The 121,896-nt window shown below is 37.0% G+C and overlaps 1 protein-coding gene across 4 annotated transcripts; it reads right to left on the bottom strand.

Moving 5' to 3' along the window:
- Positions 1–26,177: 26,177 nt before the first annotated feature.
- HACE1 (HECT domain and ankyrin repeat containing E3 ubiquitin protein ligase 1) lies at positions 26,178–113,568 on the bottom strand. Of its 4 annotated transcripts, none has more exons than XM_081140247.1 (24): positions 113,401–113,567; positions 106,442–106,496; positions 105,543–105,632; positions 104,786–104,890; positions 99,283–99,358; positions 93,596–93,727; positions 82,197–82,279; positions 77,524–77,620; positions 76,583–76,684; positions 75,768–75,874; positions 69,920–70,166; positions 63,391–63,725; positions 62,217–62,285; positions 61,892–61,979; positions 56,636–56,747; positions 56,444–56,541; positions 56,175–56,262; positions 52,245–52,394; positions 51,534–51,730; positions 42,583–42,714; positions 36,013–36,111; positions 35,672–35,742; positions 28,714–28,827; positions 26,178–28,171 (listed from the first exon to the last, which is right to left on the bottom strand). In XM_081140247.1, exons 1-24 carry the CDS (start codon positions 113,474–113,476, stop codon positions 28,069–28,071), a joined length of 2,826 nt encoding a protein of 941 aa, XP_080996373.1. In that variant the 5' UTR covers positions 113,477–113,567; the 3' UTR covers positions 26,178–28,068. The 4 variants fall into 4 exon arrangements, with proteins under 4 accessions (XP_080996373.1, XP_080996375.1, XP_080996372.1 ...); XM_081140249.1 differs by having other exon boundaries at positions 70,016–70,166; positions 113,401–113,566; XM_081140246.1 differs by having other exon boundaries at positions 27,445–28,171; positions 28,714–28,841; positions 113,401–113,568.
- Positions 113,569–121,896: the final 8,328 nt, after the last annotated feature.

Consider the following 121,896-nt stretch of genomic DNA (forward strand, 5'->3'; position numbering starts at 1 on the left):
TGGTTCACCAGTAGCACATGGTGAGAGCGACACTATGTGACTTTCACAGTTGAGGGACCTCTGAAGTCATAGAGGGCACCATGCTCAGAAAGATTCCATGCTCTTGTTTCAATTCTGAAATTCTTAATAATTTTTTAACAAGGGACCCCGGTTTTCATTTCACACTGCGCCCCCACATGTTATGTACCTAGTCCTGCTTCTGAGCCTGGGTCCTACGAGGACCCAGGGGACAGCTTCTGCTTGGTTCTCTGGAACACTCGTGTGAGAGCCCTGAGCCACAGGCGCACTCTGAGTTCCCCTGATGCCACCACGCTGTGAGGAAACCAACCACCCCACCCAAGGAGACCACGGGTGCTGAGGCTACATGAGAGAGAGGCATCCAGCCAGCCCCCAACTGCTCTAGGCTGATGTTCCAGTTCTATCCAGTCTGCATGCACATGAGAGACAGGGGCCAGAACTGCCCAGCTGAGCCCTTCCCAAATTCCTGATCAGAAACTGTGAAAGATAATAAAATGGTTGGTGATGTGCTAAGTCTTTACATTTTAGGCTGACTTTTAAAAAAACAACAACAGTTAACTGGAACACTGGATTATGCCAAAAATTCTTAACCTTTGGGAGGCAATAAAGAAGAAAGATGAGGGTAAGAAAGAGGAGAGATACTTTCTTTTGACCTTTTTCTCTAGCTATTAACCATTAAACAGGAAAGGGAGATACTTCAGGGGAGCAAATGGGCCTGGAACCCAGGAAACAAGGCAACAGCCTGACAAGCCACTGCCTGGGGTGGAGCCTCTACCTGGGGCCTGGAGAGCCAGGGGTGCCTCAACTCCAAAAGCCTAAATGAATGAGGCAAAGAGAGTAAAAAGAGACCATATTTTATTAGCCTAACTAATCTCCATTCAGTTTGCGCGTCTCCTGGGTTCGGCCCTCACACTGTGGAACCCTCTGCAACTCCGCCCTCTGATGGGGTGAGCAGGGCGAAGGGAAAGAGGCCACTGTTCACCAAGGACTCCTCCTGAGCCAGACTCTCAGCCTACATTAGTTCTGATTCCAGAGACAACTCCATGGGGAGGTTTAATTGTCCCCATTCTAGGACTTAGGAAAGGAAGCTCAGAGTAATGAAGCGACTTTATAAAGCTGATGTCTACTGAGCGCTGCTCCATGTGCATTATCCCGCTAAACGCTCGTGGCTGCGCTCTAAAGTAGGGAGCAATGTGAACCGTTTTACAACAGATGTACCTAGTTTCAGCGAGGTTTGATAACTTGCCAAGAGTCACAGAGTGGCCTTGAGAGAGCAGAGGGGCTGGGTCATCACCTGGCTCAGAGCCTCTCCACTATGGCAACTCCAAAGGCCAGGCTCGGCCCACAGAACACCTTGCTGCCTCTTTGCCAAGCTCCCTCTTCAGGAGAGGGAAGCAGTGCCCTCCACACCAACAGTATGGTCTTTGGAGGGCAAAGGGCGATATAACTCCCTCAAATCCCTTGGTTCTGAGATTATTGAAATGTGTGGACATTACAGGTTGGGAGATGCATGAAGCCTAATTGATAACAGATATTATAAGACCTCAGTGAGTTCATTTTGTGTCCCACAAGGGCTCCCATCAATGGAGTTTGCCATTCAGACTAACTGAGCAAACAGTGTAAGACTTGGCAGTGGCCTGGGAAAGCTCTCTGGAAACACAGGCCCGTCTTGCCTCTACCTCCTGCAGTGCCTTTGTTTATCTGTAGACCTGACCATTGTTTGGTTGCACTTCTCTCAGATGAGCCAGGCAGCACCTCTTAAAGCAAATGCAGTCAGCTGTACTATCCAGGCTGTGTCCTATCACCATTCCAAGGGTAACGTGGCTCAAACACAGAACCTACACCTTTCCTGTCTCTCTGGCTTACAGTCAAGAGTTTTTTATAACTTTCAGAGCTGATTATGCTGTCAGTTCCTGAGGTTAGCAACATCACCCCACCAGACACCTCTCCTCCGTGTCCTAGATGGGATCTTACACCATCTATTCCCAATCATGGCTTCTTGCTTATTGTGTAAATTGCATTCATCACTCTAAAAGGACCTGAAACATCTTGACTATTTTCTCTTATGTGGAACTTGAAATACATCGATTTCTGTTGCTACAGCCCTAGCTATTGTTTATTATCTGTCAGTTCTGGTTTACTTAGAAGTTGCCTCTACAGAACCCAGCAGTCTAAAACCAGCTCACAAAAAAGACAGAATCAAAGCTATATTTCATCCACATGTTGACAAATGCCATCTACCTTTCCGACTCCACTCAGCATGTTTCTAGTGGAAAGGCCCCTGGAATTCGAGGGCTCTCCCTCCTTCAGTGGCAGCAGACAAGCCCTCTAAATGCCTCCGGTTGCTGGAAGAGCACAAAGCGGTCATTCCTGTGATCAAATTCAGAACTTCCTGTTATTGCTGCCACCGTCAGGAATATGTGGTGAAGCAAAGCCTTGTGAGCTTCAGTTCCCAGGACTCCCATAAAGTCAGGAATACGCTATCCCCAGACAGGTCCTGGGGAACTGACCACCTCAGGGAAGTAAAGGCAGGTCTAGAGCACAGAGGGTGGACTTTGGAGACAGGGATGCGGTATTGGCAAAGTCATTTAATTTCTCTTGAAGAGTAGTTTTCTTCTCTGTAAATGGTGGTGATAGCTCACTGGCAAGGTTCATGTTAAAATTAGAAATAATGTCAGAAAATACTTATTTTTATGCTGAACAAATAGAAGGTCCTCAGTAAACAGTTGCTGTTATTGTTATGAAAAGAAACTGGTATAACACTTTTCTTTAAAATGTTAGTTTTATTTTTAACAAAGTTACACATGCACATTTTTTAATGGTCAGATGGGGCTATCAGTCTTGTTATAAAAACACTACCCCTTATATATGCCTTTCTCTTTATTACGAAATGTATATTTTTAATTTTTCAATTACAGTTTACTTTTATTTTGTGTTGGCTTCAAGTGTACAATTTAGTGATTAAAATATCATATACTTGGTGAAGTGTTTCCCCTCCCCCATAATATTTCAAGTACCCATCTGCTACCATACATAGTTATTACATGCTTGACTCTATTCCCTATGCTGTACTTTACATCTCCATGAATATTTTGCAACTACCAATCTGTACTTGTTAATCCCTTCACCACTTTCCCCCAAACCCCGTACCCTGGCCCCTCTGGCAACAACCAGTCTGCTCTCTGTGTCTATCAGTCTGTTTCAATTTTATTTCTACTCAACAGGCAATACCAAACTGTTTCCCAAATAGGTTGGATCTGTTTACACTCCCACAAGTTCATGGTCTCTTTGATTCTGGAAACTCTTGTCCTTCAATACTGGAAAATTTTTAAATTATATTTTGGCCTACACGCTGGCTGATTTCTTCAACTTTATATTCCCGACCTTCCACTGAATTTTTATGTCTTCTCTCAGTGTTTTATTTTTCTAGATCTCTTAGTGTTTTCTGAATGTTACTTTTTTACAGCCACTATTTTTTGCCTATGGCTGCAATATCTTCTTTCATCCCTCTCACTATATTAATGACTTTCTTTGGTCATATTTTCTTCTTCCTAGTGCCTTCCCAGTGCTTATTCCCTCCAACGTGCTTTTTCAGGTTGCTGTTGTCTCTGTCTACCTTATCAGATGCTTTCCTAAAATGTCTGAAGATCCCTGGTTATCGGCATCTATTTAAAAGTGTTATGCTAACAAGTTTATTAGAAGCTCTGTGTGCATGGGTAAGGCTTAGCAACTTGGTTCTTTTGTGTAGTCATCAGTCTAGGCTGTTTCACTGGCAAACACTCAATGTCAGAAGCTAAAGATCTTTTCTCCTGGGCTGGTCAAATTTTTCAGACCTCTTTCAGTCTCCTGCATATAGGTGCAGCCTGGCTCTACCTTCTGGGACCAGGGGGGAAGAAGTGGAGAGAGAATGGAGTCACAACTGTCAGTACGTAAGCATTCACTTTTCTCTCTGTTTTTAGTTATAAATAAACCTGCATAAATAAACCTCCAGTCTCCTGCAAAGGTTGTGCAGAGTGGGAAAGAAGTTCTTAAGATTTTTCTATGTTAAGAAAATAGTTTATTTCTCTCTCTCAAAAACAAAAAAGAGTTCAGAAGTAGGCAGATGGTCCTGGATGTGTACACTTTGCTCGATGAGATAATCCAAAGATCTGAGTGTATTCACTTGTTGCCCCCCTCCCCTTCTCCCAAGAGGTCCTCTTCATCTACATGGTCAAAGCTAACTCATCACATGGTATCTACATTCCAGCCCACAGGGAGAGAGGAGAGAGAAATTGAAGGGCAATTAGCTTATTTCCTAAGGATCCAACCTATCACATCCCATTAGCTAGAATTTATTCATGTAGCCATATCTCCCTGCAGGGAAGACTGAGAGATGTAACTGCCAGCTGGGCAGCACGTGCTCAGCTAACACTCGGTGATGAGGGGGTTCTATGGCAAAAGGAAGAGAGGTTGGACTTGGAGAGAGCTACTCTCTGCCATGGCTTCTCAAATAGATCTTCATGCAGTCCTCCTGTGCTTGGCCCCACCACCACTTCCCCTTCTAGGAGAACCTATGGCACCAATTATGTGGCTTTCTTGGGGTTTTGCAGTGCTAATCAAATTGTTTTCTTAACTTTCCCAACTCAGGGGCAGAGTTCAGGTTTCTTGAATCTGCTTTGCCATTTGCAACTAATGCACTTGCTCTCCAGCTTCCAGAGTTTCAAGGCTCATGTGTTCTCCTTATCTCCATTTCCTTGAAGATTTATTCCTTGTTAAAGAAACCTTTCATTCTTATTTTAATGAGGAAGGATATGAGGAGGGAGTGGTGGTTAGATAAGTGTGCTGGGCCAATTTTTAAAAATTCCCATTTCACCAATTCTGACGTTTAATCGGGATTAAAAGTGATAAGCATCTGGCTTTGGTTATTCATTGGTCATCTTTCATTTACTCATTTCTTCATTCTCTAAGCATCTACTAAGTGTTTGTTATATGGTGATCATTGTGATAGACTCTGGAGAGACAATGGTTTTATCAGCCTCACAGCCCAAAAGCAGAAATAGGTAATAAAGACTAAGGGGAAAACATGAAATAAAAGTTAAGAAACAGGAAACAAAACAAAAACAAACAAACATTACACTGGAATAGAAAATAAAGAGGTAAATGCAAGGCACATATTCTAAACTCGCTTTGGTTGAGGATCTGAAAAGACATTACTGTGACTTTATGGCTTATCTTTGTATCTTCTTGCCTTCTGATTTCTAAATAGTTCCATACAATTTTTCTTGTTTTTCCTTCCCAACTTATAGTTGGTAGTGTTGTAATGAACAGAACATTATGCTTTGACTCAGAAGATGAGGGTTCAAGTTTTGACTCTGCCATTTTCCAGCTATGTGACTCAGCCAAGTTATCAACCTCTCAGAGCTTAATTTTCTCTGTTGAAAAGTGAAAAATTATAAAAAAGCTTATAGTGAGAATCAAATTAGATCATCTATGTGGAAGTGCCTGGCATATAGTAGGTACACAGAAATTTTTTGTTGAAAGTAAATCTAAATTTTGAATACAGCCTCAGTTAACATTCAACTTGAATTCTCCCCCAAATAGGCAAAAGACTCATTAATTAGTTTTCTACTTCAGATAATGAGGGGAAAAAAAAGTATGTAAATGTTACAAATATCTTAGGTGAAATCAGAATGACTGGGTCAGACCCATGGCTTCCCCTGCCATCCAATGGTGGAAGTCATGCCCCTTGTCATCTGTTTCAAGGGCAGGAATGTAACACACTTCAACACACTACCTTCTCATAGACTATTACAGAACTACAGTCAATGGAGTATCTAATGTGTTTTGAGTAATTCTGTCTCTCTTTCTCTCTCTTTTTAGCATTCTGAAAGGCATAAGCTCCAAAAGTTTGGATTTGAAGTACTCTTGTTTATATTTCTGTTACTTCATGTATTGAATATTGTGAAATGCCCCTAGAGGTGTTATTTAAACTTAATTCAACAAACCTTTATCATTTACTTCAAAGACATACAATACTCTGTTAATGTGCTGGGGGAAATACTAATATTTGTGGTCTAGCATATAATAAAATATAGATTACTCCAAAGTCTTTTTTCAGTGATTCAGAGGGCACTTTATGATCTTACAGCATCTTAGAGTAATCATTATGAACATCAGTTATAATTTGACATGGACCTGCTTATAAAGAAAGACTGCACAATACTTTGTCTCTATAAGACATAAAATATTGGCAAAAGTGACTTGCTCTCTTCTCTGTGCACCCATAGTACTCTGTTCTGTATGGAACTTGGAGATTTGTGTTGTAGTACCCCAAATGCAGACTTCCCCCACCCCAGACTCAAGTGCTCAGTGGCCAGATCTGTGTCCTGTCCATTTTTGCACCCTCAGTACCTAAAATCAGGTGAGGTATGCAGTATACACTCACGAATGTGGACATGGATGGATGGACGGATGGACGGATGGATGTATAAAGGCTTTCTCTTTGTAATTATTGCCCTAGAAAATACACAGAGATAAATGTTGAAATTAAAGACACTCTAGTAGCATAATGAAGCTTAGCATTTGTGTTGCACATAGTGATGCTACCATTTCTACAGCAGCACGTGTGAGTGCAAATAAAGGGTTAATATCAGGCCTGGCTGAGAATGACCTCAGCTTCCATTGCCCTGTTTCCTTGGAAACAGTAGAGTTAAGATAAATGGGGAACAGTTGTCTCTCCTTCTGTATTGTGTGAAACAAAAACCTGCTTTGGGAATCTGTGAGCTGGTATGCAGACTTCAGGCTTGATGAAAACCATATACGAGATTGGTGGGGACAGGGGCCTACGGCCTCTCTGTGATAGGTGACCCCACACACCTTGGCTCTCACACCTTGACCATGCGTGCGTGAGGGGGCAAAAAAATGCTGTACTAGGGTAGCTGCTGGGCCTCCTCATGAGATGATGATACTGTATCTCCTTACTGTCTCCTGTTGTGTTTGCCTCCAGAAAGCAGAGTAAGGGTAATATTAGATTAAGGCCTGACTGTGTCTCCCGAGTCTGATTTGCCAACTCAGACTCAGAACAGCAGCTAAACTGTCTCAGTCAGTAATCTTCATACCTGGCTTTCCTGCTCCTAAATGTCACTCTCAGCACAGAGAAGAGGAAGTTGGGGGAGGGAGGGAGAAATATATCCAATACTTTGTTCCCCAGGATGGAAAATAAATTGTTTGTAAATCTGGGGATGTCATGAACCCCAAGCAAAACCCAAACTGCCTCCCAAGAGGTCAGCACTCTTGTCCCATCAAAATCAGAATGGAAGGGATTAAAATTAATCCAAGTGACAATGTCTGAAGCAGGCACTGCACAATTTAAACCGCAACCAAAGAAAGGCCATCTGGGACAGGAAGTGCAAAAGAGAAAAAGCAGAGTGAGTGTAATTTGATGACTAGGGGAAGGTCAAAGAGGCATAGTCACCGAAGGTCCCACTAGATCGGTGCAACAAGAGGGAATAAAAGCTTATACATGTTCATTGAAATGAAAAACTCTTTTGGGTTGTCCACTCTGCTAAATTCTTATGGCTTGAAAACCATTTTAAATTCCTGAAAGCAACTCTTTCCTCTCTGAGTGAATGCTTAGCCACTTAAAGATGCTTTACCTGGGAATTTACGTGCTTGCAGCCAGGAAAAGTTTTAACAGAGTCTAATATCCCTTCCAGGCATATGTAATTTCTTCAAGCACCAAACAAAGAGAATCCACAAGCTAAGGAAATCAAAAAGACCATATAGTTGATCAAAAGCCACACAAAGACCTGGCTCAGAGCCTTTGGAACTCACAGCCACTAGGCTGACCGCTTTCACTATCATTCATTATCATTTTTTGTAACGTACTGAGGGTTCACCATGAGCAAATAAAATTGGCCCTAAATTTCTTTTACTTCCTTTATTTCATGTGTTTAGTTCCAAAGAGAAGTGCACTATAGGTAATTACTCTCCATATATTTAAAAACAGTTAAACAACCTTTAGTGGGTCAATCTAGAAAAAGTGATAGTTTCAGTTATATCAACATAAAATAAAGGTAGATGTGAAATGATACATCTTCCTCCAATAAAATCATAAGTGCAACATAATGAGTAGTCTATACGAGTAGTCTATACATACTGATATAAGTATATAAGTAGTCTATACATACTAATATTGTTTTAAGTAAAATTGCTTATGCTCCTGTAGCCATTTATATGCCCAAGCATTTTGCATAAATTGTTTCATTTGATATTCTCAATAACCCTGTGAGGTAGTAAGGCAGATATTATTATTACTATTCAGATCTCTATGGAAACAGAAAGTGGTTTAAAAATGTCCACAGGAACACAGAAAGTTGTTAAATAACCTTAAACTACAACCCAGATATTCTGACTTCCAGCAAAATACTCTTTCTCTTATAGAACTTAATAAAATACATGCAAATTTTTTCAATTCACTTCTACAAGCCTTCAAAGTTAGTAAAAACAAATAAACATTGTTAAACATCTCTCTCAGTAATAAGGTAAATAAGTAATTCATCTGTAAGCTATTAATTTAAAAATTCAAGCTTTTATAAAACATGTAGCCATTTTTGTGAAGCTACTGGGTAAGCTTATCTTATTTCTTTTTTATTTCCCAGGAGGGATTTATTAGACAAATACAAGTTTGCAAATTCATATAGCTCAAGCACTAGTTCAAAAAATTTAATTCCAGCAATTCGAATACTTGAATTTAGAAAAAAAATTTTTTAATCAAAATTAGAACCCACTCCTTTGGTACTTATTCTAACAGTTCACCAAGCCCCATATTTTGTTTCAAAACAGATCTAGCGGGCATTTCAACCTACTGAGGTAATCTTCAGATTTGTTTTAAATTCTTCTGGAAGATTCATACTTTCATAGGTGGGAAAGGAAATTAATAACCTCTATAAAGGATAGAAAAAAGTATTTATAATAGGATTTAGGGGCAGGAGTCTTGCAATTAAAAATACCATTTAAACATTCTACTTAAATCCAACCAAACTGGAGTGTCAGCGCAATTCTATTCGTTAATTTTGACATGATTTACGGAGTGTAATCCCCTTAAGTCAGAAGCTGACCTCAACAGCATTCAAGCTTCCTGTGGGATCAAAAGGAATAATAAGAAACATGTTACTACTGTAAAATAAGCAAGTCTGGTGTTGTGTGCACGTTTGTTCCTATGTTGTCAAGCAGACAAGCATGCAGCAAATACTCAGCAATAACAAAATAAATGTCCAGAGACCTTTTTCCAACCAACAAGCCGACAACTCAGCAACTTCAAACAGATTTTTTTTCTTTCAGAGCCAATTCACTTGCAGTGTAGGCTGATAAAGCAGTATTAATCTCCTGCTTTAAATCAAGTTTCTGTCACTGGGCTCCATTAATCTCCCCCCTGTTATCAAGTGTCTCCATGGCAGGAAATTATATTTCTAAATTGAATTTTGTTCTGTTTCGATGTAGTAAGAAATATTTTCCAGACTACTAATAGGATGCATAAAGATTGTGACTCTGACAATACTGTTAGATAAATAAAAGCTATAAATTAAAACCACCTTCATTCTCCAGCCAGCATAATAGCAAAATAGAAAGCATTGATTACCTGAAAAGAGTAATCAAATAAAAGATTTTAAATGAAAAGTAAGGTAGCAGATGGTTAACTTTTTAATTTACCTTTTTATAGCAAGTGCCCATAAAAGTAAAAAGAAAAAAAAATCAATCCAACGAGTCTCTTTGTGCTAATAAAACACATATTGATTCTTAGTGCATATGCTTACTCTACAAGATGCTTGAACTTGGTCTACCACTGGTAATGGAAGCAGATACTGTTTATGAGCACTTCAGTGGAGACAAATTTACAGGAAAGAAATGTCTTTAGGCTAGATTTATTATGAAAGAACAAAAACTTATAACTATAAGCAACAAAGAGATTTCATTTTATAGGCAGAGATGCACTCACAGTCAACCAGGACAATTCAGCCAAATGGCAGTTCAGTAACTGGGGAGGCCTTCAAAATTATAGTTTCCTTTTTGGTCAGTGAACAATACAGTGATTTCAATAAAGTTTAAAATTTTTTTCCATTGACATATATTGCTTTATACTGCCTCCTTTAATGCAGGTCTAGGTTCTCTGACAGTAGCAATTTGGGGAAAATCTCTTCAACATGTTATTGAAAGCAGGGTCCCAAGGTGGTCCATTTGGAACGTCCCATATTTAAAGAAACATTGCATGAAAGAAGCTTTTCATTCTGCATCAATGTAAGGAGTTCGTAGGACACATAATTAATTCTACCTGTACCAAAACGCTTGAAGGATAAGCAGGATCTGACAAATGCACAAAGGAATGGGTGGGGGCGGGGGGAGTTTTCCAGATAGCAAGGAGATGAACGGAGGCCAGCACCTCTTTCCCACTCTAGCCTATAGATCTTGGCGTGAACAGATAAGCTGTGTGGGTCAAACCACTATTTGCTCTTCAACTTCACATTCAGAACACTGCTAACACAATAATCACAGCAGACTTAAAGTGCTGTTGTAGATACCATTTTCATCAACTTAGGTACTTTGGAGCTCCAATACAGATACGTAAAATATATTTATAATGGGTAAAGAAATGATAATAATTTGAAGTCACAGACCTTAAAGTTTACAAAAGTAAAATTAAGAACATGACGATAGTAATGAAGACTACCTTCAAAATAATACCTAAACATTAGTCAAAACTAGAAAGCAAGCTGAAATTGAATAAATTACTTTCAGAAGAGAAAGAAATACAACATGCTCTTGATTTTATAAATAAAAGCAAATGGTAAACGGGAAGTCGGCCTTTGGAAAACATACAACCTCCTCCTTTTCCTTTGAACAGACCTTACCTACAAGTGTGAGAAACAAACTGCAGCATCCCAAAGTAGGGGTCATAAGTCACATTCTTTAAGAGCAACCAACTGGGAATGGGACATTTGGAAAACTATGAAATGAAGCTTATTTTTCTAATTATTATCATTATTTTACATAATTTTGACAGGAAAGCAGATGATAATATGCTCCTGGGAGGAATGGCAGCAGAGGGAAGGACGGTCATTATTTTTCTATATGCTGCAATTTGACACTGAATTTTGCATAAACCGCCACCACATGTGTAGCCTCTAGACTCACCTTTTATCAGAAAGGCCAGCCACCTCAGCAAGTGTGATGTACATTTTAAGCATTTACACCATGCTCCATTTAGTGCCATTTGGTGGGGCTCTCCATGGAATTAATTTGTGATCTTGAAAGCCAGTTCAGGGCAGTCTCAATTTTAAGCTAAGTCCATCTGCCACTGGTATATAAAAACTATACTTCAATTGCTATTCATGAAAGGGGAAAAAATCTATCTTATCTAAACGGAGTAAGAAAAAGAAGTCACAAAAAGGGCACAAAAGCACTTCCATCTTTCAGAAGAAAGATTCTTATACTGCATTTATTAGAGTTCTCTAGCATCAGGCATTCTCGTGGGCTGAGTGTTCAAGATTTTCATTTTTACCATTAAATGGTCCCATTTTAAAAGGATAGCCTCACATCCAGTTGTGTTGGTTCAAAGGCTTCTAATTCTAAATATTTATAGGCAGAAAAGAGAAGTGTTAGGAGCCTACCTCACCTTGACTTTTCCTGAGATCTGAAAAGATTGATCAACCACACACCAGAAAATCAGGATTAACCAGAGGCTTCATTCTTCCTCCATGAGACAGTTTCTCAGGAAGGAAATCTTAAGAAAGGTATCAGGAAACCTAAAGACTGTGGCAGTCACCTGGAAAGAGCTCAAAGTATTTCAGGGAGCAGAATGTTTAATTAGCTCTTTTTTGGAATGGAGAAATAAAATCCCCAAGTCAACCAACGAGAAAAGATCACAAGAAATATTCTATTTCTATCTCCCCCTGAATGGCACCCATTCTCAATTTTAAAAACGTATCTTTAGTCCCTCCCAAGTACAGCTTTAGTTATATTGAGAGCTTTGCTTTGAGTGACGGCGCTGTATTTTCCACGGGCAACTTTCCCAGGCCATTCTCCTTGACTTTCAAATTGCCCAAGATGCTTCTTTATGAGAGCCTCACTTCCAAAAGATACCAATCCTTAGAACTTGAGCCGAATAGGAGAGTAGATGCTTGATTTTAAAGCATTTTATTAAGTTCTAGCTGAGCAGAAAGGACAACTCCCAGAGCTAACATAAAGTGTCTTTGAAGATCCAACTTTATAAATGACTAGTTAATTAGGTGTGAAAGCTTAAGGAGGGAAGAAAGTTCACTGACATGACTTCTTAATGCCCATCTGCTTCCAAACAGTCAATATTTATATTAAAAGGCTGAAGCTAATAACATTTTTCTCATCTGTGTCAGTCTTAAGATCTAGCAAGATCTACAGTCTCCTAGAATTCCTTTAACTAAACTCTTCAACAACATCACCAATCCACAGCATGCTGTGGACAAAGCAGGATGCAAATAAACTAAAAGAGCAGGGACATGACCTTAAAAGAGTTTTAAAAGTTTTGAATTCATTGCTACCTTTTAAATTTTTGAAGATTTTCCATAACTATCCAAATTTCTTTTTGTTGTTGTTTTTAAGTCGGAAGATCCAGCATCACTGAGCCCTCCTTCCAATCTGGCAATAATCAATTGGCACTGAGTAGCTGCTGCTTAATCCCTGGGCCAGATAACCTCCAAACTCCTTCTAGGAACAAAATTCTGAGTATCTAAACATGACTGTAGTGTGTTGTTAAACTTTTCATTTTGATAGCATTAACAAAATAGAATTCATAAGTGTGAAGTTCAGAACACTTCTCTGAACTTAAAGTGAATTCCAGAGTTGTGATTATTTAAAATGACAGGGTGTTTCCTCTTGTACTGAGCAGGGTTACCAGAGCACCAACACATCATCAGTAGGGTAAAACTAACCTGTCTCTCACCACGATCTAATCCCAACTCACATTCCCTATTAGTGGGTGAACAATCCAATGCTTGGTGAATTCTGCTTCACAGTGATAGTAAGAATGACATGGAAGAGTCATGAAGCAACCTCACTATGAACACGTGACTGCTTATCCCTGAACAAGACACTTATCCCTGTGGTAACATTTCTGACACCTCCTGCTTCAAATCCAAAAGGTAACAAGGACCTGAGGCCCTGCTTTCACTGTCTGTATTCATATGCAGAGAATGAAGATCAAGGGAGCCCTTCTGCTTCATGAGAGGTTTCTGTCCTTTCGGAGCTCACTTTCCGACACCTACATTAGCATTTGACAGGTGTACCTACCCCAGTCCTGGGCAGCTGGCCTGCGGTGCCAAAGTGCTTGCTGAGGGAGATGTGGGGGAAAGGGGAGGTGACTCATAGTCTGCTTCTTCCAGGTTCATCTCCTCCAGATACGTGACTTTGAATTGCAGACTCTGGAAGACCTCTTCCAAGACCTCACAGGTCTTACAGTTGAGCTTCTGAATCTCACTCCTCAGAACATAGGAAAGAGGTGGCTAGGAGGAGTGGGAGGTGATGCTGACCAAGGTGGACCAGTGGCCCCAGGGCCAGCCACGTCTGCTGCTCCAAGGAGGAAAGGGCCGCCCAGCACATGACACCTACACCCACAGTGCCTGATCCAGAGACCAGTAAGTACACAACCTGATTGGCCAAAGTCCTGTCCAACAGTGGCGCCTGCGCCTCAGGCTGGCTAAACCAAAACAGACGTCACACCAGGGCCTGGGCCAAGTCCTCAGGGACTAGAGCTATGCATGTGCCCTGACCGCCATGACAGCGTGCAGCATCACCTACCACAGCTGGCTGGCTGCTGTTCTGCTGTTCCATCTTCCCTCTGTGCAACTGCCACCAGTTGGCCATGCCCTGCTCACGCTTCGTCCTGCTCTACAGGCTGGTGTTACATGGCCTGTGCTACAAGTGGGCCATGGACCTGCATCCCCAGCTGCCCACCTCCCTGGGCTCCATCAGTCTGCACCACCTGGAGCTGGAGCACACCCACTACCCCTGCCTAGACCTCAGTGCCATGTTTCTGTACATTTTGACCTTCTGGCTCCTGTTACACCAGTTAGTCAAGGAGAAGCTGCTGAAGAAGGCAAAGGCCCCTGCTGCACTGATGGAGGTGACGGTGGCAGACACTGATGCAGCTGCTGCTCTGGAGCCTAGGGGAGCCAGTTATAGGTGTCCAGGCCAAGTACTCAATCTACATGTGTGCTGGAATGTTCTTGGAAGTCAACTTCACTGCAGCCTCTTCGTCTGCAAGATTGTCGACATGTTCCTCTTCCTGCTCTGCCTCACCCTCTTCCTACAGCCTGTGGGGGAAGCTGCTCAAGGTGTTCCGTTCTGGTGGCTGGTGATGGCCTACACTAGGATGGTGCTCACTGCCAGCTATACCTTCCAGTTCTAGGACTTCCCCATGTACTGATATAATCTGATGCACTTCACTGATGGGCAGCTGGGGGACCTGGGCCTACAGCAGTTCAGCGTGTCTGAGCTCTTCTCCAGCATCTTCATCCCTGGCTCCTTCCTGCTAGCTTGCATCCTATAGCTGTGCTATTTCCACCAGCTCTTCATGCCTCTCCTCTTCTAAAAAGTGGCATGGTGGTATTTGTCAGAACTCCACACTCATCAAGTGGTTGTATCTACCTTACTTTTCAGGGCCTCCAACACCACCAACCTCATCAGTAACTTCCTCTGCCGCTCTGAGCCTTTCAGCAGTGGCAGGTGCTCTCCGCCAAGGGTACTAAAGAGTGACACTGTGTGACAAGCATCAACACTGACTACCTGGAGCCTGGGGCACAGGGGAGCCCAACTGCACTCACAGAGGGTCCTACCTTGACATGCTGAAGGTGGACACCATTTGAGACGTCTTCTAAAAAGTGGCGGTATCCTTCAAGGGAGCCATCCACATCAGCATCTTCAGGCTGGGATACCTGCTGGCCTGCATCTACCTGCTGCTTTTTGGCACGACCCTGCTGCAGACGGACACGGGTACCCACCTCATGCTGTGGGACTGCAGCGTTCTCTACAACGTCACCGTCGTCATCTCTAACAACATGCTCTTGCTCCTGTCCTACATCTTCATGGAGCAAATGCAGAGCAACTTCTGATGACTCATCCAGCTTTTCAGCCTCCTGCGCTTAGTGAAAAGGCTACTATGACCTCAAGGAGACGCTGCACAGGGACCAGGACTGCCCGCTGCGGGTGAGGAGGCCGCGTGCTCCCGGGCGGCGGCTGCTGCTGCTGCTGCTGCTCCTCCCGCAGGCGAGTCCTCCCGGCCACGGCTTCCTGACCTTCAGGGCCGAACCCCAGGCCTCTGCCCTGTGGGCCTCCGGGGCTTCACCCTGTACAACGCTGTCAACCTCAAAAGCTTCTACCACCCAGCCCCGCAAAAGCGGGGCAGTCCCCGGCCCAGCTGCAAAGACAGATGGAGCTCACCCGCGCCCAGCAGGAGAAGCGGGCGCCGCGAGCGCCTCCGAGACCCCCAGGCCCCAGCCCGGAGCCAGGGCCCGCGCAGTCCAGGGGCTCCTCCCGCCACGGCGGCCGTGCGGGGCTCTGGCTGGACCACAGCACAGTCGCGCACCGGGGACACTTCCTGTTCAAGCCCCGCAGTGAGGGGGGCGGACGGCCGGCCCGAGGGCCTCAGGACGGCCACGCGGGAGCCTCGCAGCGGGCGCGACACACCAGAGGCGCGGGTGAGCCACGTCCGGGCGGTGCTGAGGCCGCGGCGGGGGCAGGAGCTGGCGAGGCGGCTGCCCCCGGCCAGGCCTGAACCGGGAGGCGGACGCGGAGGGCAGCGGCGGCGAGACGGAGCCCACAGCCCCGCGGCGCAACCACGCTGCGAGCGCCGAGCGCCTCCAACTCCCGTCGGCGCCACGCGCTCCCGCGAGATCTCCTGGGGGCGGGACCCCCGGCACAGCGGGCGGTGCTGCCCGGCCCGCCGAGGCCCCGAGGCCCGCGAGCGCCCGGCGGGCTGGGACCTAGGAGCCGCTGAGCAGCCCGCCGCCGACGACACCGACGACGACACCAGCGGGACACCGGCAGCCCCTGAGCCCCCGCTTACAGCCCCCGCAGCGGCGGCAGCCGGAGAAAGAGGCCAAGTCACCCGCAGGAAAGAGTGTGGATGGTCGGCCTCCAGCTGCACAGCCTCTGCCGTCCCTACCCCAGGGGTGCGTCTGCCACGACATCCTGCACACCGAGCACAGCGCCCCCACTCGGAGGCGCCTGTTCCTAGAGGACGCCCGCGGCTCTTCCGGGCCTTCGGGAAGCGCTGAGCGGCCGCAGACGTGCCGCCCTCCCCGTGGGGTGGCCAGGTGCCGAGGTCTTCCTGCCGGTCCAGTTAGGTACCAAGGTCGTCGACCCAGTGCTGTGCCCGCAGGCTTGTCCCGGTGCCGGCCATCCGCCCCAGAATATCTCCATCCTACCCACGCCACCAGCACCGGGAGGGCGGCCAAGCCAGAACTGGGGCCCAGCTGCGTTCTTGGCCGCAGGTCTCTGCTGCGCCCACCAGATCCACTGGGGCTACCCCACCGAACCCTTAGCAATTTCCTCACCAAGAAGGGAAGCCCCACCCTCGCTTTCCCATGCGTACTGCAGTTTTCCAATTTAAAACGTTTTTATTTATACAGACAAAAAAGTTAGTTTGGAGACGGCTCTCATGTGCAGTTTCTCAACCCCCTGGGACCCTCACTTCCTTACGGAGAGGTGAAGAGCCCACACAGCCTGTGCCGGTGTATCACCTCGTGTGAAGTCTCTTTTCCTGTTTCAGACTTAATGAGTGCTCCTTTGTGCTGCTTAAGTGCATGTCAGTGGCCTTCTGCTACACCCCCAGCTGTTAGCATTTCAGACTCCACAGAGGAGGGGTTGAGGTCCTTCTGCTCTGGCACCAGAGGGATGCGTGTAGGCCAATTGCCCTGTCAGCTGCCTGGGGCACCCACCAGCCATGATTGACTGATGCTAGTATTAGAGCTGAGCTTGCTCTGTCTCTTCTCTATGTGAGTAGAAGCATTGCTCCATCCGGTGCTTGATGGTTGTGTTTTCCTTGGTGACTCTGATGTGAAGGAACAGTGGGCAGAAGTATGTGGACTTCTATTCCTGATGGCTGGCAGTGCCATGGTATTTGCTATATGCTCCATGTATTTGGAGTCTTCCCCTGGCATTGATTACTGGTACTCAGTGTTCTGCTGGACAGACTACTAATAAGTACCTGGGTTTCTTTTGGATGATGAAAATGGTCTAAACTTAGATCATCAGGAGGGTTGCACAATATAATACACTAATAGATGAGCATAGTAAAAATGCTTTTTTTAAAAATATGTTTCTATTGATTTCAGAGAGAGGAAGGGAGAGGAAGAGAGAGAGAGATAGAAACATCAATGATGAGAGTCATTGATGGGTTGCCTCCTGCAGGCCCCCAGCTGGGGATGGAGCCCGCAACTGAGGCATATGCCCTGACAGGGAATCGAACCGCCATCTCCTGGCTCATTCAGTGCTCAACTGCTGAGCCACCCCAGCCAGGTGGTAAAAATGCTTTTTGATTAAAAAAAAACATTCGCTACAAATTCACTAGAACTGTATAGCCCTAGCTGGTATGCTCAGTGGTTAGAGCTTCAGCCTGTGGACTGAAGAGTCTCAGGTTCAGTTCCAGTCAAGGGCACATACCTCAGTTGCAGGCTTGATCCGTGGCCCTGGTAGGTGTGCAGGAGGCAACCAATCGATGTGTCATGTCCATGTAAGGATTATACTTTCAGAGGGCTTCTACTCCCAAGAAAGAAGGGAGGAGCTCATTAAGCCAGGCTTCTCATCTCCTCTACTTTAAACATCCGAGTCAACCTCCCAGTTCAAAGAGACCTAGGAGCCTAAATATAAAAGGAAGCTGTGATGAAAGGGAGGGTATGTATGAGACCTTCCCTGACTCATACTAGTTTCAATACTCTGTGTGCTGACCCACCAGAGATAAGTTGAATGTCAGCTTAATGTCACCTCACCTCCATTTTATCTATAGCTCATGCAGGCTGGGAATGTAATTTCAGGCATTAGGGTTAAATTTCACTTAAATCAGATATTTCATTCTTTTTTTTTTTTTTTTAAGATGATTTAAACTTTAGCATACCTCTATTTCAGTCCCCTTGATACTATTGTTTCTTCTATTAAATTCCTAGGCCCATTGTGAAAGGGGGAAGGAGATACCGACATTCCAAAACACTTCCCATTGTTCAGCTCAGAAGACAGATCCTTTCTACTCCAGTTCCAGTGGTGGTCAGTGTTGTATGACTGTGGAGCCCACTGGGACTTCAAACATTGTTACTGACTTAGCAGTACACTGGGCACAGATAAAGTTGCTATTAAAAGCAATATACTCTCCCCTCCCTCACATATGCCTGGGGTCACTTTTGTTTGGCATTTACGCTCCTTCATGTTATTACAAAACCATAGCCCGGAGTATTGCTAACTCAGTTTTCCCCTCACTACATTCGATGTAATTTTCACATCAAGGTGTTTCTATAGACTGGACAGAGTTAGAGTTCAGCTTCTTCTAGCCAAAGTGTTTAAATTTGACTAGACAGCAGCAATTGCTTTTTAATCTAAGCAAACTGATCTGTCAAAGGCAATCAACTCAGGGAAGTCACTCCAGGAGGATCCTAATAATCCCGATGAATCACACTGCCCTGTATGAAATTCAGCCACTGAACTCTCGACACAGTGTGTCACAAGTACTTAGAGAAATAAGTACATACAGCTGAACTCCGTGTTGACCCACAAACTCTGGCCTCTCGTGCATAAGTTGATGATCACTGCATTTAGTCTGGTGGAGAAAGCACACTGTTGTGTGTGGTGATGTCAATTCATGTCTAATGATGTTACATCAACTAGGCTTCATGTCACATAACCCACTGTCCTCACAAGCATTTATCAACAGTGTGCTTGATTCCTTCAAATGTAAATGTTTTTTTGTTTTTTTAATCACCACCTAGCTGTTAAACTCTTAATAATGCCCATACCAATGTGGGGCTTTATAGTTAGCAAGATCTTTAAGTACATTATCTTAGTTTAATTATTGCAACACAAAGGTCAGTAGAGATGGAAGAAGCATCATTCACATCATTAGTCACAGAACTGAGACTCAAACCTAGATTTGATGGTTTCATATTCTGAGGCCTTCCCAATGCTGTAAATCCTGTTACTGAAGCTTGTTATTGCCCTAGTGTTAGGATTACAAGGGTCGGTGGAGTAGGGTGGGATAGCAGCGTTGCGAGTCCTGCCCCCGAAGTGAACCCTACCACACTTCGGATAAAGAAACAGCAGATAAGGGAGGCGGCAACAGTGTGCGGGGATGGTGGATGGTGGGGCCGAGAATTCTCCCTAAGAGATGAACAAGTAATCTTGGAGAAAGACTTCCTCTTATTAACAGTTGGAGGAGAGCTTTAAGAGAAATAATAACACACTCAACTCAATCAAAGGGCAATTGGGAAAGCATAAATTGGCTAGAAGGTTAAGTTTGAAATAACAGTAATAATAATAGCTAATACATATTAAGCACTTAATATTTTTCACCATTCTAAGTGCTTTACGTATATTAATTTATTAAATTGTCATGACAACCCTATGAAACAGGTACTGTTGTTCTGATGAGAGAACTGAGGCAACAGGAGGTTGATAAACTTACCTGTGACCACAGAGCTAGTAAATGCTAGAACTAGATTCCAACCTAGGCAAACATTCTCCAACATGCGCTGATTATTGTTTGGCAGTAATGATGAATTTGGAAGCTCCCTGAATTATTAGAAATTGTATTACTACTTCTGACTTAAAAGCAATAATGAATATTTCCCTTTCAGGCAATATTGCAGCCTAGATAGTCTGACTGGCTCTCCCATTGAAATCACCCCAAATTGATGCATAAAATTAAAAGGAAAAAAAAACTTTTCTAAACATGCTAATAAGTAGGGAAGGAAAACTGATGTACCTAAAATTACATAAACATTACCCAGAGAGCCCTTGGCTGGTGTTGATCAGTTGGTTGGAGCATAGTCCCATACACCGAAAGGTGGCGGGTTTGATTCCCAGTTAAGGCACATACCAGGTTGAGGATTCGATCCCCCATGTGGGAGGCAACTGATCGAAATTTCTTTCTCACATCAATCTTTCTCTCTTCCTTTCTCTGAAATCAATAAGAAAAAAAATTTTTTTAATTACCCAGAGAGGTGAGCTGAACCATGAAGTCAGTTTGTACTGATAGTCACTGATCCTGGTGACCCTGATCTTTGATTTTCATAGGGTCACTGCACATGGAGAACAAGTCAAAGTCCAGGGCTTGGCCGGGGTGAAAGTCTAATTGGAGACCTCATGACCCACAGATCCACTTTGTACATTAGGAATAATTAGAAAAACTAGTATCTTAATCCCTCGTGCTAGTAGAGGAGGGGAAAAAAACTCTCCTAAGAATTCAAAACCACAAAACAGACCTTCACATGGGTTTCTAGTATAAATTCCCACTACTAGAGTGGTACCAGAGAAACTTTAGGTTAAGAATACGGTGAATGATTCTGGGTTGGTAGTACACTTAGATGCCTGGCAGACTCAGAAGGAACCCTACCCTAACGGGGCGAAAACCTTAACATCAATTATCAAAGAATCCCCACAGATAAACTACCAAAGAATAAAAGCTCAGCATAAAATATCAAAAAAGCAAATTACCACTGTGCTTGAGTGTAGAGCGTAGAGCCAGCAGAAATTATAGGCATGAGAATCACACTCCGAATGACACTGAATAGTGCAATTATGCAACAGAGAGTGACGGGTGTAACGTAGTGTTTCCTTCAACTGTACCACTTATTTCTTGCGTTCTGGATCTGCGCTTCTCTGATATCAGGATGTATTCAGAAACCAGGCAGACACTCAGGCACGCATACCTGGAAGTAGAGGGAAGGTGCCCTCCCTGGGGCAACCTTTGACTGACGGTGTAACATAAACGCTCTCATATTTCACCCTTTTGGTGGACAATTCTGAGATGCCAGCTCCTCTAAAGTTCCTAATGCAATTGAGTGAGAGGGAGAGAGAGAAACATCAACAATGAGAGAGTCATTGATCGGCTGCCTCCTGCACGCCCCTACTAGGGATCCAGCCCGCAACCCGGGCATGTGCCCTGACTGGGAGTTGAACCCTGACCTCTTGGTTCATGGGTCGACAGACACCACTTTAAGCACTCCTACCCACTCCTACAATAAGCTGTTCAAAAAGAATGAGATATTGCCACTCTTTGGAGAAAAATGGAGAGCCTCCCTCAGATACGGTTGGTATGTGAACAGTCTCCAAACAGAAACTACCAGATCAGAATTCTTGAGGAATGACCAGAACCCAGCACTAAGCAAGCTAATAATTCACTCATTAAAAATTTGAGAACTCAATGACTGCCACACATTAGCCTTATTTTACTGTAAGCTTATCATTTTTAACCTTTTCAGTTATTTGTTCAGTCAACAGGTTGATCAGTCTATTAGTCTTGAAATATAGAAGGCAATTTAATGATTCAATTAGGTCAAATATTGGAAGCTGCCTTGGGCATTCGGTTTCTATTAAAACCTTCTTTCCCATACACTAATACACTTTTGCAGCTGGTTTTTATACTTAATCATATGCTATACTGCAAAATTTTAAAACCTGTTTCAAATATGTCTTCCATCTGCCCAAATGAATTTCATTTCCTTTGAGGGTAGGGACTCAGCCACAGTCCCTAAACCAGTGTTGAATATATAGAAGGCATTTAAGGGAATTTGTTGAATTGATTTGAAGTTCTCTCCACTAACTGGATACCCAGCACCACATAAGACTACTTCCCCTCCACTGCACTGAGACTCCATTCACTCACACAAGCATAGTTAATAGTCACGACATTGTTTATGGTTTTAATGGTTTTGCAACATTAGATGCACAACATATTTCCAAGCAAGCACCAAGTATGCTTAAAATTGAACATTTTTATAAAGATAATAAAAGTTAATGACTACCCATGATCTATGATCTGACAATACATCTGTTCTTTTTCATTTTGAGATGGTAAAATGCCCACCCTAGCTTATTGTTGCACAGTGGGAAAGAAGAAATATAGTCCTATTAATCACTCTTAACTATCAGCTTATTAAGTTATAGTTTCCCAAAAGGCTTATCGTACATGACTGTTAATAGGCTGCAGGTGTTTTTCTACAAGAGTCTTTTTTATAATGCAGTTATGTCATAAAGAGACAGCGTGGAGTAAAAGAAACCCTCATGGACTAAGAATCAGAAAATCAAGGTTCTAAATTCTAGTTTGGTTAAGGAGCCCTGAAACCTTAAGCAAGATATCACCTAAGTGGTCTCCAGTTTTCTGATCTGTAAAATTAAAGGGCTAATTATAAATTAATTTGTGCGAAATTGCACCAAACGGATAGGCAAGTGACCGTAACTTAGGACCTATGAATTTCAAAAAGGACATTTAACAAAAATCTGTCCACGTTAAAATAGCTTAAACCAAACTGTACAATTGGGACTTCTATTAGCATTGTTAACCTTAAAAGTAAATTTTGTTGACTAACAATTGTGGAAGTGCAAAAGAACAGAGAAGCATGTTTCACATGAGAAAAAAAAAATCATGACTACTGATTTACACTGATACACCAAAATTATGGTGAAAATAACCAAAATTTTAATATTAGCTAAATACCTACTCATTCAAAGACAGCTGTTATATTGTCCAATTGACAAAAAAGGTTACATTCCAAAAGCTTATAAATCCATTTTTGGGAAACTATAAATGGAGGCTAGGGGTTCCTCGTTTAACCCAGAAGAGCATAAGCGACCCTGATGTAGCTAAACTATGAACATAGTAACAAATGCTTGAGCTCTGGGTTCTGAGAATGGGGCTGTGACATGTAAAAGGTGAGTTTTCTCCCCTGTTCTTTGGGGGAAAGACTGAAAGTAATTATCAAAACTAATTTACCCTTGTGACACCTTCTCCCTCACTTTCTAACCCTTTTACACTCTGACAAGGCTGCTGGAACAAGCCTACCTGGTCCGACCTACCAAAAAGGACTCTGTATTCCAACAGCCCTTCCTTGAGCATTCTTCCAATAGTAATTCCACAACCACGAAGCAACTGATGCACATTTCGACAAACAATCCAGAAAATGTTACCACTCCTAGACTATAGCTAGTGTTAAAAAAGACTGCCTGTTATTTATAAAAGCAAAAATATTAAAAATCTAAGTGTTAAAAATTTTAGACATGGTCAAGTAAGTTATGATGCATACATAGAATAGACTATGCCACTGCTAAAAAAATATTTACAAATAAGCTGTAATGACATGGGAAATGTTTAAAAGACAATGCTGAATAAGTAAGGAAGATACTAAATGCCGTGTTCTTTATGAACTCAACTATGAAAAAAATGCATTGAGAAAGACTAGAAGGAAAGACCATGATTGGGGAGAATTCTAACATTGCTTTTTTCTAGTTAGTACACAAATCCATGCTTACCAGATTTTCCCATATTAAATAAGTACTTTTGTTATTTAGGGGGAAAAAAAAAAAAGGAAAATTGGGGGGAAAGTGCAAATTCAAATAGATCTCTAATTAGTAGAATTGTAGGAGCCATAAACAGTGCTAATTATCAGGCAATGTAGAAATAGAGCTTCGTGGGCAAGAAAGCATTCCTTTTTTCACTTTGTTTGCAATAGAGTTTAACTAGACAACTGATTTTAAATTAACCATATTATAAAATAAGTTCTGTGATTATGAAAATATTGCTATTACCACTCTACTGCATTTTATAAAGTCAATACCTATTACTGATACTAATACCTATACTTGTTTCCCTTGATTAAAGATACTGGCCATTTCTGTATTATTTATATATGTCATATACCAAATAACACAGGCTTGTGATTTAGACAAATGGGAAAAAAGGTTATACAGTGAGGAAAAAAATCTTTATCTCATTTTATAATGCTTTCCTAGACATAGATAGCAATAGTCTCTGGCCCCAAACTTCTTCTTGAATATAACCCTGTGTATTTCGTATTCACACACTAATCGCTCTTCTATACACCTTATTTCACCTAACACACCTTAGAAACATTTACACATCAGTATGTATAGATCTATGTATTCTTTATAAATACTAATTAATATTCTATTGCATTGTAACACAATTTATTGGCAACCTCTTCCTGATAGACATTTAAATTATTTCCAGTTTTTCTCCATGACAAACAAGCCTTCAGTGACATTCTTCTTGTACAAATATCTTTATGTATGTGAACAAGTATGTTGTAAAATAAATTCTCAGACGTCTAATTGTTGAGTCAAAGAGTGTGTGTCCATTTTTAAAATATGATATTGTCAAACTGCCTTCCTAAGTATATGTACCAATTAACACTCCAGGGGAACATTTCTGATCAACATAGATTTTTAAAAGCAAACTCCGATACCGTCAATGGCCAGAAAGGTAAAACAAATTAGTGAAGCAGTTAGGGTAAGAAAATGACAAACTGGAGAGCATATTCAGTCACTGAAAGCAGCAGCTTCTACTCAAGCCCAGCGCATTAATAATGCCTTCTAGGAGTCTATGCTCAATGTTGTTGGATTGTCTGATTTCTAAAAAGCCAAAAGTCTGGACTTCTGCATGAAATCTCCAGATTTTTTGAAGTGTTGACAACTCATTAAAATTTTAGAACTGGCATGACTAACAAAACACATGTGTGAGTGGGAACGCTGGTACACAACCTTGGAAGCTTCCCCGGTAAAATCTGCAACTAGCTCACGTACACAAAGGGCAAGAAGAGACAGAAGAGCAGACCACTCCAGATTGGCAGGTGGCAGTTTTGAGACTTGTCTTGGGCAGCTGCAAGACGAGTAGATCTTTTTTTTTTAATTTTATGTAATGATTTTGAGAGAGAGAGAAACATCATTTCGTTCCACTTATGCATCATTGGTTCCTTCTTGTATGTGCCCTGACCAGAGATCAAACCCACAACCCTGGCATATCGGGCCAATGCTCAAACCAACTGAGCTACCTGCCCAGGGCAAGACAAGTAGACGTTTGCACTCACCTGCCAAATTCTAAAAGTTTATACAGATGCCTTAACTGCGCCCAGGCACACATACCTTACAGATGGCCTGAACACGCTGCTGTCTCAAGGCTGTGTCCAAGAAAAGGGTTCCCACTGTGCGAACGGTGGGTAGAACATGCATTCCAAGGATGGGGGGGTGAGGAGCCTCTGATTGCCCAGGTTCAATTCTAAGGTCAACTGGCAGTTGAGACCTCTCGATTACCTCCTCCAGCCGGGAATCATCTGCTGGACCTCCAACTTGTGACCCACGCTTTAAAACTTTCATCACCCCCTTCCCCGCCACATGGCAATAGGCTGTATTCGACACACTGTTTTAAAGCTGGGAGTTCCTTAGATTACATTTTGTTGTTTGATGAACTAGAAGATGGATTTTATTAAGTGTGTGGTCACTATCCACTCAATCTGTTTGAATGACTTAATCAACTCTCGCCCAGAGGTTTTCATTAATCAGCTTCCTACAATACGCTCCCTTGACTTATATTTTTATTGCTTTAGAATGCTGTGTTTCTGTTTTCCTCCTTATATGGAATTACCATGTTTTAATACTTAAGTCATTTTCCTATTAGTGTAATCTTCTGTTACCCGAAGGGAAAGAAAATCTCTCATTGTTCTATGCTATCTTCCATTCAACATATCCATCTACTTGCAGAAGAAATTGTGGAATAAATTAAAAAGACTTGCTGCCTCTAGTTTAAAGAGTACTTTTGCCCGGCTGGGCGTGGCTCAGCGCTTGAGCATCAGCCTAGGATCCAGGCAATCGCAGTTCGATTCCAGGTCAGGGCACATGCCCGGGTTGCGGGCTCAATCCCCAGTTGGGGGCGTGCAGGACGCAGCTGATCAATGACTCTCTCATCATTGATGCTTCTGTCTCTCTCTCCCCTTCTCCTTTCCTCTCTCTGAAATCTATATATTTTTTAAAAAGTATTTTTAATCCACGTAAAACCTTTTCATATTAACTACATTCTCATAGTTTAAAAAATAAAGACAACGTAAAAGAATAAACCCTGAATTGCCAGATTTATATATAAAAGTCATATTCATGGATAAAATATCATGAGATTTTTAATGTTTTATTATCTCTTGTACATAAATACTTGCAAAATGACCAATCCGACAAAACCAATGGATTGCATAATTATAAACAGAAATTTGGAGACAGACTCATGGATAGAGAGCAGGCTGACAGCTGTCAGGAGGGGTGTGGCTGAGTGGAGGAAAGTGGAGGGATTGAGAAAAAAGAAAAAAACACATGGACAAGGATGACAGTGTGGTGACAGCTGGGGGGGGTGGAGGCAGCTATGGAGGGTAAAGGGACTTGACGGGGTGGTGAACACACATACAGTATACAATGAATTATGCACATGAAACTTGTATAATTTTGGTTAACCAGTGTCACCCCAATAAATTGAATAAAAAAGAAAAAGTTTGTAGCATAAAACAAAAAAATAGAAATTGTTTGTAAACATGAAAATTATAAGCAGTGTAATATTAAAGTCAGTTACTTATTTGAAAAGACAGAAGTCAATGACCAAAACCAAAATTTAAAAATTATCAGCTTCATTTATTATAAATAAAGCATATGACTCTTAATTTTAGAGCTAATGGTAATTTTTAAAGAATTCCTAGTTTTTAATGTCATCTGTTGAGATGTTTTAGTATTAAAAAAAACAACACACAATAACAAAAGAGGCCCAAAAAACACGTCAGAGAAGCTTTATACTTAGCAAAGCTTTCAATGTATATGTCTATGTACATATACACACAATATATATTTGTCTGTATTGACACATATATTGTCTATATTTGTCAGTGGCAAATATACCAGCTGCTCATAGGAGAAAACATGCACAGATATGCATACCCATGGATATGCCTTTGGATAGTCTACTTTTAGTTTCCAGATGCAAGGTCCTAAACATTACAAACTCCTCCATTAGCATTTCTAAATATGTTCATGTTCCTACTTCCCTGGAAAACATATGCTGTGTCTCAAGTGTGTCTTTTCAAACTAAAAACTGATTAGATCACTCTAAAATTTAAAAACTAACGCTCTGTATTAGGCATATTTTACTAGAACTCAACATTTTAATCATAAAAAGCAAATTTAAGAAAAAATTACCTATTTAATTATAATCTGCCACATCCAATTACTTCTTTAAATGTATCATCAGAACTCACTGATAAAATAAAAAATATGATAAAATATTTTATTTTAGTTTTACCTAAGATATAAAGTAAGGCATGAGAAAAACTTTGAGACCACAATAGATATGGAAAACTGACCATTGAAAAATGCAAATAAGTCATACAATATAGTGTGAGCTTTAATATATAAATTAGATACCATTTCATCAGCTGTTTGTTAGTCACATCAGTTGGAACTTTACATATATAGTAAAATATTAAAAAGCTAAAAAACATCATTGCAATATAGATTCAATATGGGAAAATACATATTTGTGGCTTTATACACAATCTCAATCCATTCTATACAATAGTTTTCCAAAATATAAATGGCACCTTACATGCAATAGAACATACCAGGTTGGATGTCCTAATATATTTTAATATACAAAAAAGTAAAGAGAACACATCCTCCGACAAGACAGTTACAGAGCAGAGATGGAATGTAGAACAAGATTTTGCCTTAACACAATCTTGGATAAGACTAAAGAAATATCAATAAGGACAGTTTCTACTACTTTCAATTAGCATTCTATAAAATGAAGATTACTGTGATTTTATATTTTCTAAGTGTATCACAAACGGAAAAAACATAAAAGGGAAAAGAGGGCGGGGGAGAAAACCTGATCCTTGATGAAATTTAAACATAGGCCCTGCCTATGGGCTGTGTTTAGGCTGCTTTTCTGTTGACAGTTTCCTAAATTACTGCTGCCACTCTGAACTGTGCATCAGATGAGCTTCCCAGACTTCACTAGGCCATAGTGTAACCATAGCTGCCGCAATGTAGCGCCACAAGAAGTCTGTCCTTGAGTATTTCTTTACTTGGGTATTCAGGTAACTTGAGCATGTTGATGCTTTAAAAGAAAAATATACCACCATTAAGGAAATCGATGAAATTTCTGACTGTTTTGTCTAGCAGTGAAAACTACGAAAATTAACATAAAACCACCCTCTCAAATTTGCATTCAAATTGGAAAACCCTGAAGTAGTATTTAAAAAGTAAAAACAGAAGAAACAACAACAAAAAACCCTGCTGCATTGCAGTTTTCTTTAGCCTGCAAATGTAGAAGAAAGTAATTTCCTTTCAGCCAAAAATAAATAAGCAAGAGCAATTTAGTTTGAAATGACGGTGTAACTTAGTGATACTATGACAATTTAACTTTAGTGACAGTTGAACTATATTCAATTAAATTATAGGTAGTTTCCTCAAACATATTCCTTACCAAAAAAATGGGAAGCAAGGAACTATGTAGCTATTTATTTATCAACGATTCCAAAATGCTGACCGAGATCACTGTTGAGGTTTTCCTCTCCTTGTAGCAATAGTTAGCAACTTTTGATCATTCAAAATTAATCAAAAATTCAAAATGCATTTAAATTTAAAAAATTAACATACCATGTGCTTGAAGTCGGCAAAAGATTGGGAGTATATGGCACAGCAGCGATTGTAAAGTTTTGCAATCCACTTCCACCCATGATATTAGCAAATCCACCATGTGGGACCCTGGAACTAACAGTTCATATCTTAATAAATTGTAATCATGAAAGAAAAATCTTTGTTATAGATATATTTCAAATTCTAAGTTAGGGTAAGAATATAGTCAACTCTAGGTCACTCACAAAATAACACTTTTGAATATGCAACACTCCAACTTATTACTAAAAGTCACCCTGTGGCCATTAGCCAGCTTCCATGGAGACTCCCCTCCACATTTCTAAGTTATACTCTGCTTTCAATTGGCACATAGCTCTACTATTGCATTTAGCATGCTGCATGTACAATTATTTTCTTTCATGTGTATCCCTACTAAACTGGGACTGATTTGAGGGCCCAAGTATGTTATTTGTATTTATTTGTATCCCTAGGGTTTAGCAAAATGACTGGCATCTAATAGACATTCATTAAATATCTGCTGAATAAATAAATATTTGCTTGACTAATTAAAGCAACAGAGGCTCTTACATGTAATCCAAATAATTTCCCTGTTTGAAAAGTATCTAGGGTCGAGAGGATTTTTTGTCTTTCACAGTGGAAAAATTAGAAAATTCTTTACATTTCTTTTTCCAGGGATCACAATATCAGATTTTTTTTTAATGTCACCTAACATAATAAAACCACAGGAAAGCTAACACAATACATAAACACCACCAGAAAATAATCTTGGGTAAATAGCTTTAGAGGATGTGATTACAACTTCTGAAATTCTACTGTTTACATTTGAAAGAAAATTAGTATTTCAAATTAGCCTTTGTATATCATGATTAAACAAACTGATCCTGGAATAAATTTTGTTGTCATTAAAATGAGATGCTGTAGTCCTTTTTGGATAAATTAGAATGATGATTTAACGAACAGGTACCAATGCATACTCAAAGGCAGTAGACTGTCTAATATTAAAAGTATTTTCTAACATAATTCATAGTATAAAGCATAATTCAGTTCATTTAAAAAAAGCTGTTAAAACCTGAATAACCAAAACCACCTTGAGAAAGAACAGGTCAGAGGGCTCACAGTTCCTGATTTCAAAACTTAAACTACAAAGCTACAATAATCAAAACAGTATGGCACTGGCATAAAGACAGACAATATAAAGCAATGGAATACAACAGGGAACCCTAAAATAAACCCTCACATATACGGCCAAATGATTTTCAGTGAGTGTGCTAAGAACATTCAATGGGGAAAGGTCAGACTTTTCAACAAACTGTACTGGGAAAACTGGATATCCTCCACAGAAAAAATGAAGTTGGGCCCTTACAAAAATTTATAAAAATTAACTCGAAATGAATCCAAGACCTAAACTTCAAAGATAAAATTACAGAATTCTTATAAGAAAATATAAAAGGAAAGCTTCATGACACTGGATTTAGTAATAATTTCTTGGATATGACAACAGAAAGCATAGGCAACAAGAGACAAACAGATAAGTTGGACTTCATCAAAAGTAAAATCTTATACGCCAAATGATACCAGGAACAGAGTGAAACAGTAACACAAAATGGGTGAAAATATTTTCAAATCATAAGTCATAAGGAATTGGTATCCAAAAAATATACAGAACTCCAACTCAACAGCAACGAAAAACAAAATAGGGAAAGGACTTGAATAGACATTTCTCCAAAGAAGATGCACAAATGGCCTATAAGCAGATGAAAAGATGCTCAATCAATCACTTGTCATTAGGCAAATGCAAATCGAAACCACAATGAGATAACCACGTCATATACATTAGGATGACTATTAATAAAGCATAAAACAAAAAACACCAACCCCCACCAAAAAAATAATAATAAAGAATAGAACAAGTACTGGAAAGGACATGCAGAAATTGGAACCTTATGCATTGTTAGAGGGAATGTAAAACGGTACAGCTACTGTGGAAGAGAGTCTGGCAGTTTCTCAAAAAAATGAAACAGAATTACAGTATATATCCAAAAGAACTGAAAGCAGAGAATCAAAGAGATATTTGAACATCCATGTTCACAGCAGCATCACTCACGAGAGCCAAAAAGGTGGAAGCAACCCAAGTGACCATCCATGGGTGAAAAGATAAGCAAAATGTGGAATATATACACAATGAAATATTATTTAGCCTTCTGATATTTGCTACGATACAGATGTACCTTGAGGACATTATGGTAAGTGAAATAAACCAATAGCAAAAAGACAAACAATGTATGGTTCCAATGTATGGTTACATGAGGTACCTCTAGAAGAGCCAAATTCACAGAGATAGACAGGAGAATGGTGGTTGTCAGAGGCTGGGGGAGTGGGAATGGACAGTTAGTGTTTAATGGGTAGAGTTTCAACTGAGAAACAAATGTTTGGGAGATGGATGGTGGTGATGGTTGCACAATGTAAATGTACTTAATGTCACAGAACTGTACACTTAAAAATGGTAATATGTATTTTTTAGCACACACTATCAAAGCTGTTGAAAGTGTTACCAAATTTTCTATCTGAAATCATGGATATGTATATATTCACAGGGGGGAAAATTAGCAATCCACTCCATGTGAATCTCTAAAAACAGCAGTTTTCTTTCCCTAGCTGGGAAGCAGTTTGATTGCTATTAAATATTTTCTTGATGAAATGCCTGAGCTTACCTTAGAGGTCTAAGTGAATATTAAAAGTATGCCTGAATGTTACTAATAAAATGGGAATACATGAGCAATTCCTACTTAGGGCAAAAGAATATCTAAAGAAGACCTGAATATGTCTGTCAATGGAAATAAAATCCAACATTAGTTAATCTATGCATATTAAACTTTGCCTAAAAAATTAACAAATGCAACCAAAAATAAAAAGGGATAAAAAACCAAGCTGTTCTCAATTTCCTACAGAGGCAGAATTTATTATTTTTTTAATCCTCACTCGAGGATATTTTCTCCCTTGCTTCTCAGAGAGAGTGGAGGGCAGGAGGGCACGAGGGAAGGAGAGAGACAGAGACAGAGAGGGAAACATCAACATGAGAGAGACATGCTGACTGGCTGCCCTTGGCTGGGATCAAACCTGGGACCCTTCAGTCCTCAGGCCAAGGCTCTAACCACTGAGCCAAGTGAGCCAGGGCTAGAGGCAAAATGTACAAACAAGTATACCACCACTTTACCAGGGCAAGATGAGAAAATGAGCCTTGTTACACTAATGCTTTTTTTTTTTTAATATGTTTTTATTAATTTGAGAGAAAGGGAAAGGGAAAGAGAGAGATAGAAACATTGGTGTACAAGGAACACTGATCTCGGCTGCTTCCTGTAGGCCTCCTACTGGGGATCGAGCCCTCAACCCAAGCATGTGCCCTAATCCGAAATCAAACCGGTGACCTCTTGGTGCATGGTTGACAACCTACTGAGCCACACCAGCAGAGCTCGACACTGATTCTTACACAAATTATAACTCAGTATTTCAGTATCAGCATCATCAGTCTAATGTCTTCATATAACTAAATTTTGAAAAGTTAGCTTTAAAAAGACCAAAGAATTCCCAACTTTAGTATCTGAATTGAAATTATTCTGTAAACTGATATTCACAAACAAACTATGAAAACTTACTCCTCTTCTAAACTACAAACAAATATGACTGGGCTCCACACCTGAATAACAGTGACCTTATGCTAAGATCATGGCTCATCACACTTTAAGCATGCATGAGAAAACTACATAGTCTAGGTGAATATTATGAAACCTGGGTTATACAAAGTAAAATTACAGTTAATAAAAATGATACAATTGCCCCTTGTTATCCATAGGGAATTGGTTACAGAAGCCCCTGGATGATACCAAAATCCATTAATGCTAAAGTCCCTTATTTAAATTGATGCAGTATTTGCTGTAATCTACAGGTATCCTCCCACATACCTAACCCAATGTAAATGTTATATAAATAGTTGTTATACTGTATTGTTTAGGGAATAATGCCAAGAAAACAAGTCTGTACATCTTCAGTACAGACACAGCCAGTATCCATACAAGGCCTCATTACTGAGTACACATCAGCAACAACATAACTTTCCTCCAAGAATTTTCAATCTGAGGTGGTTGAAAGTTGACTGTACTCCTATTTCATACACAGAGAAATCAAGGCTGACTTTCATTACTATTAAGGGACAATAAAACAAAAGAGTAAGACATTTAAAGACAGTCTTACAGACCAAGAAAATACTATTACCACCATAAAAATACTTAAAAAATACTCTTTATACTGAAATTGTAATTGAACGCATTTAACTTTTTCAGTTAGATCGCACTAAATTATACTAGGGACATGGAGAAAGACATTTCGGTATCTAAATATAAACCAATGCATAACCAGAATTTTGAAAAAAGTACTAAAGAAAAAAATGCATACTTTAGGTTTAGAATGGCAAATACTATACCTATACTAACAACTGGGGGTCTAATGTAAAAGGAAAGTTAAAATTTAAAAGAACTTAAGACTTACTGTTTGAATTCAAAACAAGGACTCTATCTAGATTAAGTGCTGAAAGATGGATCTTCAACATGAAGGTAAAGCTTAGTTCTGTGCTGCTTCCCTTCAGATTCCTTAGCTCCTACTCTTTACCCACATCCTTTGCCTCAGTTTAAAGGATTCACATGCCCAGTTCAATAATAAGCCGTGCAGCTCTTTTCAGCATTGCTAACAATGACTACACTATTGATGCAAGAGGGGAACCGTGTATTACTAATCCAAGTGATTTTTAATTCTATCAGAGCAGCAATTTTAAGGACATTTTTAGTATCAAAGAACTTGAGTAATTTTTTTCTGCGTTTTAATTTAAAGACACACTGACCAAATCACAGGGTGAGGGAGGGGGGAATATAATAATGCATCAAATGGTGTTTGGATATAAACCATTTAGAAAAATAATAAAAGAGCACTACCTCACACAATAAACCAAAGTAAGTTCAGTCTGTTTAAAATTGGAATGTAAAAACAGACCCTGTAAAAAGTTACAGAAAAAAATGTAGATAAACATATATAAAATTTTGAACACAGGAAAGGATCTATAAAAACCATAAAGTACTGATAATCAACTTGCAACATAATTTAAAACTTCTATTTTATAAATTTTATAAATTAAATCTGTAATTTAAATTACATGAAAATCTCTATTTAACTTAATAAAGTTAAAAGGCAAGTGATAAACTAGAAAAAGTTCTTTATATATGTCCCTAATATATAAAGAACATTTTAAACTGAATTTCTGAAAATGCCAGAATAATGCACAGAAAATAAATACAGGCAATTCACACCATCCAAAAATATTACATAAATAAGAACTTACATGAAAATAAAAATGATTACATCTTGTATTGATAGAATAAAAGGAATAGGCCCTCTCGTTCCCTGCTGATGTGAAAACTGATATTGTTCTGAAGGATCAATGAGCAATTATGTCCAAAGGCTGTAAAAATGCATATACTTTTCTATTCAAAAAATTCTCGTGTAAGAATTTATCCTATATAAATAATCTAGGATATTGGCCCACCAAGTATGTAGCACAAAAATTCCTTATTTCTTCAGCGTTATTCATAAATGGGAAAATTTAGCAATAAAGGATAGTATGGATTAAAGGAGGTCCATAAATTATAGAGCAGGCAGCCATTTAAAAAATTAAACCCATAAATGGAATAATTTTTAATGATATATTGCAAAATTCAAGTGTTATAAAACAGGGACAATGTTTTTAAAAAGCAAAAATTTATATATGCAAGAAACAATCTGGAAGAATAACCACAATGCTTAGTGATTATCTTCAGTGACTGAGATTAAGAGATGGGTTTTTGTTAATCTTCACCGAAAGGTATTTCTTCCATTGCTTCTCAGAGAGAGTGGAAGGTGTGGGGAGAGGGAGAGAGAGAGAGAGAAAAACATTGATGTGAGAGAGACATATCAATTAGCTGCCTCCTGCACACATCCCAACCAGGCTGGGGATCAAGCCTGCACTTTAATTTAAAAATTCTGGCCCGGCCGGGCGTGGCTCAGCGGTTGAGCATCAACCTAGGATCCAGGCGATCAGGGTTCAATTCCCGGTCGGGGTTGTGGGCTCGATCAATGACTCTCTCATCATTGATGTTTCTATCTCTTTTTCTCCCTCTCCTTTCCTCTCTCTGAAATCAATAAAGATATATTAAAAATAATAATAATAAATAAAAATAAAAATTCCATTGCTTGGGTACTGAAATGAGATGTGTGGCTTCATAAGATCTGTGGCTGTCTCTTGTGGCTCAGCCCCAAGTTCTTTACACTAGCTCCTGTGTTCCCTGCCTTCCTTGAACCGAAACCTGCTTTGTTTTTCTTTGATAGCTGCTTCTGTCCATTCCATTCCTTTCAGAAATATAACTTAAAAGACATTTTCTAATCTCTGATATTTCATTGGTTGCAAAAGCAGACTTTTCAAAGAAGTGTGGTTTCACAAATTATTTTTTAGGACAGGAATTCTGAGAATTTCAAGTCTGATAAGAACTGCAGAAAAATTGCTGTGTATGGGTATTATATGTGGGGGGTGTGTGTGTGTGTGTGTGGTCCAGCAACACCCAAATATTAAAAATCTGGCTACTACCACTGACCAATCGGCAGAAAAATTACCAAATTATAAAATACCCATACACACTGATAGTCCTGGCTGGAACACAGTTTAATTTTTTATACATTAAATAAACATTTATTGAACACTACTATATATGTTTCATTTTAAATGCCTAAATAAATGTTTGTTTAATATTAAAAAAAAAAGTGGAAAGGGAGATAAGATACTGACAATTGAGAGTAATAATTCACTTTGGTTGTTTATCTCTAAGCCATTAGAAATGGAATACATTAAATTATTTCCACATTATCATAAAACACTTCTTACCTGCCAGTAACAAACTGCAGCAGAAGAACTCTCTCCTCTGGAGTAATATCTTCCACAACTTCCCAGAACCACTAACAACAACAAAACAAATTCAGTTGATGTTTCAGAGCAATCACAGACTTAATACCAAAAAAAGGGGCAGCATTCATAAGGCATATTTTAAGAAACTCATTTATCAAAAATGATTTCATACAAAGCTTTCATATGCGATTCCCATGAGAAGAATTTAGGGGAAAACTTGACTTCATTAATTAATGTAGGTTTTCATCCAGTAGTGCTGAAAAGCTTACAAAATTAAATGGCAAAACGTAACTTCATTCTAAGCTCCAGAGAAATTTTACCTGAATAACTGGATCTTGTCTTTCATAGCCACTTGTGTATTCTGTATTTTTTATCCAATCACTCACATCAATTTCTGGCATGCCAGAAAGCAGTAGTTCCTTTGGGGAAGAAGAAAAATACTTCATTATTCTTCTTTGGAGGAAAAAACCAAACCTATTACATTTAAAGAGTAAATTTACCTTAATTAGAAACTGATTCCATGTAAAACTGATTTTTTTTCTGACAGTGTCTGCGTGTCATCAATAAAACAAGTACTACATGGGAGAGACCCTTGATACTGATAATCTCAAACACTGTGAGATGTGCAGATGTCTCTACATTGATACGATTTAATTAAAACATACGAAGAGACAATACTTTATGTTTATTTTTATTTTATGAACTCGTTAAATTCTGTAAAGAGACCATGCTCTCAATATGAAAATAACAAACACCTGAATAAATCCTGGGTTAAGCAAAGAAAAAAAATCATCAAGAAACCCTAATCATTAGGAAAAAGAAGGTAATAAAAAAAATAGTTATATTAAAAAAACACACAGATTCAAGCCTTTGAAGAACTATTCTAGAATAATTCAGATCTTAAATATCAACTTTCCCCAAGGTGAGGGAAAAAAATGTAATTTCCCTAATGACTTTTGGTAGTCTCCTTTTTCCCAGGAAGATCATCAAATAAACAAAATGGCAATCAAGTGCTTGCTTCTGCAGCACATATACTAAAATTGGAACGATACAGAGAAGATTAGCATGGCCTCTGCGCAAGGAGGGCACAAAAACTCATGAAGCATTCCATATTTTTCTACATCAAACTAAAAAGCTTCTGCACAGCAAAAGAAATCAGCCTCAAAATACAAAGGAACCCCACAGTAACGGAAAACATATTTGCTAAGGATACATGCGATAAGGGGCTAATTTCCAAAGTGTACAAAGAACTCATACAACTCAACAAGAGGAAGACAAACAACCCAATTAAGAAATGGGCAAAGGACCTCAATAGACACTTTTCCAAAGAGGACATACAGATGGCCAAGAGACATGAAAAATGTTCAACATTGCTAATCATCAACCACAATTAGGTATCACTTCACACCTGTCAGAATCAACAAATCAACAAATGGCACATGCTAGCGAGGGTGTGGAGAAAGGGGAACCCTGCTACACTGCTGGTGGGGATGCAGACTGGTGCAGCCACTATGGAAAACAGTACGGAGGTTCCTCAAAAAATTAAAAATGGAGCTGCCTTTTGACCCAGTGATTCCACGTCTACGAATATATCCTAAGAATCCTGAAACACCAATTGCAAAGAACTTATGCTCCCTATGTTCACAGCAGCACAATTTACAATAGCTAAGATCTGGAAACAGCCCAAGTGCCCATCAGTAGATGAGTGGATAAAAAAGCTATGACACCAAGGAATACTATGCAGCTTAAAGAAGAAGGATCTCGTACCCTTTGGGACAGTATGGATGGACCTGAAGAATATTATGCTAAGCGAAATAAGCCAGGCAGAGAAAGACAAACATCACATGATCTTACTTATATGTGGAATCGAAAGAACATAATAAACTGATGAACAAAATAGATGGAGTGACACAGAAGCATGGAACAGACTGTCGAATCTCAGAGGCAAGGTGGGGATGGGTGGAGAGAGATTAACCAAAGAATTTATATGCATATATGCATAACCCATGGACACAGACAACAGTGTGGGGAAGGCCTGGGGCAGGGGATGGGTGCAGGGTAGAAGGGGTCAATGGGGCAAAAAGGGGGACATCTGTAATACTTTCAACAGTAAAGATAAATTTTAAAAAACAGCAATCAAATAACTAAAAAATGAAATTAAGAATGGCAAATATTTACCATTATATTTTCCAAGAGAAAATAAAACATGAAAAAGAGCTTGTTCGCACCTCTGAATCAGTCCATTTCTCACAGTTGGGCCTGTTTACACAGTCAGATGAGGCAGTAACTAGCCTATACTTAACTAAAACACTGACAAGCCAGAATAGCAGGACTGGTTACTACAGAGCCATCAATTTAATGTGGTTCAAAACCACATTTCCTACAGCAACTACTGGTAATATATAGCAGAACAGTACAGAGTGTACTTTGAAGGTTGATGAAGGTTAATATAAGGTGATATCTGAGAACACTTAGGTGCTTCTGAGATCTAGTCAAGGAGGCTGCAAGATTCTCTCCTTTCCAACTTATCTTAGGCTGGATTTTCTTCATATTTTTTCAACCAAACAACATATCACAAGAGATAATGTGCAGAAGCAGATATGAATGCCCAGATATTAAGCCAGATATTAAAGAAACTTGCAAAAATGTGAAATGATACCAGTCTTCCCATTATTTTTGTTTCATTCTGGAAAATGCAGTTTTCATACTTAAAATGTTATTTATATTAATAGGTAATGAATTATCTTTATATGAATTAATAAAATATTTTACACTTGTTTTAATTTCAAATAAAATAAACATAAATTAATATAACTCACATTAAACAAAAAGGCTTTTGTTGTAAGGGGGTCCTAAGACCAAAAAGTTTGAGAACTGCTAGGGTTTCTGTTCTCCTTGCAATGGTACTATAAAATACTTTTACTAGATAAAGGCATTCTGGTTAGCGTCCATTCACCGCCCACAAATGCATTCTCCATCCTAGGAGGCTGAGCCTGGCAAACTAGCTCTCTTGTCTGTCAGCTTCAGGTTGGGTTCCGTCACTGAGAACAAGTCTGGAGGTGAGAGTCTTTTCCGCTCCCTCCCTGCTTATAGCACATCTTTCCAATAACCACGTCTCCTCATCACAGGGCCCCTTACAGTAATTCCTCCACCTGTCTCTTCAATTCCAGAGGTGATAAAGACTTTCCACTGTTGCTAGTCTCTGGATGTCTCACCAAATCTTGTTTATTCTTAACACTGCCTGCACCTCTGTAATAGTCCCTTTGTTAAAGTCCCTTTATTTGAACCACCTGGGGAAATTCTGTTTTGTGGCAGGACCCTGATACAGACCTGTCAAAAGGGGGTGAGAATGAATTTCACACGTTTCTTACAATCTGAGTGTAACTGTCTTCCCTTCTAAGCTGAAGTAAGCTTTTAATAATATCAAGCATGCGCTCACTGTTAATAATTATGAGTAAAAATGACAGGCTTTATTCTCTTAGGATGTGGGACACTTCCTGAATATCGCATGCTGTGGCTCTTTATGAAGAGGATTGGAGATCTTTATTACCCTATTTGACACTGCTCTTCCTAAACAATCTCATCATCTGATCAGCTCAACTTAGTTTTTTTGGGTTTTTTTAAAATATATCTTTATTGATTTCAGAGAGAGGAAAGGAGAGGGAGAGAGAGATAGAAACATCAATGATTAGAGTCATCGATCGACTGCAGCCCGCAACCCGGGCATGTGCCCTGATCGGGAATCGAACCCCAATCGCCTGGGTCCTACGTTGATGCTCAACCGCTGAGCCACGCCCGGCTGGGCTCAACTTCGTTTTAAAGCCGGAGTCTAAGGCACCAGGAATCCTGACCTAATTTCTAATATAAGAGCCACAATGAAAAGCTTACCACTAGCAGCCCCAGAGAGTTTTGCTCAATGGTTAGAGCATGGGCCTGAAGACTGAGGGGTTTCGGGTTCGATTCCGGCCAAGGGCATGTAGCCGGGTTGCAGGTTCTATGCCCAGCCCCGGTCGGGGCGTGTACGGGAGGCCAACAGTCGATGTGTCTCTCTCACATCGATGTTTCTCTCTCTCCCTTTCACTCTCTCTGAAAGGCAATGGAAAAAATATCTGCAGGTGAGGATTAAAAAAATAAAAAATAAAAGTAAAAGAAAGGTAAAATTGTTTAAAAAAAAAACAAACAACAAAAAAACTTATCAGTAGCAGACCTAAACATGAAAGATAAAGGAATAAAGTTTTTAGACGAAAACAGGAAAATACCTTCATGACCTTGGAATAAGAAACAGTCTCTTAAACAGGACACCAAAAGCTCCATGCTTTAAAAAAAAAAGGTTAAACTGAACTGTATCAAAACTAAAAACTTTTATTCACTTAGACACCAGAGTAGAATATGTATAACTAACAAAGACTCCTATAAAGAATATATAAAGATGCCCGGCTGGGCGTGGCTCAGCGGTTGAGCATCGACCTAGGATCCAGGCGATCGGGGTTCGATTCCCAGTCAAGATACATGCCCGGGTTGCAAGCTAGGCAGCTGATCAATGACTCTCTTATCATTGATGTTTCTCTCTCTCTCTCCTTTCCTCTCTCTGAAATCAATAAAGACATATTTTTTTAAAAAAAAAAGAATATATAAAGAATCCAACAAATCAGTAAACACAATAGAAAAATGGACAAATTACTTGAACAAATACTTAAAAGCCCGAGTACACAAACGGCTAATAAACATATCAAACACACTCAACTTCACTAAGTATTAGGGAAATGCAAATTAAAATGACAATGAAATACCACTACTGATCCACCAAAATGGTAAAAATGAAAAAGGAGATTATCAAATGCTGTGAGGAATGGGAACACTCAGAACTCGCATACCTGGTGGGGAGAGTGTAACTTGACATAGCACTTTGGAAAACTATTTGCTAGTATCTACTCTAATGGAATAGATGCTAGTATCTACTCTAATGGAATAATAGCCTATATGCCAGCAATTCCACTCCAAGGTATAGAACACACAGAACGCATGCATATTTCTCCTAAAGACATGCACTAGAATATTTGTAGCAGCACTATTTCAAATAGCCCGAAACTAAAAAGTATCCATCAAATGTTCATCAAGAGTAGAAAAGACAAGAAAGTATACTGACACAATGAACTACCATACAGCAATGAAAATGAACAAATTACACTGCATGCAACAACAGGTATAATTCTCACAAACAAAAAGCTGAGCTAAAGGAGTCAGATATATTCTAGGTGATGGTTTCATTTACATTAAATTCAAAACCAGGCAACCTAATCTATAAGTTAGAAGAGTGGTTACCCATGACTGGGGAGAGTGAAAGGCGACATGAGAGGGACATTTGGGGTGCTAGATGTTAATTTCTTGATCTGGGTGCTGTATTCATGGGTGCAGTCTGCTTGTGAAAATTCATCAAGCTATACATTTATGATGCATGCACTTTATGTATATGGTAATCCAATAAATTTCATAGAACTTATCAGTATCAGTAAATTACAAGGTAAAGTTTTTGCTAATTATTTATGTTGTTACTATTGGTTTTTTACACCACAGGTCCAAGAAATAATGTAATTCTCTGTTTAAGAGTTCATAAGTACTCCTCTATTTTTAAATGCTAAAAATAACTTTTATGGTTATGCAGAAACTAGACAAGTCTATGCTAAACAAAACCATTAATCCTAAACCTAAAAACAGAACCAAAAAAACGATTTTTTTAATCAATTTTAGAGAGGAAGAGGAGGGAGGGAGAAGAGATAGAGATAGAGACAGAGGGACAGAGAGAGAGAGAGAGAGAGATCAATTTGTTGTCCCACTTATTTATTCATTCACTGGTTCCTTCCTGTATATGCCCTGACCCAAGGGACAGAGCCCACAAACTTGGAGTTATCAGGGACAATGGTCTAACCAACTAGATACCCGGGCCTGATAGTTAATGAAACTAAGTCACAAAGTACTTCAAAATTGTCAAATTCTGTACTGTACACTATGAGTGAAAAAATGAAAATACTGGTATATATGTAAAATTAAAGGTATACACCACTGTACTTATTCAGATATTAAAATGAAAGGCATAGGGTAAAACTAATTTTATGAAAAAGAATAAAAACCTAAGGATACTTTACATTTATCTAAAATTTATTTTTCCAAATTATACTTTTTAAAAGCTATACTCCATTTAAAATACTGTGTTTTATTAAGAAGTTAGAAACTCAAGAGAGTTTGAAAATGGCATTACCAAAAATAAAAGAGAAAAAGGAAATAAGGAAAAAATGCAGACATAAATCATATAAAATTAGAAATCCCATTAGATCACAGTAAAAGGCAGGCAAATTAACAAAGTATAACAAAACATTCATTAGAGACTGGGGGCAAGCAAAGAGTGGACTCCACAGAGGTTCAAAATGGAAAATTATAAAATTATATATATGATGAAATAAGAAGCTGAAAAAGAAAACACAAAACAACAAGAAAAACGTTCTTAACCATTTTTTCTTTTTTGAAGTACAAGAAGTTTGTATCAGTTTCCTCTTTACCACAGATGGCCAAATAAAAAATTCAGAAATAATGGGAATTTTGCTTTGGGGAAGACTGGCCGTTAGCATCTCCCATGCACAGTACTTTGGCACTAACACTCCACTCCTGTTTATCACCATGCACTCCATTTCCCATTAAGGAAATGCTAATCTGGTTATTAAGCTTAAGAGAAGCACAATCACAAATGTAAGTTTTGAAATCTCTAACGGTGAACATTAAACCATGTGTCTTATACATCATTCCACGCATCACAGCACTCCAATATTACTCCTGAATTACAACCACTGGAGTTTTATACTGCTGTGTAACAACAAGGGAGCTGATGTCCTTCTTACCAACTCAAACTCATCAAACAGCTGTATGAGGGAAGGTGGGATGAACATATGAAAGCCCTGTAGAAAAGCATTGATCTGAGGCTGAATGGCTCTTGTCATTCGAAGTTCAGTAACAAGCTGGACATACTCCTCCTGTTAAAAAAAAAAAGTTTTTGTGAAGACTTTTTTTTAATTCCACATACTCAATGTTGATCTAATCACTTCTCATTTAAGAGGTAAAGGTTTAGAATTAATTTGGCACCAATGTTCATACAACTCAGCAAACCAGCACTCTACCATTCACTCAACTGTTCTCTCACACCCTGTAACAGCAAGTGCTATCAAGATCTACTTCCAAAAAATATTCTCTATCTGCCCTCTCACCACCTCCACTTTTAGCACCCTGGTCCAAGTCATCATCTCTCACCTGAATCACTGCAGTGCTGGTGTCCCTGTTTCCATTTTGCCTCTACTGCTTCTCCGCACCACAGAGTGATTTTTTAAAATATATATAATTCAGATTACATACCTTTCTTGCTCAAAACCCTACACTGACTTCCCATGACACTAAGAATAAAATCCGAATTCCTTTTCTAGCCTCTCTGCCTTGCTTTCTCATCTCATTTCCTTCCATTCCCCCCTTGCTTACTCACAATGTTCCCCAAGCACAAGCTTGTTCAGGCCTCAGTGTCTCTACTTCTTGGTGTCACTGACTGAAATGTTTCAATAGGATGTAATCTCTCTGCAAGCAGGGGTTCTGTCTGGTTTACCAGTATATATCCTCAGCTCCTAAGAACAGCGACGGCCACTTTGTAGGTGTTCAAAAATTATGTGGCAAATGCATAATTCAACAAATTCATTTAATATATACTTAGAACTTCATAAAATGGCTCAATTAAGTGTAGCTGATTTGATTCTGAATTAAGGTAAGCTATTTCACACATTTTATTTTAAAATACATCATCGTCATCATAGAAAATAGTGTCACTTAAAATTTCATTGGTAACAAAATGCATTTCAGCTCAGACCAGAATGAATTCTCAGATATATGCATATCTATCTATAGATATATAGAAATATCATTATCATTTATATATTTTAAATTACGTCTAGTGAAACTTCGTGAGTTAAACGCAGTATGTTGTATACAATTCTCACCTCCCAGAAATGAATGCTCTAAACACAAAGGGGAGAAAGCCTGTTTTAGGACTCTCCCTTCATTTTTATTTATTTGGCACTAATCTGGATGCCCAGCCCCCACCACCACCACCACCACCAAAACCACTGGCACTGAGCCAGCAAGCTACATATGACTACTGGCTATGAATTCTCCGTATATCTCAGAGCTACAGAAGTGTCACAGTGAATTCCTCACAGCTCTCCCCAAACCCCACATGGCTCCTTATACAATCTGGCACAGGGAAAGCTGCCATCCCTGTCATTTAATCTATTCTACCCCTAAACCCCACTCCCTACCCACCCAAAGGCTTTTCTCCACTATATAGAAATTAATCAGTTACTACAAGTTACATACAGATGGTTACTACAGGGAGACAGAAATGTATGGCAATCAATCAAACAGAAACATAAAACTAAATTTCAGGGTCCAATCAAGAAATAATATATGATAACACACTTCTAAGTGATAACCAGCAGTGATTTCAGCATCAGCAACATGATCATCTCGATATTTATGAATGCTCTCACTAAAACTGCTTACTGAACACTACAATTTTTCTGATCCATTCTTTCATTAATTCTATGTTTAAGGTGCTATATGAGACGCTGTCTTCCCTTAACAAGAATAGCTTTTGTCCAAGAGGTTTTACTTTTACAATATTAAGGTACTATTCAATAGTCATTGCTCAAGACCTTACTAAATTATGAAGCATGTAAGTAAAAGATTTGTGAATTGCTCAAGTACATACACTTAACCTATTTAATTTGCCATTGTGGTCCATATTTATCAGAATAGTACACATTCTCTTTTTTATCAATTAATCCCTATTATTTCCTCATACATTTGATTTTTAAAAATTAGCTTTCACAAGTATACTAATCTTTGCTCATATGTTCCCCTCTACTCCATCTAATATTGTTTTCCACATTTATTTCTGTAACTCTGGTTCATAGTTTCTAAATATCAATTTGTGAAAATCAGCTCCCTCAGATACCAGTCTCCATATTAAGTTAATTTAAATGTGAACAACAACAAAAAAGCCCTGGCTGGCTGGCTCAGTTGGTTGGAGCCTCATCCTGTACACCAAAAGATTGCAGGTTCAATCCCCAGTCAGATGCATACAGCAGGCAACCAATCAATGCTTCTCTCTCACATCTATGTTTTTCTCTCTCTAAAAAGAAACATTAATAAAAACATGCTCTCGCATGATTATTAAAATAATAATAAAATGTGAATAGATCTTGGTCTTAATTATTTCTCAGTAAAATAATAAAATTCTAGCCATCACAAATTCTCCTAAGTGTAGTAAAATAAGAGCTTTCCAGGTAGTTGAAAGATAATTGTTTAACAGTTAAAATCTACAGAAAACAGAAAAAAAATCTAAATCCCACTGCTTCTAAAATACGTTGCTCTGCCTCCTAAAACAGCACATCCTCAAACAGAGTAACACATATTAACGTTTTCTTGATGATACAATTATTACTATGAACATCCACTATCATTAAGCACTAACATTTTGACTGTTCATACTGTGCTATAGAAACACACTGGCTGCATTCCCACTACCTATGAAGGCAGCCAAGAGACGCACCTCCACACTTTATGCCCTGCATAACTACATCAAGTATCTCATATGCCTTAAGGAAACAGTGAATGCATAGATGATAATCAGTCCACAAAACACTGGCACAGAGTTGCATGATCAGGCATTAAATATATACCAAACCTAAAATGCCACTTTCTTCTAAGGTATTAGAAGAGATGATATAATTTGGGGGGGGGGGGGGAATCTTTTATCCCCAACAAATGGCATATTTACTCCCACCTGAGTTCTGCTGTTAATTCTTTGAGGGCATAAAATAATACCAGATGCCATAGATATAACTCGAAGGATTAACTATATACAAGAACCTGAGTTGGTACTTGTACTGAAATAGTTACATTAACACATAGGAAGTTTTCAACTTAGAAAGCTTCAGCATGGAGATAAGATCAACAACAAAAAGCCCTAGCAACTTTTTTCTAGCTCAACCTCTGAGCCTGATAACTGATACAACATGGGTAATAAAAAAATAACTGCAAAAGGAAAAATAACACTAAGATTAAGGATACACAACTTCCGACGCTATGTTCCAGCGAGATTACAGGACTAGTTACAGAAACATTTTGTTTTAATAACCTCCTAGTCTTCTGCATGTGTGGAACAAATAACATCGCCCCTCAGAAATGTGCCTGAACATTCCAACTTCCTTTCAGGCTTTGGACCTAAATTATGTCTCTTATGAGGGGGGGTGGTGATGTTAAAACTTGAAACATTTTTTAAGCTATTTTCTTCTTGAAAATATTTTTCATTATTTCTAGAAAAATATCTAAATAAACCATATTTATATAAATAATAATCAACTTTTAATAGTGAAAACAAAATGTTCCTTTTCCCTCCTCTAAGTAGACTGATAAACTTGGTCATATTTGTAAAACTGTCTAAAATAGTAATTTTTTTTTAGTAATTACCAGTTTCAGTGGCATTATTATTGGCATAATTCAATTAACTGTTTGAATATCAATCCCTTGGTAATAAAGCTTCCTTCCTGGGTTGATCACTTGATTACTATTGCTCTGGAATGTAAGAGTTCTCACTGAAAATTTCTCCACCTAGAACTCAAAAGAATACCAGGTTTCTTTTGTAGGAATAAGCAGATACAAGAAAAAGGAGAGGCGTGTTCTTTCAATGTAATATTTTTCAATAATTTTTTTCTTTACAGGTATATTCTATTTTTAAGGTCCTACATTAGTTACAAAGATTGATAGTCTAGTAAAAGTCCTATTACTTCAGTTTCCTTGAAAAAAAATTTAGTCCTTGAAAATTGTGATTCTTTAGGTTACCATTTCAACGAGTTGGTGAAATTTTAGAATATACTTACTAAAATGCAAGGGAAAGTATGTTCTCCTTGTACACAGGAAGATATTAAAGATAATTTTAAATCCAATCTAATAATACACACAAACACTCAATATGAAGAACCTCAAACCTGAAGTGTTTTAAAAGTTTTGAGTAATAAAATGATTTCTCATAGTATACCTTTCTAAAGATAAAAATGAATCCACTTTAAGTCAATAATCAATATACACAAACCTGTTTTTGTGCTTATATGTGTATTAAATGTGTGTGTGTGTGAAATACATCAAGTGAAACTAGCAATAAAATACAAGGAATTAACCATATAAAAATAAAGTGGAGGAAAACATGCTAAATTTGTATTTGCAACTTTGTTCATATTCGCTGACTTAGTAAAGAGAAGCCTAGCAGTTACACAATCACAGAGACCTTGATTTAAACTGAGGGTTTACCACTTACTAATTTTGGGCCCTCAGACAGTTTAAACTTCTAAAGAAATATATACTGTCATAGTTACAAGCTCAGGCTTGATGGGTTCAAATCCTCGCTCTAACACTCACTAACCATGTGATCTGGAGGAAAGCTACTCAAGCCCTTTATCCTTGTTTCCTGACCTGTAGAAAGGATGTCTACACTTCACAGGACTGTTTACGTTAATACACGTAAAGTACTTTGAACACTGCCGAACACATTATAAGCACCCAATAAATGTCAGGTTCTTTTAATATTAAAGTTGTTTCCACGTTCAACGAATAGAAGGAACTATCTCAAAAGGCTGTTGTAGTAAATGAGAAATGCACAAAGAACGTATCTCAAATACATGAAATACTACAAAGTACTCGACAGGCAGTAGCTATCATCATCACCAGAAAACAGACCTGATGGTAATGAGCGTGACGAAGAGAAGGACTCTGGGGTCCAGTCCACACCACACGGCAATCATCTCTGAATGGCTGTTTCCACCTTCTCAAACAGTCACCTAGCTCTGTAAATTCTACATCCTTGAAGCTATCTCATTTTCTCCATCCTCACAATCCTCGAGGCATGCATGCTCCACAGAACAATGCCCCAACAACTATCAGCTGACCTGACTCCAGTATTGCCCCATTTCAATCCATTCCTCACACTCCAAGCTGAGTTTATACTTTCCTTAAAAAACAAATTCGATCATGTCACTCCACTCTATAGCATCTTCAATCATCTCCACAGTTCAGAATAATTTCCAAATTTCTAATTGTGAGTTAAAGTCTTTCAGAATTTGGCCCCTTTCTACCTCCCTCAACTCATCTTTTTCCACTCAATTACTTTGCAATCTAAGCTAAGATCTACAACTCTCATCTATCTGTAGTTCCCCAAACACATGCTCAGTCAACTCTGTGCCTTCTTATAAGCCCAGAACACTTCCTTCTCCCCTTCCTTACTTCTATCTGACCACTTAATGCTTCTCCTCTATAATTCAACTTCATGCCTCCTCCATTCCCTGATATCCTGTCCCATCCCACACCAGTGTTTTCCCCTCCCAGCCAGAATGAACTTGAGGATTAGTATTGTAAAAGTGTTCTTAACATTTAACACCCAAGTAGCTTACTTTCAGTTCTAACAGCTAGGTCAATTTAAGCTAAACCAATGTTTCTAAAGATTTTTAACATTTAAAAATTAATCAGGTTGTTTACTGAATAAGCATTAAGTGTTTAAGCACTGACAATTAGATATAAAATTATCCTTGACTCTTCCTCGTAATATTCAGTTCTAATAGCTAGAACTGAAGATTTAGGCCAAAAATGTCCTTTTAACTCCAGATTTGATGGTTCTACAATTTCAGCTTTTCATCAAGAATTTAAAAGTAAAAGCAAAACTAAAATGAAAATATTATTTTAATGTAAATATTCAGCTCCTGGTAATTCAGCCATTTTCAAAAATGAAACCAAGGTTGCTTGTTTTTCTCTCTAGATTTTAAAACAAATCACTGACAGATACAAAATTAAATTTAAAAGAGCATTATAGTGCAAATGTGGAATGGATATATATTTTTCTGCCATACATTTGTTGTATTTTTTAATTTACTGCATTTTAAACAAAGGTATTTTCATCTATTTGGTTTCACTCAATAATTACCAAAGGCTTTCAGTAAAACTTAGGAATAAATGACTCCCCCATGTGGAGATCAGCTTACACAGATTTTCTCTTACTAACAAGATTGGCAAGTCATTTAAGTTTCAATATGCTTATAAATTTTGAAGTTGAACTCCAAAAGTGACAATTACAACTTATACCTATAAAGGTAAGGAAATAAAAGGCTGATCCTGAAATAACAAAAAAGTTCATGACAGAAATGTATGTTGAAGAATAATACCTCTAAAGAACATGGTTTGAAAATTTTTGTAAATTGAATACTTTAATAATTTTAAAGTAAGTGATCAATTTAAGCTATAGGTACATTTCTAAATATTTATAATATTTAAAAATTAATCAGGTTTACTGAATAAGCATTAAATGTTTAAGCATTAACAATTAGATATAAAATTACACTTGACTTTTACTGGTAATATTAGAAAATGAAGAGGCTCAATTTATTGTGAGAAATGTTTATAACTAAAAAATGAAAGCTGAGAATTTTCATATTAATGATTGAGGTACTGCTTTTACATTACCAAAACTAATTATTGAAAAAGGTTAGCCTGACCACCAACAAATCAACAAACTACAAGTGCTGGCGAGGGTGTGGAGAAAAGGGCACCCTAGTACACTGCTGGTGGGAATGCAGACTGGTGCAGCCACTGTGGAAAGCAATATGGAGTTTCCTCAAAAGATTAAAAATTGACCTGCCATTTGACCCAGTGATCCCACTTCTAGGAATATATCCTAAGGAACCCAAAACATCAATCACAAAGAACTTATGCCCCTCTGTGTTCATAGCAGTGCAATTTACAATAGCTAAGATGTGGAAACAGCCCAAGTGCCCATCAGTAGATGAGTGGATAAAAAAGCTGTGGGACATTTACACCATGAAATACTATGCAGATGTAAACAGGAAGGACCTTTATCCTTTGGCACAGCATGGAGAGAACTAGAAAGTATTATGCTAAGTGAAATAAGCCAGTCAGAGAAAGAAAAGTACCACATGATCTCACTTATATGTGGAATATAATAAAATAAACTGATGAACAAAGTGTATCCAGAGACACAGAAGCATGGAACAGACTGAGGGATCTCAGAAGAAAGGCAGGGAGGGGGGTGTGGGTGGGGAAAGATTAATCATAGAACTTATATGTTTATAAGCATAACCCATGGACACAGGCATTGGTATGGGGAAGCCTGGGGGGTGGGATGGATGTGGGGTGGAGGGGATCAGTGGGGATAAAAAAGGGACATCTGTAATATTCTCAACAAAAAAGATAAAGAAATTAAAAAAAAAAGGTTAGCCTGTAATCAACCAATTAGTTAATATGGTTAAATAAAAATGTATTAAACTTAGAAACAAAAGTTTCAAGCTCTTTAGTATTAGAATAGTATTCTAGCCTCTGACTAGAATCAAGATGAAGGGTATACCCTCAATGAAAGTATATTTTCACTTGTTATTTTTTTGATATCTTCCTTCTTTCTAATTTCCATAAAAGACACAAATGTAAAAGAATAAAATATGAATCTAAAAATATCTAAATAAAAATCACGTCATAGTGAGAGGGAAGCTGTTAGGAGAAAAAAGTACAAATACAGCTATCTATCATGCAATTGCTAATGGGTCTTTTCACTTTGTCATATAAAATATATCTGAGAGGAGTGACAAATCCACTCATTAGATACGGTATTCACAGATAAGAATCATGTTTGAGGTTCTCTCATGAAAAGCAATCACTTGATTATAATGAAGATTCTATGACTTCATCACCCTTGAGAGTACATCTCCAGTGTAAAATAAAGTAACAAATGCATTGCAAGGTGGACAATCTAATAATTACAGGAATTTAAAAATTTTTTAAATAGTCACTAAATATTTAAATATTTTAAGTTCACTAGCAAGCTCATATAGATTTTAAAAACTAATTTAAACACTTTACCATTTTAATTTTCTAGAGCTTCATATGACTCAATATATTAAAAGTCAAGTAAACTCTTCCAGAACATGATTAATTTTGCGAACAGTATGAAGAACATTAGACTTGAAACTAGGAGACAGGAGACCTGGGTTTTGGCTCCAGCTTTAGGCTTCAGTATCCTCATGGGTAAAATGAGAGGGTAGACAAAAAAAATTTAAGTATAAATGTGGAAAAACTCAGCTCCTGATTTTATTTTCCAAAATTAAACTTCATGCTTTTTTATATGTACAGTATCTGAGTTTCAAAAAGTAAAATTATGTAGCTTAATATAGGTCTCCAATTTCCTGTATACACCTGAAACTTTTAAGCCTATTTTTATAGAAAACTATCCAATAACAACTAACTTTTGTAATGTGCTTTTAGGTTTACAAAATGTTAGTAACAATTCTCTATGGGATGTATGATCCCAATTTTACAGAATAGAAAACTGAGGCTCAAAGAGTTTAGTTAAAACATGCCCATGTCTTTGGCTTAAAAAAAAAAAATCGTTATTTTACAAAATTGCTAGTCTACAAAATGGTTCAATAAACATTCTTTTTTATAAGTAGGTGATTCTGAAGCTATCTTGGAATTACAATACAACTAAAGGAAAGGAAAAAGGTTTTAGTTTTACTTAACTGTAAGTTTGATATTTGATGGTTTAGTTAACTTATTTTATCTTTTATAAAATGTTATTAAACTCTAACAGCAAAAGTTATTTTGGCTAGTACCAAGAGACTTTACAATAATTAGCCAAAAGACTTTAGAATATCAGGACCAAGTTACAAACATTGGCTAAGGTAAAAATTCAAATACTTACTTTGTTATTTTGTGTCACCAGAATACTTCCACCCCCAGGTTTCAAAGGCACTTCTTCCATGGCTCCAAATACATCAGTCTCAACAGAAAAAGTTAGTTCTAGACCCAGATCACTAATATCATTATCTAAAATCCACTGCAAATTTTTGGCATATTCTGGGTCAATAGATGCAACATCTTGGTAATTTACAGGAATACCTAAAAATATAAACATACAGCAATTATATTCTACATGTTTCTGCCTTTCCTTATCTGTTTAATGGTAAAATACTGCCCTCTACAGATACTATTTAGAACTGCAAAATATAATCAAATTCACAGCATGATTTAAATGGATAATTCCTGAATTTGAAGCTTGATTTAAGCTTATGTTTCTTCCACATTTTTACAATGTAATCTTTCTTTGAAATAGCTACCCAGGAAATTATTATAAACTTCAAAAAGTGCCAATTCTCTTTAATATATTCATATCAAAATGCATTCTTAGCATAAATATACACACACTAAAATGAAAAAAACCTTTTTGTAGCAAAAAAGGAGTTGTTGTTTTTTTCTTTCCTTCAGGCTCTCATTCAAATGTCTTACATACAGATAGTCTCTAATCAAAATAAAAATGATCTCATCCAAAATGCCATTACATCAAATTAGATTTCCCTAAAGACTAGAAGAAAAACACTTTAAACAAGTGTCTACGGAAAAACAATAGTCATACCAAGAATGTGCTTGTAGAATGATCTTGTGAAGTAAATGTTGACCAGCTGCCTATGGTTCAAAGCTAATCCCAAAATCTGTCCAGCAAACCGGAAATAGTTCAGGTGATCAGGATTTACATAGGAGTTGCTGTTAGGCTGAAAAGTTGTTCCTATTAAAATAAATACAAAATAATTTATTTTAAAGAATCTACATGCAGAATTGAGATCATTTTTTTTTAAATATATATTTATTGATTAGAGAGAGAGGAAAGGAGGAGAGAAAGAGAGAGAAACATCAATGATGAGAGAGTCACTGATCGGCTGCCTCCTACATGCCCCCAATGGAATTGAGCCCGCAACCAGGGCATGTGCCCTGACTGGGAATCAAACCCCGATCGCCTGGATCCTAGGTCAATGCTCAAGTGCTGAGCCACACCCGACCAGGCAGAAGTGAGATCATTTTAATGCAGATAAATTAGCTCATATAAAACTTCAGCAAAGCTAAAGTTAGGTGTCAACTTTCACAGGAATTTTATATAATAGGCAGTGGAACTAGAAGTACAAAAGATATTAACTCACACATACATATCACAGTAAGTCTGTACAGAGAAAAAATTTTAGAATACTTTTTACTGCACTTTTAAGTATTTGAGTTGGAAGATGTGTCACACACACACACACACACACACGTGTTTTGCTTTCCTAGGCAGTGTGGGGAAATAACTACTAGGCTGTGAATTAGGGCAGACATTGTCTCATTCAGGCCCAGTGCAGTAGATATTTACTACTTTTTACTCCTTAAGAAATGGGGCACTATAAGACAATAACTAAAAATTTTAAATGTATAACTGTTCTTAAGTGATAGAACTAATCCATGAACTTGATGCCTTTTAACAATTATCATAAAATCATCAAAAGTGCACAAGTCAACCAATTTGTTCTCATGGCAAATAATCAAGGTTAATAAGTACCACTGAAGTATAAAAGTAAAAATGGTAAGGGCAATCATTACTGATTATTGTCAAAATCTACAGCAATGGAGTATATGGCTCCACTTACATGAAAAAGGTCTGGAAATATAGTGTGATGGTTATACAACATTGTGAATGTACAAAGTGCCACTGAATTATAACACTTCAAAATCGTTAAAATGGTAAATTTTATTTTACCACAATAAAAAAAAAAATCTCAAAAAATTAAATCTAGTGCAATGAAAAACCAAGATTTCAACTTTAAATAACCCTCCTTCCTTGTTTTGTTGTGATAACTCTAACTTGGGTTACAAATTCTCTCATCATTCAACAAGTATTTATTGGGCTCATGCTACTTAAAAGAAAGAATAACTGATAAATCTAATGAAACCACATCAAAGAAAAATAAAGGAAAAATGAAAAAGTACTGGAGGGCAAAATGTTTGGTCATTTAATATAGGTACTTTGACAATAATTCCCTTTGTGCTTCGTTGGTCTTTGATTTATCAGGGTTGGCACTGGACTAAATTGCCGTGACCAATTTACTGAGATATAAGGTATAAATTTGGAAGCTTATGGCTGAATGATTTAAAAGAGCCACATGAAGCTAGTCATTCACTGTTAAGTATCTTTAGAGAATCATTCCCAGTCATAATGTAAGACTGGGTATTAAAAGTCAAAGCAAAGTTCTGTGAGATGAAGAAAGACTTCAAAGATAAACATAGCCATAATTTCAAAAAATATAATATTCTGAGAATAATCACAAATATTTTTTACCTATTAAAATAGTGAATGCTTAGGGTTATTGCTGAACCAGCAAAGATTTCTGATGACTCAACTTTCCTCCCCTAGGTCTATATAATTCCTAAGTACTTTCTGGGAAGTCTGGGTTATTAAAAAGAATAGATAAGAAGAAATCAAAAGAAAATAAAAGAAATGGGGAAAAAATATTCAGGAAACAATAGTTTTTAACTTGAAAATTAGTTAAAACAGAATATAAATTCTATGCTATGTTTTAAGTTCAAAATAAAAGTAACTGTGACACTCCCAGCTATTTTCATTGCTTCAGAAAAATTGTATTACACAAGAAAATAGCATTTTCACAGAAAAATAATAATAGCATCTAACAGTTATTTCTGCTTTCTATGTGCCAGGGACTGGGTCAAGTGTTTTTACACAACAGCTAATTGATTTCTCACTACAGTACAAAACATAGGTTTATCACCATGTCAGATCAGCAAACTGAGGTTCAGAAAGGTTACATTACTGGCCCAAGATCACAGCATAAAAAGGGGCAGAGCCAGGATTCACATCCAGTGTAACACCAAAGGCCCAACTCTTAGCCACTATATTACTTCTCCAATGTAAGTATCTTAATTTAATCAGAAAGCAAGTTTTAAAGAAATTATTATAGATATTAGGTCTATTCAAACAATTCCCACATTTAGGAATTTTTAATTCTTAAATGTAATTATCTTCTTGTCAACTATACATAAGAAAAATTTCATCTAGATTTTCATCTGTTAATACTATGACCCCAAAGAGAACACTCAGATGGCTTACAAAAAGGACAAATCACAATCTTTATAATCCATGTGCTTTAATATTTGCTCTGCTATAAATCTGTAGTATGAGGAAGTAGCTCTACTAATGATTCCACACCAAATCTGTTTTTCAGATATGAAACTAGACAGACTCAGAATAAGAGGTTATAAAGAAAAGAAATACATCTAAAATGCAACATTTTAATGCTAAATCTTACATCAAAGATTAGGCCTAAATAATGAAACTTAGTGCCACATCAATCTTGTCAAATTCAACAAATTTAACTCGTAACAAACAATCAAAGGTAAGAGTTAAGGGAGGCAGTCCCATATTCCTAAAAATTCAAATATACCAGGTGTATCTGAGGAGCCCATCACAAAGGTGAATAACTACAGCTGCCTAGCATCACTGCAGCCCATCTCTACATGCCTCTCTTAGAGTCGTCCTTCCTGTTCCAAGGAGACTTGATGCTCATTTGGTTGGATGCAATCAGGAACTACAATTAATGAAGCATTCTATCCTTATAAAAAAGAATTTAAATACTGGGAAAGAAAAGATTTTCGGGGGGGGAAGTAACTATACACAGCATTTAGAAATTGAAATCCTACCTTCGCTTGGATATGTCTCTATTAACACACTGTATGCAGGAAACATATTTATACGTTTTACGTTGACTGGTAGTAGAGCACGCGATAAAAACTACCTGCAAACAATGTGTTAAGTCACAAAACTCTCAATTATATCTCACAAAACTAAGGTAGTATTAGCCATTTCCATTTAGCCTACAATATCAAATTATAATTCTGTAGGCCACGAGTACCATTTCAACAAATAGAGTTTTTTATCTGTGTTACATGGTTAAATAGGAGCTTTTTAGTTGTCAGGTCTTGATATTTTAAAAAGACTGAAAACTAAGTTACTATATATAAATAGATTATAAGTTAAGATTTGACACCATGATTTCTAGACTTTGTTATGACCAATACATTTTGAGACTTGGAAACTCAATTAAGGTTAGCAAATTTTAATTTTTCCAAATAAGGAGTGGTATTATTTTCAAATACAGCTACTATCACTATTTCACTAAAAGAAATTTTAACTCAAGAAAAGTGGACTAAAGGGCAATCCTTAAAGTGAATCCATTTAGCTTTAGTTTACAAAGAACTAATGAAAAGTTTCTTGGGGCCAGCACTAGTACTTGAGACAAGTATTTGAGAATCAAGTTTTCAGAGGAAAGACTGCTACAGAGTCAGTTTCCACTCATTAACTGTGTTAACATAGACAAAAACTCTGAATTTCTGTTTTCTCTTCTATGAAATGGGAATACCCCACTTATCTTATAGAGCTACTACGGGAATCAAAGAATAAAACACACTGAAGTAGTTTGAAAATGTAATTAGTCACAGAAAAAGTCATCAGTAGTGTACAACTTACCATCAGCTGACTGGGTAAACAATGCATAATCAGGATTGACTATCTCATTAGACAGAATATCAAACCACTCACGCACAACACCTTGACCCTGAGTTCAAGAAAATAAAATTAAGTATCAACAGAAATATATAAGATAGGGAAATTTTTTGTAAATAATAAAATTAAAACCATATTAAATTTCTTCCATTATCAATTAAATATCAAATTTCATTCAAGTGCATTTCAATCTTTTATATACAGCGATCTTCACAGCACTTATTCATACCCACCATGCCTTCTTCTCCATGGAATCGTACAGCAATTCCTTGCTTTAGCTTTGCACAATTTGCTTTTGAGACAACTTCACAGCTACTCCTAAAAATAGAATCTAAATATGCAGCACTGGTTAGTTTTGCATATTAAAATTTACAATAAGTAGTGTCTGGGGCCTCCCATCCACAGCATTTCTTTGTTAAGCATACCTCTGTGAACCAGCAGGATGTCATTCTCATTCACTGGCCTGTGCACCATGTCTGAATCGGTTTGTCCTGAATGCAAATGTTCATAGAACCATTCACAGCGATCTTTAAATGGCTACCCCAACAAAAAACATTAAAGTATGTTAGTGTTTCAGTCACCTATTAAATTTACTTAAGTTAGCATGCTAGATGCCCTTTCTACAAATAATCATCCTTAGACTTTTATATATAATAAATAGTTCTAGATAATGTCCTGACATTTCAACAACTATTCACAAACAGGCAGAGCTTAGCTGAAATACTCTGACTATCTAGAGAGTGTATTTATTAAAATTCCCTACATTTACAACAGAAAAGACCTGATAAATTAGAAGGTTATATCTAAGAACTAAATGTGTTATATGTAATTGAATCCATTTACTCTCAATTTCTCTTAAACCCAACAAGGCTTATAAAAATGAATTTTCACATCCAGAAAAAATGATGTCACATGTTCCATTTAATTTTTCATTAAAATAATCTTTTACAGCTAACTTTATTCTTATTTCTACCCTTTGAATATATACAGCAACTAAAACAGAATCTGTGACCCCCTTCTTTCCTTCTTCCTTCCCTTCCTCCACCCTAAAAATTAAAAATGATCTCTTAAACAGTAAAGAAAGTCTCTACCTTTTGTTCATTTGCCAGATATGCAACTGCATGTAATTTGCAATTTTTTATGATTATTCAGAAAGTATTGCTGAGTACCCAGCATGTGCCAACACTGGAGGTAACATAAGAGCTGTAAAAATCTCAATTTCTTTGCTAAAAATTGTTTAATACAGTTAAAGAGATGAGGCTAGCATTAGAACAACACAATACTCATATAATATTAAGTTCTAAACAATGAAGTACAACAAACTAGAGTGCATTAAGAATTTAGAGGAATTAAGAATCTTCCCAGAACTTCAGTTTTCCCACCTATAAAATAGGGAAAATAATACTCTAAGTGCTAATTGTGAGAATTAAGTGAAATAATGCAAACATAGAACATAATAAAAATTATAATAATAAATTAGCTAACATTTATTAAAGCACCTTTAAGCCAGGTATGGTTTTAAGCACTTTAGATGCATTTTGACATGGAATCCTCACAACACTATGAGGAAAAGGGAATCTTATTACCCCCATTTCACAGAAGAAAAAAATACAGCACTAAGAGGTTAGCTTGTATAAATACTCAACACCTAGAATGCTCAATGAAGAGGTTTTGTTCTTATTATCACTCATAACAATGTTAAAATTACCACGATTAAGTACTGAAAATGACAGTAAAAGTCCTTGCCATTGTATTAAACCATATTCTTTACTCATAAAATGTGAACCAAAAAATAAAAGCAAATGGCAATTTTTTAAGTAATTCAAATGGAACATTAAAAGGTACAAAATGCTACCCTCAAAAGCTAATAAAGTTATCTTTAAGATCAAAACATCCACACACATATACACACACCTACAAAGCCTAAGGGCAGATTTTTGTATGTAAACTTTCTGAGTACCTGCATTTCCATAAAATAATTCACAAAACAGGACTGATTACAGAGGTTCCTCTTAATAGCATTTGTACAGCAATACAAAATGTTTCTCCCTTTAACTACAGGCCACTTGAAAACCACCAACAGAACAGTAAGTAAATCCCTTAGGAGAGAGAGTTTTTGTTAACTTTTCTGTTTTTTTTGGAACAGCCTCCAAGTTATAGAAAGTTTCTAAGTGTAATAGAATACAAACTATTTCTTTTTCCTGATGTGAGAGTAAGATGCCAACATGATGGCCAGTCACCTCTAAAGCTTCAGTGTGTATTTCCTACAAAGAGAATTATTCTACATAACCGGAAAACAACTGTCAAAACCAAGAAAATTAACACTGACACATTACTACAGTATATCTAATCCTTAGACCCAACTCAAGTTTTGCCAGTTTCTGAATTATGTCCTTTATAGCATGATGACTCATGAACTGTATTTAGATGTCCTGTCTCATTCTGGTCGAGTTCTTCAGTGTTTTCTTAATTTTCATGACCACGATACTTTTAAAGATTGCAGGTCAGTTATTTTTTTAGTATGTCCCAACTGGAATTAGTCTGACGTTTTCTCATGATTAAATTCAGGGTGTGCATCTTTGGAAGGAATAGTAAAGAAGTGATGCCATGTTATTCTCTGAGCATCTATCTTATCAGTGGGCACACTGATACGTCTGCTTAGGTCACTGTCAAATGTGTACATTGTAAAGTTTTTTTTGTTTTTATTTTATTTTAATCCTCACCTGAAGATATGTTTATTGATTTTAGGGAGACAGAGACAGAGATAGAGAGATAGAAAGAAGCATCGATTGGTTGCCTCCTGTACGTACCTGGACCCAGGATTGACCCTGAAACCTAAGCATATGCCCTGACTGGGAATCAAACCCACAACCTTTTGGTGTACAGGACAACACTCCAAGCAACCTAGCCACCCGGCCAGGGCTATAAAGGTCTTTTTTAAATCTTTGTAATTAATAAATACTCCATGGGAGATATACTTTAAGACAGTAAAAATAACCCTCACATCTTCAAACTTTCCATTTATTCATTAATTTTTTCAATATAGACTCATAATTAATTGTATTTATAATATTTTGCCACCATTATTTATTTTGATGATCAAATTGTTCCAGATTTGGCAGGTGGAGTCCATTCAAACTGGTTCTGAGTCATTTTTAATATGACATAATTATTTGAACTTTCTTGCACATTAAAATGTTCCACACTCATCTCTTTCCCTTTCCCTTACCTGGAATTAACCATTTCTCCAAGGAGTTCTGATTCATTGAGAATGGTATTTAGAGACCAAGAACTGGGTGCCAGGTTTGCTATATCTATCTACATTAAAAAATCTAAGTTCCCACTGCCATCTCCAATTCCAATCCAAGGGCTCATGGTTCTATTTTCCTACGTTTTCTAACTGCTTTCTCCAACAATGAGAAACTAAGCTCCCAATATCTTTATATACTTATTTGATCAACCTGTATATAACCAACATCCTATTACTAACATGAACCCTTCACTAAATGCATGCCCTCCACCCCACTTAGGCTTTGTCAAACTACTCTGAATAACTGTCACGGCCCTCCACACTGGACATCCTCCATATGCCACTCCAACTCACATACTCCATGCTGAGCCCCTCTTCTACACAGACACCCTCCTTACCAGGCCCAAGCTCCAAAAATGGGAACACCACCATGCTTGTGGACATCTTCCTCACCCTAGTCAGGCAACAAAATCCCCTCTGTGGGTCAAAGCGGTAAGGTGGGTAGCTGACGCAATGCTTTTTGACTGAATTGTTCAGGAAGGGAAGGGGTAAAGGAAATGAAAAGCAAAGACAGTATTAAAAAGTAGCAAACTACCTTTCAAAAACTAAGTTTCTTTCACCTATAATCTCATTTGCCCTAGTATGGAGTCACATAATGTAGGTTAAAAAAATGAAATTAATGCCCGGCCAGGCGTGGATCAACGGTTGAGCGTCGACCTAGGATCCAGGCGATTGGGGTTCGATTCCCGGTCAGGGAGCATGCCTGGGTTGCGGGCTACAGCTGATCAATGACTCATCATTGATGTTTCTATCTCTCTCTCTCTCCCTCTCCTTTCCTCTGTCTGAAATCAATAAGGATATATTAAAAAAAAAAAACAAAAAACTGAACTTAAGAACCAGAAAGACTTTTAATTCTGGTTCTCCCACTTAATAGACAAATGACTTAACTTACTTAACTTCCTCAGCTTCAGTGAGAGTACCTATCTCACCTGACTGTTATAAAAATAAAATGATCCACATTAAAAAAAAAAAGTATGGTACCTGACATGAAGTTAGCATTCAATAAATATAAGTTATTATCACTACCTTCTCTTTTACATTATCATTATTAAACAGATGTCAAAGGATACCTATAGACATGGGTATAATCTTATAAGAAGTATTTGTTAGCTTTAACTTCTGAAAGAATCTGTGTCCCTGAAGACATTTAAAAACACCTATAGTATTTATCCTATGACTACTTGCCAAACCAGAGCCTGTAGTCTATCCTACATTTCTTACAAATTGTTTCCTATAATTCTGCCAGGATCATGTCATTCTCCTGAGGCCAAGTTATCAGTGGCTCCTGCCACACAGCAGACAAAGGTTCTTTAATCTGGCAGTCAAGGCTTAACATACAAAGACCCACATCAGCCTTTCCAGAACTTATCTCATTCCTCACCTACACAAAATTTCTGCTTCGAGCACCGCAGTTATATGCACTTTTCCACCTGCATGTCCATACCGTGGCTAGAATGCTCATCTTCCCCACCTTATTCTCTTCAAATTTTGCATGTTTTTCAAGGTCCAGTTTAAAATCCCTCTCCTCTTTGAAATTTCCCTTGTTTATAGCAGCCAGAAGCAAATGCTTCCTCCCCTGAACTCATAAAGAACCAGGTAATACTGTAATTACTCTCTTACAATTACATTTATCATCTCCCCTGCTAGGCTGAATTAAGATACTCTTGGAGAAAGGATGTATGTCTTCTACCTCCAAAACGACCATTAATTGTACATATGTGCCAGTTACTATTTAAAACCTACTCTTCACAACAGCTCCATGAGGTTTATCTCTATTTTACAGATGAAGAAACCAAGGCTCAGGGAAGCTGGAACTGTGCCCGAAGTCACATAGTTGTTAAGTAGTAAAAAAAGCTTTTCCTAACATATTACACAAAACATGAGACATGTGGAATGAACCCTGGCAGGGGAAAGGTTCTCAGGTCAAATAAGTTTGGAGGATTAACAAAGTTAAATCACTATTTTTAGCAAAGGGCTTCTCAAAGCCTTTAACGAGATATTGATAAACTTGATATCTCTCCAACAGGGCATATTTCCCTAATATATTTGGGGATAAAATCCTTTTCACAAGGACGATAAGCCTTATAGGACTAGTGTTCCATGAAACTCATTTCAGGAAATGTGGCGTGTTCTATTGTCTTTGAACAGTCTTTGCACAGAGTAGGACCTCAATACACATTTCTTGAAGAAGAAAAATTACTCCTCATACTAGACAAACATACTAATGTAACTCCATATACTAAACAATAAGGTAATTTCACTCCTTTATATAGCAAGTGGTGTCACAGTAATAATTACTTAACTAAACAGTACTCAAATTTAGAAACGTTTCATTAGACAGACTAAAAACAAGATTAAGAGAAATGTCTACCTGTGCTTTAATGATATGCATAAATCTTGACATCAATTCAGGGCATTCGAGGAGGAAGTGAAAGTGGTCAAATATAATTTTGGGATTCCTAAAGGAAAAAAAACACATTTTGTTTAAATGGACAGAAAGGATGACCAGCATTAAGTGAAATGCAGATTCAGATATAGAGATACTGACACAGAAGAATAACACACCTACTATACATCTACTTGTCACCAAATATTATTTTAACAGTTTAACAGAAATAACATTTTTTCTGTTGAAATGAATACTGTAAATAAAGAAACGGCTATAAGGGCAAACCATAAACACAAGAAAGCCTTACCTGTTAACAAAGCATTTTAAGACTTCATCATGTTTGCAGACAAATTCAATGAAACGGGGTGAAGTCATTCTGTGGGGGGCAAAAAAAAATCAGAGCACACAGACAAAAGTTGATGATATAGCAAATCTGAAAACTATGTATTGAACTGGACTGGCTTCTAGACAAAAAAATATTTGGGTTTGGATTGTCTTCACAAATTTAAGAAATTGAGGCATGCCTAATCAATCCGTAAGATGAAAAAATATTTAATTCTCATTAACATATAAACAAGTGACTTTTTAAAAACCTTGAAATGTTAAGCATCTCTGATCTATACATTTCAAATACATAACAACTGATCCCACACAAAGTGGCATTCACCATTCTACACGCTAATAACTTACATAATGCTTATCAAATATTTTGAACTAATTCTACATCAGTACAATGAGTATCCTGAAACAAGATTGGAACAGAACCTAAATCAACAAATTATCAGTTGTTTTTACTGAAATTACAAAAAAAAAAAATCATAGCATTTCTTCATCTATCAGAGAAAAAACAATAAGCATGCAGTGTAAACCTTGACAGTTGGGTTTTCTCTGTTTTGCAATGCAAGCACGCCTGACTTGAGTTTTGGTTGACAAGGCTTCTCCTTCAAAGAGGCACACACTTCAAAGATGGCTATCTTTAATAAACACATTGCCAGCCACCCAACTAGATAAGAGCCAGGCCACCTCCCCCCACTGAGGCTCCTTTGTTTTAAAGATCTTGGTTGATTGCGATAACCAACCACTTAGGCCTCTTGTTTTTTTCTCTTCCCACGCTTTAAATTCCCACTCTTATGTTTTAAATTCACCAATAAAGAGTGAGCACCAGAAGCCCCCTACCTTCGACCCCACAAAAAGCAGAACGCCAGGCCCATACCCACACCACTTGTGCGCTAGCTCTCTTGTAGGCCACGCTCTCACTCTTGCTCTCTCCCTGCAACCTCGCTGTGTGGCCCCAGGTGTGCCATGTAATTTCCAGACCTTGTAAGTAATAAACCCCCCCCCTTTTTTTTCAAAGTTTCCTGATGGTTATTGCTGAAGGGCGCCTTGCAATCATAATAAGAACCACAAGGGCTGGTCCAGCCACCAGATTGGTTATTGATAGGCTGAGACCTGCACACAAAACAAAGCAGAAACCCTCTTACCCTGGAGGCATCTGACAAGAACAGCACATGTAAAAAGCTTGAATGACAGCACTTAGCCGGTTAGCTGTCATAGAAATAACATCCTGACAGTCTGCACTGGCTTCCTGTTTCCCTCCTAGAGCATCTGGTTTAGATTCCCTGGTGCCAGTGGATAGATTTTCATAGCTCCCAGGTCCTGGAGGTTCAAATGGAGGCATGGAAGTACCATCTTGATCTTGGCCTTTTTGTTTTAGTAAAATAGAAGTGATATCCGTTGAGTCCTTTTTGTTTTTCATCAGTTCTGTAGCTATTAAAACTAGCCATTCATCTAATGAGTGCCAAAGCAATTCAAGTGGCTAAGAGAGAAAGAAAAGGTTTTTTTTAAATGTCATTCTAAAACTCTAGCCAAACAAATATTATAAAAGAGAAAATTTACTCTAGATACTTCTATTTTCCCAAGTTAATGTGACAGCAATGCCTATAGATAAGCAACAAAAAGACTGAATGTCATATAAATGACAATTTATTTATACTGAAAACTTAGTTTGCATTTATGCATTCCTTGGAGTAAGAAGGGAAAATTAAAACCTAACAAAAAATGTGTAAGCAATCTTCTTTTAAAATTTTTCAAATAGTTTTAAAAGCATGTATTACTTTTATATATATAACCCTTTTAACCTTTACCATATTAATGTGTCGACAATTTTCAATTCTTTTTTCAATTTAAAAAGCGAATTCCTAAAGAGCCTAATAAACAGATTAATTTACTGTGCTCTTTTCTTTACATCTAATTCATAGAATTTTGAAAATTTAAGACAAGAAATTTTAAAACATAACATTTATATGTACACACACACACACACATATGCTTACCAACATACACATAAAATCTATCCCTAATAAACAGTAACTATCAAATACTGACTAGCAAATTCTTAATTCCAAGTAGACTAACAGTTTAAAAAGGAAAAAGGGGAGTAAGTAAACTGTTTATTTCTACATGATTTAAAATATTCCTTTTGAAAAGAATTCCTTTTGTAAATAAAATTTTATTTTTTAAATATCACGTGACCTCAAATGCTACAATAGGACTAAGTATTAGAGACCATGAAATATATACACTGTCTCTAATAATTAGGTTTTAACACAAGCAGAAATATAAATGCCCAGCTACTATTAAAAGACCTGCTACCCAGAATCTAATGTACAGCAATATGACTACAGTTATCAATACTGTATCATATGACTGAAAGTTGCTATGAGAGTAAAGCTTTAATGTTCTCACCATAACGATAACAAAAGGGTAATTCTGTGAGGTGAAGGATGCATTATCTAACCTTACTGTGGTAAACATTTTGCAATATATACATTTATCAAATCATCACATTGTATATCTTAAACTTATACAATACTTATGTCAATTATGTCTCAATAAAGGTAGGAAAATAAGAACCCACTAGAACATTTTTAATCCCAAATAAAGGTTAACAACTGGCAATGGGGTAGTGGTTAAATGGTTCTTCATTCCTATCCTACTTTAAATATTCCTATTGAGAATGATAAACTTTCTGCAAATCAATGTAAAAGTTAGTACTATCTTTTGATCTTATATGATCACAGAATGCTGCAATCCAGATCATGTATTTTGGAAAGACACACCCTTACAATATTTCAACTAAAAGAAATAATCTTACTTTTAAAGATCACCATATGAAGAGATTATGACACCATATTTGGAGCCTCAGAAAATGTTTAACCTGTTCTGCCAGAAAATTCTTTCCAATTATCTCACAAATCCTTCTGCTACATCTTCAGCCTTTTTTCAGGTTTCTATAACATTCTCTTTCTGAGAACATATGACTTATTGAATTTACAGACAACTAAATCACCCTTAAGTCTTTACTTAGTTAAATCAAAAAGTGAAAAATAAAAAAACCCCACTACCATAAACAAAAACTTAACTCACTCATTCAACAAACATTTAATTAGTACGTACTAGGTAAACAGGTAAGCAAAGGCAGAACTAAGTACACCCTTCCTGAGGTTGAAATTAGCACCCCTCTTCCCCACAAGTGGGCTTTTCCATGATTAGGCACAGAGCAGCTGGAAGATTCAGGGTCCCTGAGCTACTTAACAGAGGCAAAAGAACTGGCTGCCGTAAACAGAAAAGATACCTTCACTGAAATGTCTTTTTTTTTTTTTTTAATATAACTTTATTGATTTCAGAGAGACAAAGGGGGAGGGAGAGAGAGATAGAAACATCAATGACGAGAGAGTCATTGATCAGCTGCCTCCTGCACGCTCACTACTTGGGCTAGAACCCGCAACCCAGGCATGTGCCCTGACTGGGAATCGAACTGCAATCTCTTGGATCATAGGTCGATGCTCAACCACTGACCCACGCAGGCCCAGCTGAAATGTCTTTTTTTAAATCTGTACCCAATGATATGTTTATTGATTGATTTTAGAGAGAGAAGGAGCGAGGGAAAGAGATAGTAGTGAGAGAGAAAGAGAACATCAATGTGAGAGAGAAACATGTATCAGTTGCCTCCTGAACATGCCTCGACCAGGGGTCAAACCCGTAACCTGGGTATGTGCCCTGACCAGGAATCGAACCCAAAATCCTTTGGTGTATGGGACAACACTCCAACAAACTGAGCCACCCAGCCAGGGCTTCACTGAAAATGTCTTAATTTTAATCATGATTCAAGTTTGAGTCGATAGTTTCAGTTCATAAGCAAAACATTAAACCTGCTATAAAAGATGAAAAAGAACTTACGTCAACAAAACTATTTAGCTTTACATCAGAAAATGAACTTCCAGAATAGAAAGAACAGGTGGTGGTGATGTAAAACTGCTTGAAACAAAAGGAAAAAGGAATAATAGGCCTTGAAATGAGAAGGGCGAAAACCTAGAATATCAACACACAGGATAGAGATGAGCCCCAGGCAGTAAATGATACCTGCTGCTCATGAAGACGAGAGCACTGAGCCTGAACCTATAACAATCCTATTTTCAAATACTGACAATGTGCAAAAATGAAAGGCAAAATTTGCATAATTCAGAATGCTAAAAAAAAACTAGAAAGTTCTCCATAAAGGAACATAGCGAGCGCAGAAGTAAAGGAGAATGAGGGAAAAGGAGAAGCTCTAAGTCATCTTAGGCCTTTCTCTTCTCTCTTCCCCACCTTTTCTTTCTTCATTCCCACACAGGCAGTAAAACAAAATCCCAACCTTAATGTAGTTTTACCTAGGGAGCTGTCCCTTTGAAAATTTGTTCAGAAAATTCATTCCTCAACCACAAAAGAATACTGTAAAAATAATTTTAATTTCTGTGGTAGCAGCCACAGATGAAAAAGATTATAATAAATTTTAAAAATTAAAAATAAATCATTGCAAACCATATCTATGATGCTTTCTATACTCATAAATAATGATAAAGACATTGTATAAGATACTGTACATATTAACTGTTACTGAAAAATGAGTCAGTGACTATGGAAAATATGAGCTGGCTTCTCAGCACTGTGAAAATACTGCTTCATCTCATATTACTGAGTGATTTTCACCTCAGAATTATATTCTCCCTATAGCAACAATGATGACAATCATATGTGATTTTTCAAAACATTCCAAGTTATATTTCAAAGCTGTAATATATAATCCCAAACTTGCTGAAAAATTAGAATTTTTCAAGATCCATGTGCCAAAGTGAGATACAAATTTGACAGGAAAGCATTACTAACTTAAATTCATTAATTGCATCTTCAAATCCTGTTAGTCTGACTACCCTCGACTTGATGTCAACTGCCACAACCAATCTTCCTTGGTTTCCAAATTTTCCCAATTATACTTCTATGAAACTGTTAATAGTCACAGCTTACTATTCACAAAAAGAGCATATCAAGATTCAAGAAGCCTAAACTATCTTCCCCACGCTCACCCTGCTTCTCTACCAGAACTACCTCCTCCTTTGGATGCTCTGAGGTTTCCAAGTCACTAGATAAAAATCTCTGAACACTAAAAAAATGGCTAAGTGTTCAGGTTAATTTAAAGGGCTTCTAAGATAAATGAGAAAACTAATAACAGGATGTTAAATAATTTCACCTACTAAAAACACATGGCCTATAAACCCATTCATTTTCATGGAAACCCCATTAGTTAATCTTAATAGAGTGATAAGCCAGAATACCTAGTTAATTAAATGGAAAGTGGAGATCAATTGCTACCTTGGAAAAAATGTTGTAAAAATTAAAATGCTATTTCCAATTTAACATTACAGCAACTCAGCAAATGTTTAAGATTTTTACAATTTGAATCATCCCACAAGGAACAGAGAGAATAGAGACCTTATGTACACAAATGACAATGTAATTTCTATTGTTATCCTTATAAGTGGGAGGGCAGATCATTTTGGCATCCTCTAAAGAATCTACACTTAAGTCATAAAATTAGATGGAAAGAGATTAATAAATTCCTTAAGAATAAAACTGTTTTTAAAAAATTAGTTGAGTCTTATAATAAAAATGTTAACAAAGTGACAGATCAAAATTTAAGACAAAATAACAGTTGTCAATAATGCAGAAAATAGTGCCTTAAAAAAGAAATAAAAATACTAACAAATAAAATAAAATAGAAGAATATGTATATAATTGATATATGAAAATCAAAATACAGAATCTGGATTCCATAAAAAAAAGAAAGCTAACAGAAAAATAGTGATATCCTTTTCTACTCAGTTATACCTGTGCTGCCTGGGTAGGCAGAAAACTAGCATATGCATTAAATGTCTACAGAGACGCTACTCAGCACATACTTTCCGATATCATCGGCAAATTCAAATTTTAACAACAAAAAATAATCAGACAATAGTGAATATAAATAATGGTGACCATATCTATACCTGATTTGATCTGTCTATTCATCTTTAAATGAGTAGCAAAAATGAGTAGAAAATCAAATCAGGGGTAGATTCAGTAACTAACAGCATGAGCCACACCAGAACACGTTAGGAACTTCGTGTAATGTGAATGTCTGAGGGGTAAAACTCACTTAAAACAGCACTGAAAAAACAATGAACCAATAATTTAGATTAGAATTTTACACAAACAAGAAATTATCACTCTTAACTAATGTTCAAGGAAGTGGTATGTGAAAAGCCAAATTTTAAATTACAAGAAGATGCATAACTTCCTTCTTCCAGGAGGTGGCACAATAGGGAAAGAAAAAAGGAGAGAGAGAAAAGACAGTGAAAACTCTTTCCTACACTAATTTTTAAAAATTACAAAAGAGAGGAAGAGAGAACACATGAAGCAGACAAACAGATGCAGAGATACTTATACACACCTTCCTAAAGGCTATCACACCTCTTCTATTAGGTATTAAAGAAACTACTGGTGTTAAAACGCTTGCAAACCATTTATTTGTGTCTGCCAAAAATTTTCCATGTAAGGATCATTTAGCGTAACTCATTAATTTAACTTTGAATTTTTACAGACAGTGAAGCTGTTGATCATAACTAGTTTTAGAGAAAGTGGCACATAAAAGCAGTTATATCACTTTTTTTTTTTTTAAATATATCTTTATTGATTTCAGAGAGAGGAAAGGAGAGGGAGAGAGAGATAGAAACATCAGTGATGAGAGAGTCATTGATCGGCTGCAGCCCGCAACCTGGGCATGTGCCCTGACCAGGAATGGAACCCTGATCACCTGGATCCTAGGTCAACGCTTAACCGCTGAGCCACACCCGGCTGGGCATATATCACTTTTTGGATAGAGAACCTATATTTATACTCAAAAGACTGCTTAAAGAAATACGTCTTTATGAAACCCAAAAGCAAATTTTATACTATGAAAATTTCTTAAGGTAAATTACCTTTTAAAAAAATAACATGGGAAGTTATTAAATTACACATTTATCCAAAATCTGAGTTACCTGAAAATATAATGCCATAAAAAAGCATTAATAATAGCAATTACAGCCATGTTCATTTTGTTTACTTCATCAAATTATAATTTGAGTAGCAACACTGCCTTGGGTTTTATGGGGAACCATTTTCCAAGGGTTCCATCCATAAATGTGCTTGTATAAAAGAAGCAACTGAAGCAATACAGAATGTGTTCACAAAATACGTATCTCAATGATTCATCCGTGAAGTAATCTCAGGAATTAACTGTTGGTAAACCCAGTAACTGAAAGTAACCTTACTCTGAAAACATATACATGGACACACACATAATACACACATGATAATAAAATCTAAATAAAAACTGAACAGTTTTTTTCCTTCTAAATAAGTAATATTTTTTAAAAAGCATAATGGCTGCATATTGCCACCTTAAAAACCTATAATCCAATAAAAAATAGATTTAATTAGATTTAAACATTAAATATCTTTACCCTTAGAATAAAAAACTAATGGAACTAAAATTTTACTTGTAAGAAAAATATAAAAGCTCACCAATTAAGACTTGCTGCTGATTAAATAGAGATGAAAGGGAGAAGGTATGTGCCTAACCTAAAAAGTGATATGGGTATGAACCAAACTTACTTCCTGTGTATGAGGTTTCTGATTAATGAATGCATGCTTTGTCAAATTCATCTCTTTTACGTCTATCTTCATAACAACGTCATATACTTTTCTGACCTTGAACACCTGGCTTCTTGGTGTTTTATTCCCGTTGTAGCCCATGTCGATTCCATTACTGGGAGAGGATGGACCAATTCGAAAGACATGACAAAATATCCTCACAATCCTTAAAAGGCTCTTCATTTGAGCATCATAATTACTAGACAGGCTAAAAATTAAAAATAAAATATGAACAGATTAGACAGAATAAAACAAACTACATCTTAAAATGCCTATTTTAAAACATCTTCATCAATTGGCCATCTGTTTCATAATATAACAAGTAAAATTCCTTTCCTATCATGGTATCAAGGACAGAATGTTTTAACAGGAGGTTACCAAATATATATTACTTGAATTGCATATGAATAAATTATTAATTTTTAAGCCACCAGGATATAACCAATGATTAAAGCATAAAATATGAACAAAACTGTCGAACACTTGGTTTCTTGAGACACCAACTATAAGGCAATCTCCAACTGTCACTTCCAAAAGTATATTTGTAAATTAAACTGATTCTTTAGAACTCAGAACATTTCAGAGAAGCAATGGCAAATGTTGGTCCTATGTCCTTAGGGCCACCCATATCTCAACTGTATAGGCTGAACTCTCTACTATTCTATCCCTAGAATAATAATCAGTTTTTCACATATAGAACATTCACAAATTGAATAATCTTAAAGTTACCATCTGTATTAGAGTGGTTCTCAATATAACAGTTGCCTTAGGTCTCTACATAAATATAGGAAATATATACCACTATAAAAAAAAAGACTCAAATCCAATTCACACGAAATCATATTGAATATAAACTTCCTTTGACAAATCACAAAGCCCTTCAGAATCCCATAGTGCCAGGGGACTGGTCATCATCATAAATATCAATCATTACTCTGTTAGATATTTTAAAACATTTTGTTACTGTTGTTTAGCAGGTGGTTTTATTTCAAAATCTCTAACATCAGTTATCTTTTATTACAACAGCTACACAAAAGCAGAGTAAAGAGTTGCATAAACTTTTTAGGCAGAATAATATGATTGTCTTTTCATAAAATTATTAAAATGTATCCTATCTTCCCCTACGTATTTTATCCAGTTCATTAAAATCTTCCTCTATATTTTTAGGTATCTTTTAACGTTAAAAAAACAACAGGTATAATGTAGAAATAGCAAATGCCTATTTCTAAGTATTTCAGTTTGGTAAGCCCCAAATTAGAAAGGGTTTTCCTATTCCTCTAATGACATGTCAACCAAAATTTCCTGACACTTTCACTTTAATACTCATAGTGTATTCTCATTCTAAGAATTATTAAATTGGTAAAAATAGCCAATAAAAATGAGCTATCAGTTACAAGTGTTAGTGAAATACAATAGCTATTGACTAGGATAGCTACAGCATATTAGCAAAACTTTTTATTTCTTTTGGTAACTCAATCGAATGTGTATTAAATCATTAGTTTTGCTTGCACTGATTTTTACATATTTGTCTTTACTAAATATTTCTAATTTTGTATCATACCATTGTTGAGACTGACAAAATAGAAACATTGTTTGGTTGAAACTATTTCCTCCCTTTATTGTGTTGCAGCTCTTGGAAAAATTAACTGCAATGATTCTCAAATTCTTCTGCATGAGAAAGGTGTGATTTTTTAATTTTCCTCTGCAAAATTACTACAAGTATATAAATATTTGTTTTAAGTACCTGAGCTCGAGTTATCTTAAGGTAACAAGTATTTTCTTACAGTGGAATCTTAAAACCATCAACTATATAGCCTAATAATTTTATACTACTTTATCCAGTTTAAACTTCTTCCAAGCTGACTGCTTGGTCTAAAAAATGTTATTTTTCACTTTCCAACCAGTCAAATATCTCTTTTGTATGATACAAAAAGATTATAAAATCCAAATCCAAACTTCGATATATCCTTCTCAGTTCATCATAAAATAATTTATTTCCAAGCTACCAGGTCTCAATATGAAAGTGTAAAATTAGTTTCCTAACTTAAAGCCCTATCAACCACCTTTGTTTTTATATGAAAGTACACCTCCATTCACAGTCTTACTTTAGCAAAGGCTATGATTTCTCTGTTCATTTACACATTGTTAACAAACTTTACCTCAATCGCAAATATATAGAAAGATAACTCACTCATTTAAGGAAACAAAGTATGTGGGAAAAGGCCCTCAGTAAATATTTATTATCTTTATCAAATACTCCTAGAATCAGTTAGACAAAAGGCTGTTCATTTTTTCAAAAGTGTGCTAAATAACATCTCAATCACTACTAATTAATACATATAAATCGGCTTTTATATATATATATATATTTTTTTATTGATTTCAGAGAGAGGAAGGGACAGGGAGAGATTTGAAATATCAATGATGAAAGAGTTGTCACTGATCAGCTGCCCCCTGCATGCCCCCAACTGGGATCAAGCATGCAACCCAGGCATGTGCCCTGACCGGGAATCAAACCGAGATCTCCTGAACCCTAGGTCGATGCTCAACCACTGAGCCAGGCCTGGCCAGGCATAAATCAGTTATTTTCTTAATTAAAACTTCTATTAAAGTAAATGGCCAAAATCGCATCACACTGGGGATTAAGAAACATAAAATGATTCATAAATAAACAAAAGAAAACAATCTGCAAAAGTACCATTCAACATAATGTTAAAATGTCAATTGTAACTTAAAAAACTTTTTAATTTAAATGCCATTAAACATAAATTGGAAGGAAAAAATAACTTGTACTTAAGGTCCCCTTAAGAATCTACCTTGGTAATGTGAGATAATAGAATATATATCTATTGGTCTCTAACCCCAGTTCCTGGCACAGAGTTCCTGAAGCCCTTATAATTTCCTAAGTGGTAAGAGCACTAGGAGCATCTTTTGGTCTAATATTTGGTCTTTGATGTGAATTCCTAACACGGAGTTCCTAAATGTCTTGGAATTTCCTGGGTGAGAGCAGTGTCTTTTGTTCTGGTGACATGACTCTTGGTGAGCTCCAGGATGGATGGTCACTAGAAAGGCAAAGCCATGATTAGAAGCTTGAATTTCCAGCACCTCCCTTTCCCCCAACCCTGGCTGGGTTCTCCAAAAAGAGGAGAGGGGCTGGAAATGGTGTTGTTAATGATCCACATGCCTATGTGACGAAGCCTCCATAAAAAGCCAAAAAATATGGGGTTCAGGAAGCACCCAGGTTGGTGAACACATCCGTGTACCAGGAGGGTGACATACCCCAACTCCGTGGGACAAAAGCTCCTGAGCTGTCAGTACTCTCCCAGACCTTGCCCTAAGTATTTCTTTATCTAGCTACTCATATATATCCTTTATCATATCCTTTGATTAATTGGGAAATGTGTTTCCCTGAATTCTGTGAGCTGTTCTAAGGAAATAATCAAATCCAAGGGGGAAAAGGATCAGAACCTCCGCTTTGCAGTCAAGTCAGGCAGAAGTTATGAGTAACCTGGGGACGTACTACTTGGGATTGACATACTGCGGGGGCAGTCTTGGGGACTGAGACCTTAACCTGTAGGAACTGATGCCATCTCCAAGTAGATAGTGTCAGAATTGATTTACATTGTAGGATACCCAGCTGGTGTTGCAGAATGCTTGGTGTAGGGAATGAAAGCTCACACATCTGGTGTCAGAAGTGTTGTGAGTGAGGTAATGATATGAAAATAAAGGAGAAAAACACAGGAGGAGGACAGGTTTTTCTCAAAACAGTAACAATAAATTCTAACAATACTAATAACCAATACTCACTACTGACCCAAACAAAGAGGTTTATACAGGCCAAAAAAGGCCATAGTGACAGATTCTACAAAACATCTAAATAAGTAGCATTGTACATGGCAAGACAGTACAGTTTAGCAAAGCAGCTTTAAAACCTGTACTGGCAATAGATCCCTTTTCCTACCCTGATTCTCCTATTACAGTAATCTCCCTGTGGCTTTTAAGAGCTAGACTGAACCCTAGGACCTGCTTTTTTTTAAGTGAGGATAAGAATCCTGGATCTTCTATGTATTAGCTTGGCAAATCACTGAACTTCACAATTTTCTCATATGTAAAATGGAGATAACAATATCCAAATCACAAAGTTAATAAATGTTAAAGGTGAACTTAAAAACATACATACATACACAAAAACATAAATGCTTTCTGATTACTGTGGAAGGGAGAAAATGGTACAAAAATCTAAGTTAAAAAAACAAGTTTTCTAATGTAGGAAAACAGGTTAAAGATATTATGGGGGTATTTAAAATAATCATCATTCTCTCTAGCATTTTTCATTTATACCATCACCACCATCACCGTCATCTCCGCTGCTATGTGTCAGACACTGTGCTTGGCACTTTACTGCACCTTATTATTTCATTCTTACAACCATTCATTAAGATACTTACTATCATTTTCCAACAAGGAAATAAAATAGTTTGGATTGAAATTAAACATAGGGAGAGATTTTGTCTGTATTATTCATGAGCACCTAGGTGATGGGCTGGTGGATAGTAGGCACTCAAATTAAGTATTAAATGGATGGGTGGATGATGAAAAGAAACTCCAAAAAGTTATTTGCTGAGGTTACAGTAAACGGTGATGTCTGTATTTTCACCTGAGTCTGGTGTAAATGCATTTACTTAGTATGTCTGAAACTTAGAAAGTCCTCATCAAATAAATGGATTAATGGAAATGACTAAATAAAAGGAGAGCATTATGTCAAGCTGGAATTCAATGACTCTAACAGGGTCTAAAATAGTCTCAGAGGTAGAAATATATTTTTAAAATTAGCAAATGGTTTACTGAGTAAAACTACTGAAGAAAGACTTAATGGCTAAAAGAACACAAGAATGTGACCTTGGTACCATGAAGTATAAAGGGCCTAGCAAAGATCTTTCTGAGTAAATAGTTCAGAATGTGATTCTGGTCTGAAGTATATGAAAAGTCCAAGGGAAGACAGAAAAAGAGGGCTAACATATGGCTTTGACAATGTAGCTGATTTATAGAAGCAACATGTAGCTGGAAGGAAGAAGTCTAGTTGCAACTAACAGACGTAAGAGAAGACCATGAACTATTAAGACTATCAATGTATTAAGAACAGAAATGAAAAGACTATTGTAAAGTGGAAAGCATCCAAATTAAAAGTGGACAAAATCTGTGAGCTATGACCACTTACAATTTCTAAATGGAGTAGCTAACCACATACAAAGAAATGTAGTTGCAGGAAAATGTAATATATATAAATGCAAATATTATAAAGGCATCAACTCCATGGACTTAGAGATGAGCTATTAAAAGCCATGTAATTTTTGGAATGAATAAAGAACTGGAAAGGGGGAGAGTTCAAGGAGAAAATTTTATAAGGAATCATTAGAGTGTACTGAGAGGTTGAACACTAGCTTATACCCAGTTTTATATATTAGTGATCAAGATTCCTCAACTACTTTCTTGATCCTTCTTAATGCACATTTACTTACATGACTGTTCTAAGCAATCAAGTTGTAAAATTCTAGACATATATGCCCAAATCCACTTAAGTAAGTCTCTAGTTGTAGTCTCTTTAGGGAAACTAAAGTCTCCTCAGTAAAACTTGATTGCCCTGGTCCTTTAAAACAAAACATACAATGATGTGTCAGCAAATTTTTAGAACATCTTATCACTGAAAAAAAGCATCCAACAAAATAAACTATTCCCAGAAAAGCCTAAAAGGAGACAGAGTTGACAGATATTGCTACCTATCGATCTGTTTATATTTTGAAACACTTACCTAAGCAGTTTATGACCATTTGTTGTGGCAACTTCAGCAAGACTTGTTAAAATCTTTAGGTACTGGCTTTCACTTTGCTGAGACAAATGTTCTAGAACTTGCCGTAGCTAAATTTTTTACAAATTAAAAAATGTGATTAAATAATAATCCATTAAACTTTATCAAGAAATTAAGCACCTATTAGTTTAATAAATATCCCCAAGCCAGTTAGCTGAAATCAAGTCCTTTACAGTTATTTTGCCTTGGATACATTCAAAAGCTAATATAGAGAAGACATAATATCTTTGTTCAAAATCACCAATAAAGCAATAAAAAAATATAAGTAGAACAGAAATCACCAAGTTTATTTATAAAAATTTAATTCTAAAACTTAAGAGAAATTTAAATACTGCAATTCTTCAAAGAGTAGAGCTATTCTAAATACAGAGCTCTATAAACTAGTGATTACCAATCATAACATGATATTCCTCCTTAGATTCTTTTCCTCTAGCTATGGGGAATATTCTAATTATCTTTAAGAGAGACCAAAGACCCAGAAGAAAGAAAATTCAGAGGGCCCAAATTTAGCACAAAGTTTATTATTATATAATTCATACTTATCCTATAATGCAAATAAGCAAATTTTTAAATAAACTTATATTATTATAATATAGGTAATATTTACATTATTTATATATCATTTGTAATATATTTATAAATAATATAATATTGTAATATTTATAATAATAAAATTAAGAAACATATTTGTAAACTGCCATATACACTAAACATGCATAAAGCTTGTTCATTTTAGGCTACTAGCACAATTACATTACCATGTTTTCTCGGAGATCTTCATTCTGTGTCATTTGAATAATTGTCTGGAAAAGCCTAGGGTGATATTGAATTAATACTTCACAGGTCTCTCCATATCCACCCTAAAAAATATATTTAAAATTATCTAGGTTTAAAAACAAAGTTCCTAAAGGAAAACTTGCAGACTGTACAGGTTAGGAGCTTAGTCCCACAAGAGTGACCCACTTCAGAAGGCAATCACAAGTCCAGGCCACCCATACTTCTGACTAACCAGCTGTAAGTCAGGAGTTCCCACAACCCCCTCCTCGAGTTTGATCATTTGCTAGAAGAGCTCAAAGAACTCGGGGAAACATTTTCCTATTACCTATTCATCATAAAGGATACAACTTGGGAACAGCCAAATGGAAAAGATTCATTCATTGGGCAAGGTATGTGGGAAAGGGCACAGAGCTTCCATGCCCTCTCTGGGCATGTCACCCTCCCAGCACTTGGATATATATTCACCAACCCAGAGAACCCCACTGTTTAGGGTGTTTAGGGAAATTCCATTATATAGGCATGGTTGATTAAATTATTGGTCATAAATGACAGAATTTAAGTGCCAGTCCCTCTTTTCTCCCCAGGAGTAAAAAAGAGAGGTTGCCCTATAATCACATGGTTGGCTCCTCTGGGAACCAGTTCACATCCTGAAGCTTTCTACCGGCTTTCAGCCACCAGTCATCTCATTAATATATGAAAAGACATTCTTACACTCTGGAAATTCCAAGGGTCTTAGAAGCTCTCATGTGATAAATTGGGGAAAAAAACAATATATATTTCTTATATCACAGTTCCTTTTAAAGAGCATATTCTTCACAGAATAAAAATATTTATACCCACCCTCTCATTTGAGGAAAAACTGATTTTACCAGTCTCTCTCTATTATAAAGTAAGGGGCTAAGAATATATATTAACAACATACCTGTACACATAAATCCAGAGGGGTTACTCCATTTTTATCTGGCAGATATTTGGCTCCTCGTAATAGAAGAATCTGTGCTGTGTCTCTCTGACCATGACTGTACAGAAAAAAGGACCAAGTTAAAAATATAATTGTTTTAATTTAAGGTCTTTCTCTATGAATTATGGGCAGTTAATATGAATCAACAGAGGATTAAGGATTTTTAAAGATTAAGAGGAAGATCTGTACTACATCCTCAACAATCAGGAAAGCATTTCTCAAGGTTAAGTCATACTTTCACTATTTTCTTCCAGTCACTTCCTTCTCAACTCTAACCTGAACGTCTTCCTACCACACACATCCAAAAACACCTCATTATTCAAAATAGGAGTACACAGGGGTTGGGCAAAAGTAGGTTTATAGTTGTGAGTACATGGAACAGAGAGTTTGTTCTTATTTATTTATTTTTGTATTTATTTTTGTATTATTTGTATTATTAGTTTTCTTATTATTATTATTTTGTATCCTCATTTGTGATTTATCTTTTAGGTAATGGTGGCTGGTAATTTAACCAACTACCAATGAAAGTAGATACTTAAACCTACTTTTGCCCACCCCTGTATTTTATGGCACTTTAATACTTGGTAAAAAATAAAATAAAAATGAAGGAAAGAGAAAATAAATATCAAAGTAAGAGAATAGGGGGAGGGGAGGAGTTAGTTAGCCAAAGATATAGTTAGTTTCCAATCTTCATTTTATCAACCCATTCAGGGCTTCTGCTGACAGCTATTCAATCTGACCTAGAATGGACAACTCTTTAATCCACATGCCCCATTCTCTCCAATTACTCTTCCTAGTGGGAGTGAAATTAGTAACTACGGCTCTTTCAGCTAGGAGACAGTTTATTTGGGAGTAGCAACCGCTAGACTCTAGGTCTTGTTACTCAATAAGCTAATCTGATCCTAGATACAGGAAATAAAAAATAAATTTACAATTCAGGGACATTAAAGTTTAAAGCTAATTTTACGAAATGTCCAAGGAAGTCATACAATTTGGAAGAGTATCTGATCAAAAATTTTTATTTTGTAGATGAGAAAAGTTACTACCTCAAGCACAGGTGAAACTAGAACTCAGATCTCTGGTCTTCTAGACCAATACTCTTTCCACAATACCATTACCTAAAAAGAAATGTCATTTCACAAAGAGTAAGATTACACAAAAATTAAAAATCTGTTTATTCTTTTTTACAAAATGATACTGCATAAAGTATAATTTATGACCAACTGGAATTAAAGATTAAAAAACAGGATCCTACTATAAATCTGGTGGCAGATAATAATAGTTATATCACTCTCTTGATACTTTATTGTAATACTGATTATCTTCCTTAATACAAATATTAATAGGTCCAAACTAACTTAACAACAATATCTAAACCACTAAACTATACACCCAAAAGCAATACAAAATAAAAGTTTTTTAAAAGAACAATATCTAATTTACTCCAGAAAAAGCAGGAAATCAAAAAACCAATATTCATGTGTCCAACCTTTCCAATTAAACTGTAAATTTCTTGACAATACACCTGTCCCATAGCACTAGGCATGGTAGTTAGCTTATAACATGTACTCAATACAACTGTTGAAATATATTACAGGTTTTAACTCTAGATACCACTGATCTGACAAGCTATTTAAGAAGGTGCTGTACTACCAAAAAAATAACAAAAGAGACTTGAATCTTAATTTATTTAGGGATCTACAGATGACAGCATAATATTCAAATCTTTGCACAAAATCTGATTTAATCCTGACACTGTTATAAAATAAGCATTCACTCCATTTTTCAGTTTAGAAAACTATAACGCAAGAGTACACTATAGTTGCTCAAGATCAAGAGTTACACAGCAGAGCAGAATTTGAATCTAGATCTGTCTGATTCCAAAATCCTTCATTTATATCATATTGCTCCACCAAGGTGAATAAACATACAGTTTACCCTCAAATAGTAAACAATTTAGTGCTCAAAAGTGTATACTATCAGGTGCAGAGGTATGTATGCTTTGAAAACAATATGACAGGAATCACAGAGTATGAACAACTAAGATCACCATGCACAAATGGGACATTGTTCAATATATGTGGTTTTTAAAAAGTCTCAAAATAATTAATTTTGCACCATATATATACATAGCAAAAAGGATAAGTAATATAAAGAAAAAAATATCACTCTGACATTTTTAAAAGATGAGGGAATTTCTAAAACTACAGTAAAATTTCATCAATGATCAGGTAACACTTCATTTCAAAAATAAATTAAAAACAAGAAACAATAGCTAACTATATACAGAATCTGCATAACACAATTAGGGCCTCAGGTGCCGTATCTGAATACTGCAAGAGATTAGGACACCCTGTAACAGAATGCTCAGTGTTGCCTGAAAGATTTTTCAGTTCAAACAACTGCAAACATTTGCTCAATGAATATTCTTTACAATTCAACTTATTTTTTCTATTAGTTGAGATAATAACCTCTTTAAGGATATGCCAATGTATTTTCTGGAAACTAAGAAGTTGGCAAAGATTTAACTAATAAGAAACCTCTAATGCTTCTAAAACACTTCAACTGATCTCTCAAGCACTTTATTCTCCTACTTTAGGCTCTTTCAGTGACATGATCTGAAAAATTGGCTGAAGTGCATATAGTACATATATTGCAATATTTTTAGGAACTACTTATGAAACAAAGAGACCGTATTTTCCACTTGTTCTTTCCTATTCTAAAAGCTTACAATTTTGAGTCTGTGGGCTGTTCCGTGTGGCTATTTTGATTTTGAGTTCACTAACTGAAAGGAGTTGCTACAAATCCGTGTGCCAAATATTACCTCTTTCTCACTTTATTTTTTATTTTTTTTGTTGTTTTTATTGATTTCAGAGAGGAAGGGAGAGGGAGAGAGAAACAGAAACATCAATGATGACAGAGAATCATTGATCGGCTGCCTCCTGCATGCCCCTTATTGGGGATCAAGCCCTCAACCCGGACACGTGCCCCGATCGAGAATCAAACTGTGATCTCCTGGTTCATGGGCCAACGCTCAACCGCTGAGCCACGTCAGCCGGCCTCTATCACTTTATTACAGACCTCTAAAATGCCAACGTGTGCCTATAGTACACATGAAAGAAAGTGAATAAATTATGTTTTATGCAAAATAACTAGAAAAAAAAGTGGCTGGAAAGTACTTCCTATCATAACTTTAGGTCAAAATCAGTCTAAAAATGACTCGCTCACAAAAGCACTATATTTATTAGTGCTCAGCATTAGAACAGGAGTAATACAAAGGAAAAAGGAAAAGGTCTGTTTGATGGGAGAAAACCCTGTATAGCAATGAAACTGAAGGAGAAAATCACAAGTTTGTGCTCACCGGGGAGTGGAAAAGTGCACTAGAGTTTGGTGAGCATTTACCAACTACTGGGTGTAAAATACTCTGCAGGATGCTTTATATTAAGCCAATTCATTTAATTCTCCCTATAGTCCCACAAGGCAGGTATCAGCATTTCCATTTCACACAGAAGCAAAGCTTCAGAGACCAAAAAACTTGACTAAAGTTGTAAAGCTTTGGGCTGCCTCCAAAACTTAGGGTCTTTCTCCTATATATCTCAATACCTTTGGAATTTAATTCAAAATTTTTTAAAAATTCTTTTGATAGCTGATCCTTAAGACAGACACATGATAATATACCTAGTAATACCTCTCAACCAATAAAAATATGCCTAAACTTAGCTTTTTAATCTTCAAGCCCTATAATTTATCTGCAGGGTCAACTTGGTTTATTTCCCACGTTCCTTTCCCTTTCATTTATCAGAGACCATATATAGAAAATAACATCTTTAATGTACATCTATATTTAGATAATGCAAATACTATTAAACATCTTCCTATAAATGAACCATATTCCATATCTATTACCTTGCTATAACATGAATTTAATTTCCAGTTTCAATTTTAATCAGACTTGCTTAACCACCTTTGTTCAAAGAGATCCAATGTTTGCTATATTAAAACTTAGTGTTGCCCTGGCCAGATGACTCACTTGGTTGGAGCATCTTCCTATACACCAAAAGGTTGAGGGTTCGATTCTTGGTCATAGTACATATCTAGGTTGCAGGTTCAATCCCCAGTCGGGGCATGTATGGGAGGCAACCACTCCATGTTTCTCTCACATCGATGTTTCTCTCTCTCCCTCCTCCTTCCTCTCTCTCCAGAACTCAATGAAAACACTTTTTTTTTTAAAGTTACAAATCCAGAGAAAGCAAAGCATGGGTCTGGACCAAGACATACTTTAATAGCTTATCCCACCGGAATTGATCTGGATCTTAATAAAGACAACTATGGAAATTACTGGATTATGTCTTCTTTTATTACTTAATAAGTAATTAATGTAAAATTAAATAATCAAATAAATCAAAAGCTCCACTTATACCTTATAAAAACACTGGCAATATAATAGAAAATACTTTTTCTCATGCAGTTAAATAACAACCATAATGTTATATACTTCATCTTAAAAGACAGCATAGTATTAATGGGAAAACAAGAGATCCTTAGAAAATATATACAGAAGTGTTTGTGTTTGGGAATATAGTATATACACAACATTCTTAAATGACAGCATCTGGAAATATAAAATATCATACCTGCAAGCAAAGTACAATGGAGTGGCTCCTGATACATTTGGCCTGTTAATATCAGCACCACTGTCTAGCAAGCATTGTACTGTCTGGAAAGAAAAGAAACAATTAAAAGTAAAGCCAGAAAAGTCAAACAAAGACACAATCATCACAATTTTAATCCATATAAGGAAAGTTCCTGCCACAACTTGAAGCTTTAAAGACCAAGGAGGAACATGACAATTGTGATGGCTGAACGAATTCAACTTTTGGTAAACATTCTGAGTCTCTCAGGCACTATCCAATAAATGTGGAATCATCAATGTAACATAAACTGTGTTAACCTGGGAAGGCTTTAGGAAAGCTGACACATGTAGCTACCAAGGACTTTAAATCTGGCTAGTACAACTGAGGAACTGAATTTTAATTTTCTTTTAAAGTTAATTTAAGTTTAAACAGCCACATGTGGCTAGTAAATTGAACAGTACTGCTCTAAATATTTAAATTTAAAAACCAGAGTTTTGCCTCTAAAAAGAAAAAATAGGTACCAGAGCTATATCTGTCTCAAAGTCAAAGAGCATAATTATTAAAGTGCAAAATGTTAAAAAGCTAAGAGTCCTTTTGCTATTAACAACAGCCAGTACTGACTCAGTTTTTCTGATCGTCATTCATATATACTCTGTCCCCTAAGCTTTACTTCTGCAATCATCTGACCAATACTAATGAAAAGTAAGCTATTACAAAATTTTAAGAATACATATCTGATGATTAGGGATTGGGCAAAGTTGGCCTGAAAACTTTAAAAAAAGAGAATCTTTTCTGGTTGTATTCCTATGATCCTCATTTGAATTTCTCCTGCAAAAAAAAAAAAAAATTTGCAAAAACTTAAAAGTTTTTGGAATTAAGACTGTTTAATATTCTTTCTGGCTGAACACACACGTTCATCTTCCTTGCTGCTCTAAAAACTAGAGTAATGGCAGTAAAATAATAAGACTATAAAAACCCACAAGAAAGAACAGAAATGAATACCAGCAGCATACTAGGTAAACCAATCAGTTTTGGGAAAACAGCAAGCAATTGGAGGAATAGTAACTGATTTAGCAGATCAAAGACAGCTAAAGTCTAAGTGCCTATAAACAGGGATTCCAACAACAAATCACCTATTCTTGCTACAAGACACACAAAACATACGGCAGCTGATAGTACCAAGTACCATGGAAGATAGGAACAATTATATAAAGCTAAAAACAGTAGCAATAGTTGAAAGCCTATAAGAGAAACTGTTGGACCTTCCCCCAGGACCTTCCCCCAAGACCATTCTTCCCCCAGGACCTTCCCCAAGGACCGTTCTTTCACAGTTAACTATGAACCCTCCTTATACTGTCTCAGAAGTAGGGAGGTTTATTCTTTGGACAAAGTGAATAGGTAGGTTCTCACTGACAGCCAAGAAACACGGGTAAGAGCAGAGATGGAGAGCCTGAAAACCTCCACCCCTATATTGCACTGAGCTCCCAGAAATCCAGTAGTCAGGCTTAGAACACCAAGCAGGAGGAGACTGAAACTTCCCTCTCTGGAGACTGGCACAGAGAAAAGTTTTATAGACACCAGCATTACAGAGTCACCAGTAAAATAGCCCAGTTCTCTCCCAGGGACATCTGGTAATGCTGGGAGATTTTTTTTTTTTTTTCATGACTGGGGAAGGGAGAGGGTAACTGGCAGCTAGTGGGTAGATCCCAGAGATAAGCCTAAACATCCTACAATAAGTCTACAGAAAGCCTCCACAACAAAGACTTTTCAAGTTCAAGCTCTCAATAGTGCCATGATTGAGAAATCTTGGCATAGAGTAAAGCCAGTCACCAAACCCTGCAATGTACGCAGTGCTTCCAGCCAACATTGTAGTACATCACCACTACACATGAAAGGAGAGACAATGTCTGAGAGACACTTGAAGCAGGTCTCTAACATGAAAAACAAAAATTAAACAAAAAAAGTAAGTCAGAAAAATAAAGACAATAAAGGGAACCAAAGGATACAACAACAAAAATTTAGAGAAGGAACAGATACTCTCAGAAAGAAAAGAAAAACATATTATGTCCATGGCAAAAGAACAAGATCCTGGGAGAAAAATATTCAAAGAATAAAATAACTAAAAATGTGGAAGAAGCAAAAATTCAATAGTTTAGAAAGACAATGTTGAAAAACTCTACAAGGAAGAAAATAAAACAACCACCAAAAAAAACAAAAAATGAGAAAATTAACAGATCAAACCATGGAGACATAGTATTGTACAAATTGGGAATAAATAAAATAAAGAGGTGGGAGACCAAGAGAAGTAATCAAGAATACCAAAAAATTCCCCAGAACTGAAGTACATGAGTTGTGAGATTGAAAAGGCTCATCAAGCCCTGGACAGTGTGGCTCTCGGTTGGTTGGAACATCGTCCCATGCACCAAAGGGTCTTGGGTTCAATTTCCAGCCGGGACACATACCCAGGTTACAGGTTTGATCCCCAGTTGGAGTATGTATGGGAGGCAACCGATCAATGTTTCTCTCTCACATCAATGTTTCTCTCCCCCTCCTCTGGCTCTCTCTCTAAAACAAAACAAAACAAACAAACAAAAAAGGCTCACTAACTACCCAGTCTAATAAATTAAAAGACCTTCAACAAGGCACATCAAAGTGAAATTTCATAATACTGGAGGTACATGATTTCAGAGATAATTAGAAATCAGGCTGGCATTAAACTTTTCAACAGCAACACTGGAATCTAAAAGATAAAATGCCTTCAAAATTATAAGGTAAGTGACTTCCAATGTTGAATTCTACAGCTAGCCACACTATCACTTAAATATATAGTTTTAAACTTAAAAAATAAACAACAAAAAAGCTTACCTATATAAGATTTTTTTTTAAATTACCTTCAATGTACCTTTCTCAAGAGGCCACTGGATGATACCCTCCTCCAAAACCAGGGACTACACTAAAATAGAGTAAGATGTGGAATCCAGAATACTGAAGATCGAACACAGGAGAGAGTAGGAAATTTCCAGGCTTAGAGAAAAAGAATGAAACTGATATTATCTAATGAAGCTGTCTTTGTAGAAAACAGTACTGAAACACCTCTCAGCTCATATTTTTGTAGACGTATATAGGAAGAATTACTGATTAATAAAAAGAAAATTGTGCAAAGTCAATTATTAATTTTAAGAAAAATAGTCCCCTAGAGAGAAAATGTTATTATAGTTCACTACTGAACTCAGCAGTAAACAATATTTACCTACAATATATACAACTAATATTGTCTAAGCAAAATTTGTGATATAATTAATTTTAGAAATTGGGCAAGAGGGCATGGGAAGAGGATTTGAATGAGTTAAGCCTTCACGCACCATAACAAGAACTGATTCAGTGATATCTAAAAGTCATGAATTGAGAAAGAGCAGAAGTATGCTATTTAGAAATAGGTATCATAAGAAAAGCTAAAAGAGTTGAATATTGTTGCCTGGTGATCATGACTTGACAAAGAAGACTGATGGTTCAAGGGACTATTATTATTACAAAGGTTTTGATAAAATATTTTAAAATATACTATTCTTGTATCGCTACTTGAATTTACTTCTATCCCAAGAGGAATTCTAAAATCTATATACTCCATGTAATCTATGTAATATAATAGAAATATTACACAAAACTTTATTATCAGCTATATAATTCCTTTACACTGAGCACAAGTTGTCCAGTGCAGCTTTCAAAGAGAAGAAAAATAAGCATGTGGGTCATTTTATAAAATAAGGTCTATTTGAGCCTTTTGATCATGGCTTGCCCCTTTTTGATTTCTGACCTAGAAGTTCTCCGTATGGTCCCAAAATGGGAGATGGATAGCAGCAATAATGTTTACTAATTGTTATAGAAATTACAGACAATAAACTATCTCTCAAAGGCTCAGAGAGCTGAAAGCAAATATATCAAAAATATATAATATGCAATTAAAACCTAGCAATCCAGAGAGAAGCTGAAATAAAGTAATTATTAATAAAACAAACTATGGATTCATAAAAATTATATAGTTGTTAAAACTAAATAATTATATAATAAAATGAATAGCCTTAACATGTGCCTGGACACTGTGCTAATAAGCATTTATCATTTCATTTAATACATCCTGTGAGGAAGTCAATATTCTCTCCACTTTTGCAAGCAGGAAACTGAGTTTCAAAGAGGTCAAATAATGTGCAACCCAACACACAAATAAACAAGGAAGCAGGAATTAAAACCTAGTCCATGTTCATGACCACTATGCTATTTACCAAAAAGTAGCAATTCTAATTTTCCTTAATTCAGACTGCTAAATAAATTATGACTAATTTGGCATATCTTCATAAGCTACATTAATCAAAGATGCTCTAATAATTCCCTTTTAAATAAAAGCCTAGGCAGCTATTTGTGTTTACTTCTTAAATAAAACCATATACTTTTTGTAATACTTCTCTATTTTTATTTATACTGTAGAGCTTAACAATTTAGCCATTAGACTAATATATTCCTCTACCATTCTCTTCAACAAAGTGCTAAGACAAACCTGGTGCAAACCAGAGCAAGAAAGCATGATTTACAAAATGAACTGTCATATGTTCCTATCATATCCTTGTATATAGGAAATATTCTACAAAGAATATTTCTACAAAGTAGAAATTCTTTCTGTTCTTGTGAGAGAAAAACACTTAAGAAAGTGGAAATAGCTCATTCCATCATTATATTTCCCTTTATAAATCTCTCTGCTTTTCTGTTTTAACAAAATCATCCCAATTAAGATCCTCGAAATATTCAACTACTAAAAAAAAAAAAAACCAAAACATATTTTTTAAAAGTTTTCAATAGCTTCACTTGTGGACTATAGATGAAATGTTACCTGAAGACAAACAGGGAGAAAAACCCACTTCCCTCAGGGTAAAGCTAGAAAATACATAAAGGGATTTTAATGTGAAGAATAAAAAATCACTTTTGAAACACTGAAATGAGTGAAAAATCATCAATCTTTGTGATTAAAAGTTTGTTTGCAGATTTGTTTTTGTAAAAGCTCTGAAACAGGAAGAGAAAGTCTAATGCTGAATTCAATTATCGATTAAATGGCATAATGGGAAAGGAGCAAGAAAGTCACAAAGAACTTAAATCACAATTTTTTAAAAAATTCCAATCTATGTAAATGACTTATATGTACACAAAGGGTAAAATAACTTTGTAACCAGTAAAACTCAGGGGCTGAAACTGAGTATTTATTAAATAAATAAATACATGAAAGCATTTGAAGAAACAATACTACTTGAAGATTTTAAACTATATAGAAAAGCATAAGGCAATAACATAATCCAAGAAAATAAATCCTAGATTCAACTACTAAAACCCCTAGGGATTCTCAAAAGCAAAGATTTTCAGCAACAGATCCAAAAAAGTCAAAAATGGCCTTTTATAAGAATCAGCACTATCAATATTCACTGCACTTAAAGGTACAAAAGAAAAAAGTGACACTCAGAAATGGAAAGAAAATGGCAGGGAAAAAATGGTATTGCATTTGACTAGTCCATTCCACCTTTCAACAGAAATTTCAGTCTATTATGTGCTAGGGACTATTCTAAATGCTGGAGTTACAGCAATGAATAAAGAGACAAAAATCTCTGCCTTTATGAAGCTTATACTGTAGTGGAAGAGGAAGACCAGGACACAAAAGAAATAAACAAAATACACACTGTGCTAAATGGTAAGAAAATCTATCCAGAAAAATAGATAGAACCTGAATGACAGATTTGAATTCAATTTTTTGTGTGCAAATTTCTCATCCCTAAACCTCTATACACAAATACTTCTGTGAAATCTGCGTTGTGTCTGCTTAACTGACTATAAGCCATTAATTCCAAAACAACATAAGTATGATTTACAAGGTTCATAAGTTCTGTTTTCAAAATTTTATGGCTTCTCATTTACTTGCAAAAATTAAGCTCAACAGCTTACAATGCAGTAAATGTAAGCATGCAAAAGTATACCAACATAAATATTTGTGACTGCTAACTGATTACCTATATTTTTCCAATTATTACAATACATAATTTTAAGCACTACACTAAACTGAAATCATTTTATGTGCCTAATTTAGATCAACAAAATATGATTTTAAACTAATTCGGAACCTGAAATCCCATCCTCCCCTTAAACAACCACAATTATTCTCCTATTCCTAAGTAACCTACAACTGAGGGCATCTTCTTCCTCACAGAGTAAGAAACTGCTGGGAAGGAACCCTGAAGGAAAAGCATTGAAAGGGATTTTCATATGGCCTTCAAGAAATTCTTAGGAAGAAACAACACATTTTCAACAGACTTCATGACCTTTCAAGTGATAAAACAATATCCTGAGTAGAAAACTAATGTGCAAAGCTAATGTTTGGGTCAATCACAGAAGTCATTTAATTGAAGGCAGTGACTAACAAAGACCACCTGTGCCCAATACACTGATAAATTACAAAGTAAGAAATCCAAGGCAGCTCTACTTTATCAATGTCAACGCTCTAAACAACACTGATCAAAGTAAAAAGGAATAGATATTCAATACTAAAACTACAAGTAAAATCTATTATGGTACTATCATTTGCTAAAAAACCAAACAACAACAGAAAAAGGCAAGCATCTTTGTTTCATCTTCTATTGAAAAGAATTCTGGTTATTAACCAGTGTTATTAACCAACAAATTTAATTAAATTTTAAAAATTCTGAACATTAGAAAAAAACTCTGATGAAATGACTTAATAGCAATGCATAAATAACTTAAGCACTAAGAAAAACAGCCAACTCACTAATCAGTGACTAGTTTATATAGGTCTTCTCTAGAAACCTGTCCACATAAAACTATCAAGACTTTGACCTCTTATGTAATATCTAGAAAAAAAGAAAAATTAATATTACCCAGTTGTGTGAAAAAAATCAGAAAAAGGGAACTTTCTATTATTTGCTCAAATTTCCTAGAAGTGATAAAGGAGAAGTCTAACATTAGAATAAAATTACTCTAAACCTAAAAATACAAAAAATATGAAATGTTAGTCTACCCACCTTTGTGCCTCAATGCTAATCCAATTAATGTTTTTGAAAAGCTTTCCGTTAAGCATGGTTGTCCTATAATCTCTGGAGGAAAAGCTTGGAAGCTGGCTAAAAGCTATCCAGAGAGCATAACCTGCTGGGCTGGTGTGCCTCAGTGGTTGAGCATTAACCTAGGAACCAAGAGCTCATGGTTCGATTCCAGCCAGGACATATGCCAGGTTGTGGGCTCAATCCTCACAGGAGGCATGCAGGAGGAAGCCAATTTGATGATGTTTCTCTCTCATCGATGTTTCTATCTCTCAATGCCTCTCCCTTCCTCTCTCTCTAAAAATCAAAAACATATTAAAAATATTTTTTTTAAAAAAAGAAAGTATAACTCATGGACACAGACAATAGTGTAGTGAAGGCCTGGGGGGGAATGGGTGTAGTAGAGGGGGTTAATGGGGGAAAAAAGGAGGACATCTGTAATGCTTTCAACGATAAAGTTTTTTTTTTAAAGATATTAAGAGAGCTAACTGAACATAGGTGAGCACTGTTCCTTAACAAGCCTACAAATTCAGCAAAAAAATGCAGTTAGTTCTATCAAAGATAGTCTATAATACCGGGTCAAAGGACTGCTTTTAAGTTTCAGGAGCTTAAATCTACTCTAAGTAGGGTTCACCTACCATTTTATATGTTTGTGAAGCTTCATATTCAGCTGTATAAATTAAGCAATATAAAACTTATTCTGCCATAAATAAAATTTCTTTTGTAAGTAAATTGAAATTCATCCATATACTAATCCTGCTGTGTACTCTAACTTATGTAAATTGAGACTGAACCATATGACAGTTCTCTAGGGTTTCTAAACTCAAGCTATTCCAGGAAAACAGTAAGCCACTATTTGTGGCAATTCAACACATTAATAAAATTTAACTAAATACAAACAAAAAAAAGGTACCAAAAAGTTCATTCAATACAGACAAAAAATTTGGAGTCAATTATAGCCATGTAGAATAATATGAGGTTTCACTACTCTTTCTAAAAGTGAGATTAAAACTCAAACAACACAATAGCTTACTGCACAAGAGTAAATCAATTAAGGATCCAGAGACTGCTCTCTATACTTTGCTTGCAGAATCACATCATCCATATTAATAATGGCAGTAACAGTATCAATACTATTAGTGCTCTTAAGTGTCTTCCAATGTGTTCACAACACTTTTCTTAATTATGTAATCAGTAAACAGAATATTCCTTAGGAGGTACATAAGGCAGGGGAAGAAAAAGCTGCCAAAGGTTATATAATAAGCCAGCTGAATAATCAAACTCTGGAATGATTTGTTAAATCAATAATGAAAGCCAAGCCATAATTTTAGTATGCTACCACTAATTAACAACTGACCTAAGGAAAGTTATAAAGAAATACATTATTCAGGAACTGTTATGATCATTTCTTTGACCTCATCACTTATAAATAGGAATACAAGTAGTTTGAAATCACAGTGCTATTATGTTCCAAGGACAAATAAAAGACCGGAATGTACTCTTCAACTACCCAAACCACTTCCTTCCAGCAAGAGGATGATGAGACCTTTACCTTGGTTTACTGCTAATGAAACAGAGGCATTATATGAAATCATAGCAAAGATTATTAATTTCTCAGTTATGACAAAAATGAATACACCAAATCTTTTAACTTTAAAAAAATAATGTAAATCTGAAAGGCATTTCTTGTCATTACAGCAAAAATATAGTATTCAATTACAAATTCTACAAAGCTTAGGAGCTCATAGCCAGTTATTCAAAATCATATCATGCCCCTTTGAGATTTACCCTAAAATGAGATCAGATTGGAACTTGGAGTATTTCTTTATCATATCTGTTTCCTTAATTTGAAAAGAAATGATATGCTTTTTAAAATGTTTTAAAAGTTTCTTTCCCCCTCTAAAGTTTTATATTTCATTTTATAAAAATACATAATCAACATGCAAGCTTTTAACCTTAAACATAAACTGAAATCTTGAAACCTATGTCTACATGGACACCAGTTTTGAATACCTTTTAATGACTTTACATAAGAACTGGCTACTTTAAGACATTGAAAAGGCTATTTTCACTTGCCACTAAAATAAGTCACTATGATACCTGAAAAGCATTTTAGACTCAGTATCCACCTTATGGAAAGATATACAAAAGGTTAAAAAAAATCAATAATCCCTAACCTGTAATAACTTATCAGATCTCATAACCCAATAAATCATATCCAACTCAAGATAAAAGGATATGCTTATCTACTGAACTTTGAACACGGACCAGAAATATGTGAGTGATTATGAGACACAGGTAATATTAGCACAACTGTCAACACAGGCTAGAAGATAGACTAATTTTTCAAGATTCCTTCTTGCCCTAATTGAAGAAGGATTAAAGATAAATTCAATGATTCAGAAAACAGTTTTAAACATTCTGTATATGATCCTTGCAGATAATCATAACTGATCAACTATGACAGAATGGAATCTCACTCACTAATACAATCAACCACAAGTCAGGATGGTTTTTTGTACACTTCCTCCTCTACTATATCTGCAAAATCTCACCCTGTAAAACTCATCACCACAGTGAAGTCAGGCTCCCTATAAATCTTCTGAGAATACAATTCTTCAAAGGCATTTGGCTATGAGGAATTTTCCCTTACTTTACCACACCTGCTTTAGGTTGTGAACCATATGGAATATATTATACTTATACTAACTACCTTTCAATAACTTCAGAGGGCAATTCTAAATTTCTAATGCAGTCTGTAATGCATATGTTTTGAAACAAGATTTTCTATGTAATTCTTGCCTCTTCACTGATTCAAGGCAGCTAAAATTAGCTTTTGTAGATCATTTCTAATCTGAATCCCAGTTTTTTCCTACACAAGTTTCTGGGCAACAGGTAGGGTTTGTAATCTTAGAACACGACACTCCACGTATCTGTTACAACAGACAGTGTTTTTATTAAAGTAGATGCTGCTCTGCCCTGTGAGGGCTACCAGCAGGACTCATTCTCTAATATGCAAGAGTCACTTAAAAACCCGGGCCACTCAAGAGTAGAACATTTCAGATAGTTTTTTTATCATACAGAATATTTTTTAAATTTAATAGTCCAGACTCTGAGGAAGTAAAAACTAATGAGAAGGAATACTCCTTGAAAACACTGGGTTAGTTTTCAGATGATAAAAGACAAAAAAATTAAAACAAACAATGATGTTCACAAAAAATTCCAGGTAAGAAAAAAAACAGTCCTACATCCCTCCTTTTATCAAACTCTTATTGAATATAAGATAATGTCAACCTTGGCCTCACTATTTTAAAGAAGTGAAATATTCTGTGAAATGAGGTCATACTGAAAGCCTCTGAACATGCAGGATCCTACATCCTGAACACAGGTTAGGAAGAAAGTGTTTGCAGAGATGGAAACCCAGGATTCCACTAAGAATTCTTCCAAAAAAGAGAAGATTCAAACAGTATACCAAAAAAATAAATATAAACAAACAAATCGTTTATCTTTGTAGTTATTGGTGGTGATTTTTTGTTTTGGGTTGGTCTTTGTTGTTGTTATTGTTATGGTTAGGAAGTAAATAACATTCTATTATCGATAATAGCACATGTGGGGCAAAAACCTGAAAGTAACCAGAAAATTACAGCAAAGCAGAAATTCATCTATAATCTTAAGTTAACCACCTTTATAGAAGGCAGCAAAATTTCCTAATGAGAAAGAAAACCATTAGCAATTTTAAAAGCCAAATGCTTGTACACAGGAATAACAAAAAAGTATTGCTATAAAACAAATGCATGATTTTAGAAATCTAAAGTCAGAAAAAAAAACTGTCATTCTAGTGTTTGCATAATATTCCAAGACAGTAAACAAATATGATAACCCAAGTTGAACTATTTAAGCACTGTCAGTATTCACTTTACTATCTAATCCTAATAACTGAGTCTTAGTAGTAAAAACTAAAAGAAAAAATGAAATAGTTGATAAAACCGAGAACGAAACATAATTGCTAAAATTAAATGTGAACATACTACATTTAAAATTTTAATATATTCAGCTATTTAAAAAAATCTATGAATCAGAAATAAAGTTGAAATCCAAATGACAAATGTTTTAAACAGAATTAAAAGCACTATTTTCTATTCCTTTTTTCCACATAAAATACATTAATCAAAGGTCTGTATAATGCAGAAAATGTTTTAACAAGATTTTGTTTTGATGCTTTATGTTTCCAATTATGCACAGTGAAAAACTTTCCACAAATTCAGTTTTCAAAAATAAGCACATGTAACATAAAGTTCTCACAGCTGAATTTACCGTCTTGTGACCATTCTGGCAGGCCACATGCAGCGCTGTCTGCCCCATTGCGTCCTCAACATCGACGTCACTGACGTGCTGTACGAGGTCATGAAGTAGTTCTGTCCGCCCATTCACAGCCAGCCAGTGTATCTGTGTAGCCATTTAGTTACTTAACATTTATGCAAGAGTGTGTCATATAAAAACAGCAGATAAATAATGATATTACTTCCCAATTGTGAGGATAAAATACACTCTAAAGACTAAAATTAAAATTTAAGCCTATTTTTTTCCTGTATTTTTATATGGGGAAAAATATGCATCAAGATGTAGGTTACACCACCATGTATTTCAAAATCAAGCACTTCATTAAGTTTAGACTTAAGATCACCAAATACTGTGCTTGTTAGATGATCCTGGACTCTGAATAGTTTATCCCTAGAAAAAAGGCACTGAATATTTTTCCTTCCCCAGAAGCAAATATAAGTTAAAAAGTAACTAACACAGTAGATGTCATATTCTTTACATCAGTTGGTTAGAACACCAACTCGATACTCCAGGGTTGCATATTCTATCCCAGGTCAGGCACATACAAGAATCAACCAATGAATGCATAAGTGCAACAACAAAGCATTGTCTCTCCCTCCTTCCCTCTCTCCCTCCCTCACTCTCTCTCCTCCGTCTCTAAAAATCAATCGAGAAAAAAAAAAATAGAAAATCCAATTAGAAAATGGGACAAATGACATGAACTATTGTTCCACATAAGAGGATGAACAAATGGTTAAAAAGCACATGAAAAGATGTTCAACAACATTAGCAATTAGGAAATGCAAACTAAAACCACAAGAGATATAACTATACACCTATCATAATGGCTAAAATAAAAAGCACACTAACAATACCAAATGCTAGTGAGGATGCCGAAAAACTAGACTCCTGTGGGGTTGCAAAATGCAACAGCCACTCTGAAAAAGTTAGGCAGTACATTTGAAAACTAAACATGAAACTGCCATACAACCCAGCAACTGCATGCCTGTGCATTAATTCTAGAGAAATGAAAATTTATGTTTGCACAAAAAACCTGTACACTAATGTCTTATGTTTATAGCAGCTTTATTCGCAATAGCCCCAAACAGGAAATGACCCAGATGTCCTGCAACAGGTGAGTAGTTAAACAGTGGTACATCTACACCAAGGAATGCTAGTCAGTAATATGAAAGAACAAACTATTCGTACACACAGAAACCTAAATCTCCAGGGAATATGATGAGCATACAAAAGCCAATCCCAAAAGGTTCCACATATTATGATTCCATTTAATATAATATTCAAAATTTCAGAAAAGGAAAACAGATTAGTGGTTGCCAAGGGTTAGGCATGGGGTTAATGGGAAGAAAGATGTAGTTATAAAAAAAGAGCAACACAAGACATCTTGGTGGAACTAGAAATGTTCAGAATACTGACTGCAGTAGTGGAACCATGGACCTACACAGGCAATCAAACTGTACAGACCTTAATATACATACACACACACAGGTAAAACTGGGTACAAGTAAACAAGTAAAACAGGACATGAATAAGACTGTATCAATGTCAATATCCTGGTTGTGATAGTGTATTATATTATGGTTCCATAAAATGTGACCACTGAGAAACTGGGCAAAATATACAGGGGATTTTTCTCTATCATTTCTTGCAAGTGCATATGAATCTACAATTATCTCATTTTTTTTAATGTGATTATTAACTACATGAAAAATAAAATGCTTTTTAAGAAAGAAAAGTTAATATAGAAAACAACTTAGCCTATGAATAGTTTTTATTCAGTCAAAAATTAAAACACTGCACAATGATGTAACTGAAATTATGACTATATTGTAAGGGTATCAGGGAAATATGCTTTTACATGATGGGATATGGAAGAGGGGCTGAAAAAGAGAGCAATAATCTTATCTTCCAGAAAGTCAATAGGTGATGCATAAAACTGAAAGAATCAAAAGGTAACAATATTAGTATGTTATCCAGATTTAGGGAAACAAAATTTTTAAATCCATTAAAAATAGCTGAGAGAAGTTGACTATGGAATGAGAATTTTGGAGATTGGAAAATCAAGAGAATATTTTATTTTGGGAGGGACAAGGGTGTCATAAGGTATATGTATATTTATTTGAAGCACAATTTACATGCCATACAATTCACCTATTTAAAGTATACAACCTATAGATTTTTAATATATTCAGAGTTGTGCAATCACCACCACCATCAATTTTAGAATACTTTCATTTCCCCAAGAAAACCCATACCCATTAGCAGTCACTGCCCATTTCCTCCATTTCCTGAGATAGATAAAATATGAATATAGATAGATAGATAGATAGATAGATAGATAGATAGATAGATAGATAGATAGATAGATAGATAAAAGTCACCCTGACTTTGCCACCTGGGTGAAATAAGTCACCATTGACTTCAGTATTTCTTACTGACATTCTTTTGCTTCTCACAGAACCTTCCCTTAGAGGCAATGAATTCTTTGACAGTAGTTGGGGATGGTATTGGCAACAAACCTTGCAAATATTCCATCACTCCTACTGCATCACTTTTATAATTGTGCTGAATTCAGAACAAAGTAACTGAAGTCTAAATACCTCACCCCTAACAACACATATAAGGCAGGAAAAAGTCTATAAACACTAAGGGTGCTGAATGATGGAGCCTTTGCAGACACCAATATTTGGGTTGTTTTTTTGTTTGATCCTATCCTCACCCCAAACTTGACAATGTGTCTTGGCAATATTCAGGATGGGTGCATAAAAAATGTACAAAGTGGTGGAAGAGTGATTTGAAGGTTAAGGTGGGAAGGGCTGGCTCTCTACCACAGGATGTTCTTGAGCAGATCATCTTGAGAAAGAGCACATATAGAACCTGAAGATCTGTAAAGTGATCCCCTTAACCATACATGCCACAGGCCTTTGGAAGTATTCATGAAGCCCCAGAGGTATCTGAATACCAGTCAAGCTCACTGCTCTCTTTCATTTCCAAGCCTTTATCAATTTATTTCACAGAGCTAGAACTCTTCCCCACTCCCACTCCCACCCCAACCACCACTTTTTAACACTCTAATTTCTATTTGTCTCTGGCCCCAGCTCACATTGCTACTTCCTGGGATGCCTCCTCTGATGCCTGATAACCTTGCTATGACTTCCACAGCTCTTCTCCTACATTGACATTCATTACAATGTGTCGCCAATGTCTGTTGACTTTCTTGTTTGACAAGGACAGAGTCAGTGATATTCACTACTCTATCCCCACACCAGCAAAGTGCCTACCTAGTATAGAGTAGGTATTCAAGAAATCCCTGTTGAAAGAACAAATGAAGAAACATGAAGAGTCTTGTGAGGATGACTAGCCTAGAAAGCATGCAGACAATGATTCTCTCCTTTTGGGCTCCTGGCTTCCTAACTGAAGGTTACTTCCATCTCATGAGCGCTTGGCTTACCCCCCAACATGTTTGGTGACAACTACTCAATTCTGTGGCAGCACATTTTCACCATCCCAGCTTCCTTTAGCTGATGGGGTCAATGAGCACGACTGTTGAATTAATTTCACCATGGTGGTCTGGGACAAGGCAGGACTGTGCTTGGTGGCGAGAATAGTACCCAAGAAAAGGAGGCACACCACACCAATCAGGGCCACAGGAGAGAGCAACGAGGTTGATCCCAGGCAGAAAGAAAGTAGAGACGGTTTTTCTATAATAATCCTTATATAATCAAAGGACTCTTTAAATATCCACATGAATAATTTTAAATAAAAATTGATTTTTAAAATTTTTCTACTCCACCTCCCTTAAAGTTCAGAAGGGGAGGAAATTAGCAGATAAAAGCTTATGTGATTAAACAATTATGTTAATACTGGACATATTATCTTGCCTATGCTAAATAGTGCCCTAAGGATAGATCTGTCAGTTCCATAGTTCTATAGCCCTGTGCTAGCTAGCATATCCTTAAGCAACCTGTCAATATTCAAAACAGTTCTCCTTTACAGAGTAGATGGTATTATACTGTTAATATATAACAACATCTGAACTTATCACAGAAATTGTGGATTCCATATAATCATGATTGAGCTTATTCTTAAGTCATTTGGTAAGTCATTCACAGAAAAATTCAAATCTTAGGGAAGCTGTTTTTTTTTTTATGTTGTGCCTCCCAAATCCCCCCTCCTGCCAAAAAAATCTTAAATCAGAAAGGTCTTAAAACCTGGCATGGTAAGTAAATACTCAATATTCTTCTTTATTCACAAATTAAAAGATTCAAAATCTATAAATACTACCAAAGGAAGGTAAAAAAAAATTATTTTAGCATTATTGAAATATAATTGGCAAATAAAATTATGCCCGGCCAGGTGTGGCTAAATGGTTGAGAGTCGACCTAGGATCCAGGCAGTCGGGGTTCAATTTCCAGTCAGGGCACATGCCGGGGTTGCGGGCTCAATCCCCAGCAAGGGGGGCTGCAGGAGGCAGCCGATCAATGACTCTCTCATCATTGATGTTTCTATCTCTCTCTCTCCTTTCCTCTCTCTGAAATCAATAAAGATATATATATATATTTTTTAGCCCGGCCGGGCGTGGCTCAGCGGTTAAGCATGGACCTAGGATCCAGGCGATCAGGGTTCGATTCCCGGTCAGGGCACATGCCCGGGTTGCAGGCTGCAGCCGATCAATGACTCATCATTGACGTTTCTAGCTCTCTCTCTCCCTCTCCTTTCCTCTCTCTGAAATCAATAAAGATATATTTAAAAAAAAAAAAAAAGACATATATATATATTTTAAAATTTATTTAATGTATACAATGCAATGATTTGATATGTATTATGAAAGGATTCCGACCATTCAGTTAATTAATCCATCCATGACCTCACATATAGGAAGGTACAATGTAAAAAATAAATAAAACTTATCTTCTGTCATGAACTTCAAAACAATTTCTCAAAAATCACAAAATTCAATTTAATCTCTACTTCTAAAACGAAAAATGCTTCATTAAGTAATAACAATTTGATTAAAATTTTTTGTTTCAACAATCTCTTCAGAACTATCCCATACAATCTACTTGTAATATCAATGTGGATCAAAAATATAACAACTTATTTTTGAGAGGGGAAAAAAGTGACATGGCAAAATGAACAAAAATATTAGTTTAAGTAAAACAAAAAATATTCTTCTGAAAGAATATAGGCCAAAATATGAACAGTGATGATCTCTGAGCACAGGGAATTCAGGTGAGTGATCATTCCCTTTGTTACCTTTTTTTCCCTTTCTGCCTAACAACCCAATTTTCCTACAATGCTCATATGAAAAGAATTTAACAGGGCGTAATGAAAAACAACTCTTCTACAATGCACTCCTAACACGCCTTAGCAAAGGTGCTCCTAAAAAGTCCCTTGAAAGTCAATCACAAAAGCTAGGGGTATAAGACTTCAAAACAAATGCAAACTCATAAACTTACACAGGAGAAAAAGGAGAAAGACTGAACCATATCCCCTACTAGTAAACACAGCTGAGAACTGCATCTCAAATCATTCTGCATCTTCTTATTACAAAGAAGTAACTTACAGAAACACTTGTACTAACACATTGCATTACTATCACCTTTACTATTATTTTCTAACAAGTATTTTAAGAATCTCATGAAATTCTTAGCACTTACTGCTGTAAGGCCTTCATTATTGCAAATGTTGACATCGGCACTGTATTCTAATAATTTACTCATGCATTTCTTCTGCCTGAAAAGAAAGAGAGACAGTCACAGATAGCTGATACTAGAAAAATAAACAAATAGCAACTATTCTGGACAAAATATTAACTACACTCAACATTAGTTGATGGCACATATCAATACATATCTTCGATATTTAAATAAACACTTTGTGTATTGAAATAATACACAAAGTTGTTTCTATGACTGAAAGATAATAGGATAAAGAAAGTACAATAAATTTTTATGTCACTGGGACAAATTCATCATTCAAAATGCTGAGCAATTTCTAGTGTGCTGACTGAATGTTGAAATAGTGATCTTCATTAGCAAGATAATGTAAGTCTAATGGAAAGGGAATGAATATAGCAGAAGGATGTCTCAATGTTGTATCCTACATTCTTGACTGCAAAATGTTTAAAAGTTAATACTAAGGTGAATTATAAAAACATAAGCACAAAATTAGTAAAATGCATGCATATGCATCCCCCTACTCACTTCATTTTTTTTAATTATTTTTACTGTTGTAAAATACACATAACATAAAATACAGCATCTTAACTACTTTTAAGTGTACAGTTCAGAGGTATTAAATACATTCATATTGTGCAACGATCACCACCATCTATCTTAAGAACTCTTTTTATATTGCAAAACTGAAATCCATTAAAGAGTAACTCCCTATTCCCTCTCCCCCTGGCCCCTCACAGCCACCATGCTACTTTCTGTGCCTACAATTCGGGCTTATTTAAGTACCTCATGAAAGTGGAATCACACAGTTGTTTATCTTTTTGACTGTCCTAATTTCACTTGGCATAATGTCGTCTAGATTTATCCATGCTTTAGCATATATCAGAATTTCCTTCCGTTTTAAGGCTGAATAATATTCCAATATATGTATATACCACATTTTGCTTATCCATTCATCTGTCAATGGATACTCAGGTTGCTTTCGTTTTAGCTATTGTGAATAGCTATGAACATGAGTATAGAAATATTTCTTCAAGATCCTGCTTTCAATTTTATTGGGTATATACCCAGAAGTGATATTGTTGAAACATATGGTAATTCTATTTTTAATTTTTTGAGGAACCACCAAACTGTTTTTTCAGAGCACCTGTACCATTTTACATTTCCACAGACAGAGCACAAGAGTTCCAATTTCTCCACATCCGCACCAACACTTGTTAATTTCTGTTTTGTTGTTTTTTTGATAGCCATACTAGTGAGTGTGGATTAGTGATATTGAGCACCTTTTCATGTGCTTAGTGGCTTTTTGTGTATCTTCTTTGGAGAAATGCCTCTTCAAGTCCTTTGCCCCCTTTTGAACTGCCTACCCATTTTATTTTACTCACAATGTTTCCTTTTAGCCTAATCTATTACTAGTCACTATTCAGTATTCATCTCATTGTCCCCCTTTCATTAAATAATGAAATTGAAAATTCATGCTTTGGGAACAAAGTGATATACATGTATGTGTATATAATACTGATTTTACATATATGCTTTGATTAAGGAAATATAATCCATGGCATAAAAGTTTATTATCTAGTTGAGTAAATAATTATATACATTAAAAATACACAACAGTGTATGTGTGACAGTATATTATGTGTAGTATGTTATGTAGTACAGTATATGTATTATGTATATATATTAATAATATGAGTACAGTATCTACATATATATGTCATATAGAATATTTAGTACAGCTCAGCCGGGCATGGCTCAGCGGCTGAGCGTCAACCTAGGATCCAGGCAATCGGGGTTCAATTCCCGGTCAGGGCACATGCCCGGGTTGCGGGCTTGATCAATGACTCTCTCATCATTGATGTTTCTATCTCTCTCTCTCCCTCGCCTTTCCTCTCTCTGAAATCAATAAAGATATATTTAAAAAAAAAAAAAAGAATATTTAGTACATACAGTATATATGTATATATATCATTATTTACTCAATTAGACCATAAATTTCTTCATGCCATGGATTATATCATATTTCTTTAACTCAGTACTTAGCATAGCTAGGCATTCTCTATAAAACTCAATAAAACTTTATTGATTATTAATTATTAATCTTATAAGTCAACAGCTAAAAATTTTGTTGGATGAATAAATCTTTTATAAGAAAAGAACAAATTCTTTTTCTTGCTTTGATTTTTGTATCTGAAATCAAGTTAAATATCATTAAAATCAGAACAATTAAAAAAACAGAAGAAAATAACGCTCTAAGTAAACTTACAAGTTCAAACATTTACAAAATTCCTTCATCTAATGGTTATGAAAACCTTCGAAAATAAATCTTCAATAATCATAAGACAACAGAACAGAGGGTCCTAGTAAAACAAATACACTGTTTAAAATATGTGTGCGTGTGTGTATGTGTCTGTACCCATAATTGCTGAATTTATAAAACCTATTCAGGGGCCTCTCCTGGGTTATTGGCCTATTGCCAAAATAAATACTTAGGTGGAAAGGGGCCAATGAAATATTCCCCAAGAAGTGTTTAGGGCAGGGGCCATTCAAGAAAAATAGCAATCCATGACATTCTTCCTCTCAACAATGAACTGCAAAAGGTACAGGGCAATACGAGAGAAATATATCCTCTTTTTCTTACTTAACAATAATCACTGCTATTTTCCAGAACCTGAGATAAGTCAAAACAACCCACTAAATGAGCACCTATTTTGCTAAAAATTGAAACTAAAATATTAACTAATACATGGGCTCTGCCCTTTATGAGCTCACAATCTAGCCCAAAAAAATAAAGAAAAAAATTATGTTTCAAATCTGACCAATATGAAGCCTAAGGATACACACAATAATTTTGACGCTTTCCCTTTTAATATTCTCATACAATTGTGAGCAATGCTGGATCCTCCTGTGCAGGAAGCAACTATTTTCCTGCTCCAATATTGCAACAATTATAGGAAGCTTATGGTAAGCCAAATGACAGGGACCTGTCATCCAAATGCTCTGTGGCAGCTTAATGAGTCTTCTGCTAGAAAGGAGGGCAATTCAGTACTAATGCACCCAGCACTAATGGGTAAAGAGAGAAATGCTAAAGCAGGCCACTTGACAATGATAGCTGAGGAAACAAAACAAAAAACTAACCCCAAAAACCAGATGGACCAGCAAAAGGGGAAAAAAAAACCCTATTACTTATGCTTCAGTCTATATACAAATATGAACTCATAAAGAAATTTAAAAGGCTATTTCTGAAAACGTAAGAAGCTACAGGAAGTAACAAGTATTCAAGTTGCTTAGCAAACATTTATTGAGCACCTCTAAGTTGTACAAGGCACCCATTCAATAAATACTAAAAAGCAAACTGATGTTACATTAGGGTTATGAACTCCTCTGATTCCTTTCCTCCTCACTGACTTGCCATGTGAATCACGCAGTACCTCTTATATTTCTTCATCTTTAAAATGTAATTGTTTCCAAGTTAAATGTTCTCAACTCCCCCATAGAAAGATAAATATATGAGTTGTGGGGTGATGGTGTTAATTAACTAGATGGGAGGAATCCTTTCATAATGTATAGATCTGTCAAATCACTGCAATGTATACTTTAAATATCTTACTATTTGCCAATTATACCTCAACAAAGATGGGGGGGTAACAGTCTCCTAAATGACTGTCTTCCTACTACATTGTCAGTAAACATTTTAGGCCTGCTGTGTGCCTCTTCATTTACAATTGTTGAAACTGAGTACTGAGATATTTTCCTATATGCAACTTTTTCAAAGAGCTTTGTCACTATCCTACCAGCATTACGGGTAAGGTATCTAGATCTGAGATGAATTCAGCAAGGAAATCAATTGCTAAAATTTATTCTATGATTTTTGGGTGTGACACCTTACAACATATCTAATGTGGCCAAAAACAACTGTTTAATCAGCAAGCTATTACCTATACTAGTTCATATGTTAAATCAGGAAACAGGGAAGACCGGATAGGGTCAAAGGACTATGCCTTCCCCAGTCCAACCTAGACATCACTAAGGTTCTTGACTTTTTGGTTTCACTTTAATCCTTTATGCAAAAATTTGTCTCAGATTTGATGCAGCAGACAATTTTAGCCCCACATCCCTAACTAAAATCCCAGTTCAAAACAGAAAACAAAAATATGTTCAAGAGTGATCAAAAGAAGAGACACATGGAAATATGCTTTCATAAAGAAGTTTTATAGCATCAGAAAAATGTTAATAAGGTCCTCCAACTCAGAATCAAAAACTGCTTATTTTCATTTTGAACATAATTCCAACCATTTCTGTCTGGTTTCTCACTCCAAGAGAATTTTAAGAAGTAAAAAATAGTGGTAGAGACAGACATAGAGATGTGATATCTAAAACTTTTGACAGAAAAGGAGAAGCCCATAAAAAGTATAGTAGGATTTAAAAACAGCACACAATAACATAATGATGTTCATAATGATGACCAGAGTAATCAAGAAAAGGCAAAAAAAGATTCACATTTTGGAAATACTACTTTCATAATGGGAAACATATGATTTACTAAAAAAAATTAAAAGGGGGGCTAGCAAGCACATTATTTATTGAGGAAACATTTTATCATAGCTAAAATGAAAAGCAGTTTTGGCACTAAAAGGAGTAATCTACCCTTACTGAGAAAGCTTCCTCTATGCGCTGGCTGGTGTGGCTCAGTTGGATGGGCGTCATCCATGCACCAGGCTCATGCAGGAGGCAGCCAATCAATGTTTGTCGCTCACATGGACATTTCTCTCTCTCCCCCTCTCCTTTCCTCTCTCTCTAAGAATCAATAAAAGTATTTTTTTAAAAACAAAAAAACTTTCATCCTTAAAAATAAAAAAGAAGAAAGCTTACTCTAATACAGCTCATTCTTAATTACTATGAATAAACTGGACTTAATAATATTTAGTCTGGCCCTGGCCAGTTAGCTCAGTTGGTTAGAGCATTTACCAGATACACCAAGGCTGTGGGTTCAATCTCTAGTCAGGGCACATACCAATGAATGCATAAACAAATGGAACAATATATTGATGTTTCTCTCCCTCTCTCTCTCTCTCTCACTCTAAAATCAATGAATAAAAATAATAATATTTACTCTGTATTTAATTCCATAAATAAAATTAACTGAATGAGCAATTTGGAAAATACACCATGGAATAAAATGTGGCAAAAGATTAGCAGGAAAAAGGACACCAAAACAAAAAAGGTGAAAATTATCCTTTTCAGAAAATAAGATATCATTATGATACAAGTACAAATGAACTTCAACAAATATATTTTCAAGAAAAAAATCATTAAACAATTTCATAAATTATTAAATGTGATAGTTACTTAAAAATTGAATATAATGACCTAAGACCCTCTTCCCAAGACCAACACTGAATGGGGAAAAAAAAATCAAATAAAGGTAGAATTACTTGAATAATAATACGACTTAATCTACTTAAGGAAACAAAAGATTTACCCATTTCTAGCTGCCAAATGAAGTGGTGTACAGCCTGAAATATCTTGATAGTTAGGATTTGCTCCCTTCTTTAACAGCAGAACCAAGCATTCCACAGATCCACAACTAAAACAATATTAAAAACAGATCGGATACATTCAACAAACAGCCAAGCTGACATAGCTTAATTAAAGAAAAAAAAAACTCTATTGAACACATTATTTTTGAGGTCCATATTAACTTAAAATCTGACTTCTATCACAAATAATAAATATCCTCTACTTTAAAACACAGGGTGGGGCAAAAGTAGGTATATAGTTGTTCATATGGAAAATAATACAATAATTTATAAATAATAACACAAGAATAAACTGTTTCACATACTCACAACTATATAACTAATTTGCCCACCCCTGTATAAAGCCAATGACCATGTGCAGTTAGCATATAAAATCTCATATAGGTTGGATAAAAGAAAAATTTCAATGAATGATGTATCTCTGAAGAACATCCAGGAAAGACAATCCCCATGCCTAGCCTACTCTGATCTAGAAAAAGCTAAGACAGTAGACAGGAGACTTGAGTCCAATCCCAAGGTTGACTATTTAGATCAAGAATATAAGCATAGCACAATATGTCCTTAACATATAAAGATCCACTCAGCTGTCTGTTCTCATTTCTCTCCATAAATACTGTGGGCCAACACTGATTCAAAGCCTACTACTATATTGATCATTACTCTAGACCAGAGTTTAATCCAAAATAGTTTTAATCTTACTTTGCTGCAATGTGAAGCAAGCTTCTTTTCACTCGTCCAAATGCATAATTAACATCAAACTTTGAATTTGATAGTAGTTCAGAAACAGACCTATGCAAAAGAATATTAAGAGTTGATATGTTAAAAAATAGTTTTAAAAAACAAATAGCTAAACTTAATAGCTCTTTAGTTACGTTTACCAATTATTTCAAAGGTTCTGTTGCACATAAACCAAAAAACGGGCAGTTATTTAAGCATGCACAGCAGCCAGGAAAGTATCACCCAAAACCCAACTGCCCTGACCAATAAACTAGTGCTGAAGGTTTCTTTGTCTGTGCTCTGTGTGACCTGCTCTGAGGACACCTAAGTAGCCATAAGCTCTCCTAGATTCTAGAAAAACAAAGAGAATAGGGATGGCTGCTCCTCTGCAGAAAGTTGAGTCCATCTATATTAATTTTGGCCAAATAAGAAAAATCAGAGACAAAAAACATGTTTTAATTATATCAGACAGGAAATTTAAAGCAAAAGACTTGTTTCAAAATTTAGTTTCTCTTCACTTTCTTCTTATTACACCAAACTACCCAATGGCTAACCACAGCAGAGCTATCTGCTGTAAGCGTAAACCCCTCATCCCACAGTCAGATAACTGTATCTTATAAGACCCACCAAACACCTGACTCAATATCTGATTATTCATTTAGAAAATCTCTTACCATAGGATGTTAGAAAATCTTGTTTCTTAATTCACAGACAGAAAATTATAACAGGTTAAATAACTTGCCCCAGGACAACATCTGTGTCCAAACTGTCTGTACATATGCATGGGTGTGCGGGGGGGGGGGGGGGGGGGGTGTATGTACACAACATTGAGATAAACTTATACTTCTCAAAACATAGAAATTTGTGAAATAGGAACTCACCTGTGTTGATCAGCCATAACCATTGGCATTAATGTATAAACTGCAGTTTCATTATCTGAGTAAAAAAAAAGAAAATTCATTTATCTCCTACTTTATTCAAAGGGTGATCCTTAAGACTATTTTAAATTTTCTTAACTCCACACAAAAAGTGAGAAGAGGTGAAAGAAGGTTAAGGATAGTGCAGAATACCAGAGGTATTGCAAAATTTGCAATAATGCAGAATTTTTTATCCCCTCTAATGCTCATCCCCTCTACATCACCATAAAACTGCTTAGCTTCTACATCTGAGGGAAAAATTAGAGCCCTAATATTTTCTGTACCTTTAACAACTAAAATTTCTTTTAGTTTCAAAGAGGTGTTCATCAATTTCATGTTTTATCATACTTATATGTACTTTGTGGGAATTTATAAGAATATATGGGTATTAAAGCTATATATGGTAAATAATTTTAAAAACATTAAATATACATAGTTCTTGCTTCTTGCCAATACTATAACAAAAGGAAGTATTTTAGAAGCTTTTATGAAACAGCATTAAAGTCTTACTTTTACTTATTACTTTTAACTATTCACATCTTCATTTATATCTTTTACAGAATAAATTCATACAAATGATCCAAAAGAAAAGGTTTAAGTCAACAACATCTATGATGCCATGTTATACTTATGTACGTTTCAGCTAGTGTTTGAATTTATTTTTATTTATTACTATTGGTCATTTCTCAGTTCAATGCATTTTAGAGGTTTATGTTTTTTAATAAGTTATTTACAAAGAAGTAACCCTGACAATTCCCATTTAGCCCCTAAAAAGTTAATACCAAAGCTAACATTAATGAGTTAAAGTCTGAGGAGAAAGAGAACGGTTGTATAGTATCAAAGTATCTCCCAAAATAATCATTAGTTACAGAGGAAAAATAGTAAACTTGTAGTGGAGAACCCAACAGATAGCACCTAATCAAGTGACAAAGGGTAGTAACATCACCCAAAGTAATACACATTGATGTCATACAGCCCCTAATATGATCCACCAAGAAGGGCAACATCTCCTTTGTAATATTCTTGCCAAAAATGCATAAACTTAATCAAGAGAAAACATCAGACAAACCCAAATTTAGAGGAATTCCTCAAAACATCTAAACAGTACTCTTAAAAATCTCAAGGCCATTAAAGACAAGGGGAGATTGAGGAATTAGTTTGGGGAAGGCTACGGAAACATGACAACTAAATGCAATATGGTATCCTGGACTGGATCCTCAAACAGAAAAAGGACATTAGTGGGAAAACTTGTGAAATTCTAATAAAGTCTATAATGTAGTTAATAGTATTACACCCATGTTAATCCCTTAGTTTTGATAGCTGTACTACGGCTGTAGAAGATATGAACATTAGGGGAAGTTAGGTAAAGGGCTTATGGAAACACTGCACTATTTATGCAACTTTTCTGTAAGTCTAAAATTGGTTAAAAATAAAAAGTTTTAAAAAAACTAAAAAGGAGGGAAATTGTTATCATTAAAGGAAAGTTAAGAGATGAATCAACCAAATGTAATGTATAGACTTTGGATACTGACACACCAACTGTAAGAGGATATTTTTGAGAAGGGAAAACTAATTATAGCCTGGGTATTTGATGATGATAAAAAAACTGTTAATTGTGTTAGGTCTAATAATGGTATTGCAATTATGTTAAAGAAACATAATATATATATTTAGGAATATATATTGAAGTATTTAGAGGAGAGAAGGAAATTTTTGTTCATTATTTTACTATTTGGGAGTATGCACATGAAAAAAATTCACTCCAATCAACATTCACAAGTTCAACATGCAGATGCAATAACTCTTTCACTATAAAAATAAAATACCAAAGAATCCTATTAATTAACACCAACATGTTTTAAGCTATTATCTTAAAGGCACTGTTCTAAACACTTTACATGGATTGTTTCTTTTATCCTTACAACCACCTCACGATATAGGTACTATCATTATCCCCATTTTACAAATGAGAAAACAGAAGCACTCAACTACAGTAACAAGCTAGATGACAGTGGCATTAAATGGCTAGAATTCAAACCTGGCTGATTCCAAAGTCCCCATAATAAAAATCTTACAGTGTACCCAGTATACACTACAGACAGTAACCAAAGGTCTAAAATACAAAGTGTACTCTTGGTATGTGCAAGACACTGTAATATTTTCTTTAATGATGACTAACTACTAAATTGTTCTCATTAACTACCAGTGAGTCACCACCAGGAATTGAAAAACACCGCACTAAGCCTCTCTGGGCACGGTAACATTTTTCTCTCTTGATTTTTTAAATTAAATTTATTGGGTGACATTGGTTAATAAAATTATATAGGTTTCAAGTGTACAATTCTATGATACCTCATCTGTATAGTGCATTATGTGTTTACCACCCAAAATCAAATCTTCTGTCACCATATATTTGACCCGCTTTACCCTCTACTACCTCCCACTATCCTTCCCTCTGCTAACTACCACACTGTTGTCTGTGTCGTGAGTTTCTCTTTGTTTCTCTTGCTTGCTCATTCCTTGCTTTGTTTCATATCCCACATAGGAGTAGGATCATATGGTTCTTGACTTTTTCTGACTTATTTCACTTAGCACGACATTCTCAAGATCAAACCATGTTGTCACAAATGGCAGTACTTCATCTTTTCTTATGTTTGAGTAGTATTCCATTATATGTATGTATGTACATCTTCTTCATTCAACCATCTATTTGGGGACACTTTGGTTGTCTCCATGTCTTGGCCACTGTGAACAATGCTGCAATGAACATAGGGGCGCATATATCTTTGCAAATAAATGTTTTCAAATTTTTCAGATAGATACCCAGAAGAGGGGTTTCTGGGTCATATGGTAACTCTATTCTTAATTTTTTGAGGAACCTCCATACTGTTCTCCATAGTGGCTGTACCAGTTTACACTCCCACCAGTAGGTAATGAGGGTTCATTTTTCTCCACAACCTTTCCAACACTTGTTATTACTTTTCCTGTTGGTAACAGCCATTCTAACAGGTGTGAGGTGGTATCTCACTGAAATTTTTATTTCCATCCCTAACAGCTAGTTAAGTTGAACATCTTTTCATATATCTATTGGCCATTTGTATGTCTTCTTGGGGAAAGAGTTTGTTCAGGTCCTCTGCCCATTTTTTTTTTTCAACTGGGTTTTTGTTTGGTTTTGTTTGTTGGGGGGGGGGTTGGTGTTGTGTTGTACGAGTTCTTTATATATTTGGGGTATTAACCCCCTGTGGGAGTTGGTGTCTGCAGATATCTTCTTCCATTCAGTTGGCTGCCTTTTTGTTTTGCTGGTGGTTTCTTTTGCTGTGAGGAAGCTTTTTAGTTTGATATAGTCCCATTAATTCATTTTTGCTTTGACTAACATTCTTTATATCTGATATAACACACACCAAATAAAAATCTGAATTTCTAAACCATGACAATTTCAATTAACTAACTCCATAATCAGCAAAGTCATAAACAAGAAATACCTCATTTGTGAATTGAAAGTTATAAATCAATAAGGACATAATTTTAAGTGAGCATAAGTAAGTATCATAAGGTTCACATGGGTTTTATTTATAGGGTGTTTATTTAGCTAAAATTTAGATGTAGATCTTATTTTTTAAGTCAAATCTAACCTTAAAAAATATAGCTCACATACATTAAAAGGTATGAGGAAGTAAATATAACCACAATTATGATACTAGAAAGAGACTATCCAGTAAATACTATACTAAGAACAGAATATAACTCAAGTGCTTCCTTCTCTACTCTCACAAAGACACTTCGGGTACTAGATATATAATTTAAGTTTTCAGTGATAAGGAAAGTTTTATCTCTCACTTTATCAGATATGTTGGCCATTTTTATTGACTGACAAAGTTTCAGAACTCAACAACTTAAAAGGAAAACTTTCAAAAACAGGGAGTTGCTCAGCCAGGCATGACTCAGCAGCTTAGCGTCGACCTAGGATCCAGGCGATCAGGGCTTGATTCCTGGTCAGGGCACATGCCCGGGTTGCGGGCTCAATCCCCAGTTGGGGGTGTGCAGGAGGCAGCCGATCAATGACTCTCTCATCATTGATGTTTCTCTCTCTCTCTCTCCCCCTCTCCTTTCCTCTCTCTGAATTCAATAAGGATATATTTTAAAAAATAAAAAATTTTTAAAAATTAAAAACAGGGAGCTCAGATTCATTGTGTTATATATATACAATTTCTCCTCAAACCATCAAATGGGAGTGATTTTTTTTTTAATTGATAATTATCCTAATCATTCAAATATATGCTAAAATGGGCTCAAGTTCTATTATTTTATTATATGAGCTACATTCACTGTAACACAGTAGTTTAAGACTTTTTCCACATAAGCGAACAATATAAACCAACTTTTTAAAGTCCACTGAGAATCCATATCCTAAAGTAACTTCTTTCCCTTCACTCCTCTCTCATAAGAATATTCCTATGGCAGCCCTGCCAAGGATGACTCAACAACCTCTACTCCTTCCATTAATTAGTGGCAATACTTAGGTTTTCATCATTGCAAGGAGATATAAATACGTTCTCTTAGTATTCAATTCAGTAAATCAAATATCTGCAGTTTAATCCTACACAACAATTTTAGAGTAAAAGCTGATTTAAAAACTTCCCAACCTGAATGTGTTCCAATTAGATGCTTATTAATGAATTCTAGCAAAGCAAAATAAATAGGACTAGTTATTAAAATTTAGAGAGATCTCAGAAGTTCTATTCATCCTTTAAAATGCATAAAAACAGGATAATCTGGGTTTTTATAATTAAAATGTCACATACACACACACACACACTTGAAAGAGCCAATCTCAGAGAGTTCAAAAAGATCCATCAGAATTTAGAGAGAAAAATAAATTAAAGGAACAAAATGAGCACAAACTTACTATAATCAAAGAAAAACAAATGTAAGAAAGATGTCACTTTTGCCTAACATGGGAAAAAGTTTTATTTTTAGTTACTCTAGTTTCCAGGGCCTCTCAGATTGTTGGTGGAACCTTCCAAAGAGTAAGTTGAGAGGTGGATACTCACAATTTTTAAAATGTTGATATAATTAGATCTATAATTCTTCTTTTACATATTAATCCTAAGGAAACATTTATAGATACAGATTAAGACTTTAGAAAGTATTAAGCTGTACCTCATAACTATCATAAAAACAAAAATTAGAGTCTATATTTTTCACATATATTCTATGAAATCTTACAAAGTCATCAAGCATATTTAAAGATATATTTAAAAGGGTGTGTTTTCTGAAAGCAAAATAAAAGACTACATATGCAGTATGATCTTAATTTGGTAGAGAAAGAAATAATAATGGAAGGAAATAAAGAAAGTAATTGTTTATTAAGGGGTGGCAGAATAACAAAATTTTTTATTTTTCTTTCGTTTCAAAATTTTCTACAATGAAAATATATTACTCCTTTTAAAACTAGGAAACATTAATCAAATTCTAAATCATATTTTTATTTAAAACTTTCAGATTTAAACTAGGCAATACAAATGCCTGTGTCAATAAAACTACATAGCCGGGCCAGTGCGGTTCAGGGGTTGAGCACTGACCCATGAACCAAGAGGTCACTAGCTGTATTCCCGGTAGGGGTGCTACCGGGGTTACAGGCTCCATCCCCAGTTGGGGATCCCTCTCCCTTCCTGTCTCTAAAATCAATGAAAACATATTTTTAAAAAATAAAAATAAGTAAACCTCCACATGCAGTCTTCTTCATCAACCTATATCCATATGACTGGAAAATGAGTGAGCGCAACACTTAAAAATGAACTCAAAGGTGGAAGTTGGAAAGAAAAAAATTGAAGCTGGAATTCTAGTGACTAAAATCAGGATTATTTTCAGTCAACTACTTCATACTAACAAACTATCAAGTACAAAATTACTGAGAAACATTGACCACAAGTCATCCGTAATCTGAATCTTAAGTAGAGACTAGAGAAAAAATTTTCAATGAAATTACCCCCACCCAGACCCGCATTTCTTTGATGACTCCCTCCCAAGGTCTCCTTCCCAATCCTACCAGTCACCTCTCCAGCAGCAATTCAAATAAAGGTGTTTGTTTGTTTTTTTTAATGAAATTAGATAAACTAATGCAATGCATTTTTTTAAAAAACCTCACCAGCCATGATCCCTAACCCTTCCCTCACTTGGGCATACAGAAACGAAAGCGTCTGGGGCCGCCTGCCATCTCCCACCGCCACGAAAACGTCTGAATTCACGAGGCTGCAAACAAACCGGCTTTTATGACTAGCATTTCACCTGTCCTGAAGGAACCCTGAGACACTGAACTAAAACTCAACGGCAGGGGTCCCGTCTTCCTCCTCGGTGGAAGCTCCCGAGGCCCCACCTACGCCTGACGACTGGAGAACCAACAGACAAGCAGGCGGGCGTATTAAAGAGAGGTGTCAACACGCACGCAGACAGGATTTTAAGAGTACGAGTTGGACATCTGACACCTCCTTTATCTATTGTCAAAAATACAACACGGCTCTACGCTCTCAAAAAAACAGGAGAAAGACTGCTCACCCCCTCTGCAGCCTGACTACTACTATTGGGGGAGCATCTCTACCCCGGCGAGCGGCGACGGTCGATGGCCCACAGCCGCAGCTTCCGGAACCTGGGTCCCCGCCGTCCGTCGGGACAGACTTCGGTCTCCCGTGCTTCTGCCACCAGCGGCCCCCGCACTGCCCCAGCCCTTCCCGCAAACGCCCACCTGCCTGGGCGGGGGCGACGGGTGCTCGGGGGTCCCAGCCCGGCCCCTCCCGGCTCAGGAAAGTCAATGTGGGCATTTTGTCAGCTTTCGGTTAGTTCTCCCGCCGCCCTCTCCAGGGCCCGAGCTCGCCCCGGCCCCGGCCGCCCCCGGGCCCCGGCCCCAGCCGCGCGGCCCCGCTCACCTTCGGGCAGCTCCACGGTGCGAGCGCGGCGCAGCGAGCGAGTCAGGCGGTTGAGTTGCTCCATCGCTCTCTCCATCCTCGGCGCGCCCCCCGCGCTCCCGCAGCCGCGCCGGCCGCCTCCGCGCCGCGCGCCCTACATCCCGCCCCGCCCCGTCTGCGGGCGGAGGGGCCGGCCAGCGCCCGGGGCTGCGGGGACCGCTCGGGGCCGCGTTCTCCGTCCGGGTCTCCGGGGTTGCCCGACAGCCCGCCGAGGAAACACCCGCGGCCGCCGCCTCCCGAGCTCTTCCGGCCGCGCCGGCTCTTCCCTCCCGGGCGCGCGGCCTTGTGGGAAGCGTAGTTCCGAGCCGGCCGGGCGGGAGCCGGGGGTGGGGCCGAGCGAGCCGCGAGCGGCGCCGGGCGGGGCGCACCCCGGGTCCCCGAGAGGCTTTCAGGGCGCTGCCCCGCCCGCCGCTCGGGTGCTCCACGGTTGTGCGAGAGGCGCTTCCCTGGCCGTCTGTCACTCTCCTTACAGCAGATTGGGGATTTGCACAGCTGTTCCTAAAGTAAAAACCACCGTCCCGATTTGGGTACGTTTGTTTTTCAGATACATAAACTGTTGCAATATTATACTAGTTTCATATACCGCAGCCCCTGACACAAAGTTGAAACTTTGGGGAAGATACCTATGATGAGTATTTTAGTTTTTTTCATACAATGGTGAAGTGTCAAGGTGATGGCAGATCCCAGTGGGAAATCCAAAGACTCTAAGTTGCAAAAAACTTGACAATACCGACAGTGTGGGGGGGGGGAATGAAATTTAAGGAAATCAGCGGAGGGAGGTCATATTTGTCAGCTCTACACAGAAGCTGAGCACAAGCCAAGATAAAAACAGAAATCTGAGCAGCTGAAACATGAAAGAATTAATCCAAGCAGGTGCATATGAGCGAACACCGCCGTCAATTAAGTGATAAGGGGGGGATTTTCTCTCCTGGGATATAACCAGTTCCAAGACGAGGCCAGAGTAAAAGAGAAACAAAGAACTTGGACTTTCACAGCTTCTTTCTCAGAGAGGCAAAGATTTTCCTGCGATGAGTGGGCATGGGTAAGTGGATAGTGTACGTTGGCTGGCCCAGAGAAAGAAAGCTAGTCTCGCCTGCCCCTCTGGGCTGTGCAGGGGCAGATGGTGGCTGGCATGGGTGTTCCCTGCCAGTGCCATCCTAAATCAGTTCCAGTCTGCAGCCAGCGGTCACTTGTGCCAATGGTGCAACAGGGTTAGTTAGTGTAGACCTCCTAACCAGTCAGTTCAGGAAAGACCTAACCAACCAGTCTGGCAACAAGGTGGAGAAGTCAAAGCTTCCAAGGAATGCCAAATGCTCTGGGCCAATCTGGGCCATGCCCAACCCTTTGCAACCTGATTTCAACTGGAAATGCTCCAGCCTTTCTTGGCCTCCCTATACCATTCAGAAAATCAAGTTGCCCACTGCTGCACAGAAGCTAGCACCTCAGTCCCTGTTACCACCACTACCTAGGCTGTTGCTATACAATAAATCACTTCCAGTGTCTTGCGGACACCCGGCCTGTGATACCGTTGTAATAAACCTGGTTATTAATTAAATGAAAGGAGCAAAGGGAAGGCCAAATATTATTGGTCATGCCCAGTAAAGTGTGGGTGACGTAAGGAAGGTACTTCTCAGGCACACCTAGGAACAGGTTATTGGCCAGGGTAGGCATGGCCACTACAAGCACAGGAAGATTTCAGATATTTAAACTCCTAAACAAAGGAGTTCTCTCTCTTCCTCTTGTGCACTGGGCTCCTGGCTCTCTTGTCGCAGGGGCTGCACTCCCCTGCATTTGCTCACGCAGCACATGGCCATGTGGACCCCACACAATGGACTAATGGACTGCAACTAATCTAGTGCTGTATCGGACTCAATTACACCACGGAATGGAAACTCTGGACGCTGGCTTTGATTCTAGCTCTGCTGAATTCCTAGCTACAACTCTTCCAGGACTGATTTAAGGGAAATGAGACTTTAGAAACACAGGGATATAATTCCATGCAAATAAAAATCACTCATCCTCCCGTGCATGTGAGTCTTAGAAAATTCTTTTTCTCAAGATATTGTAAGAACTGGACCCCCAGCAACCAGTGGGGAAAGGGATCCCTCACTTCCATCAGTGGACACCCTACTTCCACCAATAACACCTGGAGTTTGTGTGCAGGGGCAGGAGTCCCCAATAGCCTCCAAGGTGGGCTTCACTCCCCATGCTGGTCACTGTTCACCACAGGAGCAGAAGATGCTGGAAGAATGTTACAGAATGCTACTGTAGATTGTGACTTATAAATTCTGCAACATGATGTCTCTCAAATTGCTCTGCTCCAAGCTGCAGTACTACTATGGGCTTATCACGTTCTGTCCAATAAAACATTTCTACAATGGTAGAAATGTTCTATAATCTGCACTATCCAAAATAGTAGCCCCTAACCAAATGGGGCCACTGGGTACTTGAAATGTGGCTAATGTGACTGGATTTTAAATGTCTATTTAAATGTAATTAAATAGCCAAGTGCTACCATAATGGACAGGTCAGATTATCACACCAAGAAGAAAGCTGTCCAGGAGGACAATAAAAAAGCCAAATAGCTCTTCATAGGTTATTAGCTAAAGCATTCTAAAAGAACTGAAGATTTTCTCACTGGTCCTGTGGAAGCCAACACCAAGAATATCAAGTGAAAGATTTAAAAGGTCATTTTGTATCTTAAGTCCCATTATGAAAAGCATAGAACTTTTCACTTATAAGATTCCAGATTTTTCTTTGGAACAGCTTTTTATAATTGGGTTGATTATAGCTTTAAACATTTTTACAAGATGTCATCAGACTGTAAAGCTGAAAGAAATAGCCTTTCATCCTTCTGGCACCTCTCTCTCTCTCTCTCCAAATCCCTATTTCATCATGTGTTCAACAGACGGAACAAGTGCAGAGCCTTGTGTTTCATGCTCAAAGAGGTACTGAGAGATATAAGGTGCTGCCCTCATCTACAAGAAAATAACAAGTGAGAGCTGGCGGTGGAGATGGGAGAGAGGTAAAACACATGGCAGAAGATGGATTGACATGCACATTTTAGTTCACTGAACACATATTTATTGTGTATTTATTCCATTCCAGGTGCTATTCTAGGTATTGGGGATATAGCAGTAAAACCAAAAACAAAAACAGAAAGTATCCTGGTCCTCGTGGGTTTACATTCAATTAGAGAACACTTAAAATACAAATATTAAAACAAATAACGTAAGTTATTTTAAAGTGCTGGGGGGCAAGACAGAAGGAACCACAAGTACAAAAGTCATCAAATGAAAGGGTTTGGAGTGTGTAATTTGAGTAAAGTGAGCTTGGGGGGAAGTACTAAGAAATAAGGTCGAAGAAATACTGGGGTAGGTAGACTGGTTTGATGAGCCACCAAATGAACTGAAACCAATAGAATGACATAATCTAATGTATATTTTTAAAAAATATTTCCTTAGCTACCGAGTAGAGAGCAAACTGTAGGAGATACAGAAGTGCAAGATAAGAGGTCAGTTAGGAGATTGTAGCAGTAGTTCTGTAGAGGGATGGTGGAAGATTAAACCAGGATTGTTTCCGTGAAGATGGTGAGATATAATGGATTTTTGAGACTTCGCCGGTGGATAGGCTGAGGGATTTGAAAGGAAGAGAGCAGTCAAGAGCCTAAGCTTTAGAGCTAAGGATTTTGTTCTGATTTACTGGGTGATTGGAGTTACCATTTATTGTTATGGAAGACACTGGAGGAAGAGCTGGTTGGGGCAGGGAGGAGTCAAGAGTCTTTTAAGTTTGAGGTACTTATTAGACATCTAAGAGAAAATGTCAAGTAGAAGGTTGGATCTATTGAGTGTGGCACTGTGGAAAGAAGTTGGGGCTCATCACATCACATTACATTACATATCTCATCAGCAATGGAAAGTATCAAACCATAAACTGGATGAGACCCCTTAGGGAATGACATCAACATTTACAGATAGGAGGGTGTGGGTGGATCTAGCAAAGCAGTGAGAGTTGGTGGGTCAGAAGCCAACTGAAAGATGTGTTTAAAGTGCTTCTGAGAGTTGGAACTAAGAAGACTGAAAATTGGCTCTTGAGTTGGGCAGTAGAGAGGTCATTCACGTCCTTGACACAAGCAGTTTCAGTGGAGTGATAAGTGTAAAAGCTGATTGGGATGAGTTTAAATGAAACGGCTTTCCTATGTTGCTGAAGATAGTATTCACTGGTATGACTCATTTGGAGGACAGTTGGACAGTATCTATCAAAATTCAAATGTACACATGTTTCACCCAGCAATTTAGCTTGGGATTTATTCTGTAGATATATTTGAATATGTGCAAAATAACATATGTAAGGGTATTTTTTTTAACTGTGGTAAAATTTACACAACAGAATTTTACCACCTTAACCATTTTTAAGTGTACAGCCCAGTGGAATTAAGTGCATTCACACTGTTGTACAACCATCACCACCATCCCTCTCCAGAACATCGTTTATCTTACGAAACTGAAACTCTGTGCCCATTAAATAACAATTCCCCTTCCCCCTCTCCCTCCAGCCCCTGGCAACCACTGTTCTACCTTCTGTGTCTATGACAGAGAGGTGTGCTTTAAACACCACTTATATACATTCATACTGTTAAATTAATTAAACAAGGAGGCCATTAGACTGAGGTGGCTCTAATGTCTCGGCAGCCTGTGTAAGCAAACCAAATACGAAGCCTGTGACTGCTTCAAGGTTAAGAAATCAAAACCTAAAGCTAACCAATCACAAACAGCCAACTGGGCTTTCCCAAGTAAGGCAACCACGTAAGCTATAGCTAATGCAATCATTTCATTGGCTTGCTTTCGTGTCTTCTCTAGAAAAGCCTAGCTCCTGTTAGTGGAGCACTTCGGATCGTTTCCTGTTGGGTGAGTCCCAATTCGAATAGGTTCTGCTCAGATAAACTCTTAAAAAATTTAATATGCCTCAGTTTATCTTTAAACACCCATCTGACTCCATGTAGCATTTTCTAGATCCTTCATCCTGCTATTTTTTCTCCTTATTTCCACCTGATGCGTGTAGTTGTTTATCTGTCTCCCCCCACTGGAATGCACGTTCCCTCAGGGCAAGGACCTTTGCCTACTTTTGTTCATCGCTGTATCCTCAGAACTTAGCACAGTACTTGGCAAGTGTAGGAGCATAAATATTTGTTGGCATGAAGGAGGTTCAGGGGAAAAGCACCCCTGTTTTCGTTTCCTGGTCAACGGATCAGATCCTGTCCCTGAGGATGTGCATTCTCCTAGTGTTGAGCCCTTAATTTTTTGCTCCTGTTTCTCCCCAAACTATCAGTTCGCTACCAACACAACTTTTCTCTTAAGTTTTGACGCAATTTTGATTTGATTTCTTATCATTTGCCACCATTTCAGGTTCACAGTCCCCTTTTCCTTCCTCTCTGACCTCCTGACAACTGCGTCTCCAGTCTACTGATGTCACCAAAATATGTGAGCATATCAATTATTTTTTCCTCTCTCTCCATGTTTATTAATATTATCCCAAACATACATGCAAAGTTTCTGGAGTTGAGACAGATCACTATTATTCACTTAAAACCAAATAAACGCCCTATGACTCTCCATGTCCCAATTATTTCCCCTGGGGTGATACAACAAAAGCCAAATATTACTCTACAAACACAAGGCTGGTATTGTAGAAGAGGAATGCCTTCCCCCCCCCTAAAGTCTGGGCATTTACACACGCGCACACATACACACACACACACACACACACACGTGGCAGCAGTCTCCTTCCCTACTGAAAGTCTCCTTGGAGGTGGGATGGCGAGAGGATCAGGATTCTCATGTAAAGAAATCTCTCAGGCCTGGCCAGCGTGGCTCAGCAGCTGAGCATCGACCTAGGATCCAGGAGATTTTGGCTGGATTCCTGGTCAGGGCACATGCCTGAGTTGCAGGCTCGATCCCCGGCAGGGGGTGTGCAGGAGGCAGCTGATCAATGATGACTCTCTCATCATTGAGATTTCTATCTCTCTCCCTCTCCCTTCCTCTCTCTGAAATCAATAAAGATATATTTTTAAAAAGAAAGAAAAAAGAAATCTCTCAGGAGAGAGATAATACCATTGTTTTCCGCTTTACAACTCAGGGATGCCTCCAAAGTGAGCTTTTGTGCCCTGCCCCCCACCTGTAAACACATGTCTCTTGGAGGTAAATCTCTCCGGAAGTCTCTCATTATCTAATTAGTCATAAGTTTTATTTAAGGGGTTACTAGGACCAAGTTTCAGTGACATCTGTTCAGAAAGCCCTAGCTGTGCAGAAACATACCCTCCTCGGACATTTGCTGTAGTGTTTTCCCCACACCATCTTACCCTCCAAGTTTGCCAGTATCCATCGAAGGCCTTAACCACAAGCATCAGGAGCTTACGTGATTTCAGCTGAAGAGGGGTCTCCAGGAAGCGCAGAGCCAGGCTTGGAAACCAGGCAAGTCCACGGGGATCTGGACAGCAGCCAGGGTTCCAACCGGGATGGCTCCACAGGGAGAGTCTGATATGACTGCTGGTGAATGCCGGGCACCACAGTCACACGGCTGCAATCAGCTGTTAGCTGCTGACAGAACTTCTACGACTGCAGCTGCCAGCACTACACTGGATTAGAGTATCCATTCTTTTTATCACTGATTTCCAATTTAAACTCAGGGGCTGGAGTTGAGCCTAGGCCGTGTGCTTCTGCCCTGGGTGCAAAGGAGGCTAGCAAAGTGAGTCTGTCTTTTTACCTTCTGTGGTGGGAGGTGGGCTCTGACTATCACTAAGACTTATATTATGGAGAGTTGCCCCCACTCAAAAAAGGCAGTTCTGATGCTGGGCAGCCCTCAAACCACCCATGTCTACTGTTGGGCTACTCTACCTGTATTTCTTGTCATATCCTTTATCGACTCCATCCAAATGCAGAAGCCAGAAGTCATGGCATCATCTTCGAATTGTTCACCCTACAATTCAGGTCTCACAGTTCTGTTGCCCCCCCTTAAAGACTTATTCTTCTTCCCACCCTGTGTTTATTGAGATATAATTGATATATAATATTGTATTAGTTTAATGTATACAGTATAATGATTTTATGTGTGTATACACTGCAAAATAATTACCACAATAAATTTAGTTACAAATGTTTTTTTCTTACCATGAGAACTTAAGGCCTACTCTTAGCAACTTTTAACTATACAATATGATGTTGTTAACTATAGTCACCATGCTGTACTTTACATCTCCAAAGCTATTTATCTTATAAATGGAAGTTTGTACCTTTTGACCACCTTCGCCATTTCCTCTACCCTCCAGTCCCTCTCCTTAAACATTTCTTGTATCTATCCTTTTATCTTTATCTCCATTACCATGGCCACAATTGGGCCTTCATCATTTTCTCTTCTGCATGCCATCCTTGGCTACTTGCTCTAGTACCCTACATGGTCCTCCTGAGCCAGGCCCCAACACTTGCAATCAGACTTCCACACTGCTATTACACAAACACCTTTCTAATATTTCATCATATAATCCCCAGGCTTAAGGTCTATAAATGGTCTTCATCACATTTAGAATTAAGTTGAGACTATTGGAACGACATATAGGGCCCTTCCAAGGCCCCATGTCAGCTTCAGCTTCTTTCAGTATTCTGCTATACGAATCCTTCACTCCAAATGCTACAAAGTACTTGGTCTCCAAACATACAGTGTTTTCTCACACATTGCACCATGCACATGTCACTGCATCTCCTGGAATGTCCATCCAACATCATTTACTTGCTTAACTCCTACTTTTTCTCCAAGTCTCAGTTCATGCCACCCCCAAAATGAATTAGGGGCCCACCTTCTGTGTTCCCACAGCTTATTCTACATACATATTACAGCTTAATACCAGGTGTTAGGTTATTTTACAGTCTGTCTCCCTCACTAAGTGATTTCTTGGAGGTAGGGTCTTGCTATCTCTATCTATCTCTTCATGGGCTTGAGTATTCAATACATATTTAGTGATGGAATAAAAAGCATCACTGGAGGCAGAAAAGAAAGGAATTTCCATTGGACACATGAAACTGAGACCTAAGCGGACTAAATGAGTTGTCTTAAACTATACAGCTAATTACCGCAGGATTAAAACTAAAATTCTTAATTTCTAACCCACTCCTCTTGCCTCTCTAATATAACTCCTCTTCTACAAGGCATATTGCCTCTTATGGAAATCTCCCTGAAAATTTGATTCTGAAAATTTGTTCCTACATATGGAGGGGACACATATGTTTTAAAGTAGAAATTTTTCAAAGATATTGCCTCAGTACCAACCCAGTAGCACCTCAGGGAAAGTTATCCAGATTTTATCAACTTCCTATACATGGAAATTCTATCGTAAAGTATTGATAAGTCAATATAACACAGTCAGCTGAACTGCCTCAGGGATGGCTGAGGTGATGGTACTTACAT

This window comes from Miniopterus schreibersii (genome assembly GCF_964146895.1).
Source record: "Miniopterus schreibersii genome assembly, chromosome: 6".
NCBI classification, from domain to species: Eukaryota; Metazoa; Chordata; class Mammalia; order Chiroptera; family Miniopteridae; genus Miniopterus; species Miniopterus schreibersii.

Excerpts from the sequence above, each read along its gene's own strand:
- HACE1 (XM_081140246.1), bottom strand. The coding sequence starts at position 113,476 with ATGGAGAGAGCGATGGAGCAACTCAACCGCCTGACTCGCTCGCTGCGC. Across the intron at positions 70,167-75,767 it reads AATGGTCATAAACTGCTTAG|CCTGTCTAGTAATTATGATG; the intron begins GTAAGTGTTTCA and ends TTTAATTTTTAG. Across the intron at positions 52,395-56,174 it reads GTTTACCCAGTCAGCTGATG|GAACAACTTTTCAGCCTAAC; the intron begins GTAAGTTGTACA and ends TTATTTTAATAG.